The sequence below is a fragment of the Micromys minutus genome (genome assembly GCF_963924665.1).
Source record: "Micromys minutus genome assembly, chromosome: 7".
In the NCBI taxonomy this organism is placed as follows: domain Eukaryota; kingdom Metazoa; phylum Chordata; class Mammalia; order Rodentia; family Muridae; genus Micromys; species Micromys minutus.
In genome coordinates, this window is record NC_137976.1 from 3,109,064 (window position 1) to 3,253,242 (window position 144,179).

General features: G+C 43.0%; 2 protein-coding genes and 1 pseudogene across 6 annotated transcripts; 2 read left to right on the top strand and 1 right to left on the bottom strand.

Moving 5' to 3' along the window:
* Positions 1-8,938: 8,938 nt before the first annotated feature.
* On the bottom strand, positions 8,939-120,432 carry DYRK1A (dual specificity tyrosine phosphorylation regulated kinase 1A). 4 transcript variants are annotated; one of them, XM_080918852.1, is made up of 12 exons: positions 120,298-120,345; positions 82,289-82,374; positions 38,417-38,613; positions 34,027-34,119; positions 32,021-32,209; positions 28,827-28,974; positions 24,918-25,204; positions 23,016-23,162; positions 20,690-20,830; positions 14,384-14,690; positions 13,278-13,402; positions 8,939-9,980 (listed from the first exon to the last, which is right to left on the bottom strand). In XM_080918852.1, exons 2-12 carry the CDS (start codon positions 82,296-82,298, stop codon positions 9,360-9,362), a joined length of 2,265 nt encoding a protein of 754 aa, XP_080774978.1. In that variant the 5' UTR covers positions 82,299-82,374; positions 120,298-120,345; the 3' UTR covers positions 8,939-9,359. The 4 variants fall into 4 exon arrangements, with proteins under 4 accessions (XP_080774978.1, XP_080774980.1, XP_080774977.1 ...); XM_080918854.1 differs by having other exon boundaries at positions 14,384-14,504; positions 34,027-34,146; XM_080918851.1 differs by having other exon boundaries at positions 34,027-34,146.
* LOC308422391 (small ribosomal subunit protein uS15) lies at positions 86,564-87,065 on the top strand. The gene has a single exon (XM_080918947.1). It carries the CDS (start codon positions 86,573-86,575, stop codon positions 86,987-86,989), a length of 417 nt encoding a protein of 138 aa, XP_080775073.1. The 5' UTR covers positions 86,564-86,572; the 3' UTR covers positions 86,990-87,065.
* A 17,797-nt stretch (positions 120,433-138,229) lies between the features above and the next one.
* LOC308422390 (ATP synthase membrane subunit K, mitochondrial-like) lies at positions 138,230-138,402 on the top strand (annotated as a pseudogene). Its single transcript has one exon. The product of its transcript is annotated as an ATP synthase membrane subunit K, mitochondrial-like (transcript).
* The last annotated feature ends 5,777 nt before the right edge of the window (positions 138,403-144,179 follow it).

Sequence of the window (144,179 nt, forward strand, 5' to 3'; positions counted from 1 at the left end):
GATGACGGTCACTGGGGACTTCAGGTAAGACTGAGCAGGGAAACCCCGTCACTGTGAAGTGAGGTTGAGAGACTGAGTCCAAGCTGTAACCTCCAGTAGAGACCGTTGGAAACTGCCGGGCCATGGCAGTTCTGGAAACCAGGAAACTAATTGCTGTGAGCTCTTCCACAGATGGATAACTCAGTTGAGTGTGTTGTTCACTGAGAGGTCACATGGCTAAGTCCTGCCCTCAGCTGCTCTGCTTTGGAGAACACCTATTGACCATGGGGAACATGGTAACTGTTGCCCAAAGGGTCTCCCGGAACACTGGGTATTGCTTTTGACTGTATCTCCCAAACCAATAAAAACTACCCACTCTTGAGCTGGAGAGCTGGGTCAGCCGCTAAGCACCCTGGCCACTAAGCTTAATGACCCGAGTTCGATTCCAAGGACTCACAGGGCTTAAAGACTTAGGCAAGTTCCCAATCTTGCAAACTCCTTCTGAGGAAGGGGGTCCCAGCTTGACCAACAAACCAATCAGAAACTTATTTGGCTGTTCCTTTTTCTCACTTAAAATTTGTTTTAGACTTATTCATTTTACTCTGTGTGTTTTGCCTGCATGTATGTCTGCACCACATGCATATCTGGTGGTGCCTTTGGAGGTCAGAGGGTATCGGATCCCCTGGAGCTGGACTTACAGATGGTTGTGAACCGCCATTCGGGTGCTGGGAACCAAACCTTCAAGAGCAGCAAGTGCTCTTAGCCACTGAGCCATCTCTCCAGACCAGACTCTCAGCATTGAAATAAAAAGCTGTATTTTATGATATTTAACTTTAAATTTCCTATTTTTTCTTCTGCAAATGACTTTGTGGATTGAAAATACACTTTCCTATACAGATTTACTTTATTTGTATGTTTCCCCTCATGTATGTGTATGTATTAAGTACACACAGAATGGTAACGTGGCCAGGAAAGGGCATTAGATCCCCTGGAGCTGGAGTTACAGGTGGCTGTGGGGCCAAGTGAACGCTGGGAACTGAACGTGTGCATCACTGACAAAGACTGTGTCCCTTGAGATGGCAGCTGACATGCCTCTGACTCTACTGGCTGGGAGTTCAACCCATCTGGCAGCAGTGTGAACATTCTGGGTCTGATGAGCACCACACTGGGTACCACAGCAATGGCCGTCTTTAAGGGAGCATCAAGGCTGGGTGGGGTGGGGCTGAGAGGTTCTAAAGCAAAGTAAGTGTGGCAAGCTAACCAAAGGGGCAACCCACCTACCCAGGCTGCCATGGAGTGGTTGTTTTAAGATGACCAACACTCTTATAAGTAACCCCCAACCCAACACACACACACACACATGCACATACAGTGCTCTAAGTGAGCCCAATTTACTTGCCGGTTCAGTAAGCTGGACTTGGGTGGAATTTTGGTGTCATGGTGCCCTACCTGAGGTGAGTAGACACGTCCTCATGTCTCTCCGGGAAAAATTCATGTAGCTGGCATTAAATAAGAATCCTTTGTCACAGCATCACACACGAGCATCACTTCAGGTCCAGTGAAGGCACACAATCTCTGTAGTAACCAATCAGCCACCACCACGGTCACAAAATGACCACAAGACCATGTGCAAGTGAGGGTGGGTAAATTCCAGCAACATTTTGTTCAGACAGTAAGGTTAAAGTTGGTATTTGTTTCCGTGTTATGTGAGACATTCAGAAACGTAAAACCCGTTCCTGTTTTGGGCCGCACAGAGCAGAATGTTATGTTGTAATTGCTGACGCGTAAAGCTTCTGCCAGAGGCAGGAAGCTGAAGCCAGTTCACCCCCGTCCTTCAGAGCTGTCCTCTTCTCAAAGGACACAAGGATATGTCAAGGAGACAAAACAGGAGGGACCCTTGATGGTTTGCTAGAGAGCAATCGATCTCCCTCAGCTCCACCTTTGTCTAGAATCCAGTGCACCCTAATTCTTTACTCCTGGGGTAACACCCTCAGCACTCTCAATACCAGCCTATGTGAGAACTCACGTGCATGAGGAACACTGGAAGGCTGGTGTACACGTGGGCAGGAGGGGATGTGGACACGGGTGGAGATGTTACATAACACGAAGAGGCTGGACCAATGGTCTCAGGCTGCTGCCAGACTCATATCCAACACATGTCGTGGACCCGGACCCACTGTGTTTTGGGCTGTGGAAGGGAGAGAATGATCTGGAGAGAAGGGGAGGGGACAAGATTTAGAGAAATCTCAGTGTGGATCCTTCGGAGGATCTTTTATGTTAAAGGGAGATGAAGACAGCGCGAGACCGACCTGTCCAACATTCCTCCTTCCACAGACTTGTCCAGACCCTGTGCGTCATTCTTAGTCCATACGGGAGAGCCTGTGTCCATGATGTTCTCAGCCACAACTCTGATGGTGGTCTCCACGGCTCCCGATGGCTTGGGTGTGTGGACTTCATGGTGAGTCTTGGTGGAGACTTGGGATGAGGCCTAGACCAGTCTCTTGAACTAATGTGTGTGCGATGAGACAGCTTGGTGGGTGAAGGCCCTTCCATGGAACCTAACATGCCAAGTTCAATCCCTGGAACTCACTGGAGTCTCTTGACCCCACAAGCCACGAGACATGTGCCTCGCTCACATGCACAAATTTTAAACTTCAAAGCAAAAAGAAACCTTTAGCAATGACTTCAACCTGCACCAAGAGGAGGCCAGGGAGGACACTCCTAACCCTCCACTTTCTACACAGCTCACCCACACCTTCCGGCCTCTGCTTTGTCCTCTGTATGTCGTGAGACTTTGCCACAGGCATGGTGGAGAGGGACGGGGTTTCCTCTCTAGTCAAACAAGTTTCATTTCCTTCTCTTGTTTTTCCATCTCTTCAGGAATACAGGGCAACTGAGGCAGTGGACACAATACTCACTGTGGGGAACTGAAGGCTAGCCTGGGGTAGTGAAGGCTGGACTGCTTGGAGCACACATTATCAGGACTCCTTCCTGTTTTATCCCTCCACGTCCCAATTCTCCACCATTTGTTAAGGAAAACCAAAATCTTACTGCCTCCGGCCCAACCCGTGTCCCATTCTCTGTACTGAAATTTCCCAAGTCCTTAACATTAAAGATGTCTGTCCCTCGTGCTGTTCTGGCAGGACGGAGAGGTTCCTTCTCCTTCCCACTACAGCACTTCCCAGCTCAGGACCGTGTGGCACCAGCCAGGCCCTGCAGTCACCGGGCACGAGCTCACCGTTCGCCTCCTCAGGACCCTATGAACACAAGGATGCTTGTATGACGTAGTCACAGCTGTCTTTACATCAGGTTCCTTCCTCCCAGTCCCGGAGCCTTCTTCATGACGTTGGCCATTAACCGTTTCTCTGGTCCTGTCCTGTGCACAGCCTGGAGTTCCTGCCTGTAAGATGGTGGTTTTCTCCCTGGGACCCTTATGCCTTCTCACTTTGGTGTCTTCTGCAGTTAAGTGGGGTAGATGTTTCAAGTTCTCCCCCTTTTAATCCAGCCAGAAAAGCAGAGCTTCGGTCTTGCTGCTTGGATTCCAGTTCAAGAGGCAGGTGGAAACCTAACACAGCTAAGATTTAGTGGGGACAGAGTGTAGTTTGTAGCTGGTGGTCCATGTAAAAGCTGGACACCCCCCACCTACCACAACCCACTGCTGGCCCTGGCCACAGCTAGCATGACCCTCCATTCTGAGTTCCTCCACAAATGCTAAGGCCGTTGTGAGTCCATGGGTGGCAGGGAAGACCTTCCAGTCCCCTCCCCACGAGAAAACGGACACTGAGGAACATGTACCGTGCCCGGGTGAGAACTTAACTCTGTGAATCTCCACACAGCCACCTCCAGCTTGCGCTCTGCTACCCACCTGCTGATGGCACTCATGAAAGGCATCTCCAGGGTGCAGAGGTGCAAGCCTACCTGGGAGGTTACAGCTGTCCTCGGGCACAGGTCCGAGTGCCTTCCAGGTAGAAAGCTGGCCCTGTGGCAAGCTGAACGGGTACACACCTGAAAGGCCTCCTTGCCTTTTGCTTGTAATACTGGGATGCAGGCATAACAAGTGTACGTGTGTAAGCAGTAAAGCCCCTTTAGGACGCTCCTGATTGGCCGAATCCTCTCCCTGCTCTCTAGTCATGCCTCGCTGCAGGTTCAGAACCTTAGCCAAGATTTTCTAAAATGATGACCTGACCCAGTTCCAACTTCATGAATCAAACACTGGATGGGGCTTGTGTGATTTAGCAAAGATTCCCTGACCTGTTTTTAAGCCAGTAGGCACACATGTAACAGTTGGGCAAGATCACAAGTTGATCAAAACCACCCTTTCCCCACCAAGTAAGAATGAGACCCCAGGATGCCTGACTGATTCTGCCAGCACTGCCTCCGCTGCAATCCTAGGCATATACTTTGGCTTTAGACACAGAGCCATTTCACATGAATAATTCATTTCCGAAGGAGTTGACCAACCCATCGTACCCCACTCCACAATGGCCTGTGAGAGATGAGCTGCCAAGTCATCCAACACTGCCCTAAAGAGCCAACACTTCAGGAGTTGGCTCAGTGGTTGAACAGTGGTTGTTCTTCTAGAGGTCCTGAGTTCAGTTCCTTGCACCTATAGTGGCTCACAACCATCCTTAATGGGATCCGATGTGTGTCTGTGTTAAGTGTTTTGTAAAAAGCCAACACTTCCAACCTTGGGCAGCCTCCACTGGGTTAGACCTCTCCCGTGCCCACCCACAGACCACACCAGCTGGACTCACCCAGTCACCAGACTCTGCCTATGGTTCTCAGTCTCTCCATTCTAGTGGCTTCAAGGTAAAGAATTAGGGGACAGCTGAAGGGATTTGATTACAAGGATAAGATAAAAACCCCAAATCTTACAAAATTTAATTGGAATGGTCAGGTCAACTACCGTTTTCCAGATGGGGAGTTGGTAGCAAGGTTTGCTTGCTGCTTTTGGAGTGCCCCAATCTAAAAGACCCCAGAGCATTTTCCCAGCACACTTGGCAAACCAGTCGCCACCCACACTTCCAGGCCCTCACGGGATTCCTGCATCTTCATGGTGAGTTTGTGCTATCTTTGCCCCACACTCAAGTGGGAAGGTGTTTTAAGAGCTAGCACGACTCGTTTTTGAGCACTGTTCCTTGAACCCAACCCGGCCTAGCAAGGGTAGGTCTGAAAGTGGGGTCAGAGACCTGTGTGTAGCCCTCCCATCAGGGTGGGGGTGGAGTTCAGGTGAGAACTCAGCATCTCCAACAGAAGAATGCAGGCAAGCTGTTCTCAACTTTCCTAAAGCTTCGACCCTTAAACACAATCTCATGCTGGGGTGACTCCCAACCATAAAATTACTTTTGTTGCTACTTAGCTGTAATTTTGCTGTTATGAATTGGAAAGATCTGTGTTTTTCAATGGTCTTAGGTGACCCAGGAAAGGTAGATCAACCCACAAAGTGTCCCAGGTTGATAGCTGCTCCTCTAGGCAGTTACTTTGTGTGCAGTTGGAGAAAGCTGTGTGTGGAGAGTGTGTTTGGAAGTGACCTAATGCTTGTGTGATGCTGCTACAAACCCAGTCCTGATCTAGCCCAGAGCAGCCTGGCTCCTGACCTTTCCTGCTGACAGCTGCTGACACCTAGGACCTGGCAAAGTGGAGTATGAAGAGCAGACAAGCAGGGGCAGGGGCCTGGGTCTGCACAGCATGTCACACACTGCCAAGGCACTAGATGGCTTGTGTGCACTCGGGAGACAGGCTGCACAGAGTGCTCCGCTCTGCTTGGCGTGGACACAGCTGCCGTGCAGACATACACAGCTTCCACATGCGTCTCCACCTCCCGGCTTTCCTCAGAGCACTAAGGCCTGGTGTGTCTGGAACGAACCGTTTGATATACCAGCTGCCCACGATGGTCTCCGGGGCAAAAACTGATGAAAAGGCCTGGAGCCTGAATTCTCAAGGCAAGGAAAATAAAGCAGGTCACTCAAACAACACAGTGCTTCCTGCCTGCCTTTACCTGTGTCCCACTGTAAGAACATGACCTTTAACAACAAATAAGTGGGGACCAAGGACAGTGACAAAGTTCTGAGGCTGTAGATTAGGCAGTTTCATTTTAAAAAGAACGAAGAAAGTTGTACTGTTATTAAGTCTTTGGTATGTTGTCCAGCATATGCTTGTTACCTAACCAGAACAGGATCCTGTAACCTACGACCAAAGGCAGCTCTGTCCCGGCGCCCAAGCTTTAAGCCGTGTCCAGAATCACATTAGTTTCCACCTAAGTTTCTTACCTTCTGAAGGCCACTCGACAGAGCCTGGGCAGGCTAACACAGGGGAGGGTGGGTTAGAAACTGCCTGAGCGAGGCAGGGCTTCCAGGCTCCGTACAGGAGTGACTACTGTGTTCCATGGGGAGAGATCTAGGAAGACAGCACTCAGTTCTGTCCTGCACACCTCTGGAGAAGCACTGGGTCCCCACGTGCTCAACATGGAAACAGTACCACACAGGAGCAGTCACTGAACATTACCACTCAGGCAAAGAATCCATTTTAAAACCCAAATCTGTTAAACCTCCAATTTTTACTTCCAAAGATCCTTGAAGCCGATGCCTCTGCCTCCCAAGTCTTTTCAACCTTCCAGACCCGACCCCCTCACTGCACAGGAAGAGAAGGCTTTTTTACTGTTTACAGTTTTTCCTTAAGTTAATTTTTAAAAAAGCATAGTAAAGACTCTGAGGACAAATTATTCAACTGTTTATCATACATAAGACCGCATGACTATAATACAAAGGGGGTCTTTTTCATTTAACGTTACAATATACACAGCAAGTCCGGACTAGATCTTACAATCTGAACACAGGTATGTAACCTCTCCATGCTGTTTATGTTTACAATGCACAGAAGTCCTGTAACCAACTGTGTAGTAAAGCACACAAGACTGGACTGTAACGTAACACAGTGTGCAGAGCACTGGATTGTGTGGTTTTCTTTATGTAAATATCGGTTTAAAAACTGCTTTCTTTTTTGGTGCTTGCTAAAATGTGGCAACCAGCACAGAAAGAAAAAAAGACTGACCTGAGCCACGTGGTGTGGCGCCTGGGCTCCACAGCCGCAGATGCTGACCCTCCCTCCCCACAGTGCTGTGCTCAAGGTGAGGCCTCTGTACGTAAACACTCATCAACTACCAAGTTCAAAACAATCCACAGGCTTGACACTGAATCACAAAATAAATATGGATTTCCTGATTAACACCCAAAGTGTCTGTGTTTATAGAAACGGGGTTCTCCGAGTCTCCACTTGCACTCACAGAGCTTAGGCCTTTCTTTTGTCAAAGTTTACATATTAAAAAAAAAAAAAAAGAACAAAACAAAACAAACAACAACAACAAAAAAAAAAAACCTGCTTTTGCTCAGAAAAAAAATGTGACCTAGTCAGCCACACGGAGCTAACCAATGGAAAGTAACACGGTGTTCTGCTGAGCTGCTTCCGACAGGGTTATCGGCAGAGGTAGCTCACTGCTTCTTTCTAGGCTTCTTTTGATCCTGCACAGGGAAATTACTATATCTTCTTTTTCCCAATTCAACCGCTCTAGAGTATAACACCCTAAAATTGTTCAGTTGAAATGGGAACACAAATTTAGTCACTGCCAGACTGTGTTACATGAAGGCAGTGAAAGCTGTAATCTCCAGACAAGGCACTAGTCAGTGCCAGCCTGCTCACTTCAGGTCACACTTGGAGCTCTGCCTTCCTCCTGTTCCTACCGTGGACCTGTCGGTTCAAGTTTACAAGGAAGTTAATCAGGAACACAAGACCAACTGCTGGCTCTACAGGTTCTGGATCCAGTGTCCCTTTCCCTTCAGAAGCCTGAGCACATTTAGAATGTGACAGGAGTTGTAACCTTGAGTTAGATGTCCCCTCTCTGTCCAGTACACAGACTGCTGTGATGTATTGGCTATGGTCTCAACAACAGTTCCAGTTTTGTTTAAGCAATAGTACAGCCATAATTTTCAACTGACATTTAAAAATGGTCTGGTTACACCTTGTGTCAAAGTGCAGAACCGCTACATTATTGGTTACAGACATCTATGTGCTATAAAAACAGCTTTGGTACAATAAATTATCAAAAAAGAAAATAAATTTTTGTAAAATTCACAGCATAATTGTGAGGCAAAAAAGCAGTCACATAAAATTCTGCATTTTAAAATGTTCAGGATGAACAGAAGACGTCTTTGTGCAGAAGAAATGGTGGAGACACCACGTGCCGAGAAAAAGCCAAAGAAAAGGTAAAAGCAGGAGGGACACAGCTGTAGCTTTTTCCATCAAAGCAAACACTACCTCTGTGGCCTTCAACCAATAAGGAGTCAGCTTTATGACACACGCAAAGTGACCTTGCAATACCTTACAATTAGTGGGTCACAAAAGTCTATTTTAAAAGAAAGGCCTCTTGAATTACCCATTCTCTGTGTTTTCAGCATTAAGGACTGTCTGCAAACGCATGTCCACAAGTGATTGCATCTGAAATGGTGGGCTCTTCTAAAACTCCGAGTCCAAATCCATAAGGCCAAAGGTTATCCCAAGGACCACCACTCAGACCTCCCCAGGACTGGCCACAACCGACCTGCTGATTGCTTCTCTGTGCGCCTTGGTAAGGAGACCAGTCATGTTCCATCCCATCTTCCTGTGGCCTCTCCATCAGGAGACCCACAGGATCCCATGCAATGGCTGCTTTGCTCCTCAGTAGGTTCAGATAGGAGAGTCCTGATCCCCGCCACTTAGCATGCTCAATGTGCCCTACAAAGGTCAGCACAACCGTCCCTTCACACACTGAAGATGCTTGGGTGTGCTGGAGGGCCCTCTTCCTTATAGTACTGCATCTCCATGCCCAAGTGTGTACAGGACATAAAAACCCAAATTTCCCACCCCACCCCCAACCCAAAATGAAACAAAACAAAATGGAAAAAAGGAAAAAAATAAAAATGGAAAAAAAAAAAACAAAAACAAAAAACAAAAACCAAAGCACCCTCATGGGCCCTGATGCAAGTGATGTGCAGTGCCTTTTTATTTTAAAATTAGTTGGCAAATGACCAAGACCAACAGCTGAACATTAACTTTTGTTGGATAGAAAGACAAACCCCACTGTGACCGGGAGATGGAAGTTAAATGGGGGAGGCAGAAAGAGGACACTCTGAGCTCTCCGTGAAGATGGGTGGACATGGCTCTTAAAAACTTCATTGTCCCTTTGCAATCTTTTCAAGTTAAAAAAAAAAGTCAGCTTTGCCCTCTTGCAGTGAGCGGTTCAGTGTGTTAATCTCCTTCTGATTCAAGCAGCTTTGCACTTTTGTTTTTGGGAAAAAAACACCACTTCTATAAAAACACACAAGAAACAAACTCAAGTGTCAATGTAGTCACGAGCTAGCTACAGGACTCTGTTGCACACAAACTCCTGTCATGGGAGACTCTTCTCTATCAGCCCCCTGCCTCATCGTCAGATGTCCTTCAGTCATGTAATGTGCAGGACCTGTATTAGCGGAAAACTGGTATGTTGGATGTCCAGCTATGCCAGTCTCTTGGCGGGGATTGGAGTAGACGGTCAAATTAACGTCCATAGCTCCATTCTGTCCAAAGTCCAAGGTGTTAGCAGCCACTGGGCGGTTCTGATAGGCCTGATTGCCTTGGTTACCAGTAGAGGAGGAAGATGTCGAGGAAGAAGTTGTTGAGGAAGACAGGGATGTCATGGAGTGGTGACTGTGGCCAACCTCCATAGAATCCTGGGTAGAGGAGCTATTTGTTGGAGAATTGTAGACCCTTGGCCTGGTCCGGTTACCCAAGGCTTGCTGTCCATGGTGGTGGTGGTGGTGATGGTGATGGTGGTGGTGATGGGAACTGTTTCCATGGTGATGATGCAATGCATTCTGCTGAGGGGCTACATGAAAGGTTGTTTCTTGAACAGGATGAGTTTCAACAGTGACTTGTGTAGGAGCTTCAGTGCCTGACCAGCCCAGAGGAGCTGGAAACTGCTGACGCACCTGTGGGAGCATTGCGAAAGGTTATCAGCTATCAGCACTGTTTCCAACCTTAACCCATGCCGGAGCAAGAACACTAATGTTCACTCACTCATGGTACCCCTGTGTCCATCCCTGCCCCTTTCCAACCCACTGAGAAGAGCAGAATATCCTTCTAAATCAACATGCTTCCTGTCCAAAATCCTTCAGTGCATCCTAGTGCACATACGGTGATCCTAACCCTGACACCATCATTCAACCGTCCATGGCTATCTCTCCAACATGTCCTTACTCATGTGAGCTCCAATCAGCCCAGGTCTTCTTCCTATGCTCTGAGGCTTCAGCACTCACTGTTTTCCTCCTGGTGAGAACGCTTTCCTTTCTCATCTCTGCTCGGACATCTTTTTAACAATCACTTCATTCAGTTGCTGCTGCTGTGCTAAGTGACTGTGGCAGAGGCTGGTGCTGTGCCACCCTCACCGCCTTTCTGTATCCCTGTTTCACAGTCACTGCATCTAAATGCACCACATGCTCCAGCCTCCTCTGTACTCCCGGGAGCACCAGCAGGACCATGGCTGGATGAGCCTGTCTAGGTCTCACTACGTTTGCCTGCGAGTTACCCTGCCATGGGGAGTCACAGGCTGGTAAGAGACGGGGCACAAATGATATACCAATAACCTCAACGCTTACTTGACTGTTGCTCTCACAGAGCAAGAAAACTCCCCACATTCTCACAGGTGCCTCATTTGGATAGTGTGTGCTTCGTTTACTTCACTCAATGTCTCAGTCACAGGTCTGGGCTGCTGGGCTGACTATGCTTGGGTCCAGCACAGAACTTTACCAACCCTATACAAGCAATGCCTGCCTCAGAGGGACACCCCAGCCTTTGGTCTGCGTTTCAGTGCTTATACTGTGTCACCGTGAGCTCTGGAAAGGTAAAGCCTGTCCCTAGCATAAACTATTGAAGTACACATTCCATAAAAATTGTACGGAAATGAAACTACTGAAAATCCAGTAGGAAAAACAAAACGGCAAGCTTATGAAAAAAAAACAAAACAAAAAAAAAAAAAAAAAAAAAAAAAAAAACAAAAGCAAGCATAGTATATATTCTTAATATACTATAAAATGCTTTAAAATCAGAGCATGTTACATTTTAAGACTAGAGATACTTGACTGGAAAAAGGTGAACAACTACACCAAAATCTAAAAGAACTGAAATGGAACACATATGGTTCCAACATACGTGTCTCAGGTAAGAAATAATTGATACTGTAACCACACTACAACGATGGAAGGGCTCTGATGCCACTGGTAGGGCCAACTCCTGCAGCTTACCTATAACCCTAGGCAGAGAGAAGAGGTCCACGTGGTAGAATACTGAGACCTAACTGCACCGAGTGCTCTCTGACAGACATGAGCAGACAGCATGCTACCTGATTAATATACGTTATCTGATAATATGTAATTAGATTTAATTTCCCATAAAGAACATCTTTTCAAAGACATAGAAGTTACAAATACTAGTTTGTATTTCACTAGCTGACATGAAGAAGGGGGCTTCTCATAACCTCTGTGGTGTGCTTTTTTCTTCTTACTACATGACTGTATCAATTACTGAAAAGCTGGCCAGCCAGATGGCTCAGCAGGTAAAGGCATTTGCCAACAACCCTGACAGTCTGAGACTTTAATTGTCCATCTTCCCTTCACCCCAGTAGACATGGAGAGATGAACCCCAGAAGTTGTCCTCTGACATCCATCCATAGGCATTCTAGGGTCACATGCACCCACATACATACATATTCAGCATAACTCAAAAAGAAAAAAAATATGCTGGGCATAGTGAAGCATGCCCATGACTCCAACTACTGTGAGGCAGGAGAATGATGATCCTGAGCCAGGAATGCCAGCTGGGCTGTTCAACAGCCACCTGAAGTCAACAGGCACTGTAAGGTAGGTGGGAATATAGGTGTGTTATTCTGGGAACGTCTATGTATGTTTGCAGTACGTATGTATGTATGCAGTATACATACATGAAGAAGAGGAACAAAAGATGGCTCACAACAATTCACTGAGAGTGAAGTGTGGCACTGAGCCAACGCAGGAAGACTGAGGAGAGCTGGGAGCCAGCGAGGCACACCCTCAGTGAGAGGTCTCAGTCTGAGCATGAGTGCAGAGGATGAAGAACGGCCTGAGCAGGAGCCGAGCACAGAGACACTTGTCACAGGAGGCTCTACACGTTAGTGACAGGTGTGAGGGAGACAAAGGCTCTGGAAAGCAAGGAACAGAACAGACTGGAGTAGCAAAGTTCACTGGTCTACAGAGAGCCTTCGGGCTGCCCATATAGGCATAAAAATCAGAGCCCGCACTAACTCTCTGGCCTTGAACCTATGACAGCAAATAAGTGAGTTTAGGGCCATTGTCACCACACACCAGTGACAGTAAAGAGCCACCTACTGCTCAGACTTGCAGAATGTATTTACAGTGAGCTCTTCACACCCCAGGGGCAGGAGTTAGGCAGGAAGGAATGCTTTAAAAATGGTGACTGTGGTGACTGGCAATAAGGGGTGAGATCAAGCAGGAAGTATGCAAGGTCATCTCAAAGCATGGAGGACATGAACATCCCCAAGAAGAGACAGCTAAGGGAGAAGGAGCAAAGAAGTAGAGAACCAAAGACATGTGCCACCAAAGGAACCAGAGGTAATTCAGTGTATGTGGATTAAGTCAACACTTCGAAATACTGCCAGGCAACGACAAAGGTAAGTGTGAGAGTCCTCTGGACCGTCCGTGAGGATCGTGATCAATACAGGGACTGTACTGGGGCCACGAGCTTATGTGCTCTGAGCTGTAGGGCTGCTGAAAACAAGTGTGAAACTCTAGGAACTGCAGTGTGTAAAGGAGAAAAGAACCAGAGGGAAACTCGCTGTATACTAGAAAGATCAAAAACTCAGAGCCCATGAAGGAAAGAGGAGACACGGCAGAGGCAGGCCAGCTGTGAGAAAGCATGTGCATGGGCCCTGCGGCTACTGCAGAGCGCCTGTCTGAAGACCTGCACACAGCAGGAGAATCAGGAAGACGCCCAAGGATTCTACCCGAGAGTGGAAAACAAACTGCTGACATTCAGAAGCTGCTGTGGTAAATGAGAAAATAAAACTGGAGGAGATGTCTGGGAAAACAGTGGTGTGTGCGCCCAATGCATGCTCTCACTTCTAACAAGGAGAGGAGTTTTATTTCCTAAACAGAGAGGACATGACATGCCGCTAGAACAAAGGACACAGACATGGTCACCTTGACAGCCCATGGCAAGAGCCTGGGAACTCTCACCTGAGGACTGTGTGTCTCACAGTCCATGGCCTGGACAGCAGCAGTGAAGTGTCCGCCACTGTGCCGGTGCTGGTGCGTTGGATCCGACCGGGCTCTCCCACTGTTGCTCGTTCCCGAGGATCCACCTTTAACATCAGGACATGGAATAACTCGTAAGTTTCAAGCTAACTGCTCAAGTCAGTATTTGAAGACTGCATCGTTACCACTCAAAGCATGGGGGGAAGGGTGCTCAGTAAGAGCACTGGCTCTGCAAGCGCTAGGACCTGTATGTGGATGTCCAGCATCGACATAAAAACCTGGCTCATTTAACCCCAGGACTTGGGGGAGGGGGTGTCAATCCAAGAGCTCACTGCAGGCAGCCTGGATACAGCAGCAGGCCTCTGGTGCAGTGGAACTCCTATTTCCAGGTAGTAAGGAAGACAGTGAGAAGACACAGTGTCAAGCCCCCACACTTTACATGTGCACATATGCACACTTAAGTGCATGCACTGCACACACATATACAGACACACACAACTTTCAAGCTATGGTATTAACTTGAACTATTCCACAAAGTTATTGGAGTCTTAGATGTCTTCCCACATCAACTGCTAATGCAGCCAGGTTCTCCTCAATCAAGTAAAAACTCAAGGCCGTGGGAAACAACTACATTTAATCTGCTTACATTTCTGGCTGTAAGCCCTTGTCTCTGTCAGGCAGTTATCACATGCACAATCAACAGTTAATCTGCTACTAACTACACAGATGGTGGTACAGGGGACTGAATTCAGAAACACACACACTAAGAACTGGTTGAAGTAAAATAATCCCTTGCTACCCATTTACAAAATTCAAAAAATTAGTTTATAACAAATACTCTGAAAGAATCCCACACTGGAGCTGGGCAGTGGGAGTCCACGCCTTAAATTCCAGCACTCTGAAGGCAGAGGCAAGAGGATCTCTGTGAGTTCGAGGCCACACTGGTCTACAAAGGGAGGTCCAAGATAGTCAGTGCTATATAGAGAAATACTGGCTCAAAAAAACCAAAGAAGAGAAAGAAGACAGCTCCCCCGCCCCCACCCCGCCCCGGCAGCACACAGAAAGCATGCACAAGCGCCACGGCAGACCTGAGCTGGAGGATGTACTGGAGGTGGTGCCTGAAGACTGAGACTGCTCCATCGCAGGGCTGGTCGACACGCTGTTACTCGTGTTTGTACCTTCATCCGCTGTTTTCTTGAAGAAACTGTGCTGCAGGGCATAATAAGGTTGAATCCGAGTTTTGGGGTCATAATCAAGCATCCTTAAAATGAGGTCTTTGAACTTCAAGTAGTCAGCTACAGTATGACCCGATTCCCCAGCACGCCGCCCGCCAGGTCCTCCTGTTTCTACTCCAAGAATATTATGAAGTTTACGGGTTCCTGGTGGTTTGTATTCCTGTTAGAAGAGAGAACAAAAATTGTCTCTAGGAGATGAAACATTTACATCATTTACTCCAAATGTACAAGGCTTTGTGAGGATGGTTGCTGAGACAGCTAGACCCCACCCACTCTGCAGAAAACACTTATGCACACGTTTAAGAAGTCCAATAGCTGTGAGACAAAAAAAGGCTCTGAAGGTCAGTGAAGCTCAGCAGCAGACGCTGGCCCAGCCCACTGCACAGCTTCACCCAGGTTCAAGACTGTGAAACAAGCAAATACACAGCAATAGAGCATGACATAAAATCTGCAAATCTAAAACCATTACTACGATTCTGACCGATGCTGCTCTCTATGTAATCTGTTTTGAGACAGGGTCTTCCTGCAGGGTTGTGGCTGACTTGCAACTTAAGACACATAGACCAGGCTGGCTTCAAACTCAGAGGCCTGCCTGCCTCTGCCTCCCAAGCGCTGCAACTGGGATTAAAAGGTGCCCACAATGCCAGGTTTGCCCTGCAACAGAGAACATGCTGCACTGCCTTCCTAAAGGTGGCTTATTAAAGCTGTGCGTGCCACTCAAAATAAAGGGATTGGTCCACCCAAACCTACTCAGAGTGAAAAGCTGACTACTTTTCTTTTACAAAATGGTTCATCAGTGCTTAACCACAGGTGGGAACAATGTCGTCTTCCACCTCTCTATGTACACCAAGTCAGGACAGCACTACTAGAGTTTTGGTGGCTGTTGTTTGAAGTCAGGAAGCGGGACAAATCACAGCTGTACATGTTCAGCAAGTATTCTTCCATTGACCACATCCCCAGCCCCAAACAGCTACTGTCAGGTTAGAAGAGCTTTGTAAAGGGAAAATGGGCCACCATGCCAGACCCTGAAGGAAAGGAAGACCACATCACAAATAAACAGTGCCAAGAACAAGCACTGACTCTCCTCACAGTGCATCTTTCTGGGGCATGCTAATCTAGAACTCTAGATTCTAGAAGACAGTTTAAACACAGACTGCGACTAGCAGCGTCCTCAGGCAGCAGGTGCTCCAGTCATAAGCACAAGCCACACACTGGAAAAGGGGACAGAGCTGGGCACAGGGGGACATAGATGCAGGGTTGTGGTGAGGGCCCTGCATGCAGTGTGCCTATAGTGCTTCCCTTTCCTTGAGGGTAAACAGTCGATGTGTTCTGAGGATTCTAACACATGTGGAAGTGATGTTTACATGCAAGCACTCAAGAGCTAGAAGGGAGTTACAACATACAGGTGACATAACAGTATCCAAGGGCAACTTGACATAAAGATGCACATTGTGAAACAGCTGAGAAGTCAGCTGCCAAAACCAGTCTCCAAAGCACTCAGCAGCTCTACACTCGGCAAGAGAGAGAAGCAGACACTAAACAATAAGCCAACAGAAGACAAACCTCAAACCACTGCTTGGGATGAACTAGATATACACTGTAAAGGGAGGGCAGATTTTAACCTGCTGTGGCACTAACACACATATAGGACATTTCATGACAATACAAGCGTCAGCTCATCAGAAATCACAACAAATTTACTAACAAAGCTTTAAAAATCTTGACAACTAAAGATAAACCCAACATAACTACAGCTTGTAATGGTTTCAAAGTGATGGGACCACACATTGAATACTTGGCCCTGGCTGTTGGTTCAGTACGGAGAGGCTGAAAACCTTTAGGAGACTAAGATAGAAGCAACTCTACACTTCCTGGTTAGGACCCATGAGCAAGCAGCCTCCCCTCTGGCAGGCAGTGAACTAGGCAATGCTCCTGGACTGCGAGCTGACTGTGAGTGAAGCCACACCCACTGAGTTGCTTCCAGCCAGGCATTAGTGATAAGAAAAGTAACTAGCACACCCCTGAAGGTCAAAATTCCCCTCAAATGTTGACAGAAACAAGGGGCCACAGACAAACAGACGCATCTCTAGAACACTACAACAAAGCACCATTGTTACCAGATACACAGGAAAAAAAATCAACAAGACAAGATTCCATTCTAGAATTTAAAACCAGACTCTACATTTTAAATGAATAAAATCACATTTGGAAAACATAGTGCTATTTAGCTAGAGATAAACTAAGATATATAGAAAATTCTCAAATATTTTGAAATAATGAAATAAGATTCAAGATAATTGTTAAAGGAAGAAAATAAAATCATAAGGTACATCTGAAACACTTTAGGACGCTACTCTTACCAGACCAGCCTTTAGCTCAGTACTGCATGAAATGCCAGGACCAAGTGTGCCTTACCACAGGTTAGGATAAATATTCCAAGTCTACTAAAAAAACAAATCACTATAGAACAAGAAGTGTGGGTGGAGGATCACAAAGTCTTGTGGCAAGTTATGTATCACTGCCAACTTCTAGCAGGATTGACACTCTAGTAGAGGTTGTTCTGGAATTTTACATAGAAAGAAGACTAGAATGTGTGACCTAACACGGCTGCTAGGTTACAGACAGCAGTAGGAGTCCATACTTGCAAACACAGAAGGTGAATTCATTTAACAGAAAAGTATGAAATCAGATCGACAAGACAGGCAACTGTCAACGATGTCCAACACCGCCCCCTTCACATTACTGCAAGCTCAAAAATTAATTCAAGGTGAGCCACAACAAAGTTAAGGGGGAAAATATCCAAGGAACTATTACTTAGGAGAAAATGTGAAAGCAAATCCTTACAAACTTGGGAATTAAAAGAGGAAGGGGGGAAGTCCCAAAGGTTTGACTGTCTACTATTAATGATATCTTACTAATTTTCCTGGCACACAGAGACCATGTTTTTCTGGAGAGGAAAAAGTACTAACAAGTAGCAGCAGCCAGAGTTAAGTAAGGCACCTCTCAAAACATCAGAAAAACTGAAAAAACATCCATTAACTGTTTTCCAACAATGACAAACACACATGGGCCCTGGCAATTCTCAGATAAGGCCACTAGAAAAGAGACGTGTGGTATTCTTTCTAGCCTTAATCAATTAGTCCCCAATTAGATATGAACAAAAACGTTCATTGACAGATAATAAATTACCGTATAGTCAATGAAACACCATGAAGCAGTAAAGTAAATCAAGTCCTGGGATACATAACAAGACGAATTCTCCCAAATGCTGTTGTATTAATAAGCGTGATATGTAACAGCAACCACATGGACCCTGCACTAGTTGGCTGGTGGGGAGGAACAAGTGTGGGCAGCACCTCACACAAGGCTGGGGTCCCAGAAGGAGGAAAAAAAAAAAAAAAAGGAGCTGGGCAGCAGCAGCTACTCTGTTTCCTGACTGCTAGGACAGGGAACAGCCACCTCCTGAACGTCCTGCAGCCTTCCTGACCAAAGCACACTGCCCCTACAAACTGCAAACCATGAATCCCTTCTCTTCCGTAGGCAGCTTTTGTCAGCTGTTTTGTTGCAGCGAAGAGATTACTACTTGAACGTGGTTAACGCCAGAGATTATAGTTTGTAAGAAGTACAGCTGGTGACCATACCCACTTGCAAGAGAAACCAGAAAAACAGAACAGAGTTAGAAAGGAAGGCCTACCTTGGTAGAAATATCTATCTTGTGTTAGGTAGTGGGTGCAAAGTGAACACGCTTGAGTCCTTGGTCAGGTGGTAGAAATGTTTGGGTAGATTTGGCAGGACTGGCCTTGCTGGACCAAGTGTATTATTGGAGCCATTGGAGCCTCACACCGTTCCCAGTTGCACATGCTTGTGCTCGCTGTCTCTCTCCGCTCCAGTCACCACTGTCTGCCACCTGCTGCCATACTGTCCCAGCCATTACTGACATTATCCTCAGGAACCTTAAACCCAAACCAACCTTCCTTTTATAAGCTGCTTTCTTTGATCATGGTGTTTTTACCACAACAATAAGAAGAAACTAATACATATTTCATTAAAACTTTGAATATGAAGGCTGGAGAGATGGCTCAGTGGTTAAGAACACTGACTGCTCTTTTAGAGGTCATGAGTTCAATTCCCAGCAACCACATGGTGGCTCACAACCATCTGTAATGGGATCTGATGCCCTCTTCTGGTGTGTCTGACAGCTACAGTGTACCCACATAAATAAATTATTTTAAAATGGGCTTCTGAAATATGAAAAGTTAAGACTTCTAAAAATATAAACCACAAGGTCAATGACAGTATCTGCTATTTTTTTTATTTCTGTCCATACAGTTTGATCAGCTGATTGCAGTTTTTTCCTGCAAATTTTAGTTTTCCTAAAAGAGAAATAGGTCAGTCACTAAAGTCAACTACAGGAAATCTTACTGAACTTAAAGTTTATTAATGGATAGTAAGTATAGTTAAGATCTGATTTAAATAAAAAGAAAAAGACCTACTAATTTCTGAAATGCCCCTAATAATCAATAAAATTATAGCTCTATCTGGTCTCATTCTGAGAAGACAGACATGTGGAAACTAACAAGATGAGTGTCCATTTCAAAGGGGGACAGCTTCCACTTGAAGACAACGTGGAAGCCAACTCTTCTACAGGAGACGTGGAGCAGCTTCGCCCTCAGTGCTCACTCAGACTGCCAGGACCGCTGGTGAGGAAACCTCAGGATTTGCCACTGAGCTTTCACTCAACAGGAAAATGGGCCGTGACTGATAAACTACGTGCATGCGTGAAAGAGACAGTTGGGGTGTCAGTAGCATACCTTCCATCCCAACAGACTACTATCTGCCCAAACTTGGAGAAAGCTGGAGAAGCCAGCAAGCCTCATTCCAGTACTGAGCTTGTACAGGGGACTGTGGTCACAGGTGTGATTAGGAACTGGAAGCTGTGTGGCCTACAATTCCAGGGAGCTCAAGGTAGAAGACAAGATGTTACAAACAAGTGTAAGGAGGTAATGACTATGGGTAAGTCTGTGAGCTGGGTTGTAATTCACTTGGAAGCCCTTGCCTAGCACCTCGGCTACATGGCAAGTTTGAAACCAGCCTGGACTACACAGGACTATTACAAAAACAAACAAACAAACAGATCAAAGCAAAGCAAGTAGGGTTACAGAGATGGCTTGGTGGTTAAAAGCCCTGGCTGCTCTTCAAGAGACCCAGTTTGGTTTCCAGCACGACAGTTAACATGTGCATATCTGATGCTCCTCCGTGGTCTCTTCAGGCATGCTCATATACACACATACATAAAGGACTATACAACTAAGTAAATGTGAATTAAAGCAAAGGAACAACACCCCAGTTCCCTGAAATGACACCCGGTGGTACATCACTAAAATGAAGGATAAAATAACTAAAGGAAAAATAAACTCCTAGATACTGAAAATGCAACCCTACAGTAACATATATGTGCCGACTCCGATTATGCTATCTGTAGACACTTCTTATAAAGCCCGAACTAGACCAGATGATGCCTGGCAAATTATAGAGACATAAAATCAAGATGCAAATTTTGTATCATTTACTCTAATAAATTAATACAATTGGGCCTCTAGAAATAGTCCTTGAATCTATCCCTGCATTAGAAGACGCAAGCCCACTGTGACCTTGGTCACGGAGCAAGGAATCTGAAATCTGTCATAAGTCTCCATCATTGACTGATATCCTTTAAAAAGTACCATGAACTGCTTAAACTTAAAAATTATCTCTTCTACTTAAAAAAACGTAATAATTAACTACAACTGTAATTTCTGTCCACAGCCATGGCTTCACTCCCATGTACAAGCCGTGAGACTTAGTGATTCCGTGTTGAAATTAAGTAGACTGCTTCATCAGCTGTCTCCAAACACAGGGAGATGGTAAGTAGTCCGCTTATTTTTAGTGAAACCCAAACAACCCTGACCATTAAACAACTGGCCCATGTGCATAGTCAGCTCAACTATAGTCAACTTTTGAACAAAATACTTTCTTATAATTGTTAACTATAATACAGCTACCAAGAAAACTCAAAGAAGCTATGAACGAACAGCTCTGATGAGAAAAGGAGGCAGGAGGAGAGGAAGAAAAGTGAAAGGAAGTCCCCTCCAAGAAAGAACAAGTATACCCCCATTTTACCCGTTTTCCATCTTTGGTCTTCTTTAAGCTCCAAGTGCCATCAGGCAGCTTCTCAAAGAACTTTCTTGCTTTCGGTGCTTGGTCAAGAATATGAGCAGGTGGGATGCCCAAGACCTCCACTATCTTATTCATCTGATCCACCTGTATTAAAAACAAAACCAAACCTATCATTCCAACTGCACACTCATCCACTTCTGCTTGTCAATTCTTTCCTACAGTGCACATATCCTCTGTGTAAGGTTCTGTTGTGGACGCTGAAACTGGACACACTGTGGACATTGAAGATACACTAAAACCAACAGATATAAAGTATTTTTGCCCTCATATTATGCACACTCAACAGAAGGGAAGGCAGATAATCAACAAATAAGAGCACAAACTTACAGTGTACCCTGGGACCTCAAATACAATGGAAAACACTGAGACAGAACAGAAGAAAAATTTAAACGTCAGTTTTGAAGTTAACCAATAAAACTGTCTTACTAACTTATACAGTTTAAGTGAAAATTAAGCCCTCACGTACAGCACAACTACCATACGGCTAGAAACTATGCTTACTGACAGAACACAGCAGAGTACATAGAGGAAGAGGCTAAGTACATAGTCAACCTCCTCAAGGAACTGGTTCTGAGCAGGATCAGCCCAGCCCAGCCCAGCCCAGGCCCCCACCCTATGGATGCTCAAATCTTTTATATAAAATTAATATATGCATATAATTTATGCACATTCTCTCACACTTTAGATCTTTTCTAGGTTTCTTATAATTACAAATACTACAAAAAGTTATTATAGTGTACTGTCTAGAAAATCCTTTCATAGGGAAAGGACCAGAATATGTTCAGGAAAGGTGAAATTGCCACAATGCTGGACACCAGTAACAGTTACACTGTGATTCAATTAGCCTAAATAAAAACACTGTATTTCAACATTAAGACGCAACTAATCTCAAGTATAATAAAACTCAATTTCAGATACTTGTACTCTTGATGTCTCACAGATAAATTCTGAGAATGAAAAGATTTTGCCTGGAGTAGTTTTTGACCATTTCTCTACCTACACATATGCAATTCCTTAATATTCTTAGTTGAATTGAAAAGATGAAGACCTGAAGGGGGCAGAGAGACCACAAAAACGGAGTCTACATGCATGGAGGAGAAGGGCTGGGGAAGGCTGCATAGGTGGCACAAAGGCTCCGGGGAGAACTGACAGCACAGTCCGCGGTGCCCTCTGGGAGCCAGCGCACCAAGATAGGAAGAACAGTGTAAGGGCCAGGCAGGGCTGGCGGGTGGTGTGAGTCAGGGGAAGGAATGAGGCAGGGCAGAGACCCTCCCTGAACAGAGGGAAGAAAATGCCAAACACAAAAGAGGATTCTGGGGTCAGACAATGAGAAAACTGGGATGCCACTGGATTCTCAGATGAACCTAATACTGTTTAATCCCAAGGAAGTTATCAATTATAAGATACAATTACTTAAATTGAAATAAAATCAAATATGGAAGCTGCTTCCAAGTGGTTCATGAACTGAAGTTAAAATTAAATATAGAGAAAAGGATGGCAGCCGAAGATGGTGTCTGATAGTTATTTGAAAGACTGAGTCTGAGAACCACCTGAGTCCCAGAATTGAGGACCAGCTTGGGTAACATGACAAGATCTCAACCTAGCAAAAATAAGAACATCCACAGTGAAGTCATTTGGCCTTTCTTTTTCTCATTTATAACTCAAAATTTAGATTAAGATCCTCAATGATCAACTTTTCCATGAAAAGCAGAGTTCTACTAAACAGGAGTTAAACGTAAGCTGCCAGCAAGGGTGATTAGTTCCCTTTACTCTTCCAGCCCTGTGCTCACCTCCAGAATCTCTCAGGAACACAAACAAGTCTGCAGTTGTGCAGTCTTTGTACCTACAACACCAGAGTCTTGGCGCATCTCCTAACAACTCAGGCAGCATCTGCCGTGTGCTGTTCACCGCGCCGGCAGCATCTCTAGGTCTTAACCAGGGTCACACCTTGGTCAGGGCCTCGTCTCTTCCCCACATAGTTGCACTTTCTGTTACTGTACCTAAACCTGCAGAATGTTCATAAAATGCCACTTTCTGGCTAATTTACTGTTTTCCTTCATTAACATATTAATTATCTTAATTACTAGTTCAAAACTCTAATCCTACCATTACTTAACTGATAAAGAAGAAAAATTAAAAGAATATAAAGTAAGATCAGCTGATCTCAGATGCAAACGATCAAGCTCTTAAGAAGATGCCTTCCTATGAGGACAACTTTGAGACGACACTGTCACTACAGAACACAAGTTTGAGTCAACCCTTCACGTACCTCATTGGCACCACTGAACAGAGGCTCTCCAGTGTGCATTTCAACCAAGATACATCCAAGGGACCACATGTCGATAGCAAGGTCATAAGGCATTCCCAGTAGCACCTCTGGAGACCGATAAAAGCGACTCTGAATATACTGGTATATCTGAAACATATTTCAAAGCAGTATTAATTTGATATGTCTTATTTATAGTTTTATTCAATATTGGATTAAGAAAACTACTCACAGCAACAGAAAAGTTCGATACCACACCATCAACACGTTCAAATAACTAAACATTTCAAAGACATCAGACCCTGTCATGTAGTCCAGTTAGGAGAAATAGTGAACCAAGTCACTACCCTGCGTGCTCTGGGCATGTCTCATATGTAGAGAACAGCATGGGTGAGGATTAGGGTTACTTCCTAGCAAAGACTGAGACCACGAATACTCCAGTCTAAAACTCAGGGTGCTCACTACACCATGTTCCAGAGTTTCTAGGTGAAGGGAGTCGCCTAGCTGACTACTTTTTTGGCCAAACTGGTTTTAAACCAAATAAATCCGAGGACCCTCTCCCATGTGTACACTTCTCTTCCCGCCGCCTTCTGACTCTGAACCAGTACAACACGTCTATGGATCTCGGAAACAGTTCACAAACTTAATGGCTGAAAAGGATTATCTCAGTTTGTCTAGACAGAGGTAATAGTGTTTGATATTAGGACTGAACTTATGATTTGGTTTAAATTGATGGAAAAAATTGCTAGCCGAAAAATCTACTGCAAGCAGTGTCACAGTGGGCATGTGTCTCCACATGCAACGTGCCCAGTCATGTAACTGGAATCAACTCTAGGCTTTTCAGCAGCATCTGAAACTGCACATTTTGCCTTCTAATCCAATTTAAAAATTATCTCCACAATTATATAACTATTATATACTTATATATAATATATATATATATCTATATATATATATATAGATAGATATGTGGCTATTAGAAGATAATTTGCAGAATTGACAAAAGCTAAGTCTTCTAACTGAACTGACTACACACCTTCACTGTAAATCAGCTTGCTCTACTAAAAACCTAGATACAAGTTGGACAAGGAAGAAATTTCACAAGCTTGGAAAGCAAAAAATGTGAATGCCAATATAAAAATAGTAACATTAGAATGTTAATTAAAATCATCAATACCTTTCTGTAAATAGAAAAGGTATTAAAAATGAATAAAGTATTAACTGAAGTATCCTTGATCCCACTCAAGAAGAAAACTATGGCTTCTGTCTACGTGTACAGCATGTCAATGGTACAGATGTCATAATGCCACTAACTACTGCAGGAAGATTCTGCTTCCCTGAACCAGATAAATTAAATCTCAGTAGATAACAGTGTGAAGAAACCAGTTCTCATGTATCGAATCTGTGTCAACACTAACGTCAGTAAGGTTAAGACTTAAAAACTTATTTATCAAAACAAATAGGTAGACCACCTGTGCTCTTTTACATAGTTCCATGACAACCAAAAACACATTTGTGGGTACTCCTCAGTGTTTAAGGAACATTTACAGTCAAGATCCTAGTTTAAGTTAGAATTACTCAAATTTTATATTAAAAACTCTAGTTGGGAGCTAAAAAAAAAAAAATCACTTAATATTTAATTCTTTTATCTCTTATTCTTTAAAAATTTTTAGCATTAAACATAATTTTAAATACTCACTTAAAGAATCATCCTCTAATTCAAGTATTGATATCTGGATTTTTAACAGACATCAGCAGGATGTGAGGCATATGCTACATGTTCAAGATAAATAACCATCCTCTAATTGCCTCCAAACTATAAACACATTATTCACAACATTTTAAATCGCTATACTGTTCCTCCTAATTCTACTGTTAAGTCACAAGTCCTAAAGTAATACTTACCCTCTGCCCCAACTGACAAGAGCTGCCAAAGTCAACAATCTTGATTGCACTTCGCTTGGGGTTACACAGGAGGATGTTCTCAGGCTTTAAGTCACAGTGAATGATACTAAGTTCTGGAGTCGCAAGGAAAAGCAATGCTGTGCACATCTGTTGTGCAAACTTCCGTGTTAGGTTCAAAGACACCCCTCGGAAGTTGGTGTTCCTTAACAAGTCATAGAGATTGTAGGACAGCATCTCAAACACTAAACAGAGATGGTTTCGAAACATAAAGTGGCGTTTCAAATGCACTGAAAGAGAAAAGAAGATTTCACCTACATTATACACACTGGAAAGGCAAGAGTTAGCATATACTTGGTTCTCCATCCCCAGCACTTCACCATCCAATGCAGAGTGGAAAGTAAGTAGTCTGGAGACCAGCCCCTGACAGTTGATTAAGATCTAAACCACTCTTCCTAAGTAAAAGTGAAGTGTCTGTCAAAGAATGCATAAGGGAAACCCGAGTGGCACCCACCTTTAGTCCTAGCACTTCAGAGACTATCTGAAAATGGATCTCTGAGTTTGAGGCCAGCCTGGTCTACAGAGAGAGTTCTAGGACAGCTAGGGCTACACAGAGTAACCCTTGTGTCAGAAAACAAAAAACCAACAAATAAACAAAAACACATAAGGTAACAAAGTACCGCCCCATAAACCTCATCCTCTAAGACTGATTTATGACATCACTGTATCTCCACTGGCTTTGGTGTATAAATATGTGTTTAACTGCTACTTACATATAGCAGCATATTTTTGTGTTTTAGAAAAATGTAACAAGTATCTGGAAATTATGCAGACTTGAAGATTGTTCTTGGAAACCCATAAACCTATTTATTATGTCCAGTGAATTGAGAAAAGACTAAAAGTTTTGGAAAACCCATGAAGGACAGTAAGCCACAGGAAAGAAGTAACAAGTGGGCCTCAATCAGAGGACAGAGGGAAGTGTTATCTAATCAAAGACTGTGCTCAAGTACATCAGTGAGCACCAGATAAAGTCATGCAGAAGACGCAAGCTTTCTCACACACACCAGACAGCGCCTCTAAGGATGCTTGATGTTAGGCCAACAATGTTAAGATGACTCTTTACTATGGTTTCATCATATCTCAAAAATAGCATTCTCTAGAGAACTTTCCAGAAAAATGTAACAATATTCAAAAGCAGCCATGGAGTGACACACGCACTGAATCTTGCTTGGCAGAGCCCTGCACAGCCCGCCTTGGGCAGCCATGGCTGGAGCTTTTTTGACATCATTCATGATGTAAGTGATCTAGAGTTGGGGTAAGTCACACAAGGAAGACTCTATGTGGCTCAAATAAGTAATAAAAATCATCATTAAAAGTTCCCTAATGGAATGTATTGTCTGTTCTTAATCACTTCACAGTCCCTATGTTTAAAACTAAACACAGCTCCCTCAACCCCAAAGACACAGGCCCTGTAGGGGATTTCATCTCTGGTTAAGCAGTGACCACATAAGAAATTAAAAAAAAAAAAATAATAATAATAAACCACACTGAAATCTAAACAGCAATGTGATTCTGAAAGTCACTCAAGAAGCTTAGCAGCTGAGGACAGTCTTCCAGTGCTAGATCTGCTCCCTTCACAACAGACACATCGCTGAGAGCCTGAGGCGTGCTAGCTGAAACACAGTCTCGAAGAAAACTCAGACAGTCATATCTGTTCATCTTTCTGACTGGATATTGGGGGAAAAATGGAGAGTTGGTGGGATTTTTCCCAATAAATGAAATGAAGCTACTTTTAACAAGCCCACTGTCACTAAATATTCCAGAACAGAAATTGTTCTCTGAAGAAATGAGTGTAAAGAAAGGTCAGGGAAGACTTTTGACTCACAGATTTCAATTCAGATGTGAAGAAACTGAGCTCCAACACTCCGTGGCACAGTGACCATAAACACAGTCACAAGCGATGAACCCTTACCCTGGCCTGAGCCTTAAGGAAGGCACACATATTAAAATACAAATAAACGACAGTCAAAACATGTGCAGTCTGTACAACTTTTTGTGCCACTTAAAGTAAGTTACACCATATGGAAGGTGTTTTTTAAAAGTCAACTCTCGAGATCATCAGAATAAATTTTACCTACCAACTGCCTTAAATAAATTGTACCATCAAAAATTAACCTTAAATTTAGGGTACAGGTCAAGTGACACAGCTGTGTCTAAAGTTCTTCTTCCTGTTGCTGTTGTCATCCAAAACAGAACGCTCAGTTTTGTTCTGAGTCACTATGAATTTCCCATATCCTTAAACAAGAACACAAAATAGAAGGCACAAGTGTAGAAGACGAGAAGGAATCAGAGACCACTGTAAACTCAGGTATCCTTTGATGCCCCTTCAACAGAACTGGGTTTGCTCTGCACTAAACCAGACCTCTCAGGTAATGAGGAAAACTTTACAGACACACCCAGTATCATCAGGACGGCCCCACAGTTGCCACAGAAGACACTAAGAGCACAGTGTGAAGTGCCCGAAGCTCAGTCAGATGGAGCTGGGAGCACCAGACACTGCACTTTCCACCGGGGCATTACTGATCAGCTCCCATGCTGTTGCTTCTTTCTGTGCGCATGCTCTGCACTCACCAGTAACAATGCTCGGTAATTTATTACAGCAGCTAAGCAGTAAGACAGTCACAAAATGTGCGGTAAATTGGGCCCTTCATTTGCTATAGAAACAATGTATTTGTGTGTAGTGCAGGTTTTTTTCATTCATACTATTTGGAAGTGTTTACAGCAGTACAATGAAACTAAACTTTAGGGACAACGGAAGTCATTAGTTATCACTATTATAAAAGGGAGGCACTGATGAACAGTCCGTAACGTCAGGCTGACAGGCAGTCCACATACTTTCTAACAATGCCATAATCTATAAATAGGAAAGAATCTTTGTCATCAAGAACTGCTTTGGTGCGTCTGTATTCTGGGAACAAAACTGTCTCCACCTTCCGCCCTGACTGGTGCAATCTCTCCACCCTCTCCTTTCACATGACCCCAAATGCTCACAATCCTTCTCCTTGAGCTCTGAAAGCATGGTGCTACCTGTTTTATCAGCTCTGTGTCAACCAGTTCTCTGTCAACAGAAGAAACTGTTATTTTTAAATTTTTACGTGTGTGTGTGTGTGTGTGTGTGTGTGTGTGTGTGTGTGTGTGTGTGTGAGAGAGAGAGAGAGAGAGAGAGAGAGAGATTGCAGGTGACTGTGGAAGCTAGAAGGCATCAAATAACTCAGAGCTGTGAGCTGCTTTTGCATCATGTAGGTACTGTAAACTTGGTGGCAGTTTTTCTTGCTAGTTAATAAAACAATGGTGTCTTAACAGCACTGACATCATAGATCTGATTTTAAAAATCTGACAGCTGTGGGATGGGGAGATGGCTCAGTAGGTGACAGTGAGTGCTGTTCTCTCACAACACCTGATGGTTTGATTCCAAGAACCTGTATCAGGCAGCTTACACAACTCTCTGTAACTCCAGCTCAAGGGACTGGATGCCTCTGGCCTCTGCAGATACCTGTACATGTGTGTATATATACATATGTGTGTGTGAGTACATGAAAGATATTTAGAAGGTGGCTGTCTCTAAACCAATCAGCTCTAAAGCTCCCACAGTCTTAGTTCTTTGTCTGACTGTTTGTTCCTGAGGATGATGGCATGACAACAGAATTCAGACCGAGATAGGGTTGTGCAGGAGCAGGTGCAGCTCCCAGCTACAGTGTGAGTTGTGACGTAGGAAACAACAACCAACACAGAAGACACTGCTGTCCGTGGCTTCACCCTGTAAAGCACCCACAGCCTGAAACAGCTCGTGTCTCCCAGGAGGCCCACTCTCTGCCCCGTAAAGTCCGAACATCTTGATGCTCCCGTCTTTACCTATGTAGTACTTCATTTCAGTGTCATGTTTGTTCATGAGCTCAAGCAGCCGCACTTCTATCTGCGCTTGGTTCAGAAACGCTTTCTTGTTCTTGATGATTTTAATGGCCACCCATTCTTGCTCCACTCTGTCATATGCTTTCACAACCTACAAAACAAGACAAGTCATTGTCAGCATCACAGAACGACTTATACGATTACATTCCTCCATCCTGCTCTCCAACCATCATCTACTTTACCACAAGGCAGCTAAGCCCATTTTTGACTTGAATACCCTCTTGTATCCTTCTCACAGTATTGCTACCTATACACAGAGTAGACATTTTTAACCAAATGGCAACTTGTTTTCTTCCCTCAGAAACAAAATGCCTGCAGAAGAAGGTTGAGTTTAACCTTTATTCTTTCTTACTAAAATGAACGGGTATACATACATAACTGTGTATGCATGCATATGTGTGCATCTATGTAAATGGGTGTATGCATGTGGGCTTTTACACACACACACACACACACACACGTTCTTTTTAAATAAAACAACTTACTCAACTGTTGGGTTTTTTTAATTGTTATTATTGAGAAAGAGTCTCACTGTATGACCTGGACAGCCTAGAATTCAGTATGTACGCCAGGCTGGAGTCAAAGTCACATATCTTCCTTCCTGCCTCTGTCTCTCCATTTCTGGGTTTAAAGGCATGTACCACCACTTCTAGCTCAGCTATTCTTTTGAGCCACCATGTAGGTGCTGGGAATTGAACTCAGGACCTCTGGAAGAGCAGTCAGCGCTCTTAACCACTGAGCCATCTCTCCAGCCCCCTCAACTATTCTTTTAATGTAAATTTTTTTTATTTAGTTCTAAGAATAGAAGAAAGGTTCTGATGTTTCTCAGAAAGCAGATAATTTTCTAATTTTAAAATTAGATTCTCAGACTTGAAAACAATGGTACAAGAGAATTAGAAGGTATCAAACTCTCCCCAAACACAGAGGTGAGACTTTGCTGATCCTTTGCACATCTGCAGTACTGTAGTCTCAATAGGCAATGGTCTTATACACATCTGACCACATTTCAAAGTCTGGAGCTGAAAGAACCTAAAAAGGCCCCAAGTGAAGATCGACAACCAGTGTATCAGCAAAGAGAAGTGCATTGCACAATCCCCACCGCTGAGGGTCAAACATGCTGGAAATGATTACAGGAGTGTGGAGTGAAAACTGCCTTTGCTTTTGTGTCAGCTACGCCTATAAGCACAGGACAAGCACTTGTGATGTCACTTTGCTCACAGAGCACGGCAGGTGAGTGGCCAGTGCCCAGAGGTCTACGGGACAAATGTAGTTCTGAAAATTTTCAATGTGTAGTCAGAATAATCAATAACGGCCATAAGGAATAAGAAGGTCCCTTTGTTTGACAGATCCATTTGGTGAATGTCAAGTCCTAGCAGCACACATCTCAGCTTAAGCAGGTAAACAGAGTCTGACTCAAATGCGCCTTCATTTTTCAGACTATGCTCCTCTGCCCCGAGCAAGAGAGAGATAGGAAGGCTATGGTGGAGAGGAAAGAACAGGACCTGGGCCTGATGGGTCAGGGTGAGCATCACAGCCATAGCTCCCATGGCAGACAGAGCAGAGGGTCCTGCTTAGAGCATATGTGCAGATGCTGGAGCGCTTCTCAGAGTGGGGACAGCACTCCTTTCGTTTGCAGGGGTTCCCGACCCTTGTTAAGAGCTAAGCCTCAGCAGTGCTTTGCTAAGAGCTTTCTGGAAAAGCGAAGAGTTCTGACAGTCAAGAAACACTGAGAAAGAGATTCCTAAAATACTATGGAAACCTTGACTCAGGAGGAAAAGGTGACAGATGTCTTTGTGGCACAGAAAGAAGCATCTACACACATGCCCTAAGCACCTGGAGGCCTCAATGGTGAGGGCAGAGCTGCTTCTGTGTTTTCAGCCCTCTTCTATGACTGCTAGAGCCCACAATGCACTTCTGTCCATCGCACGATTAGACGAGTATCACCACACTCGCTGGAGTGACATTCTGCTTTCTCTCAAGGCTCCTAGGTAATCACACTCACTCACAGGTGTGCATCTGTCTTCTGAAACATGGTCTGGACTGCCACAGTGGCCTCAAACTCATTGTGTAGCTGAGCGTGGATGTAAGACTCTGATTTCAAATTTGAGTCACACGCTACCACACCAGGTGTACAAGGGAGCTTCACTTTGATCTCCACTCAGGAAGACGTACATTTAGATTTTGTGTAATCGCCTAAACAATGGCAGTAAGAATAAGCCAGGCCTCTAACTTCACAGCTCAGTGACTTGGGGAGGTGGGAGCCAGGTGGGACTGGCTGCACAGAAAGCTTCAAACAAGTGCAGGAGGTGGCACTGGCTGCCATAGCACTTAGGACGCTGAAGAGAAAACAAAGCCTGTGCTGACCAAGTCCCAGCAGACACAAGAGAGGGAATGAGCGCTTCTGGGTGAGCAGAGACTAGGAGTTCAGATGAGAACAGGAGAACCTGTGGTTCAGAGAATGAGGAGAAAAGCCAGGGCCACTGCAGTCACCCATGCAGAGGATGGTCATGTGTGCTCTGGGGATGGGAAGGAGAGCCTGGAAGGAGGCCTGCCTGGAGGTACAAGCCTGATGAAAGCCAGCCCAGCCCTAGCCCCAGGAAGAGGAAGAGGGTGAGTGCTTGCTGTGTGGCCGGAGAGGTCTGAGCAGGCAGAAGGCATCCTTTTCTAAAACAATGAACAACTGCTCACTGAACACAGCCCAGAGGAAAGAGGTAATACTAGCTGTTAGCGATTCAAAGTAATCAGTTTCTCACTAGCTAAAAGGAAGTAGTCAGCAGCAAAAGAAGCATTTATTAAATAGATTAAGATTTACTTATTATATATAAGTACACTGTCTTCAGACACATCAGAAGAGGGCATCATATCTCATTACAGATGGTTATGAGCCACCATGTGGTTGCTGGGAATTGAACTCAGGAGCTCTGGAAGTGTTCTGAGCAGCCAGTGCTCTTAACCACTGAACCATCTCTCCAGCCTGCTGGAATTCTTATAGCTGGAGAATTGTGATCATTTAGATATTCAAATATACATTGTTTATACAAACGTTAACATTAATATCAAGTATGCTACCAAGGATTTACTCTCATGATCCAATAGAAATCTTTATTACTGGAATGTAGCATTCTCCATTAAATTACCTGTCCAAATGAACCTTTGCCTATTAAGGAGTCGATCTCATAGCGATCCATCCACTTCTCTCCATTCTTCACAATGTAATCGTAGTTATCATCGTCGTAACCATCATTGTAAACCTTCCGCTCCTTCTTATGACTGGAATCGTCCCCCTGGCCCTGCTGGTGTCTTCGCTTCTTTTTTGCATAGTAAACCTGAAATGAGTACACACGAGGTTACCTGCTGACTTCAGTCACTACTGAGGACGGACGGATATTACAAGTATACTCCTAACAATCCAGTGTAAAATGGAGGAACCATTCATTCTTTTTAAATAAAACAAAAATGCAAAACAAAACAAAGATCTTTGACAGCTGATATCCGAATGCAAAAATACAACCAATAGAGACATATCTATGATGAGATGCAGCGTACTGCAGATACATTTATAAATAAGAGATATTAAGTGACTGGTCTAATGTATCTCATTAACAGGGAATCAAAGTAACTCATATTCCGTTAGTGTGAGGCATAATTTGCATACAGTGGGATTACACAGGGCGTATAAGTAACATTTCATTCCCTCAAACTTGAACTCAAAGTTCAAGGTCTACCATACCTTCTTCTCCAGGTAATGCTAATTTGGTATTTAATTTTATAGCAATAGATTTTTAAAGTACAAGTTTTAAATGTCAATAAATGGATGTTTTACTAAATAATAAACTAACATTGATACACTATGGAAAACAATGTCTCAGACACTTCCAGATAACCACAGGTATAATAGACAAATGTGTACAAATCTACCTCAAGACCAGCCATTGAGGCTTTGTAATTTTATCTTGACACACTGCTGAAGCGGCACGCTAACTGGCACTGAGCTGCTGCTGTGCTTCAACTCACTAACAAGCTCTCTAGGAAAGTGGTTCCAGAGCTGGGAGAAAACACACTTACAGAAGCACAGGAGACAGGCTACAGTGGGGAAGCCACGCATCTTCTATGCTTTTCTGGAAAACTCACTTAACCGTTAGTTATAAAACGTTAAGGCCAGAAGCAAATGGCAATGGAGCAGAAAAGGTCCAGACACCAGAAAATAATTTAGAAGCAACAAGCCAAGTTACATGAGAAATAATTCAATGTGCTCTCTTTCTTGATATTTTTCAATATAATATTTTAAATATCTTACCATGAAAAGACATGGATAAAAGAACACACAGCCAAGCATGGTGGCTTATACCTATAATCCCAGAATTCAGCAGGCTGAGGCAGGAGGACTGCTGTGACTTCAAGATCAGCCTAGGCTACAAAGTGAGATCCTGTCTTGAAAATAAATAATTTTTTTTTTTTTAGAAAAGTGTAAAAGACATGATAGAATTTTTGATTAGATGAAATAAAGCAGATCCTCTTAACTTAATACTCAATAATGTCAAGACTTTAAATTTAAGCAAAAATATGTTTTTTATAATTATTAGTCCCCCTTTCTTGTCCTGAAAACAGGCATTAGAAACAACTCAGTGCCATAAATATGCCTTTGAAGAAGAGGAAGTTAGTTATAACTTTCATCTGCAGCTATTGGTAATATATTTTCTATTGTTGTAATTTTCTATAAGTCATTAAATTAGAATTCATAATAGTCATAAAAATTCAAATATTCATTCAAAGCTCCTTCTAAAAGATAGACTTACAATCGATTATACATTCTCAAAGTTATTTCTTTTATCTGGATTCCATGGGAAACAACTTCTGGGGCAAATAAATAAAATTAGAAGATATCATGCCTGGATAACTATGCTTGGATCATTCCTTCAAGCAGCTGAATTATAGGTACATCCATAATCCTGGAGACATGTCACACTGACCCACATACCTCCTCTACTACAATTAGTCCTATGAAATAATTATTTGAATAATTATGATTATCAATGATAATCATTAGAAATAAAACACATTTAGTTGTCTAAATAGGTGTCAAAAATTTGTCCCTTGATGTACTGAAAATAAAGATGATATCGTAGCATATCAATACTCTTACCTCATTAATATGCTTGTATGTTTTGATCAAGTCCACAGAGAGTTTTCTCAGAGGAGCAGTTGCTGGATCACGGAAGGTTTGGGGCATCCGCCTCTGTAACATGACAATGTCAGGCATCACCTTAAATAGACAGAAAGACTAGCAGTTTAACTACACTGCAGTGTGTAATACCTCTACACAGCCTAGTCGAGCTCCCACTACCATAACCCAATAGTCAAATGCATTCTCCCATAACCTAGTCAAACTCCTTCTACCAAAATCAACTGAAGTCTCTTCTAAAAAAAAAAAAAGAAACCAACCAACAACAACAAAAAAACAAAACCAAAAATCACACTTGTTTTAGACTATACATTCTCAAAGTTATTATTTTTTTAATCTAAATTCTTAGGGAAACACAACTTCTGAAGCAAATAAATAAAATTAGAAGATAATATGCCCGAATATCTAACAGTTGCATTATAGGTACATTATCCCTACATTGCCTGGATATGTGACACAAACCCACATACCTCCTCTACTACAGGTAGTCTGTGACAGTTTCTTTTTCTGAATTATTTCCAAAGCCTGACTGGTTTACAGCAGGTATATAAAAAGACACCTAGCCACTGAACCAGCCTGCAACTTCTTAACCCAGCTGACTCTAAAAATCCAGATGTGGATGCTGAAGAAGTATGGATCTAATTTGCCAGAGCCGCTCTCTCCAAGTACCTGCTCCTTCTATAGAAAGAAGCAAGACTGAGAACTGCACAAGCTCAGCACCATTGTGCCATGCCTCAGTCAAATAGTTCATACAAGGGCTATTTGTAGTAAGGAGACTCTAATCCATGACAATGGACAAACATTCTTGGGCCACTGCTCAGTTCTTGCAGCCTCATTTTAAGGGACCAAAAGACACTAGACAAAGCCTATCTTGAGGGTCTGCAGTTGGGAGGTAAAGCAATAAAGACAACTTCAAGGAAATGTCTAGACTCCCGGCTATCTAATAACTAAGAAAAAGAGGATTTTAGCTGTAGAGATGACTGAAAATAGGCATGACCCCATTACAGTTTGCAGTTGCACCTTCCTGGAACCTGACTCTGAACCTGCTCCCCCTGCATGCATAATCAAATGCTGCTGAAGTGCATGTAGCAGCATGGGTACACATGTGTCAGTCAAGGGATAGCCTCAGGTGTATGCTTTACCTTTCAACCAGTCCTGTCCTGGAGCTCATGAACTGGGGTATGAATTGGTGGCTGACCAAGAAACCCCTGGGAGCTCTATGTGTCTCCGTCTACCCAGCACTGTGACAAGCTCACACCACCATTTCTATATGAATGCCAGGACTAAACTTGTGCTTCAAGGCAAGTGCTTCACTGACAGCCGTTCTCCAGTCCCTGCATGCTCAAGTTCCTAAACTTTGCCATCTAAATGATAACTTCAGCGATCATCTTTCTTAATAAGGAAACCTAGCAGGAGTTAACCACACTGACCGTAACTAGTCAACTGAACTATCTTCATAATTAACTTTCTAAATGTTTTATTTCTTAAAATATAAACACAAAAATAATTAAAAAAAAAAGACATTCCTTGGGGACTTAATTTGTTGAGTAGACAATACTAATAATAAACGTCAATTCTTTCACGTGAGCTAATGCTATAAGCATTTAAAGTAATGAAAAAAGCTTTAATTAGGTTTAATTAACAGCACCCCCTTTCCTTTTAAGTTCCTGGAATTGTTTCACAAAAGTAACTTATGTTTAAGAGGCTCTATCTTGAACTAATGCAATGCAGCCTCAATTTGAGTTTGCATACACACACACACACACACACACACACACACACTTGTGCGTACAGGGACATAAACAGTCACACACATCGCTGAAATGGCCCATTAATATTATATAAAAGGGTTGGAATTACAGCAAAGCCAATTCAATAACAATAGTAAAACAATACTAACAGCAGATATCTACTGAAAACTATTTTAAGCATGCACACTTTGTATGTGAGAATACAGGATGCTACCCCAATCGATGCTCTAGAGCAAGTGCACCTGAGCAAGAACGCCAATGCTCACAACACAGAGAATGGAGAAACTTTCACAAAACACTTTAAGCAGCTAAGGAGAGCGCAGAGTAGAAGGACTGGTCATCCAATGCTGAATGCTCAGCCCTGAAGACACGTACACGGAACATCGCACAGACTGGGCAGGTGTGCTTAGAGATCTACGCTTCATTCAAGCATTAGTGTCTATTTCATTCACTTCCCGTTGGTCCTACTTCTTTCTATCCATAAAGAACGGAGACCGTGTTCTGCCTTTCTGCTATTCCTGGAACAAGCAATGAGGTGGATGAAACAGCACTTATGCCCACATCCACAGCACTGGTGTAGCTCAAGATGCCAAAGGATATCATGGGGCTGGCCTAGCCTACAGCTCAATCCAGTGTGAGGGACACTTATCTATGCTCAGTTTTACTCCAGTTTTCATTTTCAAATATAACCTTTTACATACCCAACATACTCATGAGAAAAATTAGTGACAGTACTTGTACAATAAGATCCATTTTGTGGAAAAACGGTAAGAAGCGTATCAATCCCATTTTAAAGTTTACAGAGGATGATAGCTAGAAGATATCTAAGAAGGTCTAGAATTAGGTTTCAATTTCACATTCAAGAACCTATCAGACATGAGGTGTCTATGTAAATGTAACCCTAGTTCTACAAGCAGATCTTGAGCCCACTGTATACTCCTGGGTAAACTACACCACATCAGTCCAAAGAACATACTTTCTTCAAAACACTCAGAAACTTCTGGACTATAAGAGGAATACTGCATTATTTTTTAATAACTCTGTGTGTATTTCTGTAGTCCCGGCTGTCTTAGAAGTCAACATTTATACAAAGCTGGGCTCAGATGCAAGAGGTCTGCTTGCCTCTGCACCCCGAATGCTAGGACTAAGGGTGTGTGCAATGCCATCTGCCTCTACTTAATACTCTTTTTACACCACATGAATCTTTAAAAATATTTTATGGCTTAGATCAGAAATAACAAACAACATGTCTTTTAAGTGATTTAAAGATGTAAGCTGAATAAAAACACTCTGCTAACTAAATTATAAACTAACATGATACACTGATAAAAATAAAGCTAAATGAGTTTTTTTTTTTTTTTTTTTTTCTGGTTCTCTGTAAATGGCAACCGATATAAATCCAAGAGTGCTGCATTGAAGCAGGAAGTACATAGGTCTGGACTCTCACGACTACCACCATGTACACACATCGAGAAGTCAAAAATGGAAACTTTGTCTCTTCAACTGGAAGTGTATTAAGAGCAACGTCCTGTGCGCATACTGATTTCAAACAAGTGGGAGATTAGCCCTAAGCACACTCTGGTTCCTCAGCACACACTCTAAGCTGGCCGTGTACTCTGTACTTCACCTCACTCTTCTGGAACGTGAGTAAGAGCTTTCTAAACCTGAACATTCTGAGAAACCACTTCAATTCTCAAAAACGAACTTAACTTCTAAAGCAACCGACAGATTCTAAGCGCCATCACAATGCTACTGTTCTTGCTGGATGCTTTGCAAGTGTGGTGCCTCGGCCAAGGGTGCCCATCACCAGACACTGGCTCAGTGTAGCCCACAGCTCATCACCACGTCCGCCTCACAGACAGCACTCCTCACTTAACCCCTCGTTTGCTCACTTGCTGTCTACTCCAGAATCTGATAAAGCCACAGCCAAATAAATCCTAAATCTCTTCAGGACACTTGTGGTCCTTACTCGGTGCAACGAGAACACACACTACACCTCACAACATGACCAGTAAGAAGATTGCCCCAAAACAGTAACTACAGTAGGGCTCAGTAAATTCAAGCCTTTAAGACATACCCACGGCTATGCATGTAATGTGTGCATAGAGATTCCAGCCCCCTTTCTATACGCTCAATTTATAAAAAATTGGTCAATTTATAGTCTGAATATTAGAATAAATAGCATGCTTAATGTTCATATGCTGAGTCTTAAGAACTTTTCTCTGAATTTTTACAAATGCAGATGTTATTTTTAACATAAAATCAGTTCCTGTAACTTAGTAGTAATTGATTCTTACTTCCCTATGCCTTTCCACAAATATTTTTTTAAGTTTTTTATTTTAAATATTCTTCTTTAAAAATAATTTCTCCTTTATTCTAGAAGAAGTTGTGCTGTTTCTGAGTATCTTTCAATGAAATAAAATCCACATGAACAAGAGGTGGGGAGAATAAGTAAACTTAAATACAAACTTCTGAACACTATGTTTTGTCTACAGAGACTTCTACTTAGCATGTAAACCCGAAGCTGCCTTGGTATTTTATTGGTGTAGTATTTTCAAAGGGATAAGTTGTAATTTAAACAGTTCTGATAATGAAATTACCTGGTTAGTTAGAGGTTGCTGAATCTGGTCAGAATACGGTAAGGCAGAAACCTGCTGGTCACTTATGTTTGGCTGGCGACGGTCACTGTACTGGTGTGAATGGGGCATCTGTGCAGCCATCTGAAGGCCAGCAGCATGGAATGAGAACGACGGTGCGAGCCGGACAGACGAAGGTTTGCATGCTGAAGTCTCTCCTCCTGGGGACACACAGCAGAGGGGAGACAGGGTCACATCCTGACCTATGTGTCATTAGTACCTCAGCCATTTAAATTACAACTTTGCGAGATTCAATAATATTGAAAGCCTTAGTAACAACCAACAGGTACAGTCATCCAACATGACAGCTATGCAATATATGTAAAATATAAGACACAGTAAAATGAGTATACATTTCTTCTGAGAAAATCCTCTAAAAAGCGTTTTATAACAAGCAGTAGCAACTTAAACATTCCATTTATTTACTGTTTTTCACTGTGTGGTTCTTGTGTGCGTGTGCCCACAGCGTACACAGGGAATAGTAGGCAGCCTGCAAAGGTCAGTTTCTCTCCCTGTACTATGTGAGTCATCTTACCCATCCAAAATAACAACTTTTAATACTCACTTTAACACAGGAAATTCTCAATACGGGGTTTGTCAATAAACCAGGTCCTCACCGACAAACCTGAAAGCAGTGCTAGCAATCAGCATCACTGGCTACTGAAGAGTTGAACAAAGAGATACTCAATACCTAACTAAACTTAATTCATGGATGCTAGATTCCCCTGCACTTTTCCAATACTGCCCTAACGAACCTTAGACCTGGCAGTCTGGGAAGTGAGGGAGGGAAGGACAGAGGGAGAGAAGAGGGAACAGAACAGTCAGTATTCACTGCTCAGGTAAGCTAGAAGCCATGACTGTTATAACAGTGGAAAGTAAAGATGAACACTGTAGTCCACTGAACCACTGATGGCTGACTGACAAAAGGTTACACTTCCTGTAAAAAACAGTTTTATCTCCATGCAGACTTGTAATTAGAAAAGGAAGACTTAACACCCAGGGCAATGAATTCTAGCCTCCAGATACTCGTGTCTCCTCTAAAATGAATGTCCAACATTCACCAGACCATATTTCCCGGTTTCAAAGGCACAAAGAGTACAGGCTACAAGTGCGAGATCTCGGCCCTATGACATAGCTGTCAGAGCCCTGCCCAGGTCTATGATAACCAGGGTGCTGTGGAGGGTTAGTTCTGTCTTAGAGCAACTTTAGGAACTGATGAATGGCCAGATACTGTCAGCCATTGTCACACTGTCCACACCAACTCTGCTGAGACAGAGCAAGAACCCCATGGACAATGTGTACCTAACTGAATGCTAAAGAAAGCAAGCAGACACAAGAGAATACAGCTTGGGACCCAGAACCCATGTCTGCTTCTCCTTTTCTGCCACAGCAAAGGTGATGTCACTGCGAACAAATTCTGGAGTCACAGAGGACGGTCCCCTCACCACCTCTGTCACCCCAGCTCCATGGATGCCATTTCCATGAGAACACACAAACGCAAGCTTTTCTCCTTTCTACCATCACATATCTCGATAACGGTCAACAGAGTGGATTCCTATCTGCTGCTGTTCTTCATCTGCTCTGTGTGCACCTCTGCATTTTCAAAAGATGGCTGGCTGGAGTGACCTTCCTGAAGTGCAGGGCTCAGACCAGGACCCCTCAGCACTGTGGTTTGGCACTGTTCTCAGAACTGTCTGCACTCATTTTGGTACAGCTTCACCTGACCTATCCTAAGAAATGAAACAAGTCAAGTGCCATCAAACTCACGTTCAGAGGTAATATACATTTTTCTAAACTTTTCATTTTCCAGTCAATGTAATCAAATGGGAAAGCTACTCAGTCAAGGAAAAATAAATAACTCTCAAGAAATTATCCTAAGTAAATTACTGATATGAACAAAGATGGCACTTAAGTCTGTAACAGCAAAAATTAACAATTCTAATTGTCAATGTGAAGGAGGGCTTTAACTCTGTATGCTAAAAAGAACATGTAGCATCAGCCTATAAATAAAATTAGAGGTACTTAATATATATAAAGAGAACTTGATACCTGTAATATGATTAAAGTTGTGAATGACAGATTACTTAACTCATGGTCTTAGTTTTCCCAAATACTAACTATGGAATCTAGCAAGAGGTCACCTGCATCTGGATGTGCAGGCCTAGGATAGAGCTTGATTCTTAGCATCTCAAAAAATACTGGCTGATGTCTATACTACTTTCAACAAATGGACAAGACAATTAACTGCTTTTGTTGTTGTTGTTGTTTGTTTTTTTTAGCATTTTAGAGTTGTGCTAGCCCAGCATTCAAGAGTTCAGTGCCGTCCTGGTCTACACAGTACATCTGCAAGTAAACCAAAGTTTAAAATCTTAAATAAAAAAAACAAGTAAATAGAAAGCTGTTCTCCAACCAACAGCAGTGTCTGATGGTGCAGCACACTAGAGGTTCTCAGTGCACACTCACCTCCCTGTTAGTGCCGCTTTAGTTCTTAAAGATATGGGGGTGAGTCTGTGTTCACGTGGTGTTTCCTGCCTAGAGAGGCTGCACAGTAGGTGGATGAGGATCGACAAGGAACAACCTTCTCTTCCGGGATCTTAAAGTTCTTTATTGTGCTGTATACACAGGAATACTTGATGTGTTCTTTACCTACTTCACACTCAATTCTATGTGTCAATGTCAGGAACCAGTGTGTTCACTTCCTCTCATGATGCCAAGTATTTAAGGCATCCATTCATTGTTCCTTTCCTGACAAGTGTCCAAGACAAGCGGGTACAGACACTTCTCCTGATCTGAAGTGGAGCCACTCACCATGTGTGCTGTTCCTAAGAAGAGCATCCACCATCCACTTACACTCAGATGTCAGAAGTGGACACTGTTCATCTTTTAGCAGACATAATATAATAATGAAGAATTAGGTTGAACCATACAAAATTATTATTGGTATTTTGCCTCCTTTGGGCTCTAAAGTAACAATTTTGTATGATTCAACCCACTGCCTATCATATTACAAATTATCCTTAATCCATTAAGCTAACAAGCAATTATACTATACACAATACATATCAGCATATCAAATGATTGTTACCTGATAAAGTTGTAATATTTACTTTTTTACATTTTTTACATTTTACATTTATCGTTTGAACATATATAAAATCCTATTTGTACCTTTCAACCCCTTCTGAAATGTCAACTGTTTTTAACCACAAAAGCATGTTTTAACTTTCAAAAACCCATTAAGCTTTTGTTGCCAAATTCACAGCTTGAAAACAAAGTGTCAGTCAATGTGCTCAAGGCAGAGCTACAGTGGCTACAGGACAGGTCCTTATGACAAGCAACACTGGCTGTGTGGAACAGTCCAGAGCAGATATCGGGGCAAGTATGTGGTCTGACTCACCAAGGCAGACCATGAAAAGACCAAACCACATAGCCTGCAGAAGACCTGAGTGTAAAAAGGAACAGACACCTGCCTCTGACATGCCTGACAACACTTAGTGACCCTGAATGTCTCTACTACTAACATGCAGATATAAGACTAGTGACTGCATTGTTCTACATTACATTTTAAAGACCATGTATAACTAACCTGAGAACAGTACTAAAGAACAAGTAAATGAACATAATTCAAATTAACCCAAATTAGAGCACTCCAAAGCTAAGGTGTAACGCAGAATGCTTAATGAATACCAGGAGCAACAGGTTTACATGGAATATCCTACCAAATTAATGCTAACAAGCCATTAAGGAGGAAAAAACGTTAAGGAGGAGAGCAGCCAGCTGTGTTTTCAATGGCTAGAAACAAAGGTCTGGAGTAAGTGGGTGATGACTACAAGCCTGTGGACGAGTCTGGTGATTATTTCTCCATCACAGCATCAAGCAAGCTGCATGGCACATACACGCCTTGCATTTAGAAAGTTTTTCAATGACTAAGTTCACCACAAATCGAATCTACAAATTTAAAAAAAAAAAAAAAAAAAAAAAAGCTGAGAAGGAGAGGGAGAGAATAAAGGTTAAGGGTGAAGGGCTTACTGTACAAATGCAGCTCAACAGTCAAGCAAGGAGCAGGCTTCTAGGAAAGAGGCTGTCAACAGTCGGCTCCTGTTCCCTACAGCCAGCACAGCTCTGTGGCTGCTGGTGTTAGGAAAATCTACGCCAAGATTAAACTACACAGTGACTGTGGCTTTGCCGAATCTAATAATAAGGATTATTTAATAAAAGTAAACTTATATTAAAGACATATGAACTGACTTATAGTGGCCAATATATGTTGTACATGATTCCCATTCACACACATGTGCACATGCAGCTGTGCTTATGTGACCGTGTTCTCAGGAACGGTGGGATGTGATGAAAGCCTACACCTCAGACTCCTACTTCTGACCACTTTCAAGTCCCTGATACCAGAGAAACTCATCCATTATGAATGACAACAAAACTGGCCAACATACAACCTAACTGGTTTTCATACGTGTTAAAGAAGTCTCTAATCACTGAAAAAAGAAACTGATCTTGAGTCTCACAGTCACTCTGTCCTTCTGTCTACAGGAAATGCAGAGCAGTGTCAAGACTCAAACAAGAGATGGCAGCTCTACTGAGCTGCAGATACAGTCAAGAACTCAAAAGGATGACTGAGGGTCATCATCCTAGACTCTCATCTTTCTTAGCCAAGCTACACAACAGTGGAGAATGCCAGACAGCTAGGCAGCAAACGTCTGTAAGCGCTGTGAGCTAAGCAACATCAGACGCGCACAGATCAGTGACACTGTGTCACAACCAGAATAAGTTAACCAAAACAAACCACAGACATCCAACAGAGGCCAGACCACCGTGTTTTAGATTTAGGCTTCATCTGGTTTTATGATAAAATAAAGGCTTGACCTTCTTAACATAGAGAGAAAAACACATCTCAAAGGATGAAGACACAAATCCTCTTCAAATGACAGCAAAACTAGATACTCCAACAGCCAAGTACATGCACTATCACATTAATAAATCCACCAGGCCCAAAACACAGGAAACTGTAAGAGGTGTAAGCATCTATTAACAAGAAATAATAATAGTAATAATAATAACCCACAAAAACTGTTGCTGTAAGTAAACAGTATATCTTACTAGAGATGTGGAACCTATAAATGGAACCACATGGAAATTCTAGAAATAAAGAATTCAGTCACTTAATGTCAACGTAGATCAGACACTAGAGAAGATCAATAAATATGATGATGGTTAGTTAACAGAAACTCATCAAATAAAGAAGTAAAAAAAAATTAATGGGAAAAGCAAATACAAAGCACATTTAACCAAATTGTTGAAATAAACTATGAAGACAAACCACTGAAGTAGCCAGAGATTTTTCCATAAACCACTGACTTATGAAAAACCATTTCCCTTTAAGAGAAATGATCAAGACAACCAACAAAAGAGACCTGATGCCAACACGTCTGTATCCAGTGAAAATATCCTCATAACAATGCCAGCAAAATTTTTTTCAGTAAACAAAAAAATTTGTCAGTATCAAATAAACACTAAAAAAAAAATAATGTTCAGAGAGGTTCACAGAAGGAAAATGACTGCAGACAGAAACTAAGTTTCACCTAGGAAAATTAAGTACAGCAGAAAAATACTTCTAAGGGACAACTGTGTGAGTAAAAATAACATAGTACGGAGCTTATTCCATCTATAAAAATAAAGTGCATGTCAGTCATAACACAGGGATGAGGCAGGAACATGGCTGCCCAGAGTGCAGCTGGGCAGTGTGTGTGGTGCCCCAGAGCAGCTGAGACTGGCAGCTGCAAAGACAGAAGGAGTCTAAGACTCTGAGGCCAGCATGCAAACGTCTGCATTTAACTTACTGCATATTTCACACATACTTAGTTCACACATACTGGGGCACTGTAGTATACAAAAAGCCAAACAACAGAAAATGTTATTTAGCCTCCTAGCTAAAGAAATTTTACCTCCCAGATGAAAAGGGGAAACTAGGTCCTTACTGCTGAAATAGGAAGCTAAGAACTTAATTTTTAATAGAGCAAAGAATAATATGAAAAATATTGAAACAGTCCCTGGATAGAGCTACTGGGTGTCATAAATTACTGTGCTGTCCCAGAACTCACATGTGCAAACAAACCTGTGTTTTCTCTAACTTGCTAAAACTATTTTTAAACAGCAAAAATATAAGGCAAGTAATACCAACTGACATTTTATAGATGCTGACAACATTGAATATTCCAAGTGGAGAAATGAAAATTTTTCTGATATCTATACTTGTAAAAATATGAGTAATAAAGTCATGTAAAGTTGTGCACCTACTAGGAATGAGAGGGCAGAAAGACATGGGAATCAAAGACAGGCAGACAATGAAACGCCAGGTCTCTGGGTAAAGTCGGAGAGGACTGTAAGCTTTGAAGGAGGGGTTGCATCACGATAGATAGATAGATAGATAGATAGATAGATAGATAGATAGATAGATAGATAGATAGATAGATATAGGCAGGCAGGTAGGCAGGCAGGCAGGCAGGCAGGCAGGCAGGCAGGCAGACAGACAGACAGACAGACAGACAGACAGACACACACACACACACACACACACACAAAACAGCTTGCCAGGTGGTGGTATACTTGTTCATCCTAGCAAAGGCACGCGGATTTCTGAGTGTGAGAGTGATTTCCAAGATAGACAAAGTAACACAGAAACTGTCTAGAAAAACAAAACAACAGAATTCCTAAGCCTGCTTGAACTGGAGAGGCCTGACACACAGGTGCAGCTCAGCTGTACTGTGCGTCCCAGCAGTACCTCTGCAGTCTGTCTGCAAGGTAGCTTAGAACCAGGATAGCCACAGAGCTCCCAAGTGTCCGGTGCCTAAGACTTCACATAAAGACCAATGTGCTAAAATCTGCCCTTAAGAGATTAGCAATACCAGCATAAAATGGGAGCTCCTCTACATGATAACAAGACTGCCTGACAGTTCTTTAAAAAAAAGTATTAGCAAGACTTTTTGGAAAACAGCACTAAAAACAGTTGCCATTAAAAAACAAAACTGGGCGATTATAATAGCGGCCTCTTATACAATCATGTTTTAAGTTTGAGGTAAATGTAATAAATGAAAAATAGCTACACTATGTAGCAGTGGTTTTATGATGCTTACTGTCTTCCAAAAAATTTATGAATACTTTTTTTTCAAGTCTCCATATTTCACAGCTAAGTGCTCACCCATCTTTTGGGGGCAAACAGCATGCTTGCTGTTTCTGAAAAGAAGGAGAAGGGAAAGGAAAGGAAGGAGGGAGGGGCAGGTGGGAAGTTGAGAGGAGAGGAAGGAAGAAAATGACTGCCTCTCCTATCCCAAGGATAAACAGGGAGTCATGTACATATGCTCTTAACTTTTTTAGTTCTAGCTAAATAGCTGTTAAAGAAGATATTTTTAAGCCAGTACTTGTGTCTCTGTAGTGAATTACAGCTTAACACTTAAAATTATCCAATGAAGCAATCATTTATTTGGCTTAATGATTCCAATTAAAACCTGTGCATTTGCAGCATCTCCATCACAACCCTTCAAAACACAAGGTTATCTCTCTGAACAAAGATATCTTAAAAGTTAATCATGAGTGGGCTTGATGGCACGCTCCTCTAACCCAGCACTTGGGAGGTAGAGGAAAGTGGATCGCTTTTAGTTTGAGGTCAGCCTGGTCTACACAGTCTGGGGCCAGCCAGGGACACAGACAGTGAGACAAGTCTCAACAAATAAATAATAAATAAAGCAAACATGAAAAAACAAATTAATTGCACAATAATGCTTTTAATATTTTCAGGATAAAAACCATTCACTAAAAGTCTATCTATGTAGTAAATGTCATCCTCTTCATGTTCATTATATAAAAACAGTCAACACTGCGTTTCAATTAATCTAGACACTACTGTTGTCCAAAGGCTACATACCATCCTAAATACAGATACAATTAAGGTCACTAACATGGTCCTCCCTCTCTTCACCAGACACCACTGAAAACCACAGGAGGGGAAGTAAGTGGATCTCCTTGATCTGATCTGAGTTTAGTATGTTAATAACCAAGTGTCCTTTCCCTTTCAAGAGGTACATTTCTACACACTGAGAGTACTCTTGATTACGACAAAATGAAAACCATGGGTTTCTAAGACAGTTTACCACAGCTCTGTGTAGAGCTATCAAGAATTAAAGAAAAGAATAAAAAGTAAAAGCATTTACTAAACTCTTTTAACTTTTGCCAAAATGTGTCACTGAGCCACAGAGCCTGTGTAAGGCTTGGCTGCAGCTCCATCTCTAGGTAAGAACTAAGTAGCAAGTCCCTTGGCAGCACCTCCTAGGAAGGCTGAGCAAGACTATTGACAGAGGAGCCTTGAGTCTCTACTGTGCCTTAGAAAGGCTGCTGGGAAAGTGCTGGAGAAATCCTACAGACTCCTCAAGAGAAGACGGCTGGATCTGCAAAGGACGGGAGGAGAGACTATGAGTCATGGTAAAGTAGAGACAGAGACAGACAGACAACAGTCAACAGACAGACAGAGACAGAAAGAGTACTCTAGGAACAACTTATGTGAATAACTGTGGCCATAGGAGAAAAGAGATTTAAAAAAGCATTTACACAAGGCAGCATTCACGTGTTTCAGAAAACACATTTAAAAAACAAAAAGATAAAAGACCTTAGTTATTTAATAGTCTCCAGCATCTCCCACAAGCTCACAAAATGTCCTGTGAACAACACAGAACTTTGGAAGTTCTTCTCAACCTGCCTCAGGCTGCACCTGCAGCCGCCTTTCTTTTAAGCAGCATCTTAAACACAGAACAGTTCAGGGCTGGATGACAGTTGGCTTGGGTTCAGTGGTAGAGCTGAACTTAACATACACATGAGATTCTGAGTTCAGTCTACAATACAGAGCATTGTAGACTAGGGGTGGGGTTGGAGGGAAGAGTAAGAAGCAAGAGCACAACAGTCAGTGTGCCAACTTATTAATTAGCCAAACTGGGTAACTCTGGGTAAGTCAACTAGATCCTTACCACCCTTTCCCATCTGAACAGGCCAGTAGGTAATATCATTTAACCATCCCTGTTTCTGACTAAAATAACAGACTTGATGAGCAAAAGTGATTAGTGGGTAAGAAAAAAGAATTTGTGGTTTAATTTGACAAGCTAATCATGAGACTGAGTGCAGGAGAGGAGAGAGATGCATGAAAGTAGATTAAGTCATCCCACTGAAAACCTAAGTACCACAGGACACTCTGAAGTCAGAGAACAGAACTGAACTCCGTGGTGGTGTCTCCCAGTTTATCCTGCCTGATTAATAGACATTTACATCAAGTATATGAGGGACCACACAAGGCATAATCACTAAAGTACACAAAGACTAAGGGGTAATTTTGGAAAGATAGTCTCATTTTATTCAGATACATGTTATATAATCTCAAATATAAATTCTAAAACTCAGATTCAGTAAATTAATCTTTAATGCATAAAATACTTCTTTCCAGCTGAATGATAACTAAAATAATACTGGCACACACCAAAAGTGCCTTTACTACTTTCCATGTTAACAAGGTAGTTTTTCTCATAAGTCATTTAGGAAAACAGGATCATGTGGAGAGCTTTTGGTGAGGCTTATAGATATTTTGGAAAGTACTTGTCACTGGGCTCAGAGAAAGAAGTAGGACCAGATAAGAAGGAAGGTGTGACTTCCCTTTTATCTTGATAATCCTGTTAAGCCCCCAGACCCAGCACTCCAGGGACCTCACTGCTTTGTTTGATTGCTGCCTGGTGTGATCTCTTTGATCTTTACCTCGCTCACTTTGTCTTCTTTCTGAGCACTGACTGTATTCTTCGATGCACCTAGATTCATATAACAGAGGACTGGGAAAAAATAAAGCCACTGGCTGGAGTCATGTTGTAGTGTTGTCTAATTGTCTTTTTTCTTTTCAATCCTCACTCCCTCCCTCAGAGACCCTGTTGACTGACTGAGCCTTTCATGGAGTTCTTGGATTTGTACCCTGGGTTTTGCACATGCTCTAACCATTCTGCCCCTTACTCAATTTAAAAACCTTTAATAGCCCTCAACTATTCAAACACTGTACATATCTAAGTGTTCTCAAGGAACAGTTGTAATTTGTAGAGGCAGGTGGATCTGAGTTGGAGGCCAGCCTAGCCTACAGAGTGAGTTCCAGGACAGCCAAGGTGGTTACAGAGAAAACCTGTCTTGAAAAACCAACAGCAAAACCCAATGACAACAAAAGTGACTGGACTGTGGACTCAGTTACAATGTAACTGAAGAATGTCCTCATCAAAAGGAACATAGCTACTGCAACCCCTGTCCCTGGACACCTCCTCAGCACTTCCTCCAGCAACCAGCGCCCGCTCCTGTGAGTTCCCAGGAACATCTGCTGTACCCAAGTACAGCAGAACAGTCAGCTGCTTCACAGTGAAAGCAAACATCCCCAAATCACATGGAATCTTCATAGTAAATTCTTATGAACAGTTCATTGACTCAGCACTGCCCAATACATTAGCTCAGTCTGTGTGGCTATTCAGAACAACATAAATGTAAAACTTCACTAACTTCTTTAACTTTATTACTTCATTAACATCTTAAATTTGATTAGACATTTAAGTAATATATTTTAAATATACTGGGTAAACTGTAATACTGTTATTAGAATTAATTTTATTTTTTTTAATTTTGAAAATGTGATGGCTTGCTACATGGACACTGTTGTTCTAGGCAAGGGTCTATCATTGGTGATAAAACTGTGAAGGTGGTTGTTAGAAAAAAAATGAAGAGAGTGGGGGGGGATCCTTTCCATGGAGGTGCGATGAGGCATGGAGGCAAGGGGGATGCCTCTGTTGGGAATCCCTTCCCCCTGAGGGACCAGCCACACAATGGAGTTTATTCAGGGAGGGGAGTTAAGAGGGTGATAGGGCCAGAGAAAAAAAAGAGAAGTAGAGAAGTGGAGGCCGGCCATGAGCACGTGGGGGGTGGGGGGGGGAGAGCAAGGGCTAGAGGCCAAGGAAGAGAGGAGGGGGCAAGTAGCCCCCTTTATAGAAACAAGTAACTGGGTCAGAGCTTACCTGGCTGTTGCCAGGTACTGTGGGTGGAGTTTACAGAATCCCAACAGTGGTGAGCAAAATCTCTGCCTCCAGAAAAGTCTGCATGTCCCTCTGTGTGAGTAGGAGGTATCCAAATGAAACAGATTTCAAGGGCTGGCTGTTCTCAAAAAAACCTGAACAGGTATAGGGGCGAGGTCACTCGAGTTGCTAGCATTTCTCTTCCCTCATCTTTTTCTTCTAAAGACAAACACATCTCCCTCCAGCACAATTCAATGCATTGGCAGGGGCTGTCTGGGGTACTTGCTGTTACAGCGAAACTTCCAAAGCAAACTCCAGCCTGAGCTGCACAGCACAGCATACTATATTTAACTGAGTCTTCAGGGGCTCAAAAGCAAGCAGGAAAGCCAAGTTTGACCCAGTTCTATAAATGGCATCTCCATCCATCCATCAACCACCGAAGTGAAGTTTTTTTCAGTCTTTTCCTTCCATCCAACACAGAGGCACACACACCCCTCTCATTCCTCATCCCAACCACCCCCAAGGTACATTCCAAGACTCTGGCCTGTAACTCATAAATCCGGCTTCGGCTTACTTCTACACACTCTGTCAGAACCTTATCTGGGACAGTGGGGCCCAAACACAGGCTCCATGCCTCCAGTTCCTTCTCAGGATGGCTACTAAAACTGATGTTCTCAGAAGTCTCAAACTCTCACCACTCAGAGCCCCCAGAGCCTGCAGGCTAAGTGCTCACACCTCTCCCATCCCATTTCCCACCATTCCTCTCTGTTCTGTCTCCCAATAACTTTTATCCAAACTGCACTGACCTCCTCCCTACTGTTCTGTTAGTTCTAGGAGGACACACCTAGAATGCAGAGCCTGCTCGCTTTTGTGCCCCCAAAATTTTGAACTCAAATGTTGAGACCTGGTTCAAGTGTCATCCTAGAATCATACTAAATAACTTGTTGTGACCCTTCCCTTAGGATGTTGTTCTTGGCTCCCAGAGCAAGCATGCTACATACTAAAGTCATCATAATGCTCTTGACATAGACCCAGAGCCCTTGAAGAAAGGATGATCATAGTTATTTCTTTCTGCGTTCTCGTAGCTACAACAGAGCAAACCCTTAGCGGTGACAAGGAGCTAATGAGTGAGAGAGTAGCTATGGCTCCCTGGCCAGGGTGTGTCCACTCAGGCTCAAAAGGGCACCCTTGGGGGAACCCTACCCCTCCCTAGGCCAAATAATATCAATACTGCACACCAAATACACTGTACAACTTCTCTGTGCATACAGATTCCTATGCAAGGATTGTCATTACCCACTCTTAGGTAACATAAATGACACCCAGGAACAGCCCATGAATGAGTAAATGTGCTGACATCACTGTGATGGCAAAGTTGTGATGTAGGGAAGCTTGCAAATGCATAAAAAAATACAGACTAGAGCAATTCTCATCTTACAGCTTAGCATACTTATCCTCTAGAAAACATTCTCAGATACTATTATATGGGGCTCCTTAGAATCTGGATGCCCTTCTTGTAGAACCAAAAGGTGGGAAAAAGAGAGCCATGCCTACAATAAAGGATGAGGATTTATCTGCTAAGCATGCCACATAGGGCACTTCTTCACTGAGTGACATGTGGCCCTCAATTTTCCCATACAAACTGTGTATACACGCTGGAAGAATATCTATCCAAACCTCTAAATTCTTAGCAGAAAAACCAGACTGTTTACTACTACTTGCTCATTACTAGAGCCATGTTACAAGGAGTAGAGAGAAAGAGCCAGAAGTGGCATCCTAAGCTGACTGCTCTCTTGGCTTGACCCAGTCTTCCCTGTTGCCTGTTCCTTTAAAAAAAAAAAAAAAAAAACAATTTACAAAAGACAAGGGCTTCTCTGTTGGTTGACAGTCTTAAAGGTTGGCCAGTCCCACTGATTTGGAGCTGTGGTAGTGTATCATGGCAGGAGCACATGGCAGAACGAGCCCACACACAGCACTCCAACATGGCTTCGCTTCAGCTCTTGCCCTGACTGCTCTTAAGTGATGAACTACAAGTTTTAAGATGGTGGCGCTATAGCAAATGATGAGGTTGTCCACTGAAGTCCAGGTCTCAGTCCATCATTTCCTCTGGCTCCTTATAAACTTAATTTTCTAGCACCAAACTGGATCATGACGTTTAGTAAAACTGGTTGTCAAAAGCCTCAGATTTAAAAAAAAAAAAAAAAAATCAACAATTTTTTAAATTTAATTGTTTTTTTTTGACAATTTTTTTACATAATTTCAAGCCTTCCTCCTTCTAATTTCTCCTACTCCCTCCTTTAATTGCTGTTGTTACATACACATATATACATATTTTAATTAGTACATACACATATGCTGAGTCTCTGAGTTTTGCTCCTATGGTAGCTCCCTTTAGGACTAAACACCTGGGCTTGGTCACCTGTCTGGTCCTGTGATAAAATCTCCACCTAAAATCAGCCATTGCAGGCTGGAGAGATGGCTCAGCAGTTAAGAGCACCAGCTGCTCTTCCAGGGGTCCTGAGTTCAATTCCCAGCAACCACATGGTGGCTCACAACCATCTGTAATGGGATCTGATGCCCTCTTATGGTGTGTCTGAAGACAGTGACAGTGTACTCACATAAAATAAATCTTAAAAAGAAAAAAAAAAGATATCAGCCATTCCTGCTATTGTCACCCAAAAGCTGCTGTAAAACCCAATAAACACAGCTGTATAAAACTTTTTATAAAAAAAATCAGCAGAAGCTAGATCTGGGATCTTGAAATTTTGAAGCAAAGTCAATTTCACACCCTTAATTTCATTTTTTGTTAATAAGCTCGTGAGTGACAGAGGGCAATGTGATGAGGCTGGAGCCAGTGAAGGCCAAAGGACAGCCTCAGGTCTTCCTCAGGGGTGAACCACCTTGGTGGACTTTATTGCTGCTATTCTTTGCTTGGTATTTGTTTTTAGGAAGAACCTCACTGACCTGAGGCTTTCTAATAGCTAAACTGGCTGGGCAGAGAGCCCACAGGTCCACTGATCTCCCCTCACACCACACCAGCTCAGCTTTAAAAAAAAAAAAAAAAAAACCAGAAACATAAATCTGAGAACAGAATTTAGGTCCCTCAGGTTTGCAAGGCATAAACATGACCAACTGAGCTATTTCCTCCCTGTGTATTTTTATGCGACATGAGACTCCATAGATTTCTACTTGTGTTTATCTGCTATTAACTCCTCCTCTCCAACTATCAACCAACCAAGCAACCAACACTGAGGATGAAACTGTTGCTTCAGGTAGTGATCCATCTGTACTGCATGGAAAAATACCAGGCACATTAACAAAGTGCACAGAGTATGTTCGTGGAGTACTCAGCTACCGCTGGAATACAGACAACCACGGCTGCCCAAGGCACAGGAACAGCAGAAAGACAAGAACCAGAGGCTGAGAAGGACCAAAGCAAACCATGTCTTATCAACACAACAGGACAGTTTGTAAAGACTCACATCAGCTGTGGCTGCCTGCACAAGAGCAAACTGATCAACATTCTAACTGCAGGAGGAAGGATTCCCGGGTTCCTATCTTAACCAAGGGGCTACTGAGAGTTGATTACCTAATGGAGAGGGTCTTCTTTAAGGGTATATATAACCTCTGGTAGGTCAACCATGCTCCAGTGGATATCCTCACACCTACGAGTATACACTCAGCACAAACTAAACTTGGTGGGTTATTACAGGAAGAGAAGGAGGAAGGAAGGCAGGGAGGGAGGGAGGGAGGCAGGGGGGGAGAGAAGGAGGAAGGGAGAGGAGGAAGGGAGGGAAGGAAGGGAGGGAGGGAAAGAAATGTCAGATGCAACATCCATAAAGTCTTACCAACAGGACCACCTAAACATAAGCTGAACAAAGGCAACAGGAGACATGCTAACATGGATGTAAAAATTACCAGTCCTATTCTGAGAGAAACTGTAAAGTTGTCCAGGAAACAAGAAGAGGTTCCCAGGATCTTATGCACTACTACAGACACCAGAGTACAAACAACTCAACTCACCACTAAAATAAAACCAGAAATCAACAAGAAAAACTACAGAAACCACAAAACAGGCTTGTACTCAGCTAGTCTTGACATGGTACTATTTAAAAGCCTCCAGCCTCCATAGCACTTCCAGAGTGCAGTCTAGGGTTTCACTGAAAACCTTCCTGACTTACTGTGTGAGCATGTCGCTCTTTTATAGTTAGGTCCATGGTGGCAGAGTATCTTAGTTAGGGCTTTACTGCTGTAAACAGACACCATGACCAAGGTGTCTCTCATAAGGACAACATTTAATTGGAGCTGGCTTACAGGTTCAGATGTTTGGTCCAGTATCATTAATTCGGGAATATGGCAACATCCAGGCAGGCATGGTACAGGAAGAGCTGAGAGTTCTATATCTTTAGCTGAAGGCTGCTAGCAGAATATTTTCTCCCAGACAGCTAGGAGAAGAGTATTAAAGCCCACAACCACAAAGCCACACCTACTCCAACAGGGCCACACCTACTCCAACAAGGCCACACCTACTCCAACAGGGCCACACCTACTCCAACAGGGCCACACCTACTCCAACAGGGCCACACCCTGGGCCAAGCATAGACAAACCATCACACTCCATTCCTTGGCTCCAACAGATTCATATTTTTGAACAAGCCTATGGGGGCCATACCTAAACATAGCATAATGTAACATACATTAAGTACAACTTCCAGAGTCCCCATAGTCTATAGCAGTCTCAACAATGTTAAAAGCCCAAAGTTCAAGGTCTCCCCAAAGTAAGACAGGAAACCAGCTGAGCAAACAGCAAACTCCAAACTCTGCATCTCCTCAAAGCAGTCTTCAGTTCTCCGCCTCCTTTTACATCTTGTTGACTGCAACAAACTTCTTTCTTCTGGGCTGGCTCCACTCACTGTTAGCTGCTTTCCTCAGCAGATATCCCATGGCTCTGGCATCTCAAACATCTTGGGAGTCCTCAAGACAACTTTGATGTTACAGCTTCTTATTTCAATGTCTGGGATCCACACATGATCTTCTGGGCTCCCTCAAAGGGCTGGCTTTACTTCTTCAGCTCTGTCCTCTAAGCTCAGGTTGATCTACTCCACTGCTGCTAGTGTTCTTGGCAAGCATCGGATGGTACTAGAATAGAATCTACAATACAGTGGAGTCTGCAACTAGGAAATAGCCTTTCATAGGCTTTCTTCATGGTGCCAAGCCTCTGGGCCATCATCTGCAACTGAGGCTGCACCTACACCAGTGGCCTTCAATGGCCTCTCACAGTGCCAAGCCTCAGCTGCTCTCCATGACCCCTTCATTCCTTTAAAATCAGTACCACCTGGGTGACTCTTACACATTACCAAGCACAGCTGCAGCATGAGGTACAACCCTGGCTCTCTCTGGAACACAGCTTTTTTGTGCTCTCAGAAAACACTTCCCAGAAGACTTCACCTCAGTAATTCTGTTCTCTTCTAGATCACCACTAACTACTTAGCTCCAGCTAACCAGCATCAACTGTCCCAGGAATCTCTTGACTATAAAGCCAGAGACTAATGGCCAAAGCTGCCTAGTTCTGCTGCTTGTTGGAACTGGAACATGGCTCCCTTGTCCTATTACATTATCACCAGCTTTCTGTTTTCTAACCCCTTCACTGCCTAAGCTTGGCTCTCCTGGAACATGCTCCACAGACTTTTTTTTTTTCATCTACAGGCCTGTCTCCTAAGCACTGGGGTTAAAGGTGTGGTCCACCAAGCCTGGATTTAAGTTGTTCTTCACCTAGAACTTGCTTTGTTCTAGGCTGGCCTTGAACTCAGAGATCTGCTTGTCCGTGCCTCCAAGGATTAAAGGCTTGTACTATCAGACCTGGACCTAAACTTAGCTGGGTGGGATCTTGCCCCAAGATCACTACTTTCTTAATTCAATCTAATACCCTTTAACACTGGGTTCAGCTCCATTGGTGCCTTTAATTATTGAACCATATACTTTTTTTATTTTTCCTTTCTCAGCTTGCTTAAAATGCTCTTCATCAAAGTTAACCAGAGAACAATGTTTTTGTTGGGCTTTTTTGAGACTTCTTTTGTTGATGCAATTAATATAAATCTCTTTATCTTAGCCGTAGGCAGTCTCTTCAGACAATAGCAAAAGCACCCACATTCTTCACCAAAACATCACAAAAACAGTCTCTCAGCCACATGTTAAAGTTCTTCTCCACTGAAGCCTCTTGGGCCAGCAAGCCTACACAGTTCAAATCACCCTTAGCTCCAGTGTCTCCCATATTCCTACTGGACTGGCCCATTAAGTCCCACTTAAAGCATTCCATGACTTTCCAAACCCAAAGTCCTCAAATACACATTCTGCTAAACAAAAGCATGTGGTCAGGCCTATCACAGCAATACCCCAGTCCCTGGTACCAACTTCTGTCTTAGTTAAGGTTTTACTGTTGAGAACAGACACCATGACCAAGGCAACTCTTATAAAGACAACATTTAACTGGGGCTGGCTTACAGGTTCGGAGGTTCAGTCCAGTATCAGTAAGTTGGGAACATGGCAGCTTCCAGGCAGGCTTGGTGCAGGAGATGCTGAGAGTTCTGCATCTTCATCTGAAGGCTTCTGGCAGAATACTTGCTTCCAGACAACTAGGACAAGAGTATTAAAGGCCACACCCACAAGGCCACACCTACTCCAACAACGCCACACCTTCCAATAGTGCCACTCCTTAGGCCAAACATACAAACCATCAAATAGTATATCGAAAACCTCACTGATTTAAGGTCTGTATTTAGTGATGGGCTCTCCACGCAGTGAGCTCAACTCACCTACCTATAAATACCCTCCAAATTAAATTCTCTGGCTTCATGTCTGAACTCCTAGGCTTTCCTGATACTACTCTTTGCTAAAATATCTCATTCACACAGCCTGTCTTCTCAGGTATATTCATGTACATAGCAATTCACTGGGGTGACCTGTGTAACCACACAATGCCCAAAAAGAGTCCTCCCTAATTCCCATTACTATGGTAATCAAGTGTTGGAACGAGGTAGGTTATTTGTGAGACGATATTACTGAAAACTTCTTAAACACTTGATTGGCAAGGCAAAGGGATTTTAAACAAGATAAAGAGAGGAGGAGAGGAGCATTCCAAGTCAAGAAAAGAGCATCAGTGAGAAGAACCCGAGACCATCTTAGTTGGGGAAGGGCTGCCAGGTCAACTAAGCCGTCTCTAAACTCGCCATGCAACATGTAAGCCCCTAGTACCTCAGAACAGGAACTTATTTGGAACTAGTCTAGCAAGAGATGAAGTCACTGGGTAACAAATACAATCTGACTGGTGGCTATGCCACAGGGATCTGGACTATGGGACCGCATACAGCAATCACAGTGATCTAGCAGAAGCAAAGAGATCCACAGGTGGCTAGCAAACTGCCCAGAGGCAGAAGAGATGACTACAGGTCACTCGTGGATGCATCCAGTCACAAAAAACATTCCGTAGAGGATTATTCTCTTCCCAAGGACAAGAAATAATTATCACTAGACTAAACATTGTAGTGATTCTTCTGAGACTTGAAAGACAAAACCATCCCCAAGTGGTGTAATGACACCACAGCAGGTGAAGAGTCCGGGTGGACCGTGGGACAGACAGGTAGCAAGTGGTAGGAAGGAAATGCCAGCCTCCGGAGGCAGAGGCAAGTGGAGTTTGGTGAGGTTAAGTCTAGCCTAGTCTACACAGTAAGTTTCAGGCCATGAGACCCTACATCCAAAGGATGAGGACAGGAAAAGAAAGGAGGAGCACAAACTTTTCCAAAAACCCGATAAAAACTATGATACAGACCATACAGAGTCACACTCAGGACACAATACAATAAACTGCACAAAATTAATGATGAGCAAAACATCTTAAAAGTACCAACAATAGAGACACCCTAGACAGCAATGAGGAGACAGTGAGGATAATAAGAGCATCCTCAGGTTGTTCCAGCCTATAACTGATGCACAATAAACAGCTTACAAAGCTGCAGACGCAGGAACAGCGAACAGTCACTAGGAGAGTCAGAATAGAACATTTCAAGTATTAAGAGATAAAGGAATGTGGCACCAGAGACAAATACAGAGAATTACTATAATTTGATTGTTAAGCAACAAAATTTGATTGGAGAGTACTGTAATTTGATTATTAAAGAAGAGTAATGTATTTGAGGTTGGTAATCAATGTATATGAAAACACAGTAAACAAGCTGGTAAAAGAGAAATGCAAGTATCCTGTGGTGAAGCCAATGTCCAGTTAATGAGTAGACTCTGACAAAGAACAGCAAATTTTAAGTTAAAAATGAATAATAACCTAACAAATGAATTAAGCCATAAAAAGGTTGATAATCTAAGGCAGATGGGGAAGGAGAAGGGGAGAGACAGGTAGAAAGGGCAAGAGGACGGATGAGAAGATCAGCTACAAGCTGCAGGATGGCTCAAACCCAAACGCCAGTAACTTCATTAAAGGCAGAGGGTCCAACAAGCAAACAGACAGAACAAAGTCCAGCACCTAAGGCTGTATCTCTGCTGCCTGTGAGAAAGAAATGTCAAATATAAAAGCACTAAAAATTAAAGGGCAAAGGTTTGGGAGAAAGGGTATATTCTGTTAACAGTAATAAAAAGCAACATAGAATCAACCATTATAAAAGTATCAATTATCAAAAGGCATAATAGTTATGACCTATTAATATAGAATTAAGACTTGAAGTTAGAAATGGCAGGACCAAGGACAGACACAACTACATCAACATTTCATTCTCTCAGTACTAGAATACAGAGTACTGGGGCTGAAGAGATGGTGGCTCAGTGGTTAAGAGCACCAGCTGCTCTTCCAGAGGTCCTGAGTTCAATTCCCAGCAACCACACCGACAGAGCACATTTACCAAAAAACACCACTTTCACAAGGAAATGAACCTGACAAAGGGGCCGAGCTATGCAAGCATGCACTAGGATAATAAAGGTAAGCCAAAAAGCGGTAGCAGAACATGTATGTAAGCTCCACAAATAACAGTTCTGAGCAACCACATCAAGAGAACTCAAGCTACGACATGTTCCCAATGGAAGAAGAGCGACTGCAGGTTTCATGTGACCAACACTTGGGTTGGGCTGGGTTAGCGCCACTAACCAGAAAGCACGAGAATTCTCAGTGATCTGTTTCTCTAACTAGTAAGGGGAACAAAATCTACAACAGCTACCAGTGAGACCCTTAGCACTCTCCAGGTCAGAGGGAAAATTATCAAACAAAATCCCAGTAAACTGAACAACAACCAGTTCAAAAAGACAAAGACCAGAACCTAACAGCCTTTATTTCAAAACTAATGTCACTTTAGCAATTAGATTCACGTTACTCAAAAAGAAATTTTTTAATTAAACCACAAAGAGAACATTTTCTCCTCAGGTGATGAAGAATACTTGTAAAAGAAAAACAAAAAACAAACAAACAAACAACACCAACATCCAAACTTCAAAGTAAAATGTTTAAAACATTTCTCCTTTTAAACCAAATGCTGTTTTGCTGCATTTCTACTCAATGCTATATTCTGCCTTCTGTAAATATGTTCTGTAAACATAGTCCATGGAGACCCAGTCCATGTAGTAAGATAAGAAAAACAAATACAAGCAACCAAACTGGAAAACTGTCAACAGTGGGCAATTATCTCGGAAAGAAAAGTATTACCTATCGGGAAACCTACTGAGTCAGGCACGGGGGCACACATCTTTAGTCCCGGCGCTTGAAAGACAGAGGCAGGTAGATTAATGTAAATCCAAAGCCACTGACCTACAGAGACAGTTTCAGAACAGCCAGAGTGATATAAAAAGACCCTGACTCAAAACACTGGAACAAATGAACTAACAAACCTATGAGTTAATAACACCAGAGTAATATAGAAAAAGTGTGGTGTGTGTGTGTATGTATCAGAATCTGAAGTATACAAGAATTTATAACGTGAAAATTGTAAGATATTTTTGTCATAAATGATAATAATATATGGAAGATTTATAAAATCAAACAATCTTAAGCTGGAAATATTAAGTAAAAGTATGTAATATGTGCATTGAATCTAAAGAATCAATACTGTTGACAACCAGGGCTACACAGAGAAACCCTGTCTCAAAAAACAAAAAAGATAAATCATCAATAATTCAAGAGCTAAGAAGATAGCCTTGTGGCAATACTTGGTATTTAAAAATCATTATGTTTAATCTTTACACATCAAGAAAACTTTAACTATTTCCATGTTACATTTTGTTTTACATGTACTTTATGCTCATTGTAACTAGGGGGATTTCAATGCATACTATCAAACCTTTAAAAAGATCAAGTACTGACAAAAATATATTCATATAGTTTTATGCAAAAATGCTTTTTGAAAATCTGTACATGTATCTCTGTTTTTTAAAAATAAAGTTAAAAAATATTTTATATACTAAGTCGCTAAATATTCCTGTTTTGGGATTAATCCATAGCTTTTCATTTAAATATATATTTTTATGAGTTGGGTACACTTGATTTAGATGCTTGTATGGTTATAATTTTAGTAGGTTCATGATTAATTTTACCTTTGATAAATATAAAGTAATCTTTTTAACACTAAAAAAAAAAAAAAGAAACAAGAAATCAATACAGTTAACAATTTCTCCAAAATTACTATAGACTCAACACAATCTAATTCCATGTTCTAGAAGGGTTTTTTTTCTCTTAAGAAATTAACAACAAAAATAACAACAAACCATTATAAATTCAAACAGAAATGTAAAGAAGATGGTAACAACTTTAAAGAAGAAAACTATAGGATTGACATTATCTCACTACAGTGCTAAGAGGAAAAGAACACCAGCATTAAGACACATTAACAGAACAGAAAATTTTAAGTTCACAGAAAAACATGCAGATATTGATAGCTGATTATGAAAACTGTAATAGTAACTTTCAAAGAGAAGTCATTTCAACAAAGGGCCTACAGGGGTTTTGGCTTTTGGGTTTTGTTTTCAATGTGACAGACTCAGCAGCTAGCAACATTCACTGCTCTCATGAGGACCCGTGTTGGGTACACAGGTGGTGCACACTCATGAAGGTAAATTCTCACACACACACACACACACACACACACACACATATACTCAACAAATGATGGTGACAACTGACCTATGCTTTGAGACACTAGCAAACACTAAAAAATGAAGCACTGACTTAAAGGAGAAATATGAAACTATTAATCTAAAAAAGAAAAAAACCAAAGCATCCCGGAAGAACCTTTTCAATCTCAGAACAATTAGGGCAATTTTAAAAGAATCAAGTTTATTAGTAAGACCTCATAAAAATGTAAACATCTAATCTAAGAGATGCTTAATGAAAAATAAGCCATGGAATAAGAGAAAATTCCTTAAAAAAAAAAAAAAAAAACTAAAATCAGAGACTCTTGAAGCTCAATAAGAAAACAACCAGTTGTGCTTTTAAAACTTATTTTTTTTTAAAAGTAAATGCTATATCAGTTACTACACCAGAAGGACAAAGAAGCTTTCACAAAAGTGTTCACCTTTGATAATTATCAGGAAGTAATCACTACTGTTCACTATCAAATTCTAACACCACTAGTTCTGCGCATTAGAAAGTCACACTGCAGTATGGAAGGCCGATTGCACGCTGTGCCGGTAAGACTGTAAACGGATTCAGACAGTTCACAGCTCCTAAAAGTTATGTGTAAGCCTGAAGAAATTAAAACACAGCCATGTAAGACGTTTTTCCATGTTACGCATAGAGACTTTCATTTGTAAAGTCAAAACTGTGAAAAGATTTAAAACTTACAATAGACAAATGTATAAGCTGTGGTAACAACAAAGACGGATCTTTAAAAAACTGTTGATATGTAACATAACAGATATTATATCTTAACTGTAAAAACAACTCCGCAAAGAAACCAAAATGCCCACACTTTCACCAGAGGATATCTGAATGGAGGTCAATCATTCTCGCTTCTGTTTGTTAAGGGATAAAGCATCTCTCATTAGGTATGGCCTGGAATTATATAGTCCATGCTGGTCTCAAACCTAATTCCTAAGTGCTGGGAGAAAACCGTGAGCCAGCGTATCCAGGCAACCACCAATCTCCAGAGCCCTCAACACCAACCTCCACCCCTGTGAAGATCCTACCTCTGCTTCCAAACCACATGGACGCTACTTCCACCCACAATGTTTGTCTAAGTTAGACAGAGGCAGGTGGATCTGAGTTCAAGGCCAGCCTGATCTACAAAGCAAGTTCCGGTACAACCAGTACTGTTACACAAGAGAAACTCTTGCCTCAAAAAGCTAATCCCAACTGCAAGAAAAACAATGGTTGTCTAGTCCCAGTCACTCTCCTCTCACAGCTGGGCACACCCCATTTGTGATGTAGCCAGGGAAAATCAAATCTCATCTCTTCCATTAAATTATAACTTAAGTGCAAGCCACCTTGACTCTGAGACTAAATAAGACAGCCCTATAAGGCTATTTCCTAAAATATCTCCATACATAATACGTGGCTAAAGAAAATATAAAAATCAAATAGTTTAATTTTATTTTCATTCTTCAAAAGACTGCAGAACTATCCAATTAATCTGTCTCCTTGACTTAACTAGATCTTTCATAAATGGACAATGCACTTAAATGTATTTTAGAAAACTGAAGACAAATATCTAAGTTCAGATTATTTTGGGTGTTTCAAGGTCTTAGGGCCAAACAAAACAAAGATTTAAAAGTGCTCTATGTTAATAGACCCAGAAAATGCAAAGCACTGCTAACCACAAAAACAAAACAAAACAAAACAAAACAAAAACAAAAACAACAAGAAAGAAAAACCACCCAGGAACATTAGCTGAACAGTAAGAAGATTGCTCTGATTTTATGTTACTGGATGATACCAGCCAGTTTGGAATCTCAGACAATAAAATGAGTAAAGCACTGGAGACCTTGATCAGTATGGCTACCTGTGCTTGATAACCAAACTGCTGTTTTTATTCATCAGCTCCACATCCTAAATAAAATTCTTTTCTTAAACATTTATTTATTTATTTTATGTATACGAGTACAGTGTCATCATCTTGAGACAGGCCAGGAAAAGCATCAGATCCCATTATAGATGGCTGTGAGCCACTGTGTGGGTGCTGGGAATTGAACTCAGGACCTCTGAAAGAGCAGCTGGCGCTCTTAACCACTGAGCCATCTCTCCAGCCCCCCTAAATAAAAGTATTCACCCCTATAACTTGGCCACCTATTTTATCTGTAAGTCATACTTTACCAAACCACAGGATTAAGGGGCTGTGTTGCTAACATTTTCTCAGACTATACATTCTTTTATTCCCTTGACTGAAAGTCCTAAGGCTGAAGAGTATGTTATGGTGGCTTGTCTCTTCTCTATGTTTGCTCTGTTTACAATATGCAGCCATCAGAGGAGTTTGATCAGCAGGATGTCCTGGAGGTGTAAGGAGCACAGGAGAAGTGTGGAGCAAGCAGGTCCTCTGATGTAGCTCTGGAAAGCCCTTAGTCCTTCCAGAGCTTCTGAAGCAACACTAAAAATGGTCCAGGGTTTGACATACCATTTGCTATAGGTTTCCCAACAACACAGCCTCTAATGAAATTCAGCTGTCTTAAATCCCTGGCAATAGGACTATCTTTGTACCAAGAAGTTGGGAAATCACCAGAATTTGCCTATGGCGTGGGTGTGTCCAGGCCGAGTGAGGGTCCTTCTGAGGGGCTCTGAAGTGTGTCTGTGGCAGACCAGGCTTCCTCACGTCCTTACTGAGGCCCAGAAACTGACGAAAGCACAAGTGAAATCAGGAAGCAAAATAAATACGAACTTAAGAGTTAAACTCCATTTTTTAAAAAAAATCCTAGAGACGCCCCCGTGAGATCATTCCCATTAACCCTGTGGCACTCTGTGGTAGCACTACCGTAGTGACACTCTGTCTTGGTGGCGTTCTGTCTTGGCTCTTCTATCTTATCCGCAAAGATCTGACCTTTCTTTTTTTCCAAAGAACGATCTACCCAGCAATACCCTTGTAGACTTGTTGTCAGCCAATGACAAGGAGCAGCAAAGCAGCACCTTCAACGGTCTAAATGGCTTAAATTAGAAAAGGGTCGCAGTAAGTGAATACAATATGATTTTCAAACTGAACAGAGGAACATGGTGGAGGAATCAAAATTCATTCTCTTATCTGCTAGATGACAGGGAGTAACAGATAAATTTTATCCAAGAGCTTACAGCAACATACTGCACAGGTATCACTGAAGGAAATCAGGGTTGTGAATGAAAAGAACCATATATGCCACTGACTGCAAAGTGGTACTATTTCTAGTCTCCAAAGAGAAGGATCAATTTACCAAACACTTTTAGAAAAATCTTTACATAGTGCTGGTACCTCAGAGTAATTTTAAAAGACAAAGCAAAAGTGTCTTTTATGTTATATTTAATTAATCAAGATTTACAACTTCACTTCTATAATTTAATACTTATTTAGTACAGACATTTAACAAAGCAATTATATCCTTATTCCCACTTCTGTTAAAGCCTGCCTGCCCGCAGTGAGTGGGAACTGCTGCAGATCATTAATCTCGAGTTTATCAATGTCTCTCTCCAGGCAACACAATGCAGAAATGCACACAGAAACCATCCTGAACCCCAGCAACAGCAGCTAATTAGCATAGCCTACCACTAAACTGGAACCATATGATTGGAACTGTTAGTCAGAATGCTAGCCAATCATACTAGGTTATGCAAATAGACTTTTTTAGTTGCCAGGGTAGAGCTACTTCCAACTGTCCAATAGAAAAACAAGCAATAAACAAGAAATGAAATTGAGCTCTGTCACATTTTCAAGTTGTTGTTAACACTTTCAGGTTTAGAACAAAATTAATGGCAACTATAAAGGATTAGATTTCAATCTACTTTGTACTACAAAAACAAACAGATGCTAACACATGGAGAATACTGTTAAAAGCAGTTATCTGTTAAATCTTTTAACTTTTTACTTCATAGATATTCATTTTTCTAACACCTGCAGTCTTCAGCATTACAAGTTTTCTCCCACCTTCTCAAAAAGGCCATTTAAATGCCTTCCTATACATTTAAAGAGATTCTGAAACATTACAGTTTAGAAAAGTCCTACATACCATTTCAATCTTTATAAAACTACAGTTGAGGTGAACATTAAAAAAAAAAAATCAAGTAAGTATCTTTGTGTTAGAAAAAAATAGAATTTTATTATGGTAAACAATAATAACGTATACTTTTAATATATAATCCTGTTAAATGTTTTGTACATAATTTCATAAAGAATAAAATGCAATAAGTATTAATTATATAAGGTTTAATACATGCAGGAACAAGTAAATCATTCTCATCATAGCTGAGAATAATATTCAACTAAAATTGTAGCCACTATGTGTATTATGTATGTATATGTGTGTGTATACACACACACACACACACACACACACACACATATGGAATTTTCAGTAACAAATAAAATAGTTTTGACATGTCTAGTTCTGTTAGTACATTTTAATACCTACAACAGTTGTTTTGGGGTTTTGTCTTTTTTTTTTAACAGTGTTCCAACAATCTTGTGGCTGAGGGAATTTCTTTAATTTCACATAAAAACTTTAAAACGTGTCAAAGAGACAGTTATCACTCATACCTTACAAAAGACACATTTTAAAATACATGAACTCAAGTCACCCTTCCTAGCAATTACCCTCATCTAAATGGGATACAGGTTTGTCCCACACCACTGAGAAGTTACTAGTTTTAATTATTTTTCTACAGAGCCAGTATATGTCTCCAGAAAGACTCACAGCATTTGTAAAACGATCTCATCGGAAGACACAGAGCACTTTTAAGCTCCAAGTCTTAGTGAATGGAGCCTATGCCTAACCCTGCAATTGTCTAAGGGAGGAAGAGAGAGGGGTCTGGACGGAGCATAAGCGGCAAACATGAAACTGCCATAGTGAAGCAATCATTTTGCAAAACTAGAAAAAAATCGAAAGCAACTATAAACAGAAATAGAAAATTAAAGTGACTCTTCCGCCATCTTCAACCTGTCCCCAACACTCACCGCTCACACCTGTCCCCTAATTTCTTCCCATGTTCTCTCTCAATTCAAGAATTCTTGACTTAAAAACAAAAAAATAAGGCATTCAAAGTCCACTGGTACCAAGACAGAAACAGCAGGTTTCTTACAAGGTGCAGAGGTTTCAATAACAGAACTTTCAACCTAGAAGAAAACCTAAAGGCTACTGAATACTAACTTTTCACCCTACTAGCGACACCTTTTGAAAGTTAGTTCATAACAAAGATTCGATGAAATCTAAACCTTCCCCAAACATCTCCTAAACAGTATTGATGAATCATCAATAATTTCTCCTGTCTATACCAAAACCAAAACCAAACTCCCTTTTGTGTCAGAGTAATTTAGTATCACAGTAGTTGACAAGGTGAGCCCAGAGCCATCTGCACACTGACACTTGCTCCTGCGAGACAGTTAGAATTCACTCACTAACCCTCAGGTAGCTCACACTCACACGTCCAACTTCAATACTATCTGGCCTGTTTTTAACTACTTGCAAGCTTTATAAGCCTCCTTTAATTCTTGATTATAAAGCAAAAAGAGAAAGATCTAATCACATTCATACCTTCACCCATAAATCACTGTGTTAAAGTCTCCTGTGCTCAGATCTCTAACTCAGCCTATTTTCCAATCTGCAGCAGCAAGAAGAGCAGTGTCCACATAACGGGGCTGTCTCCAGTATACCTCACATATCACAGAACTTCCCCTCCACTGAAAGAGGTAAATGTCTCCTCAAGGTCTGAAGACACAAGGAAGCATGTGTGCCTGGTTGCGGAGGCTCTGTTTGGTAAAGCACCTCATTTAAATGTCTGTAGTGTAACATCATTTCTCTTCAAAGCAATTAAAAAGTAGAATTTAGGAAAATGTAAGTACTGGTTTTAGAAACAAATTAAACACTGAAAATGTTCAAAAGCAGTTCACTGACTAAATTAGAATCTTTACCACATGAACAGACACTAGAATTTCTAGTAAAGGAAATAGGTTTTCTAGGTATACAATTAATCATTAACTTTTTAAAATCTAGCATCTTCAGTTAGGTCCCTGCACTGTAGGAAGAACTAGATTAAAACTAGCAGACACAGTGACTTCTCATCTACTGCAAACATGCTCAACACACAGAGAGCAAAGCTCTCCTCTCATGCACAAGACGCTTGACTTGGAAGCATGGCACTGCTGCCCACAACCCTCGGAGCTCCAGAAATACATCACAATGCACTCCAAGAAACAGTCAACTTTACAGTTTTTAAAACCTCTACAGAAAAAAAAATAGTCAAAAATTGTAAGTGGCTATGCTGACCAGTTTTTAATATCTCCCTCTATTCAGCAGCCTCTGGCTACAACAACAGTGTTTGCTGGGTATCTTTTACAGAAGACTAGCTCAGTATTTAACTTGTATTCTCCAACCTTAGAGCCACCTGAGAATACTGCTACTTCTTAAGAGGCTAACAGACCCACCTGTTAACTGCAGACAGCAGGCTGTAAATACTGGACTGTCTTGCTCTGAGGGATCTGATTCATGGTTAGCAGTGTTCTCTTCCAAACTCACCATTACACAGTAAATGCACTTTTTCTCAGTCAGGTATTAAGGAGACTAAACAGCAGACCAGAAGTTTTTGTTTAGCTTAAAGTTAAAATAATATGCTTTAAAACAAAAGACTTGAAAACTAATTTTAAAGTTTAAAGAATACTGAGCTATCTTAGAGACAATACAACCACAGCCTCATTTTTAAGCACTCTAATGTCTCTAATGTACATGACACATTAAGTGCTTGCCTGTTAGTCACTGTTCATCCGAGAAGAAGCAAAAGACTTGAAACCTTTTGTAAAGTTGCTGATGGGGGTTTGTTTGCTTGTACTGGAAATAGTTTCATTTGTGTTCTCGACCAACCTGAAATTCCCTCGATACACCACAGTGGCCTCACACTCACAAAAATTCACCCACCCAGCCCCAGATTTAACAAATTAAAGGAATAAGTTTATCTTCTTTTTTCTCCAAACAGTATGAAGTTTACTTATGAGAGCCTTGGGGTGAAAACCACCTAAAAGAACACATGCTCTGTCGTTCTCTCATCAGTTGAAGCCTCAGAAACGAGAGAGCCCTTGAGTCTATGTATGGGAGGAAAGAAGACAAAAGACAACACGTAAAGAGATCCCAATTCAAAAGTCAGACACAGGGCTGAAGACTGGTGGCTTCCCCCAGCTGCTCACAGCAGGCAATGATGCTCCTGAGGCCTGGCAAGCCAGCTATTTCACAGCACAGCCACTGGAGCCAAAGAACTAGAGGGCCAAAGGACATTTGAAAACTGGAAGTTTGAGGAAAAGGACAACCCTAAGAAAAAAATCTAAAAAATAAAAAATCTAAACATACTTGTTTATATCTTTAATTAAAAACAGCAAAAACCCAGCAGAATAGTAATAATCACAAGCTGGGATTTAACCAAAACTGCATAGTGGCATGTCAGTGAGCAAAGGATTTTTAAGAACTTTCTACAAGACTAAGAGCAATGAGATCATTCCTAGTACTTCGGAAATAGCAAAAATGATCTCCATGTAAACACTAGAGCCAAAAGCCAAAAGCAGCACAGGTGACAGCGCAGCTAAGAAGCAGCGCACAGAGGGACCTTGGGGAAGAGTCTGGGATGATAACACCCCACCCCACCCCACCCCTTTGTGTGTGTGCCCGAGTCTCTGTATGTCCAACAGCCCCATACTACAGCCAGCACTGTGTCTGGGTACGAGGAGAACTGAAAAGGCAGAGGCTCCTCCATCAACACTGAAGAAAGCATGTATGGGGGCTGGAGAGATGGCTCAGAAGTTGAGAGCACTGACTGCTCTTCCAGAGGTCCCGAGTTCAATTCCCAGCAACCACATGGTGGCTCACAGCCATCTGTAATGGGATCTGATGCCCTCTGTGTCTGAAGACGGCTACGGTGTGCTCACATACATGAGATAAATAAATAAATCTTTTTTTATTTTTCTTTTAAAGAAAGCATCTATGGCACCAAGCAGCACCCAAAGTATCAGCTCCTCAGCATAAAGAGGCCTCACTCCAGGCCAAGCCTGAGGAAGAGCCATGACTACGGACACTGCACAGCATGTCTGAGGACTGGGCAGGACAGCCTCACTGCTCCAAAGGGCCTCTCAAGCTGGAAACTTAGTAAAGCCTTCTCCCCAGTGCTTTGATTCGTCCTCACTACACTCACCGCTGACACCAAATGGACACCCGCTTCCTTCCTCTCGTTTGGAAGAAATGAACAAGAGGCAGAGAGTAAGCTGTGGCTCCAGATTGGGCCAGAAGGAGTCACAGTCCTTATCACTAAACCACCATAAAAAAAGGCAAAGGCACACACGACCTTAAGATAAGCACAAAGAACACTCACTCGGCATCTAAGATTAAAGACCAACAAACGTGCATGTGACGATGATACACATGTCACTATGTGCCACACAAAGAAATCTGTTAAGAGACATTATTACCTGACACAATACCATTCTTTTCTTTTAAAGATTTGTTTATTATATATAAGTACACTACTGCTGTCTTCAGACACACCAGAAAACGGCATCGGATCCCATTACAGATGGTTGTGAGCCACCATGTGGTTGCTGGGATTTGAACCCAGGACCTCTGGAAGAGCAGCCAGTGCTCTTAACTGCTGAGACAAACCATTTCAACCCCAGGGCTAAGACTTTCTCTGTAGCCACACAAATACAGTGAGTGATGAGGCAAGCATTCCCTTTCAGTGAGCCTCATAACTTACCTATCTACTATTCTGGCTTCAGTCTTCAGGTTTTTTAAGGCAAAACGGTGAAGTGTGAGCCTATGCCACAGCACGCACAGCTGGTGGGCTAGGCCTTAAACAAATTGTATAAAAATGTCAATTAACCAAAAACTTTGCAATGAGAACCAGGAGAGCACAGCAAGAAGAAACAGTGCAGATAGATGGTTACTAGGTCTTCCTGGCAGACTGTCAATTTTTTGAATATGAAAACACAGCAATAAGCCATCACTGTACCTAAAAATGATAAAAGTAATCAAGAAAAGAACTTTAAAATTGAAGAAAGGAGTTACTCCTAAAATTGTAAACAAGGAAAAGAAAATTTCCCTTTTGTATTTATTTTTAGTAGGCATTAAATCTTAAAAGCAGGCATGAAAACTAAGTCCCTAAAGCACATGAAAAAGGGAAAGGAAAGCCTGAATCTAGCACATGGCCTGAGTCTGGCCTGAATGACAGTGTTTGTAGGGTGAGGGCTATAATATAATCTATAACCAGTAGATTATAGACACAACACCTATTTAACTGCTTGTGGCTTTTCCATCCAGTGCCAGCACTGACTAGATTAGCAAAGGTCCTCCTTCCATCCAACTTCCAACCAAATCAGAAAGTGGGCAGGAAGGCCTATTGCAAATTCGGAAATACATGTGGGCAAGTGTGGAGTGAGAGCCTGGAGGGGTGTCAGCAGCAAAGGCCTCGTCTCCAGGGAGGAGTGAGGAGCAAGTGCACCTGCAGACAGCCATGCGTCTCAGCCTCCAGTCCTGAGCTAGGCCCCACCAGTAAATGCTGCACATTCTTTTAGGCAGCTTGTCACTAACTGGAGTGTCTTGCCTCTACAACATGAACTGTGGGGTCTCAGCAGTGACCCTGGGTCAGCCTTCTTGGTGACACTCTCAGAGCACAGCTAGGAAAAAGCCCTGGACACAGCTGCTGTTTGACTGTCACAGCATGGCAACACTCCACCATTTACAAGTTTATACCAATAACTATGTTTATTTCGCATATAAAAACCTGCACTCTGGGTAGGGTATGTGCCTTAGTTAGGTTTCCACTGCTGTGAAAAGACACCATTTATAAGGGACAACACTTAATTGGGTTCAGAGGGGCTGTCCATTATGATCATCATAGCAGGAAGCATGGCAGCATGCAGGCAGGCATGGCTCTGTAAAAGGACCTGAGAGTTCTACATCATGTTCAGTAGCAAGAAGTCTGTCCCACCAGCAGCTAGGACAAGGGTCTCCAAGCCCGCTCCCACAGTGACACACTTCCTCCAACAAGACCGCACCCCCTAACAGTGCCATTCCCTAGGCCACACATATTCAAACTACCAGTGTATGGCTGGGGTAATCACTCAGCGTTGGTGCCTGGAAGAGAATGAGAGCCACGTGGAACCTGCTGCTCATGTGAACTAGCAGCTTATGCTGGCTAGGAACCAGAGCTGGGGACCTGGCCAGTCATCTACAGGAGGTTTTCTCGGGAGCTCAATTGGCTTCTTCAATGTTAAGCCAAGATGTCAAGGTTGAACATTAAGAGAGACAAGAGAGCCAGGCAGAATTGGCAGTGACAAGCTTATCCATTAGGGTTGACCACACTACAGGGAAGGAACTGCTCCATCTTTAATTATCAGCCATGTCTTAATATTACTGTATGTGTCATATCTGTTTTAAAGTAAAATGTAAATTCCTTGCAGATGATTTGTAATTTGTAGAATTGTGTCTTAGGTTTCTAGTCCTGTGATACATGAACAAAAGCAATCTGAAGAAAACGTTTATTCGGCTTGCAGATTACACCATCCAGGAAAGTTAGTTTAGTACAAGAACCTGGAGGCAGGAACTAAAGCAGAGACCATGAAGAAACTGGCTTGCTTAAAATGCTATCGTATACACAATGGCATGCCCACCGTGTGCTGGAGCTCCCAGATCAGTCATCAGTCAAGAAAATGCCCTACAGACTTTGCCCACAGGTCAATCTGATGATGGCATTTTCTCAATGGAGGTCCCTCTTCCCAGATAACTACCTTGTGCCCAGCTGACAAAAACCAAACCAAGCCAAACAATAATACACTTACTAGTCTCTCTCTAATACAGATAATGAACTACTAGTCTCCCTCTATTACAGAACCACTAATAACCTCTACCCATTCCTTGAAGACTAGGTAAAAAACAGGACAAGTCTTTGACAAAAGTATTATCTTTTAAGGGATTATCGACATGAGACCATTGTATAAGGTTTCTTGGTTTGGGTTTTCTGTTATACTTCCTGAAACATTTTAAACAATGGTCAAAACTATAATATTTTCTAAAAGCATAAAGCACTAACTTCATAAATTACTTTCAGAAACGAACATGATATTTCAATTCAGTCAAGCATTTAAATCACTGCTAATAGTGCAAACTCTGATTTTGCTAGTTAAAAAAACATGTTCCTATTTCAAACATTCATTATCTCTATGGACAAAAGCTACACTGGCAAGCTACTGTACCTTATCATATCAAAAAAAAAAAAAAAAAGTTAGTTATAGGGCTGGAGAGATGGCTCAGCGGTTAAGAGCACTGGCTGCTCTTCCAGAGGTCCTGAGTTCAAATTCCAGCGACTAGATGGTGACTCACAACCATCTGTAATGGGATCTGCTACACTCTTCTGGCTGTGCAGACTCAACATTGTATATATAATAAATAATTTTAAAATTAGTTATAAATCCCTTTAAGATTCCCCCTGCCCCTTCCCCCACCCAGAAAGTTGTTACTGTGTAGCCCTGGCTGTCTTGGAACTCACAGAGATCCACCTGCCTCTGCCTCCCAAGTGTTGGGATTAAAGGTTTGTTCCACCACTGCCTGGTTGCTCAGAGATCTCTTTACATGGGAAAATATATTGGGGGGGGGGTCATCACCACCAACAGATTACTAACGGCTTTATTCTAGTTTGTTCAACAGATCTATAAACTTGTTATGTTCAGATGTTATTATAGGATCTTAACCATTCCAGGAAAGAGAGAAAAAAAAAAAAAAAAAAAAAAGACAGCATAAAGCTCCTATGCAGCGTGGTGCCAAGCAAACAAAGACGAATACAAAATAACACAGCATGTGATCAAGAGCAGGATATTAGTCCAACTTGTGCACCAGACCTATTCTTATAGGTATGAGAGCTTGTGTGCGTCCTTTGTCCTGTCAATCATGGCCCTAGAGCTCACTAGGGAAAATAGGTTACAAAATAATAACAAATACCGGTTCTTGATATACAGTAATGATTCAGTGCATACTGAGCAGGAGATAACACAGCCACCAAATATTAAGACCATACACTCTGCATGTGAGGGGCACGGATGAACTCTTAAAGATCCAAGTCCAGCCTGAAATAAAACGGTTCTTAATGGAAAACATATCCAATAATGTGACATAATCACAGATGCACCAGAAAGAAAGAATGTATGCAATCAGTGAGTGCATGAATCACAAATGTCTTATGTAACTTTTAGGCTCACACAACTTATTTCAGGTGATAAGTGGAAAACAAAAAACAAAAACAAGAAAAAAAAAGCTTACCCTCAAGAAAATAAAGAATTTAGCAATCACGAATACAATTTACTTTCAGGCCAGACAGAACATCAAGTATTTATTTCAAGTATATTACAACTAAAAATTCTCATAACTCAAAATATTTTTGTTATATTCATTCCAAAATGAATGCCACAAAAGCAGTTCAAGTGCATTGGTGTGCAAAATGATGTGTTAACTTTTTAGCTCTGTTCCAAATACTCTTCACTCGGTAAAATTTTTTTTTTTTTTTTTTTTTTTTGCCCTATAAACCTCAATTAATAAATCAGGCATCTCAATCGTAAGCCACAGTTAAGGGCACAAGCACAGAGCTCGCACTAAGGGAGCAGAGCTCCAGTACCTGATGAACACAGCAGTCTACTCACAGACTCCAATTCTAATGTTACTGGTAACGTGAGAAATACACATTTACAGTCTAACAAAAACTCCCAATTATATACATCGCATGATTCTGAACTGGTAACACCAAAAATAAATAAAATGTAGAGCATTAATATGTGATTAAACAAGATCTATCAGTTTCTCAAACGAATAAATGTAAGAAACTACTAGCCCCAAATTCGAATAGTTAGCACAGAATATACAGGGAGGGGACCACAGGAGGTGCTCTCAGGGACTGTGCACTGCTGAGATTATTCTGTCAGTGTCCCAAGAAGAACTTTACACTCTAGTTTCCAAGGCTATCACTGGACGTTTTTACAATCACACCCCACACTCTGTCTATTTCCTTTTGTCTCCTATGTATCTGAGGGACAAGTATGGCATAAGAATTCCCCACCAGAAGCAACAATAAAAATCTGCCCCACCTGCATCTAAACTGGAGTAACACTCTTTAGTCAATAACTACATAGCAGTCAAGTCTTCATGTCCTCTCTGACCAAATCCCAATCCTGTTCCTTTCCTTTCTACTGCACAGAATGGAGGCATTATATGGTAAACTTTCTCACACCCATTGAGCATGAGCTTCAGAACTTCGTATATGGTACAAAGAAATCTCTTGACTGTGTAAGTCTGTTCTCTGGCAAAGTCCTTACAAGACCATAAAAGCAATACTGTTCACACTCATGTTTCATCACTTTGTGCGCCTTCTTCTTAAAGTCACCTGAGCTGGGTATAAAATTCTTAGATTTCCCTTGAGTACATTAACTGTTACTCTACTGTTTCTGCACATAATGATGCTATCGAAAACTAGGTCTCCTTAATATTCCCCACCTCAGTAAGTAGCCAGAGCCCTTGCACATCTATATCTTTAGAGTCTAACTATTAGGAGGAAGGCTTGTTTTGTTCTTGTTTGTTTGTTAACACTAGAATTCTATGTAGACAAGACTGGCCTCAACTTGCAGGGATCTTCCTGCCTCTTTGTCAGGGTGCAAGGAATAGAAGTGTGTGCCAAAATGCCTGGCCTTGTGTTATCTGCATTACCCTATCCAAGCACACATTACATCCTCTCCCCTTACCCCTCCCCCATTCTTCCCTTCTCTCACAATACACAGGCAAAACTGTTCCATTTCTGGAAATGTTCTTTTCGTATTCTTGGTGTGTACTGAAACTTCTCTGCCTTGCTCCAATAACTATTACTTTCTCTGAAATGTTTTGGGTGTATACTTTGGAGTTTGGTCTTTGTTTAGTTTTGTAACATTTTTCTGCAATTCACTGCCTACTTATCTAAAGAAATTTTCGTTCTCAAATTCAAACTTCTTTTTTAAACCATTTATTTATTTGACTCTTTCACTTATTTCACTTATTTACTGGGTCTCATGTATCCCAGGTAGGCTGAGGATGACAAGCTTCTAATCTTTCTGGTATTCTTGCCTGCCTCCTCCCCAGTGCTACGAGCACAGGTGTGTGTGCTCCACCACAGCTCATCTGGTGCTGGGGCACAACACAGAGCCTCACGCATGTTGAGTGCTCACTCTACCAACTAACCAAAACCTCTAGCACCTAGGTGAGGTTTTACCTCTTTTCTTTCTCTTTCCAAAATGATAAACAATTTTCTGAGTTTCCCTTATGCAATTTAATGTTCTTCCTCCATATCTCTATCAATCCTATAGTCCTTGGGCTTTCTCTAAGACATCAGGTGAGCAGTCATTTCTTTCTTTCTGCTGTGCTTTTTTTACTATCTACATAATGCTGTTCCTTCAATTTCCCCTTTTTTAAACATTTTGAAAGTTTATTTTTATTTTATATGTATGTGTTTTGCCTACATATATGTATGTATACCACATTTGTGCCTGATGCTCATGGAGGTTCTGGAATTATAGTTACAAGTGATTGTGAGCTGTCACGTGGGTGTGCTCTTAACCACTGAACATCTCTCCAGCTAGCGTGACAGTTGGCACCTATAAATCCAGCACATCAGATACCGAGGTGAAAGATCTGGGGTTCCAAGCCATCCTGGGCTTGGATACAATCAAAAACCTATGTCAAAATAATAACAACAAAGATGATGCCAACCTCTACACATTAGTGGGGAATCTGACTGATTATTTGTCTGATAATTTTTATGAAAATGATAAATCTATATAGGGATCTATAAAATGTAACACTACTGAGGGAACAGCAAGAAATGGCTGGCTCCAATGGTAGAAACCATCTGAGTTTGATCCCTGCATCCCACAAGGTGGCAGTAAAAAACCTACTCCTGACAGTTGTCCTGACTGCCACACACATTACTGGGAGGCAGGGATACTGTCTTCAGGAAGCGTTCTCCCTCCTACTCTCAGGAAGGATGTCAAAGTATAGATTAATAAATGAGATCTTCTGTGTTTTTAATCTTCCCCAATTTTGTCCATGCTGATTCCATAACTGCACGATTTGGAGTCTATTTCCAATGGTATCTGCTTAGGCCACAAAGGAAGCTTTAACTAGATTGGGGAATTTATAGAGACCATCTCTAACCTGTCCAGAATGTACACACTCCTGGAAACTCATACACACTTTGTTGGTTTCACTGACAGTCTCGGACCCACCTGATGATAAGTTTCTGTGGAAATCTTTGCTAGTGAGCTTGGAACTCTTGGGATTATTAACCCCACTGTGCTTCCTTCCTTCTGCACAAACCCTGATACCACACCACTGTGATAGTTATCAGATTGCTCCTACCCATGTCTCTGTCTTCGGGAATATTTATCACAAAGTATTGTAGACGTGTCTATGGCATTGGAGGTTTGACCCATCTAGGTGTTCTGTCCACTTTTAGGGAAAAAGGAAGGTGGGTATCTACGTTGAGCTGTCACTTTGTAGAACCCCAACAGTACTTTTTATGTGTATGTGCATATTCCTGTGTGTCTGGTGCCTACAAAGGACAGAGGAGGGTGCAAGATCCACCAGGACTGGAGCTACCACTACCCAGTAAGTACTGGGAATCAAACTGATGCCCACTGAAAAATCAGCCAGTGCTCTTAACAGCTGACTCATTTCTCTAGGCCCTCAAACATTCTTTTGGATGTACACTGGGCTGGTGAGTATTTGTCAACTCCATACAAGCTAGACATATCTGAAAAGAGGGGATGATAAAATAAAAATGCCTCTGTAAAACCAGTCTATAGACAATCTGTAGAGCACAGTCTTGATCACTCCATCTGTGGAGTGCTATCTTGATCACTTAACTGAAGTGGGAGGCCTAGTCCATTGTGGCTGGGGTCATCAACTAGGGAGGTCATCCTGGATGGTCTAAGAATGCAAGCTGAACAGGTAAAGCAGCAAGCACATCTCACCATTGCTTCTGCTTTGGCTGGTGCCTGACTTCCTTCAGCAACATGAGACTGAGCAGAAATAAGCTTGTTCCTCCCCAAGCTGTTTCTGGTCATGCTTTACCACAAGAGGAAGAAACCTGACTAAGACAGGCATTTACAAAATGCCTTAAAGTAAAAGCAAAGTATTGTGAGGAGTGGTAAATGGGTCCCCAGCACACACAGCAGGACTGACACAGATTCACAGGCACTGTGGTAGAAGAGCCTGCCCACACACAGGTAATGTGACTTTAAATCATGAATAATCAATGGAAACACCTGCTTTTTTCTAAGCATTTTTAAGTCTTATTAAGAAATTCAACTTTATAGTGAAACGGAACTATTACATCTATGTGCCTATGTATCAGATTTTATTTTTATACTATATATATTTTTAAACATGACAATCTGCATTGCTTCTGCTTAGAGAATAAAAACTAAAATCACAAAACAAGTGAAGACTTAAAAAGAAACAGCAAATAATGAGGAAAAGCACCTGAATTTACTGAAACAGACTGTGGGAGTAGCTTGTGCTTGAGCATTAATAAGGTGGGTGACAGTCTCTGTTCACTCCCATGGACCCTGCAGACACACATGGAGCGAAGAAAACAAGCACAGACCCCAGCCTGTAACTCAGGAAAGGGAGCCGTGTGGCTTCTCACCTTCTGTGTATCTCAAACAACTGAGCAGACACTGAGCCTCCATGTTCCAGACAGTACTCTGGTAACTGGACCAGCACTGCCACCAGAAATCCCAGTCAGACCTACTGCTTGAAAGTGAACTTACATGGACCAGCACTCTGAGAGCTTTTAGTAAAAGCTGTAGAGTACTCCAAATCACATGACCTGAGCTACACACTCTTGAATACCTGTTAGTAATTTTAAAATGAGAAGAATATTAATTTAAAAAACCCAGCTGGAAACTACAGAGTTAGCTCTGTGGTTAAGAACATTTGTTGCTCTTGCACAGGACCCAGATTTGATTCCCAGCACCCAAATGACCATTTACAACCACCTGAAACTCCTACTCCAGGGGATTCAATGCCCTCTTCTGTCCTCTGAACTAACCAGGTATACACATGGAGTAGAGGCACACATGCTGGCAAACCACTCATACACACAGAATGAAACTAAAGAATAGCTAAGCATGGTGACACACATGTAATTCCAGAACTCTAAAGGCAGGGGAGGGGGTTTCTGTGAGTACTAGGCCAATACTGGTCTACAAATGATGATGGTTAGGGTTATATAACAAAACAACCCTGGCCCAAGAAAGGTGAAGCAGGGAAGGCTATGAATAAGCAATATCTTAACTTAAACTAGGAAACGCTCCCATGATAAAAAGGCCCAAAAACAGCACATGACAAAACTAATCCATTCCCAAGACCAGTTAGGTCTATTTAGGAGTGATCTAGACCTACCCAAGTGACAAGGTTGTTGAGATCTGGTCTGCTGTATTGTATGTTTTGTAATGCTAAATTTTACACACAAAGGTCTAGGCCTATGAGGGAGTTCTTATGTTTACAATTTTTTGTTTTGATTTAAAACTATTGGTTAAATAAAATTAGAGATAGGTGAGTTTGGTGTGACCTGGTTGGGGGAGAATGAAGGAGGAGGAGGAGGCAGCCATGAGAGGAGAGGGACCATGAGCACATGGTCAGGAGAAACAGCAAGTATCTTAGGTATACTGCTGGGGAGGTATCCAGGCCAGCAGTTAGAATAGATTAAGGGTTACTTCCCAGTAATTGTCGAAGACAAATAAAATAGCCATAGTCTCATTCATTTGGAAGCCAGTCAGGGATAGGCTGAAATTGGTTGTACTACACAAAGTAGGTCACTCAATGATGGAACAGTAGTCAATAGTAATATCAACTGCATTCCACCCAAGCTCTCCATTATCAATGATTATTCAATGTGATCTCAACTGAAACTGGTAGAGGCTGGGGATGGGGGACAGATAAATGGGCGGGCAGGGGGGAGGACATGTGCCATAGTTCAAGAGACAGGAGACTCGGTACATTTCTACTGCCATGACAAAGAACATCACAAGCAAAGCTACTTGAGAGGAAAGTGCTCCATCACTGAGAGGAGAGCGGAAGCAGAACCATGGAGTGCTGCTTCACTCTGTGCTGCAGTGTCAAGGAAGCTCAGCACGTACGAGAGACACTGTTTTGCAGGGAGGGTGTGTGAGATGGGGCATGTACTCTGGAACTATTTCAAATGTCCTCTGGGGTTGGAGTGAGGGGGGGTGTAACAGTGGCCAATAGTCAACATCAGGTGTCTTCTACTGGTCTCCATTAAAAAAAAAAAAAACACACACACACACACAACTGACTCAGCTGGGCTGGGTGGAAAATGAGTTCCAGAAATCTTCCTGTCTCCATTTCTCCAGAGCTGAGAAAGCAAGCACTTTGCCAAATGAGGCTTCCCCACCACCACTACAACTTTTTAAGTGACCAGCATGTCACTATTAATGTGCTTTATTAAAAAAGAAAAAAAAAACTTTGATAAAGAAAACCATTAAAACAGAGTAGTGCCAACTGTCATAAGAAACAAGTTTTCCCAAATAATGGTCTACAGGATGTAAATGAGTATAAATCAAAATATGAAAGGGTCCTTTGATCACACACACTGAGGTCTGCTGGCCCCACAGGCTCCTCCGGTAGAAGGCTTTGTTAATGTGCGCCACAACTCTGAGAAGTTTGCTTCCTTCCAGCCCCCAAATCTAAAGGATGATCCTGTATCGAAATCAAGTCACTGTGGTTACCTGCGGCCTCTGATGACAAGTCCCCCTGGGCTGGAAAATCCTATCATTCTATGTTGCAGTGGAAGAAGGGTATGCAGGAGAGAGCCAGCAGGCAGTCACCTGCGTCTAGAGCTGTGTCAGGATGAGGACACAGAAGCCAGACAGCCATCTGGAGGCGATGGACTGGATGATTCAGTGGGTAAAGAAACCTGCTGTCCAGAATTCAGTCCCCAGGACCCACATGGAAGAAAGAGAACCTACTCCCACAGTAGGCACACCGAGGCACACACAAATAAGTAAAAAGGTACAGTTTAAAACGTTTAGAACATGTAATTAATTAGTTTACATTCATGCCCACTGTCAAGACTTACCCATTGAGACACTTCATTGACCCTAGACTCATCTTTCTAACATGGGCACTGAGCTGTCAGATAAAGCCATCACTGTGAACACAATCTGCCTGAGAACATCCTATTTTTGTTATAAGTTTAAATTCAATAGGTAAATGCTAAAATGTTATGATATACAACCATTCCATGACTTAATGTCCTTACACATCCATCCCTTGCTCTAAAGGAAATATGACCCTAGATAATTAAATACCCAGAAACCTTAGAGGCACAACACCTATTATAGTACTTGTTACAAAAGTACTTGTTACGTGTTGGCCAAATAAATGTTTTACATATATTCTTCCAAAATTCAAAGGAAACTGACTACGCAATTCTGAGTTCTGATTTCATTTTACACAACAAAAGGAGCCTGAATTTAACAGGTGAGGCACAGGCAGACAGTGCACACCTGTGCTGGAGACACACTGGTTTTACTGGCTCAGTGTTTAGTAACTGTCTTTCCTTGTTTCTCTTCCTTCCTTTCTCCCCAGCCTCACTGGAGTGTTAACAAGTACACAAACCTATGGTATAATGTATACTCTATAGATGTATACATCAGCAAAGTAGTTATAAAAAAAGACAACAATCAAGGACATTAACACACAGTTGCCATGAAAACCATGGAATGGACAAATCACTTACCACTCCTTCAACCAACACTGCAAGGCCAGTGCCTGAGCCAGGAGCAAGCAGGACTGACTCAAATACATGCAAACACTGCAGAGATCTTTCTCACTTAGAAACTCATCATTAGCTTATGTGTATTGTATCATCTAAAGTATAAGCACATCTCTGTTGTATTAAGAAGATAGTAACATATTAATTGATCAGGGAGCTGTTGATTTTATGATCAAAAACAATTAGCTTTCAAACTGTAAATGAGAAATAAAGCAAAAATGTACGAATATGTTAGAAAAAGCTTTCTTGGGTTATTTCTTTTGTAAGGCAATAAATCTTGGTAAGTTCAAAAGTCAACAGACTGGTTTATATCACAAATATAAGTCCATAGAATTTTCTTGTACTGCAACGCAGCCAGTTAATTATGTATCTTTTTAGAACAGTATTTACTCTCCAGCTATTTGACTCCACTGAGACCAGAAAGCTTTTAAGAGAAACAGCTACTTGGAAACGCACTGTATATATGATTATTTACAAACTGAAAACCTCAAGAAAGAACAGCTCTGCCATCAGTAAGTCACAGAAAACTAGGGAACAACTGAGAGCCACTCCATTCTCCTGACCTCCACAGCAGTGCAGACCTCGTGCTCAGCCAAGCCCAGAAACTACAGCTGCGGCCAAGGAACCATCTAGGAACCAACAGTGCTGACAGACCCTTCGTGCAACAAAAGGCCGAGTTTGTAAAGCTAAGGGCAACGCTTCTGTAAACATTCCTGTTGACTCTTCCCTGATGACAGCCGAGGTGCTTGCTCAGCATTAGTGCCGCGATGAGTTAGCAGCCAGCCACTGGGGATAATGTGCCCCCAGAACACTGGCAATAGTGTGTCTGGGCAAACATGTGGGAAGTCTACATGCTCATGTGACAAGTATCACAGAGGGATGAATAGCCACTCACTTAAACAGCTACCACCAGAATCTGAGAAACAGTGGGTCCCTCATAAATACATGGTAACTTGCTTTCTCACACCACTTAATTTACAAATGTTATATTCAACTACATTTTGTCATATAAAAGAACATATTTAAAACTTCATTCTAAAGCAAAAGAGAAAATTATTGGGTCACAAAAGATAAAAATCAGCGACAGCTACACCAATTAACACCAGATACCAAATCAAGACTTCCTTTCTGGTTAAAAATCATTCTCAAATGTTAATTTAGACACAATTAAATAAAAATTCCAGTGTACCAGTAAAGATAATTTCACATAACAAAACGTCTCCCATCTACCTGATTTATCATGGTTAGTCACATTTTACCCACTGGTTACTGTCTTTAGAGTCTGAACACAGCCACCCTTGGAATGAAGGGGGTCTCTGCCTTTTCAGTAAGATGCCTCAGTTAACTATGAAGTAAGAAAATATAAACCTTGAGACATTACACTTTTTTCATCAATAAACTCAAGCTACACAGGGATGAGAGAGAAGGAACTCCTGAAACGGTACAGGAAGAAAAAGGAACAAGAGCTACAACCTCTGGAGCACAGCTGCCTAAGGAAGCCATGTGCTCGCTAACCACTCTCTCCCTTACTCAGCAGGCGTATTGACATCATCTTAACACGCACTGCCACGGAAAATGTGTTATGTGCTCATACAGGGAGACACATATTTAACCATTAAAGTCAATGTCATTAATTTTTAAAACAAATATTTCAACTTTCCACGGACTTTACCCGAAGCCCACCCTCAAAATGCACTATCAGTTGGTCCCCGAAGTGTCTTACAGCCAGAGCTCTGAGTATTTCAAAACTTGAGTCACCTGTATGCATCGTCTTCTTTCAAGTCTCATATCATCCTGATGGGGTGGGGGAAGGGAGGGAAGTGTCCAGCGGCAAAACTATAACACTGTGTGAAGAAAAACAAATTATGATAAGATATGGTGATGTAAGACAATTACCCCTAATTGAGGAGTATCTAGTATAACTACAACCCCCGAAACACAGATAAATTATTTCAAATATGTCAATTTAAGTTACTAACATTTACACTTATTTGAATACTGTCTATTCATTAAAGCAAATGAAAATTATGTAATCATTTATCATAAAAAAAATGTTTAATGTGCTGATGGCCAATAAACATTTCAGGCATCTCTAGGCATCAAGTAAGCATGGGCACTGTAAAGTTCTACATAATTTGTCTATGGACATAAACTGCTTTTTATGATCTTGTACAGTTTGCACAAACCACAAGAATTGTAGTTCACTTTTCACAGTGATTATCAAGGCCGAGTAATAAAAACTACCTCTAGGAAAGACAGTGTATACGTTTACCATATTATTTGTAGATTAAGTTCAGAGACATTTTTCACATCCTACTATAAGCCCTCCCTAATTCTCCAACTAGTCACCTCACTTTTCTCACAGCCCCTCCTGTTTATTGCTTCCACTTCAGGACTGCTGCGCCTATCATGAGAGCTGATGGACAAATGAGACAAGCTCACAGCTAGCAACCAAGAATGCAACAAGAACGGTAACACCAGAGAAGCAAAGACAAAACAGGATACAATGTAACTTTCCAAGAACTTACTGATAAGCTATACTATGAAATTCAGTGAGCGTTACAAAGAAAGCAGTTGCTTATGTTGGCCTAGTTCCCAAGCATGAATGAATGAGTGAATGAATACGTAGACAGACAGACAGACAATAGGTAGGCAGGCAGATAGACGGCAAAAATCTATTGATTTCTACGATAGTTGGGTTTGCATGCAAACCTTTAAAAAAGTTTTTTTCAGTGTAAATTCTTTTTTATTAACGATGTATTTGTTTTTATTCTATATGCATTGTTTGGCCTGTCTGTGAGAGTACTGGGTCCCTTGGAGCCTGGGTCACAGACAGTGGGGAGCTGCCACATAATTGAACCTCAGCCCTCTAGAAGAGCAGTCTAAAATTTTTAGGCAAGTGAAATATATCTGAAACCTCCACTATTTATTATTGCCAAATATTTTGTTCTTTGTTTCTGCTACTTTTGAACTTTTGAGTTAAAAGTCCAACTCTGCCCTCCTAACAGAAGTAAAGCTCACTACTGGATGAGCAATCTGCTTCAGATAGGAACTGAATTTGTGAATTATTTTTAAGTTGCAAACTGCCTGTTCTGAAGTCACTGCCTCTGTTCCTGACCTGCTAGAGGACAACATTTCCAGATGAGACACCAAGTGCATGGCAAGGAGGGTCAATGAACAATAAAAGTAACCATCACAATAATTTTGCTTTTAAAAACAACTGACCAGTGAGTGACATTAAGTATGTTTACTTCGTGGCATTTTTGCTTCACTAATGTCCATCTCCCAGCATGGATGACTAAGAACTACGCAAGTATCAATTTAGTCTCTACCTCTGAACCATACAAGCAGCTGTATTCCTCTCTTCTTCATACCATTTGCCTGCAACGTTTATGCTACTACTTACAAACTGAGTGGTCTCAACATAAACAGTGATACCAAAGGCCTCACAAGCCTGGGTCAAACAAGCTCTCGGAGTTCTTTTGATTTCTCTCTTTTTTTAATGTTTTGTGTGTTGTGTGTTTTTCTTGCATGGATATCTGTGCATCGTATACGTGCTTGGTCCCTTGAGGCCAGAAGAAGGTACATACAACAAGTTGTGAGCTATGATCTGGATGCTGAGAACTGAACCCAGGTCCTCTGCAAGAACAGCCAGCAAGTGCTCTTAACTGCTGTGTCATCTTTCCAGCCTCCAGTATTCTTTCTATTAAAATATTCAGTACTGATTTAAATAATGAAAGGTAAAGTAAAAATTTTGACACCTTTTTGAAGCACCATGCATTAATCACGACTCATGAAAAGCAGCCCTCAGCAAAGGCTGAAACACATCTACAGTCACACAACTTGCTCCTGGGTTTTGTACTACCTAAGCAACACATACTGAGGTTAGCAGCACAGTCAGCACTAGAAATCTATACCCCGTGTTACTTTAAGCAAATGTCTAATAAACCCAACTGACATTGCGCAAGTTAACTCCTCAAAAATGAAAATGTTGAGAATCTGCAGCCTAAGACTTTCGCTACAAATAGAGAATTCCAAACACCAATGAGCTGCTTTTGCAGTCTTGCTTTGGATATGATTTTCTTTTTGAAGAGCCTTAAAACATTAAACAATCCTATTTTTTAATTTCTGAAAAACATATACAGTCAATTTGTTTCTTTTCCCTCATAAATGGAATCATTCACAAACTGTTGAGGGTAACAGTAGATACTAATGAAAACCATGTACAACCTACAGAAGGGACCTCTCCTGGGTCTCAAAATCTTTCAGTGTATTTTAGCTCATATTCTGCCAAAGGCTATTAATAGTCTATGCACAATTCAAGAACTAAACTTAAGTGTTTTTCCAAGGGTAAACTTGCAAACTGCTTTTTAGTTGTCTGAGAAATAAGTGGATAAAATTAACCTATTACTTATCCTCAGAATGTCAACAGGCTGTGGAGCACAAATTGTGTATAGGAAGGTACTGACCTTGATGCCAGACTAGTAGTAAATAGCGACACCCACCTGCTAGTGTTTAAAAAGGCAGCCCTGGCCAGCATGTCAAGACTGTGGCTGCAAGGAGCATGAATGCTCTGCTGGGGTCTGATCAAAACAGGGCCAATGAACTCAGAGTCAGGTATGAAGCTTTGACTAATGCACAACAGCTTGCAATGGCCAAGCTACAGAGTGTTTCTAACTCCAAAGAAGCAGTGGGAACCTGCTACAAAAGGCAGATGAGTCAGCTTAATGTTGCACACCCTAAACCGAGCAAGCAGAAGGAAAAAGCGGGTGGATCTCTATGAATTCCAGGCCACCTGGTGCTCTACAATAAAGCCTGGTCACAACAACAAAAGCAGATAGTTATACCAGGAGTTTCAAAGATTAATTAGATACCATTCTATTTATTAAACTGAGTGCAAATATGCAGTTTTCTATTGCTCTATAATTGTACCAATGCTTTATGTATACTTCATAAATAATTTTAGTCTACATGAAAAAGTATGATGCACCATGGACAATTTAAATGGCTCACAAGGTACCAATGAAAATAAGCAAAATCAGTTAAGTATTGGGGGGCCAGAAAGATGTCTCAGCAGCTAAGCACACTTGTTCTTGCAGAACATCTGGGTTCAGTTCCCAGCACCCAAGCTGAGACAGCCATCTGTAACTCCAGTTCCAGGTTATCTGACCACCCCTGCTACCTTCCAACAGCTCCAAGCAGAACGTGGTACATACATATACATGCAGAACACTCATACACATAAAAGCTAATAAACATCAGAAAATATAAAAATATTTATTTCATGAGCTTAAATTATAATTATCTAAAGATACAGTGATTAATGAACTCTGTGCTCAGTTACATGGCAGATTAAACATGTGGCAGGAGAAAACCATCTTCCCATGTCATTTTATAAGTAAACTTCCCAAAGGCACAGTAGGTAAGTGATTAAGAAGGAAAAAGAAAGAAATGCCATTGTTCTGATACTAAACACAGAAGAGAAAATAATCCATTTCTCTAATTCCCAATAAGATGATCAAGAGGTATTATAGAAAAGGCAATTTCACCAACAGGAGACTTCAAGTGAAATCCTGAAAAACAAGAACATTTATCAAAACCTCCAGAAAACAATTACAACCTTTTTTAAAAAACAAAACCCAAAAGACTGTAGCATGTGATGCCATGCCAACACTATTAATAAAACTACAAGGAAAGCACACTGGCCGACACACACTACACACCCTCCACTCAGCTCACACAGTGAATGCTGACGTATGTAATCCTGTAGCAGCCCTACAAGGAACCAGCCTCACTTCCGATTTATAGGCGTGGGAAGTAAGGGTCAGGAGTCTAACAGGTCAAAGGCCCCACCACTTATGAACTCCAGTCGTGTACCAAAGTTCTCCACACCTCAAGATGCCTCCCTTAAGTCATAAAATGACTGAGAAATTACAAAGCTGCCAGAATGTATCTCAAACGTGGAAGAACAAAAGTCCTAAGTAATAAATTAGTATGTAAAAAAAAATAACTTAGGCTCTTTGCTGCCAGACCTCCACCATCATGGGTCGCATGCACGCTCCCGGGAAGGGTCTCTCCCAGTCGGCGCTGCCCTACCGCCGTAGCATCCCCACGTGGCTGAAGCTGACGTCTGACGACGTGAAGGAACAAATTTACAAGTTGGCCAAGAAAGGCCTGACTCCCTCTCAGATAGGTGTGATCCTGAGGGACTCACATGGTGTGGCACAGGTCCGTTTTGTGACTGGAAATAAGATCTTGAGAATCCTTAAGTCCAAAGGCCCTGCCCCTGATCTCCCTGAGGATCTCTACCGTTTGATTAAGAAAGCAGTTGCTGTCCGAAAGCACCTCGAAAGGAACAGAAAGGATAAGGATGCTAAATTCCACCTGATTCTGATAGAGAGCAGAATTCACCGGTTGGCTGGCTACTATAAGACTAAGTGGGTGCTTCCACCCAACTGAAAATACGAGTCATCTACAGCCTCTGCTCTAGTGGCATAAATGCTGTTGTGTACACAAGCAATAAAATCACTTTGAGTAAAAAAAAAAAAAAAAAAAAAATTAACTTAGGCAAATGGAATGCTAACTGTCCCAAACTAGTAAGAAAATTCTGATTCCAACATATAACAGATTGCTACATATTCCCTCTATCAAAAAAGAAAAAAAATCCACCAAATGAAAAAAATGGAAAGAGGTTAATAAGCCAATGACAACACTAGACAACCCACAAGTATTGTAAGCGTGGGTCTTGGAATGTTCTATTCCACTAACACCCTAGAATGGGGAGCAGCCATTGGAAAGCAGCTAAAGTGTATGTCAGAGAGAAGTGTGGGGTTACCTCAGAAACCACATGAGAACAACAGACTCCTAACCTAAGTATCTAAAACAGATGCCAGGAAAATACTCTACCAGGAGCACCCACAGAAGTCCTGGGTGGCTGGCTCTCTTCTAGCTCAGATCTCTCTAGAGACCACGGCTCACATTTCCAATGACCCAGTGAACTAAAATTTCCCTGTTATAATTCACTGCACCAAGTATCTTTTTGACTCACTTAACCTCTACTAATTAATTACATAAATCACATTAACATGCCCATTGTTACACATGAGAAAACTAAGGCCCAATAAAAGTAAGTCACCCTAAGTCAGAAGTAAGTATGGTAAAGATATTAAGTCTCATACTCAAAACTGAGTTTACAATTTCCCATCACTTGCCTTTCTCAAAAACAAGGACAGGGAAGAAAACCATCTTCTCCTTGATTCTCCACCTTGGTTAATGGACGCCATCACCAGCCCAGTATCTCAAACCAAAACTTTTATCTCCCAGGACTCTGCTCTTTCCGTTCCAGCACATTCCATAAACTCCTGGGTAGCCTTCAGCTTGAGAGCAAGGCCTTTCACACTGCCCTCCCTGCACACTTCTACCCTGGCCTCGCTCTCATTCCTCAGACTCACTGTTTGTATCTTCTGACCTATGATAGCCCATTCTCATCCCAAATAGAGGGTCCTCAAAAGCCAGCAATGTAATCAAGTCTAATCCCACCCAAGCATAATTATGCTGTCCAAAAGGTAAAACTGCTTAAAAATGAGCCTATTCTCTATTTGAAATTTAAAATATCAGAACGTTCTACCATTTTATATAAAAATTGTAATTTTTAAATGATGTGGTTTTAAGAAGATATTAAATACAAAAGGAAACTAAAAGTCACATAAAGTTTGACCATCTACAGTGGTCATGAAGCTTTTGCTCCTTTTGAAAAACTTGTATCACTTTAAGCCGAACTTTCCTTGCAGAGCTAGAGAAATGCCTCAGCAGTAAAGATTACAAGATGGCTACTTCTGCACAGGTCCTAAGTTCGGTCCCCAGCATCCACTTAAGGCATCTAACATCTTCTGGCTCCTACAGACACCAGGCACACATAGACACAAATACAAACAGGAGCAGATACAAACAATCGAAAGGTAAGAGTGAATTAGAGAAGTTTACAGAATATATAGGTTCACCCCGTTCCACTGTACAGGCCTGCGTGCATTTTAGCACACACCCACTGGGCACTATGCAGGTGGTTTCCACTTTTTCACTACTATCAAACTTGGTGCCTCCCTTTACTGATCTGCTAGCAGGAATTAATAGTGATATGAACAGAATTCACAGGGCTAAGAATTGTAAACTTCTACCACTGGCTTGCTTACCTACAGATAAATTGTCTATATCTATAAATTGTGTACTCACATCTTCTCTCAGATTCTAGATCTTAAAAACTGGTAAGATGTGGCATACGATCTGTAGTTCTCTGGATTCAAACGAGGTTCAGACTGAGAAGTTCACACAATATATATTGTTCTATTTCTCTCCCTAACCTGTACACTTAGGGTAACCATCTTAAAACACTGCCTACCAGGCATTTAGGAAGAACATGTTCACTCAGGAACCTGCAAACCTTTCTGAAATCCAATTTCTACGACAGGCATAAAGACCAGCCCCCTCTACCACTTCTTGAGGTTTTCCTGCAGGATTGCACTGGTTTTCCTAAATAAAATGATCTAAAAGTACATCACTTCACATATACAATTTTATATATAAAATGTACATATAATTAATTTATATCAATGAATGCATGTATATACATGCTCAGTTAGCTATATACTTTTACACACATGTAATTAATTATGTGTAACTTTAATTTAGAAGAAAGAGAAAAACTACAAGGTCCAGAAATAACAAAAACATAGTTGTTAGCCACTTACATCTCTAATAAACCATTACTGAAAGTGTAATTTACTTCCCACACAAAACTTTTACAGAGAAATGCTACTGTAACAGGCACTTTGGAAGTGCTGAGTCCCCACCTGGCTCGACAAGGTGACTAACAGCCGAAGACGATCTCGGATTTGTATCTCTCTCGGATTTGTTTTATAGCTGTCTCCTTTACTGAGTCACCTGATCAGCTCTGCATGTAGACACGTTAATAATAACTCGGAGTGTGAGTCGAAGAGCTGGGGAAGCCTAAGCTATCTCATTCCTTCAAGAGGGGAAGGAAGAGGCAACAGTGACTGAGGGATCTCCAGGAACACTCCTGTTGTGTTCTGCTCCAGACTTCCTAAGCGGCCTAATGTCTCCATGTATCCTAAACCCCAGTCATGTCTCCAGTCTCTATCCTAAAGCCCAGTCATGTCTCCAGTCTGTATCCTAAACCCCAGTCATGTCTCCAGTCTCTTTCCTAAAGCCCCAGTGATCTTGGATCCCAAGAAAAGCACAGCATCCCAACCCTCCATCCCCGGGAGAGAGAAATTACCCATGAAGCTGTACCAGAAAGTAAAAGAACCAGCTATCCTATCCCCAAATGTGGTGGGACTTCCAGTCACCATCTATAAGCAGATGAGGCAAAAATCAAGTGAGCCACCCTTCCACCAAGACGACTTAAATATGCACACCTCCTACCTGCTGCCCCAGCTCCTCCTCTGTGCAAATCTAAAGCTCTTTGTAGTGAACCAAAGACAAACTTGGAATTACTGGCCACCTATTTCTCGTTCCAGTGCCTGGAGCTCCGCTCTGCTCTCTGCTCCTGGTGGGCACTCATTAACAACAGGTGGTCCAGCTTAGTCCTGGGATCCCTGGAACAGAAGCTACAGCTCCAACAGCCCCACTTAGCTCCTCCCTTAAACATGATTAAAGAATGTTCCGAATGTGTGCTTTTGTATTACCTACTGTGTTCCTGAGCACCCCCCACACACACACACACTTTTAGTCCAAACAAAGGTGGGGACTTCCCTAAACTTTGTTTCCCTGCCAAAAGGAGAACTTGAATGTTGTTTCCTGCTTAACTTTTTACCTGCTACTGGGCGGCTCCTTGTCACTCCCCCACCTCACTACAGGTGAGGTCTGCACCTCCATTCCCAGCACTGCTGCACCTGCACCACCTGGCCAGCCACTGACCACTTCTTTACTTTCTCAGTGTGTGTGGTTTTGGTTTGGCAGATGAGGTGTTGCCCAGACTAACCTCAAATACACTGTGTAATACAGGCTAGCCCAAACTTGTGGCAGTTCTCCTGTCTCAGCCTCCCAAGTGTTGAGATTCTAAGTATATGCCACTAAGCCTAACCCCAACCCTTACTGTTTTCCCCGGTTCATCATGCATATGGTACTACATAGATTTTCAGCAACAAATGCTCTCCAGTACAGATTTAACTTTCTGTGGTTGACAACCATCACATCTCATGGATAAGAATGTATTAGCTCCTGTGCTGCTGTTCAAATCCCTCCCCACCCAGCTACAAGCACACTACCTTCTGGCCTGATTGAGCATTATCTATCAGCACGTTCCAGTGACTGCTGTATACTTAGTAAAGTACTGCTTGGTCTCCCACAGATGTTCAGTGAAACTGGAACAGTGGACTGACAATGAAAATGCTGTTCAGCTGGGATGGGGGGATGGGTAGTGTGACTTTAATTTAGCTATATAAGAACCAGCATAATATACACAAATATAGTTGCATCCAAAGAGAAAATGGCAAAAAAAAAGTCTTTATCCTCTCAGTTTTCAAAAACCTTTTTTGAATTTTTGTTTTCTGACAAAACAAAATCTTATACCTTAAACGCTTTCACCTATTAACTGCCCTGTCAATGGGAATTTTGTGAGAATGAGGTGGCACTGTCACAACACACACACACACACACATACACACACACACACGTATTGGTCATCACCAAGTCCATGCTTCAAATCCCTCCAGCTTCAACTCATGTAAATTCAAACTGGTTTAGTCTTGCAATACAGACACACTGCTCACAAGCGTGATGTCCTTTACTTCTAGAGTGGAGTTTGCTTCCTTGTTCTGAGATGCCCTTCAGCACACACAGGACGGCTGCTCTCCAGCCTCACAGGAGACCCGCTGACAAACTACAGATGAGGCAGGAGTGAGTTAGGTGGGGGAGGGGCTTTACATGATGTCATAACCATCACTCCCTTTCCTTAGCAGACAAATATCCTGCAGGCATTGGGAATTTATCCATTTCAAGAATAATTTATGACAAACTATCCTACTAACTCCCAACCCTGAGTCATAAATCACCTCCTGAATTCCTCTGTGCCAATTTAAATTCATGCTGCTTGTATTTCTTGTTTGGGTTTTTTTAAGCTGTGCACAGTCAACCAACCCCTCTTTAGAGGCAGACTATTCTTCAGCTTCAGCTCCAACTGCACATTAATACCTCCATCGTTCTTACTAAATCTCAATTAATTCTTAGCTCAAATCTCATGCTTTGTTCTAATTTATGATCCCTAATGTGCACAGAGTTTTACACAAATACGTGCAAACTAACTTCACTGGCCTCCTCGGGTGCAACACAGACCCAATCACATTTTGTTCTCAGTATGCATGGTGCATGTGTGCACCAAATCTACAACTAGGTCAAAGGACCACACCTCCCCATCCCACAAGCCCCTCTTGTTCACTATTTTATAAATGCCCCTTGTCCTCTCCTTCCTGCCCCAGCCACTCAAGCACAACACTGGCACTTTCCAAGTGTCACCATGCTGCTGAAGAAGACTGCACAGACAGAGTCACAGAATCAGTCACTGACAACAGGTAAGGCTGTTCACCTCACCTAGATGTCCAGCTTCAGCAACCACAGCTGACTAAATAGAAGAACATGAAAACCATGAATCTCCAAAACCATCTACATGGGTTTGCTTTGCAGAAACGAGCTGACAGTAGGAGTAAGCCGCTGAGTCTCAGTCCTGTAACTCAAGCCAATACAAACAGCACAAAGCCTGGTGCTTCTTTCTGCTACAGAGATTAATTGTTCTATAATTATCTGCTCTATATAAACACCTAGCACTCAGATAAAGCATGGGAATAATTTCTTTTAAGTAGCAACTATCTTTTCTAAGATGTATTTTAGGGGCTGACAAGATGGTTCATTAGATAAAGTACTTGCTGCCAAGGCTGACAACCTGGGTTGGATCCCAGAAATTCACATGATGAAAGGAAAGAATGGACTCCTATAAGTTGTCCTCAACCTTCCAGAAAACAGCTCAGTTACATGCATGTGTGCACGCACGCATGGGGGGGGTGTGAGAGATGGAAACATATGAAGAATATGTAAGTTGTGAGACTGCAACAATGCTCAATTGCATGAAGAGCTCGTGAACATCACAAATGAAGCAGGTACTTGTTCCTCTTCTGGCAAAAACTGCTTAGCAAACTATTTTCCATGAGTTATTATTTTTAAGTCACTAACAAAATTTGCCTAAAGCTTTGATTTCTGTAACTTTTGAAAAAGTATCCACTGTGTTTAAAAAAATAATAATAATGTCAAAGTTGAGGTAGTTAAGAGTAACCTTTCCCTTTCAGATAGGTCAGGCAGCTCAGGGTCACTCCAGAACATTCTAGAACTCAGTTTACCAACAGACGAAATGTCACTAGTGCTGCTAGTGGCAACCCTGTCACGACTCTTGCTGCAGACACCACAGGTCCTAACAATTCTCCTAAACCCTTCTGTTGTTTGTTTTCAGACAGCCTCACATAATACACAGCCCAGGGTAGCCTTGAGCCTACAAGAGGAGGATGACCTGTTAGGAAAGCTCTCCAGCCCCCCAGCCCCCACCCTGAGTTTACAGATTAATTGTATAATTACAGAGATTATACCACACCTGCACTACTCAGCCCTAGGATCCAACCCAGAGTTTTGGGAATGTTAGGCCAGCACACTCCCAAGTAAGCTACATCTCCAGCCCCCAAACTCTCTTTTTGTTATACAAAGTCACACTGATCCTAACTACATACTTTCTCAATACAGAATAGCACAAAATTCCTATTTAATACAGATTAATTATGCAATAATGCTAACTTGTCAGATTTAGAGTTAAGGGGTTTTAATTCTGACATGCAAACCAATCCTTTGCTGGACATGGTGGCACAAGCTATTAACCCCAGCACTCAGGAGGCAGTGGCAATTGGCTCTTCTTTAGTTCAATGCCAGCCTGGTCTATGAAGAAGGACCTTGTAGGGGGCGGGGGGGGGGGGGGACGATGGCGTACATGAGAGGGAGGACTGGTTAATCATCCACTAGAAACAGACAAAGTAAGGCTGCATTCCTTAATTATGAGTATATAGACATTGAAGAGGCTATGGAACCAATGGTAAAAGCAAACCATTCCACCATCACTGTGACTGAACAGTAACACTATACTGCTTCACCCGAGTATGTATGACAAGAATATGAGCCTTTACCAGAAAGGTCACAGCCAAAACCTTAAAAAACAGGATTCTCTCATCCAGATACAACCAGGCTTACACTACTTGGCTATTTTGCTTCAGAGATCAGCTGAATAAGACACATTCAAACTGGAACGGACAAAGATGACAGCAACACTTCTAATCCGATCAATGGGATGGGGATGGCCCGGCAGAAGGAGACTGATAGGACCCAGCTACACACACCTACTGACCCCACTGAGGAACACATCACATAAGAGAACACACAAACAGCATCCTTAAAAATCCATCATGCCATGACACGGTAAAATGTCAAAGTTATCACTCAGTTCCTCAGCAAGTGAGGCAAGCACCAGAGACGCAGAGTGACGCTGTCACTACAAACCCCACAGACTTTAGAGGACCAAGTGGAAAAAACACTTAGGGGCAGAGGAGAAACTGCTTTAATAAGTAACGGTAAACCATGTTGAACGTAAGATTTAAAAAAAACACAGAACAGCAGTCTCCACCCTTCCTAATGCTTGGCCCCTTTAACACAGTTCCTCACGGTGCAATGACACCCAACCACAGGATGTTTTGTTGTTGTTGCTACTTTATGGCTACGATTTTGCTGATATTATAAATCATAATGTAAATATCTGATATGTGACCCCTGTGAAAGGGTCACCAGTGAAAAGTGACCCCAACACCCATACACCCATAGACTGACAAAATGTACAGGGAGAAGCATTTTTAGATCTGACAGAGAAGGTCTGCCTGATGTAAGCTTCCCAAAACTTAACAGGTAAGACCCAAGCTTGCAGTCTACAAAACTTCCTAAGACATAATTTCCACTTTTAGATCTAAACAGAAGAATTTAAGAAAATTCAAAACCTGAACAGTGAGTGGTGGGCATCCTGAAATGCTGAACTAGTTAGTGAGTCAACACAATAGCAACTCTGTGTCTCCAAGTAATTACACACAGCATACAAAGGTGCAGGGCACATGTTCCCCAGGGGTCAAACTCAGCTGCAGCCGGTGTGCTATGCTACAGGAGAACATGAGGGGCTGTTTCATGATGGCAGTCCTCCTCTACAGAGCTCAGCCCAGTGCATTTCTCTGGCCAGATTCTAGCACTAGGGGAGCGCTGTCAGGCTGTTTGCTGGACTGACCTGAGTCAACCTGCCTGAGGCCTCCATCACCAAAGCTGTATAGGGCCAGTAATCCTGCTCCAAGATGCTTACAACCAGAAGTAATTCAGACTTCCAGATTTTGGAGGGATCAAAATCTAAAAATAACATTTACACTTTTAATGTACTTTATAAATATAACCTAAAGTGACTTTTTTATAATTTAGTGCTTGAAACTAAAGTTTGTATATATTAAAGCACTACACTTATGGTATCTTGTCAGCTCTCAAAGTCAGAAATTTCCAGATTTTGAAGCTTTTTAGTATCAATTTTTAGATTAATGACGCTAACATGTGTAATACTTGACACAGTCAGAAGAGTTAAATTTTAAAAGAAAGTAGTCTCTTGTACTAAGCTTACTTCCTTCCCTCAAATGTTATACTCACTCTGCAAATAAAAATCACAGTAAGAGCAACGTTGAGACTAGGCATCTGTTTATAATGAACTCTTCTGAATCAACATGGAACAGGACAAACTTTACCATTACATATCTGATAAACAGTATCTGGAATAGACAATGGGAAAAAAAAACCTGAACATTAAAAAAAATAAAAATAACCCAATTAAATATAGAGTGTAGAGTTGAGATAAAACACGAATGGTTAAAAAATACCTAAAGAAATGTTCAACATCCTTAGCCACAGGGAAATGCAAATTAAAACTACTTTGAGATTTCATGTTACCCTAGTCAGAATAACCAAGATTCATTTTTAAAATGACATAGATGTTGGCAAGAATGTGACGAAAGGGGACCACTTATCCATTGCTGGTAGACTGAAAACTGCCACAGCCACTATGGAATCAGTGTGGTGGGTCCTCGAAGAGAAGAGAGATCTGCCACAGAGCCCAGCTCACCCACCCTTGGGCGTGTACTAAGAAGACCACTTGCTCACCCACATTCATCGATACTCTATTCAGAACAGCAGAAACTGAAAACAACATGGATGTCCATCAACCATTAATGAGTCAACGATACATTTTCACACTGAAGTATTGCTTAGCTATTAGGAAAACTGATAGATGGGACCATGAGTGAGGTAACCCAGACCCACAAAGACAAACATTACATGTTTTTTTCTTATATGCAGATGTTAGCTTTAAGCTTTACAGGTGTGTGTGTGTGTGTGTGTGTGTGTGTGTGTGTGTGTGTGTGTGTGTGTGTGTGTGTGTTGTTTAGAACATCCAGAGAGGGCAGGTAACTGGTGAGGGACCAGGGAGAAGGAGGTTATCTTCCAAGGAAGGGGAAATTACAGCCTAATGTCATAAAAGAGGCAAACTAGACTAGGAAGATTAAATGGCGATGAGGGTGGCAAAGCAGGGTTAAGGAGGGACTGTGGAGACGGACAGCTAACACCAAAGGCCTTTTTAAAAAGCGATATAAAAACTACCCTAGAAGCTTCCTAAAAATAAAATAAAATATATGAAAAGAATTTAAATGGAGTTACCATTTAACAGGGAAAGGCAACTAACTACACATCATACACTTCCTCAGTACCTAGTATGTATGGGTTGTTAAATCATTGGTCAAAGAGGTCTCAGGCATCACTCCAAACACTACAAGCTACTGCCATGCTACTGATTGCCATCCACAACATGAGCGTAAAGCCTTATTGGGAAAGACACCATTTATTACGTCATTCGACATGGAGAAAACAACCTGGTACCCAACTAGAAGCTTCTTCAGCCCTTCTAACTATCATCAATCGTACTGCAAGGTGCTATGCACACTGCTGGAAGAAAAAAGTAGCCATGAATCTCACCCAGCTATAAGTCCTGCAACCAAGCTGCCTACAAAATATGCAGGTGCAATGTTACAGGAGCAACCAACCACTTTCTGATTGGATTTAAGGCTCATTCCAGGAGATGAAGTCTAAACCTGACACCATTAATGAGGCCAAGAACATGAGACTAGACAGACCACGAGTCCTAGGAGAAAATATAGCACTAGTCTACTAAATGAACCTAGCTATAAAACAATCCCTACTGACATATTACTATACCCATTATTACTGCATTGTTTAGCCCTCATCAGAGAAACACCTTCTTACAGTAAATCTTAAGTAACACAGACAGTCAGAGACCTTGGAGCATTCAGCCCTAACCTTGAAGCTGTTTTTGAGAAGGCAGAAATATTGTAAGAGCCAGAGGTGATGGATAAGGCCAAGGAAACAACCTTACCAGACAGCAGGACGAATGTGCCCATATGAATTCAGAGACTGTGATAGCATGCATACAAAAGACCTCAGCAAGAGAGCAAGTGTGCACAGTTCCACCTCTAACCAAGAAGCTACTTACAAGTGAGAGAAGAACTCAAGTTTTCTCCAGTGGGTGATGTTGGCTGTATCAACCATACTTCAGAGTAGGCCTCGTGCTTAGCAGCCACTGGCTAATACAACAGACTCATGGTTCTCTGTGTTCTTCTTTGTTGTTGTTGCTATGACTGAGTGCTTTCTGGTTTGTAGGGTTTGTTTTGCTTTTTATTGGGGGGAGCTCTTTAGAATTTTGTGTGGTTCTGAGAGTATGAAGTTGAGTAGATAGGAAGGTAGAGAGGATCTGAGAGAACATGGGAGAGGAAAAAGAATATGATCAAAATATATTGCTTGAAAAAATGTAAATGTAATATAAAAAATGGAGTCAAAAAGATGTCAATGGGATTGGGGTTAACTGGCCAAGAGATCGGTGTCAGCTGAACCAAGTTATTTTACATACTCAAAGAAACAAACTAAGAAACTTAGAGGAAAACATGATTTTTGTTGTTGGTGGTGGTGTTCTGAGTTTTTGTTTTTATTGTTGTCTTGAGACAGGATCTCACTATATAAACCACACTGGTAGATAAAGAGGCCTTAGAGACCTGAGAGGCATCAAATGTTTACAAACACACGTAAATTAAAACTGAAAATAAAGGGACAGACAAATCTCAAATTATAGCCATACCCATACCCATACCCATCACTAACATACAGTTCAAACCAGAGATACAGTGTATCCCTTGGAAGGCCCGAGATTGAGCAGCACTGCCAAGTGCTCAGAACCCAGAGGGGCAGCGGCCACTGCCCCAGTGCACCAGATGTGCTAAGGAAACGGCAACCTCAACTCTTCCCATCCACCAAGGGAGGAAAAGACACTGGTAGATACTCCCATTTCAGAGACTGACACCCTGTTGTGACCTCTGTGGGAATGAGAAACATACATAGTACACAAACATATACTCAGGCAAAATACTCACACACATAGATAAAATAAATATAAAAGGGGGAAAAAGGGTTCTTCAGTCTAAAGAAAAAAAAGCAAATTATATGGAAATTCAAATCTACACTAAAAAACAGGAAAGGGTATTTTCATAAATGATTATTGTCCCGTTAATTTCATTAAGAAACAACTGACAGTTTAATAACACAGGCCTAAGACAGAATCCAGGAAGAACAGCAGCTGAAGCTTTGGTGTATAATACAAACAGGAGGAAGAAGCAGAAACCCCAGCAAACACAAGGAAGGGCAAAGACCAGACACCACCACTCAACGGTCATTACACATGTCAAGTGCAAGGATTGTGTGAAACACGACTTTGAACAATACTGACTCTAAATATTTAAAGGCAGGTGTGAACACCCTCAAAACACAGAGGGACCTTCAGAAACTCGGCAATCACATACAAGAGGACACAAATTCTCCATCACAAAGTCAAGGTAGCAGACAATCCAACATACTGCATGCTTAGGGGATGGACATGTACCTCAGCCTTAGGTCACTAGCTTAAGAAACTAGAATTCACTGATGTGAAAACTTCAAAACATGTATTAGGTAGGATGCTCAGATAAAATAATGCACACATAACAGCAAAAGCCCTGCTCCACTGGAGCCTTGCATTCCATGTGTGTCCATCTTTCTTCTTGTTAAATGTTTTGAGAAAGGGTCTTATTTTTACCCTGGATACCTGGAACTAAAGGAAGCCTTTACCTTGTAAAGTCAATCCTCCTGCCTCCAGAGTGTTGAATTCTGGGAGTATATTCCACCTCCACCACACTCAGCTTTCGAGTGTGTAGATCGCCAACACTAAGAAACATACAAATTTATACCTTCTTAAAACAAGCTAACAGCCCACACCAAAATTAACTATATAAATACAGCACAGTAAGAACACAATGGTAACCTATTTTCACCTTCAATGCAAACACAAATCTTCAGGAAAACCATGATCATACACTTCTCACTACTCTCTACAATCCTTTTTCAGTCATTCTAAGACTCTTAAACAGGTTCCAGCATTTGTACTATCTCCCTAAATTTAGACTCATTTTTACAGGTGTTAACCCCTGAATAGACTCATTTTAATAATTACCTGGTATAAAAGTATCAGTCATCCTAAGCCAGCTCTGAAAGAACTAACTTCCATCACTTACAGAAAGAAGTTCAATTCAATGCTATAGAAGACATCTTACAGATTGAAAACTGCCTCCCAGTTTAGATTCCAAATTTGGATCATCAAGCTAACACTGAAAAGTTATAAGATATATTACCCAAAAAGTTAGTTTCAAATGTAATCTTCTTACTCTTTCAAATCATCTACAAGAGTCTCTAAGAACGTTTCTATCCTAAACTCTGGAACCTAGAAACTGTAGCTGATTTGGGAAACAGCTCTTGTAGATGTAGCTAAGTGACAAGTGACAGATCTTAAGAAGCACACTGTCCACAAGTCCACAACTGTCAGTGTCCTAAACACCATAACATGTGTCCCCTAAGACAGAAGCAGCAGACATGACATCGACAGAAAGGGAGGTAATGTGACCTCAGAAGGAGATGTCAGAGTGATGCAGCCACAAGCCAAGGGAGGCCAGCTAGTAGCCACCAGCTAGACTAAAAGGTCAGAATTCTTCCCACAGCTTCCCAAGAGAACACAGCCCTGGCCCTGTAGCCTCCTTGATGACAGTTTAGTGGTTGTCCTTTTGGATGGCTGAACTCCAGAGCTATCATGACACATTTATGTTGCTTAAGGTCATGAAGTTCTTACAGTGGCCACAAGAAACTAAAACAAGGAGCTAAGAAAAACATTTCAAATCCTCAGACAATATATTTATTCTAGAAGTGCATCCCTAGGAGACACTCCAAGTGCATGCTTTTGCAGATCTAGGGGCTCTTCAGTCTTAGGTGACACCAGCACTTTAGGTCTGGCTCATTTAGAATAACTTCCAATCAGAGGACTGTCTAGTAAGCCCTGCCATCTTTATGAAGACATGCATATAAGCTCTACCACCACTGTGCTTACTGAAGTTCAACACCAGTGTGACCCATCTCAACAGGATCGGTCACAAAGTTCCCACATGTTCCATTACAAGCAGCCAATGTGAGAATGGCACATCAGTCAGCAGCAGGGAGGGCAACCTGTCTCCTGTAAACACTCCTCACTACCAATGGCTGCAGGGCTTTCCACACTGCTCTTCCCTTGCCTGAGCCTCGGCTCGATAATGAACCCAGGGATCTCTATCCTTCATGTCACAATGGGTTAGCAGCAATCCTGTCTCTGTCAAAACCAGAACAAACACTGTACTGACAAGGCAGAGTCCAATGAGGCTTTGGAAGCTGTCTCACCAAGAAAAGCCATCTACTTTAAATACCTACAAACAATCCAGATTTGGCTCCACAATTTAAAAATGCTTCTTTCCAGTTCTCACAATCCCATATTGTATCCACTAATCCGTCCTGACTCTTCCTGCCCCAGGACTGCTGAGACAAGGTCGGCAAACACCAAGACCCACTTGCATAATCTGCACCCAATCTCATACTCTCGACAAGACCACCTCACATGATCTCTTTCTGATTACAGGAGAAAGGAAATCTTAAGACTTACAATACCTTGATTTCTAAGTCCCCTGTAGTACACTGCGACTTCCTTACAGACAGGCAACATCTTGCTCAACTTGGCCTTGCCAAAGTCCAAAGCTCAGACTCTACCATGCATACTACATTCACGGTATATTGAACTCAAGGAATTGAGCTGTCACCTACTATCCTACAAACTATGCAAAATCCAAAGTATTCATGATTTATTTTCAAGAGCAGTTAAACTGAAAGGTTAACACTTTGAGTCCTACTCAAATATGCAAACATCTAGATGTCTATGCCTCCCAGTTTATTTCCTGGGCAAACCATCTTAATACCAGGCAGACAATTGTACAATGCTATCTATAGCGTCTACACTACTTTTTAGTTTACAAACAACTCCAAATACAAACCATTTTCATCCTCTCTCATCCTATGAGGTAAAGAAGCGCTTTCCTATGAGGCAAATGACACACCAACTTTCTAAGGAAGTGGTTCCCACACTGACAGCTCCATTGGAATCACCCTGAGGGGCTTGTTAAAAATTCAGATTCTGAGACAGAACCATCACAGTCTCCTGAGGGCATAGCCTGAGCCTACTTGCTGAACAAGATCCCTAGGCAATCTTGACACAAGGCCAAAGTGGGAATTTATGACAAGAACCCAGAGTCCAAGAGCCTGGGTGATATTCAGGAAGGTTTTCTGGGCTGGCTCCTAGATGGAGGACCTCCACCGCAGAGATACTAAATGGGTATCTAAGTACAAACAAGGTTGCAACAACTCTTCCTGAGACAAAGAAACAGGTTTGGTTAGGCTGTATACTTCTAATTAACTTCAAACATCTTTCATTACATTATCCTTAGTAATTTTATTCACTACTTGCCAAAATAATTTACTCTGTGTAAAATACATGACTGATTAAAGTGGGGCTGGTGAGACGGCTCAGCTTGTTGAGAGCACTTGCTTCTCTTACAGAGGAGCCAGGTTCAAGTCCCAGAACCCACATGGCAGCTCACAATCATCCATAATTCCAATTCCAGGGGATCTAATGCCTTCTGACTTCTACAAGCATCCAACACATACATACATACAAACAAGCAAAACACTAATACACATGAAATAAACTTTTTTTTAAAAAAAGCCCCATCCTCCCAAAATTTTCTGAAAAATATAGAGATACTGGTTGACTTGTTTGACTTCTGTGGCCAAACACTTTACTGATAAATTTCCCATCCTCTATGCAGGTGATATGAACATATATCTTAACTCCCATAACAGAAAATGAAAAGTGCCCATCTAAAGCCTCAGGACAGAGTGGACCCATCCCCGCCCCGTCCCTACATTTTCCTATACAGAGCACCTTCCCCATCAGGATGAGAGCAAAGCAGAACAGAAAATGAGTAAGCCACCCAGCAGCACCTTGAGACTACCGCTGCCTTCAAGCACCTGTTACAGTGTGTGGCCGTTAGCCCTATACACTACTGTTAAGATGCCAACTGCAACTAACTCCCTTCACAAAGGCACCTCTAACGCAGTACAAATTTTGAGAATAAAATTCTGGGCACCAGAAAATGGTCAGAAGATTGTAAGCCAGATGTTTATACACAAGAATATGGAAGGACCTGGGAGACTTAAAGCACAGCAGGAAGCAGGAGCCACTAGACCCTACTCTTAACTGTCTGCTCCTTTCCTCTGCCCTCAGCGTGTTATGCTATAACTAACTAGATCCTGAAATTATAGGTATTTTGGCAGTTTTCTTATAGAAGATAACAGGTTAAAAAAATCAGTCTTCTACTGAGCAGTGCTGGTGCACGCCTTCAATCCCAGCACTTGGGAGGCAGAGGCAGGTGGGTGGTTTGTGGCCAGTCTGATGTACAGACTGAGTTCCAGGACAGTCAGTACTACACAGAAAAACCCTGTCTGGGGAGGAAAAAATACTCTTGTACTTCTGTCTTTGCACCAGTGCCTACCAACTCCTGGGGAAGCATTTCTATTTGTATCCAGCTCAAAGCACAGAAATAAGCCAACATGCCAGATGTCAATAGCCATCCTAACCCTTCTTCCTACAGGATTGGGGCACTGGGCTGTCTTCCACCCTTTCCTCCATCAACCTGTACCATGAAAGAGCAGACACAGAACTGGTTTACTCCTTGGAAGAGACAGCCATGGCTGGAGGACAACCTGGAGATGAATGTGTCTCTGAGGAGAATCTCTCGGGTCTTCCATGAAGCAGCAGTGTCTTGGTTCACTGTTTAGAATTGGACATGTGCACAATTTGAGTTTCAATTATAGAGTCAGTCTTAAGACTGTCTAGCCCTTCTTTTCCTGTACAAAGCACAGCCACAGGTTACTGTGGGAATATCTGAGGTGCTTCCTGGATTGTAACATGATCCAAGAGGTGGTTTATTTGACAAACTACACAGCCTGGCTTTTCTCTCATAATATGGTACTCTGGCATGTAAGATGGAACTGAGGAGCCCAGTGAAACACCCATCATCACTTCTGGCCCTGTCCTATGTGCTTATGAACCCTATCAACGTTAAATATATAACTTAATTGGTTTTGAAAATTACATTGATTATATAGTGCTTTCAATATACTTACAGCTAAAAGCTGATATATACAATTATATCATTATATAATGAAATCCTGAACAGGCCAACACAAACTGTCACCTTCTGTAATGGCAGAGGATGTCCACTGGCTCAAGTCAACAACTACTGCAGAGTCCAACTTGCAGGGTCTCGTCCCTGAGGCTGATCTGACCCAAGACTAGAGAAGATGGAAGTGGCATGCTTCCAGGAAAGCTCCAGCATGGCTGGCAGCTCTGTCTAACCTCTGGAAAGCAGTCATTCCCTAAGAAGCCCAACTATCCCAACGTATGAGAAAGTCTAAGACAGTGAGGGCAAAGGTAATGTGGAAGGTGATGACCCACCAGACAAGTAAAGGCTGAGTCAACTTAGACTGCACAGTGAAAGCAGATACCATTTGGAACAGAACCCATCCTGTCTAGACTTGAACACTCAGTGGACAAGCAGTGCTATTGCTATATGCCACCTCAACTGTGTACAGGAACTCAGAGTTTCCTATACTAATAAACGGCGGGGGGAGGGTTACAATAAATCTGACTGTAAATGTTTTAACAGTGACACTCTTCCTTTTCTGAAATGTCATTTTGAATTGAAAACAAAGAGGTGAACCTCGCCTTCTCACACTTTCTTCAGTATGTCAACAGATACTCACTTGTATCAAACAGTTAATACTGAGAAAGGGAGTCAAGACCCCAGATTAAAGACAGAGGTAGAGAGAGATCCAGCATCTCGTCCTTCTGTCAGAGGCCATTTTGGAAGCAGAGCCTACATCATCACTGAACAATGAACCTGCTGTGACTAATCTCTGCTCCTTCATCCAGCCCACACCACCTTCATTACAGCAGCATGCACTAAGGTGTCTTCTCCAAAATTTATGTCAGAACTTAACAGTATTAGTAGCTGGGACTGTGCTGGAGCAAAGTGTCAGTGATTGTGAGTATTTGTTGCTCCTCCAGAAGACCTGAGTGTGATTCCTGGCACCTACATCGAGTGATCCAGATCTAGCACCCCCTTCTAGAATCTGAAGGTTTTGCACTCACATCTGCACATGCATGCAGGAACACACATAACTTGTTTTTTTTTTTTTTTTTAAACATTAAAGGAAACAGATGTGGCTTGTTGGAAAGTGGCAAGATGTTTGGATTTAAATAACCTGCCTGCCCTGCCATTTGAGACAAGAGGCAGGCAGACATGCTAGGAAAGAGGACAAGCTTTCAGCATGCACTGACTGCTGGTGACTGGCTCCTCATCTCTGACTCAATGGCCATGCAACACACCATGTTAATACCTCACCTAGTCTGGTAAGTACTGTCAAAGCAGCACACTCCGACTAAGAAAGGCCCAAACACCATCAGCAACTTTAAAAGTATGCGTAATAAAATGAGAACAGATAGAAACTAAGGAAACAGCAGGAAGGATGGCCTTCCTCCTGCCCAGTCAGAGACTAAAGATGGCACCTGAGTAACTAAGGCAGCTCTCCCTCACACCCACTCCATCAAGGTTGAAATAGAAGCATTTTAATGCTGGCTCCAAAGGAACATGATTTTCTGCTTTATTCCCAACCTGAGCCTACTAAAATTAAGCCTAACAGAGGCACACAGACACACTTAAGTCTAACCGTCATATCAACGGCTATGCAACCTTGGGCCAATTTGCTCAACAGAATTTATGAAAGATGAATAATGGCTGGCAGAGCTGTGCTGCAGTTAAATGAGATAGTACATTGGAGATGATAATGAGCAACACAAAGTTTGAGTAGCACTGTATCAGACAATGTAGCACTGTTTGTTTAATGCTATAAGCATCTCCTACATGCCAGTGCTATGCTCCATAGACAATCCAAAAGCACAGACAGCATGCTCAAGGGAAAGCTAAGACTAAAGAACAGGACAGGCTAGCACATGAGAAAATTAAACTAGTCAGAATAGCTATGGAATAAAGGCAGTAAGGCAGGGACAGAAAATAACCTAGAAAGACAAGTTAGAATCAGTTATGAACAGAATCTGAATATTTTAAAAATAAAAGTGTTAGGGGCTGGAGAGATGGCTCAGCGGTTAAGAGCACTGACTGTTCTTCCAGAGGTCTCAAGTTTAATTCCCAGCAACCACATGGTAGCTCACAACCATCTGTAATGGGATCAGATGCCCTCTTCTGGTGTGTCTGAAGACAGCTACAGTGTACTCACATACATTAAATAAATAAATCTAAATAAATAAAAGTGTTTTTCATTCCATGTAGTAAGAACCATGAAGCCCTATAGACTGCAGAGAACGAGAACGTACTCCACACATTAGGGAACACAAAGGGACATCAACACAAAACAAAACAAACGCACTGAGCTCGTCCTGGCCACCAACCTGCAACACAGCGATCACAAGTAAAATCTGCTTAAGGGACTTTTTAGAATACTACAAGAAACAAGGCAGTGACCACTGACAAGAGTATGAAAAAGGCCTGCCAGACAGTGTCTGTAAGTTTCTAGCATCTTACTTTAGAGGTACTGACTTCTCTAGAATCCAGAGCATCACACAGTAGCAGTAAGTATTCTCTCCAAGAAATAATGTATTAACATAGCCTTACAATTCATCAGCCAACATTTAAGAAGTCAGAATTCTATACACCAGTACTTAGACCTTGAAAGCACACACCACAAGCTTGATCTAACAAAAGATGGAACCATAAAATTGTGACATTTTTAAGAATTGGAAAAAAAAAAAAAAAAAAGATGGGACTCACAAATAAACACATCTACAAACGTCAGGGACTGAGCATGAAGTAACAACAGGGAAACACTGGATGCAGAGAGGGAAGATGTCAGGGAGCCAGAAAAGACTCAGCATCACACCAAGGCCTGAAGAGGCCTCTCACTCATCTGCATCCACCTTACAAGGGCACAGAGCAGGACGGCAATACCTCAGACTGTAAGTCCAAGCACGGAGTGTGCATGTAGCTGGAGAAGACAGGGCTGGGACTCAAAGCCAAGACTGAAGGCCAGAGCACAGATGTCCTTTTTGCCTCCTCCCCACACCCCTGTGAGACTGCACTGGTTCCCATGACCCTCTCTCAGTGCTCACCCCACCTGCTGGTTCTCCTTGAACGTGAACAAGACCAGGGGCTTGAGTTTATCTAAGAAAATACAGATGTCACTTCCAAGGTTTTAAGATATGACTGTCAACTGTAAAGTGAGGATCCTACTCTGGCCTTGATAGAGTAAATAGCTAAGTTGGAAAGAACTATATGGTAGGATTTGAAGACAGATATTATCAAATGGCAGAAGGAAACTAAAGCTGCCAGTCTTCAGACTGCCAGCAACATCGTGCTTTGTAAGAGGTCTTCCCCAATCAAATCTAGCACACCTTACGACTCCACAATAGAGGACTCAGCTAAAACACACCCGGGAACCTGACCTAGAAGCTGAAGTAATGACTCCCCATTTTACCCTAACCCTGCTAACTCTGTAAGGGTACTGTTACATGGCAAAAGAAATCTATTGTCTGTTGCATATTAAGGTTGGTTCCTTCTGCCATCCCTGCTGCTACTGGGAAGTTTATTTTCAACTATTCTGCAAATCAAGGAAAACAACTAACTTCAGGTTGTAGTCACAATAATTATTTTTAAAACAGGCTCTCACACTGTAGCCCTGACTATTCTTGAACCTCTACCTCCCATAGGGTTGTCCTACTTAGCTAGCCCAGTATAGGGTCAGCTAGGAACTAACTCTGGCCTTCACTAGCCCAAAAGTAAGTTACTAATAGAAAACCTGTACAGGTGCATAGTCAAGTACAGGTACAGTTAGGCTGACCAAATTCAAACCACAGATCCTGTTTAATGAAGAAAACACAAGACTCAACAACGGCCCCTTGTCCTGACACCAGTGAAAACAGAGTGAACACAACAACTGGAATCTCTCACTGCTGCCTCCAGGATAGATCCACTACCAACTAAACACGACTCTACAGTGTGCCTGAGCCCTGAAGCAGCCAGCACAGGCCAGATGGGGATCGTAGTGACCAAGTGCACAGATGAGAGAAAACAGGGCTCTGCTTCCCAGCAGTACCATTCAGGGAAGAGTTCCTGCACTCTCCTGGGTGGTGAGAGAATCTGATGAACTGACCACAGGGCTCTAGGCCTGACCAGTAAGCTTCTCTGTTCCTTAGGTTAATGGGCTACAGGCTGGCCGCCCTCCCTCAAAATGCTGAGCTGGTCTTTTTACCTGGTAGCAGTATGTGGGCCTAGCATGAGAATGTGGAACAAGTTTAATTCCCTGCATCCTATTCGCTTAACTTATAAAACACAAATAATATTAGCAGGGTACAATACCTAATAATAATAATAAATACCTGACCAATGGCTTGCCTAATGCAGAGTACTGACTCATAGTGGTTACTGCCACTACTAAATAGTGAAAACTCAGTTCACATGGGCCATTCTTGAAAAAGAAAAAATCATCTGACAGATGAAAGTAGCAACAGCAGCCTGTGGCCCCTGCATCTGAGAGACTGAGAAGGACCCTCAGGTCAAGGCCAGCCCAATCTATCATGAATTCTAAGGCAGCTCAAACTGCCAATACATTGAAAGCTTTACTAACAGGTGTGTTTCTTACCTTGGTACTGTACCCACGCCATCCCCGTCCTGATCCACACCTTGCCAGAGAGTAAAAAATATAAAGTGTTACCACCAAAGCTAAGCCTAAGAACTAATACACAGACCATTTGTAAAAGGTGTAACCCATATTTTTCTACATTTTTCTCTAGTAGACTCTAACAACATAGTAAAGTTCCATGAGGGGGAAGGACCAGTTACATCAATCTGATCCATGACTTTGTCCCAAGAAGCCAGCAAGGGGCCAGGCACAGGAAGGAAGGACATCTTCAACAAGTTACCCAAATGCTTTTCCAAATACTGACTATGGAAGCTCTTCACTAAGAAAAGTCATAAAATTGCACCAAGAATAAAAAACTGACACGCTGTTCTTTTGGGGGCTGGAGAGATGACTCAGTGGTTAAGAGCACTGACTGCTCTTCCAGAGGTCCCGAGTTCAATTCACAGCAACCACATGATGGCTCACAACCATCTGTAATAGTGTGTCTGACAGCTACAGTGTGCTCACATACATAAAGCCCTCCTCCTAAGCTTACAGAGAACTGCTGCGGCCCAGGCGGCAGTGGCTGGGCACAGCTTTAACCCCAGCCAGAACTTAGGAGGCAGAAGCAGGCGGATCTCCCTGAGTTTGAGGTAATATGGTCTACAGAGCAAGTTCCAGGACAGCCAGAGCCACACATACACACACACACACACACACACACACACACACACACACACACAAATCTTGTCTCGAAAAAAAACTAAAAACAAAACAAAAAAAATTTTTTTTGTTGCACCTGGCAAGACTCCCAGCTTCACTAGTTTCTAACCATGGTTACAAGATTCACTTTTTAGAAACCTGTTCATACAATAACTTGGCCTCACTCTTGTTCTGTCATCCAAACAACTGAAAGTGGAAATCCCACCGAAAGGCACCCATACCCTGTCACTTTCCAAAGCTAGACTTATTTTAAATGTGCACATGAGACCTACTACAAAGCTGGATCTAAGTTCTAGCTGAATGAATGTTGCTGTTGGCTAGGAGTGAGGAATGAAGGCCTTGCCATCCAAGCTGATTCCTGTCAGATTTTAAACTGCCCTGGTAAAACAGGCAGGGCGTGCAGCTCTGGAGTGCACATCTCTGGAGGTTGAGGCAGGAACACAGCCTGACACCAGCCTGGGTAGTTTGGTAAGAACCTGTCTCAGTAGGCATTTATAAGCATTAATTACAAATAAGTCATTTTCTTCCTCCTATGCAAAGCACTTGGGCTCCAACCATTTTTGTGGCTTTTGGGTTTGTTTCTTTTGGTTTGGTTTTTGGTTTTTTGAGACAGTTTCTCTGTGTAGCCCTGGCTGTCCTGGAACTCACTATGTGGACTAGACTGGCCTCGCACTCAGATATGTGCCTACCTGTGCCTCTCTCTGCCTCTCTATCTCTGAGCCTCTGTGCCCCCTCTGTCCCTCCTGGGATTAAAAGCATGCGCCACCACTTCCCAGTGCTTTTAGCTTGAGTTAGTTCTCACCCTGTAGCCCAGAACTCACTATGAAGCGTCAACTCACTAGTCCTGCCTCAGAACTGGTCTGTGCGCTGACACAACCAATCCCAGCTGCATCTGCTTCTACCAAGTTGAGCCTCAGCCCTTTTCTAGGCTTCAAATCTCCTGCCCTACTCTTTCTTCCACATGCAAATGTCCTTGGGACTAATTAAAGAAAAAAGTTAAGATGATTGGTTCATTCAACAAACATTTATTCCGTGCTTACACTGTACTAGGTACCTGGAATGCCTGATTGCAAACTACTGAAGGCAAAAAAAAAAAAAAAAAAAAAAAAAAAACCACACACACCTCAGTTGATTTCTATAGAGGATTAATCAAATGGAACTAAAAAGTTGGCTAATTTTTTTTAAAGTATTATGAACAAAGAACAAACATGCAATTTTACAAACTAAGAGTAACTTGGGGGGCGGGAAAGCTTCCCCAACAAAGGGATTTCTCAGCTAAAACTGAATGAGAAACAAGGTATAACAACAGGTATAAAAGTGCAAAGATGTCACTTTTGTGATGCAGAGACCTGAGGGGTCAGTCAGTCACCTGGGACAGGACACTCAGGCAAGGACACAGGTTCTATAAAGTCACAACGCCATTAAGGAAGGATTTGATTTGGGGTTTGTTTTTGGGGGAAGGTGTTTTTGCTTTGGGAGGAGTTTAGGTTTCCTTTTTGGTTTACTTATGTAAACTTTTTCTTTTAGGTTTACTCTTTTAGGTTTACTTTTGTGTTGTTTTTCTGAGACAAAAGTCTCACTGAGTGAGTAGCTCACGCACCCTCCAGTCCTGCTTTATGCCCAGGCGCACCTACCTGAATGCTAAGAGTTTGACCTTCGCACCCAGGCAAGAAAAGAGAAAGTAGGTGTGGTGGCACACACCCATAAAGCCCGGGCTGTAGAGGCAGAGGCAGGCAGATTTATCTCTAGGGACTCATGGGCCAGCCACACTAATTCTAACTAATCAGTGAACTCTGCATGGGGAAAGAGACTGTCTCAATAGAGAAAGTGGGTGGATCCTAAGAAAAGTTTCCAAAGGCTTCCACAAGCTGAGTACCACAACCTCTGGCCAGAAGTTTTTTGGGTTTTTTTTTTTTTTTTTAAACGGCAGAAAGTGTTGCTTCTCAAGACATCCCTCTCCATCGCTGCCCTCTCAAGCTGAACCTCTAGTCCCTCACGTCTAATAGGCCTTCATCCTTGACAGGCAACAGGCCTTTCTTTTCCAAACTACCTGCCATGAATCCTAAACCCTCCCTTTCTTTCTCCCGTCTGTACCTAACTGTGTTGTTGCTGAGCAACTACCAGCCGGTTCCCAGGAACTCACCTAGACTCAGCAGCATTAACTATGCTATAGGATCACTGTAAGAGAATGTACAAAACCAGAGTACACTCAGTGAGACCCTACTGATTTTCTTATCCGCACTGTTTTGACGAACTTTCAGAATATTTTCTATCACTAGAGGAATTACCATCGATGAGGAATGTGTGTGATATAAAGATAAAGCCCAAAAAAAAAACAAAAACAAAAAACAAAAAAAAAAAAAAAAAAAAAAACCACTGTAATGACAGTTTTGAAGAAAAAAATATCAAACCACAGAGACTGGAGCCCTGTTTATATCTAAATATAGTTTAGCTCAAAATTAACTGTCAAGAGGACTCTAAGATATTTTTTGACCTTCAAAAATATTTTTACAATCATGAAGCCACAGATCCTATGTCCTCTTAAATAAGAACTTAGTTTATGGCTATTATAGACTACTATACACTTAATCCTACCCAGGAAACTGTAAAATATTTTTCCCACCAGAACATTCCATAATGGCAAAGGCAACAGTGCCTCTTGCTTTAGAGTTGATTTCCAGGCTCCAGTTACATGTTTGGCACTCTTTGGTGCTCAATAAAGAGTTCTAATCAGCATGGTGGTGCACACTTTTAATCACAGTGCTCAAGAGGCAGAGGTAGGCAACTCTGAGTGAGTTCAAGGTCAGTCTGGTCTACATAGTGAGTTCCAAGCCAGCCATGTGTGTATATATATGTACATATGTGTATGTCTGTATTCATATATATCCATACACACACACACACACACACACACACACACACACACACACACACACACACACCGCTACCACCACAGTTTCAAAAATCTCTTTCCCACCACCCCACTTTCTCATCCTTGGTGATACTGCAAACTGCTCCCCCACTACCACCATAAAGAAAGATACAGAGTACTAATTGAATCTTTGGTGTCCTCTAGTACGAAGGAAGGAGTCTCAGCTGTCACACTAAAACCACTGTACTGAGAGCTACGCATCCCTCCCCACAGCACCCCTCCCAGTAGCCTGGGTTAATCCCATTCTTCACCTCCAGAACCCCTGCCACATTGCTCTGTGAGTCCAGACATGCATTTTTCTATCTACTAAAAATGTCTGAGCCCTTCTCCTGCCTGGTGTCTTCTACCTTGTCCTCCACAGCCTCTCACATGCCCCACCAGCCTACCAAGTCCTCCTCACTGCACCAGTCACAACTCTCATTCCTTTAGCCAGCTCTTCCTCCCCATCATCGGTGTGTCCGGGTTCCCTAGCCTGTCCTCTCTAAAGCCACACCATATCTGACCAAGGGAACCCGGTCTACCTCTCACTCAAGCCTCCCACTGTTTCACCTCTCTGTGCTCAACTCCCACCAGTTCTCCACATGGCCACACTTCTCAGGTCACAGGCTTGCCTGTGCTCTTCCTTAAACACATCTCTAGAAAGCAGTCAGATCCCCTCCCCCTTTACAATCAACAGGGACCACCACTCACATCTCATACAGAGGACATGTCGATGTTTTCTCAACTGAGAAAAAAGGAAGACCCTGTATATTCTTAAAATTTATCAAAGCATCACATTTTCCACAGAATAAAGGTAAACCAGAAAATAATCAACTCTGTCTTTAACCAAAGAATAAATACTTTGTTATTTAAACCAGGATGGAGTCCTCGCCTGAAATCCTAACATTCAGGAGGCTGACGCAAGGGTATCTCAGGTGGGCTGGGATCCTAATGATATTGGGAGAGGGAGTAGATAGAGTACAATTCAAGATGTTCAAATTCAGCCTTCAGTTGTAATTGAACAAAAGCAAATGCAAACAAAATGTTAAGTATGTAAAACTTAAAAATAAACACAAAAGCCAGGAGTGGTGACATAGGCCTTTAATCCTAGCACTGGGAGGCAGAGGTGGGCAGATCTGAGTTTGAAGCCAGCCTGGTCTCAAAATGAGTACCAGGATAGCCAAGGCAAAGGGCTGTTACATAGAGAAACCCCACCTCAAAAAAAAAACAAAAAATAAAAAGGGAAATGCACTCTTCAGACACTGATTGTAAACACATAAACTGGTTTTACATTTTAAAAGTCAATTTGGCAGTATACATTCAAATGTGCTTATAGCTGGGATATAGTCTTCCTTATAAATAGGTATCCTACAGCCAGTGCTCAGAGCTTACAGTCTCATGTACATAAGAGCATCACTGTTTAAAATGGTTAAGTATAAAAACAATTTTAATATCCCTTCCTGAGAACCAAATAAACCAAAGAATATGTAGAAAACAAAACAGTTCCCAAGAAAAAGGAAAGCAAAAACAAGCAAACAACAGAACGAAGCCTGACAAGAGCTGGGAACAGAACTGAGTTGGTAGTGAACTTGCCTCTACCCCATGAATCCTCAGAGTAACTCTAACATGCCATAAAGTGAGTATGGTGACACATGCCTAGAACAATACTCAGGGCTGAGGCAGGAGGATAAGGAGTTCAGGATAGCCTGGGCTACATGACATCCATCCCTTCAAGGTACTGCTCCTCCAGAGGAACCCAGTTCAGTCCCCTGCATCCATCTGGGTGTTCGTAACTGCCCATAAGCTCTCTAGGGGATCCAACACACTCTTCTGGCACCCAAGACACACAAATGTGACATAAGATCATGTGGACACATAAATACTCTAATATTTTAAAGAAGCTAGAATACATGTTAATCCTAACACCCCGAGGCAGAGGTAGGCAGATCTTGGTGAGTGAGTTCAAGGCCAAACTGGTCTACACAGTGAGTTCCAGGACAGCCAGACAAACACAGAGACCTCTTCATCGAAACGAAACAACAAACAAAAACTTACAACAGAAAAACCACACACAGGTATGGTAGCTCAGTCCTGTAACACCAGCACCTGAGAGAATGCAGGACTGTTTCGAGTTTGAAGCCAAGATGAGCTGTGTAATGAATTACAGACCAGCGAAGACTACAAAGAGAGCCAGTCACCAAAATAAATAAATAAAGCCAGCCCAAGTGACACAGGCCTATAACCCCAGCTACTTCTGAGGCTGAAGCAAGAAGATCTGCACTCAAGGCCTGCATGGAACAGAGTGAAGCCAAGGCTAGCAACCACACACTAGTTAGTCCTGGCTCAGAGTAAGAGAAAGGACTGGACAGTGTAGCTCCGTGGTGCAGCAGTGGCCTACAGCAGGTGATACCCTTGGTGCAGGGTTCAGTCACACTCAAGCACATGCACAATACATACACATATATGCACACAAGAGGAGAGACAGACTGACCTGACAGTTGATAAGCGTAAAGTTTAAGTCAAAAAGCTATTATGTTTAGTATATCTCTGCCTCTTAAATGTATAGACACTGTATACACACACAAATATATACAGCTATAAACCTTAGAAACAAAACTAGGAATGTTGCCAAGTGTGCACCATACCTTGGATCTGATTCCTCAGTGGGAGGGTCATGTAGATCTAAATGTGCATGAACACACAGACATGTCTGGGCCCATGGGAATGGGGATGTGACACCATTCCCCAGCAGCTCGCTTTTATAGCTCTCTTGCTGATCTTTAAAGCCCAGAGTTGCCTGTGTGATCAGAAGTAGATTAAATGTGTGCTATGTTGCTACAGTAGAAACCCTCCACACTGGGAAGACATGAAGGAGACAGGGTTCTCCCTGTCTGGGACATGGAATGACCCCCCAAGAGTGTTACCACACTCCAGCAACTAGAAGACACCAACCTTAACCCCAGAGCAGGCTCTCCTAATCTTACCCATGACAATCCTTCCCATCATGTCTCCTCAGGAAAAAACATGTGTCACTCTCCCTCCATCTCAACCATCACCTGTTAGCACAGGTGCTGACCTCTGACTCCTACATGACAGCCAGAGGGATGAGAAAAACAGCGTCAACCTGATAACAGGAAAGGATATTCCTCTAAGCCTATTTTCATTTTAAATTAGAGACGCTAATGGAGTGAGTTCCAACAAGCAAAGGCTGTAAGCAGCCAGATAAGAAGCAAAGTAATAATTCGGGGACACAAGCTTTGTGTCCATCTAATCATGCCAAGGTCTCACCAACCCTTCCACCCAGGCACCACCCACCAGTCTTGTGACTAAACATACCTTATAAAAACCTCAATTCTTACCTTTAAATATTCCTGACTTATGTGGACTATTTTTCTGTGGGGCTAAAAGGAAAATAATCATACCAAGCATTCCCTAGGAATGAGCTCCTTGCATGAAAAGCACTGTGTCTGACAGCAACCCCTTAAATGTGGATGCACCATAAAGCCTTGTCCTCTATTCCGTCTACAAAGAACAAACCAGCCTGTTCAAGTACAATTCAGGCACCCTGTTTCTCTGTACTCCTCCTCTGTAAGGCGGAATGAATCAAGTCCCTCAGAGCTTTTCTCAGATGTCTGTGCTGCATCAGGATGACTTGGAGAGATCATCCCAAAACTATACAAAAATGTCTGAGCTTGGGAATCCCAAAAACCTGACAAGTTCTCCAGAATAGAGCAGGTCAGTTGTCTTCCCCAGTCCTACAAGCTCTGCTAACTGCTAAAGAGAAGGCTGGGCCTTCCCTTCCATCACAGCCATGACTCCAGGGAGGAGGCATCAGGTAATGACTGCCTCCTCAGTCACTGCTATCTTCCCCACAGCACTAGACTGAAAGCCCCAAGACCCAAGGGTTGCTCTGGTGGTCAATGTTAGTCTAGTATTACCTGTTGTGGTCACAAGCAGGTCCAGACTACTAAGGGTAAATCCAAAAGTTTACATTTTACAATTTATATGATATAATCACAACTATAAAAAATGTTTCTACCAGAAAACAGTGTCAATAAAATATTAGCCCCCAAATATCTTCACTACAAAAAAAGTACTAATTCATTCCTCTCACCAGAATACAGACATATATATATATATATATAGATAAATAGATATATCTCAGACCCAACAATATATCTGAGTAATCTGAGTTTGCAAACTATAGCACTAAAGCTTAATGACCAATAACTGAACATCGACTGTTCAATAAACTTCAGAGATTTTCAGAGATTTCCTTCAAAATATTTAGAAGTGAACAAGCAATATTTAATTTTCCTTTATTCTGCCTGTCTATAGAAGCAAATTCTCAGCCAAATAAACAGCCATCCTCCCAAAAAACAAAGATCCCAGCCTCCAGTGCAGCTAAGTATGGTCACATGATTACGTCTAATGAACAGCACGTGGGGGAGGGGAAGACCCTGCTGTCCAATGGACAATCTATAGAAAGGAGACAGACATTAAAGGAGTAAGTGAATATAAATCAGCATGACTCATTCTACAGCAATCAGCAATAAAGGTTGTGAAAGAAAGGAGAAGTCCTGCATGGTTCTAGTGGGGGAGGCTGTAGGAGAACACTTACTTCCTGTGTGTAAAGTCCTAGATTTAACTTTCAGCACAGCTAACAGGAAGTGGGGGACAGGGAGTGGGGACAGGAAAGGCATCCCTGAGGCAGTGATGCAGAGAAAGGAAAGTGTGTGTCTGAAAAGGGTCTGAACAGGAGAAGCGTGCATTAGGCCATCTGCACAGGAACATGACAGCTGCCACCCTCCTGTCACAGGGGAAGATACCCATGCTAAGATCTGGGTACTGAAATCACTCCCTATGAGGACTTGACTCCTTGGAACTGGATATCAGGAAGCTCTGGGAGAGATGCCAGTGTCAACAGCCTACCCAGACACACTCAAGACACAACCTGAGACATAAATCCCATTAAATATTTCTAAATAAAAATCAGCTGATCATTCAAATTTTGTTTTGTTATTTAAACTTAAAAAAAAGAGGAGGAACAAAAAAAAGTTAGAAGTTGTTTGACTCTGAAGATATTTAAAGAAGAGTTGATGCCTTCTAAAAGCTGGTTTCATACCAGGTCAAACCACCACAGCAGGCTCCTAAGAAGCAAACTGTCTCAATTGTGAGATTTCAATTTTGTATGATAAAATGACCCCTCATTGAGACATGACTTTTACATGACTACTATATATTACACACACACACACACACACACACACACACACCCCTTAGTCAAAAAGTATTCTTTATCAAAATGTAGCTTATTAACAATAACATACATTTAAAAACATCATCCTTGAGAAAAGTGGTATCTGTTGAGAACTAACTGGCAGGAGTCCACCATGGCCCCTTGTCAACACAGGCTGCCTTGGTAGAAGAACCACAGCAGTTTAGATGTCCAAGAGTAAGGTTTCATTCTCAACCAAGAACTGTAACTTATTACAGAATTCTCAAAAGAGAACTCCAAACCAAAATAAAACCTTAAAAAGCGTAACTGTTTAATACAATGTACTACCAAATCATTTTTCTATATTAAATGAAACTAAACTGTAAAAGCTACTTGCCTGCATTATCTTTATCTTATATAAAGGTTTATCTAACATAAACCTTTATTTTACTTATGTGAAGCCTGCATCCAATTCTCACATATCCAACAAGACTTTACTCTTCAGCTCTACATTATGAACTTGACATGAAGGATAATTTCAAAAGATTCCTTCATTTAGGAACAACTTTAAGTAACAAAGTAATTTAATAATTTTTCCAAGTAATTAAACACCAATTTCAACCCCCATATTTTATAATCCCAACCTGTGGAAGCATTGGGTTATGAAGTACCACAGACTGTCTTGCCATCTCACATGGCAATGGATAGGACAGCGCAGGGTCCCAGCCCCTAGAAGACACACCACTCCATACACTAAACTCTGCCTCTACCACTGTGACAGGTGAACTGTGAAGTTACAGGTGAGCCTGTTATGTCCAAGCAAGAGAGCTGTTCCTAAAATGAAAGTAGACAAGTACGAATGGAGAAAACCCACCAAAACACTCAACACAAAGTAGAGTGTTAGGGCCAAGTTACTGTTTAGAAATACCACAGAATTATTAAGACTAATAGCTCCAAGTGCAGAGCCAAGTTCCTGACAGACTTTCTGGAAACCCATGGTATTTGCTGGGCTTGAGGACTAAGCTCCTTCTTGAGAGGTGGAAGAGAAGTAGAGGAAAGGATATGGCTGGCAGATGTGAACAAGAGGAAAATGACAAATTAACATGCATCTGATCACAAGCAGTAAGAGATTCACAAATTAAGCCCTCTCTCTATAAGTCTTATTATGTATAATGTCCTGCAGTACAAAATAGTTCTTGGTCATCCAAAATTCTATACAAAATTTCTTTCAGGAACAGACATTTGCCAATCATACACTCTGTAACATCTCTGTGCTATTTGAATTTCTGTGCTATTAAAAACTGTTTAAAGTAATACCCAAAGTAAACAAACACACACAGTACTTTTTTGACAGTTACATAACACCCATGATGGGTTCATGCCTTGTCTGTAAGGGAGTCTGAGCTTTACCCTCAGTCACTGCACTGCACAAACTTGAGCCCCTGCGCTCACCACTGCCACTCCCATCTGAGTCACAAGCACAGGAATCCAGCCATGAAGACAACTCGGTGAGAGAGCAGAACTCTAGAGAATTCTCTAGCCGAGGGTCTTTTTTACTATCCATGCTCTCTTGAATGTTTTTTTTCCCAACCCCTTGCACCTAGCAACCGCTGAGGTTAAATTTTGAACAGATCACACACCAGAGTGTCTTCAAGGAGCTCCGCTGGATCATTCAATTCCCTTCCACCCTATTCCTTCAAAGGCAACAATGTCTTCAACATCCTCCAGGCATACACACTGTGTCCTTGCCTTACTGTCACAGGGGCAACCCTTCTAGAATTCCTGAGCTTATGCCTCTCCGAGGTTAAAGAGAAACTTTGTGGCCATTTTTACAGAGAACTTGGTGTAGGTGCTGACAGGAGGTCTGAAGTCTGGACAGTACCACAGACACCACGCCATGCTGGGGCAGAGGCTCAGAAGGGCAGAGCTCTTAGGTAACACATGTACCCTAGAAAACCATATAACCAAATAAACCTTCTTAACCATTATTCCTCTGAAACCTTGACAAGTGAAATTTGAGCTCCTGTCTTCCACTTAGTCTATCTAAAAATGTAATTCTTTAAGACAATTTTAAAAAAGTAACAAAGAGTAAGGTAATTCCACTACATCATTAATATCAGTACCTAATAGTTATTCTTAATGTGCAAAGTACAAAGTGTCAAAATAGAAATGTAAGTATTTTAAGAAAAAAAATAACTTCACACCAAACTTTATGACTTATCAATACGCAAAAACAACTCTACACTTTAACAGTTCAATGCAAAGAACAAAATGCACCAGTGGTTTCAATCCTTCCCCTCAAAAGCAGACTAGTTTGCTTGGGGGCGGGGGGTGACAAGTTTCATTACAAGGGCTCATCTAAGCTGTACTTCTGCAAACCCTAAATTAACTCCACCAAAAACCTGTACCCAAACAGTCTCTAGGTTACAGCCCTGAGTCATCACACAGTACTTAATAATAAGTTAAGAGCTGATGATCAGAAACCCAGGCTAACAACAGACATAGGCCTCCTGAAGTCCTGGCTGTATGACCTTGGACTAGTCACTGCCCACCTCTAGGCTCAGTCTGCTCATCTGTAAAATGGGTAACATTTCCTTGTGGAAGGTTATACGAGGGAATAGATAAAACTGTAGTTTAAAAGGCCTGGCATAATCTGTGAGTGTGAAAACAGTTACAAGGTATATTTTCTGGGGATTTGGCAAAATTCAAAAAGCAAATGATGCTGCACCTCAACCACAGGAGTCACATAATCTAGGGCTAGGCAAAGACAAGACAAGTCATTGGAGTCACTGACTCACGAATTTTGCCATTTTTAACTATTTCAGGGTAGGGAGGAGCCTCTAGCTAAGTGCTGATATTCAGCAGCTCTGGGGCCTCTGGAGCCTGAGTGGGTCTGCGCCTATAAATAGATGTTGAAGTTTTGTGGCGATACACACGTCTCCATTCCAATTCCTGTCTCTGTCTCCTCCCGCTGCTAAGCAGGTCACCCCGGCCTCTCCGAGGGTGCCCCGGGTCGCCCGCGCTGGCCGCCTGACTTCCAAGCACACCGGGTCCCCAGGCCCGAGCGCGGGCCCACTGGGCCTCGCAGGCGGCAGGCTGCCGACCTTCGCCGGCCCGGCCCGGCGGGGCCCTGCGTCCTAGCCTCCCGGCCGCCAGCCCCATTTTCTGAACCCGTGCATTGTCCTTGCCCAGAACCCCGGCGCTCCGCACGCCGGTGGGGACCGAGAGGAGGGACGAGGGAGGAGCTGGGGGCAGAGGATGAGGAGGAAGAGGAGGAGGAGGAGAAGGAGGAGGACAGCCTCCTCCCCTGCGCCCGGGCGGCCAGTGGAGGTCTGGCGCCGGCCGGGCCCGAGGCAGCGGGTCCCACCCGCCGCAACTTTCCTCGGGGACGCGGCCTTCTTCCCCGGGCCCCGGGCCGCCCGCCCGCTCCTAAGATGGCAGGTCCCTCCCTCCCTCCGCTGGAGGCCTGGCGAGCCCGGCTCGCAGGCCCCGGGAAGCCGCGCGCAGGGCCGCGCCGCGCCGGGCGGGGCGGACACTCACCGGGACGATGGCGGGGCGCTCGCGCCGCTCCCTCCGGTGAGTCTCAGCCTCGAGCTCCCGCGCCGCGCTCCCGCCGCGGCCTCCGCAGCCAGCGCCGCCCCGGCCGCCTCTCTCCGCCCCCGGCGTCCCGGCTCCGCGCCGCAGCCGCGCTGGCTCAGGGTCCGTCGGGCTGGCGGGGCCGGCGGGCGCCCGCGGCCGGGGAGGCGACAGCCCCTCCCCGGCAAATACCGCAGTCCCCGGGCCCCCGAGTGCCGGCGGCGGGGCCCGGCCGGGCCCGGTGCGGAGGGCGGCGGCGAGGCCGGGCGCCGAGCGGCGGCCGCTGCCGGCCGCTTCTTCCCGACGAGGATTTTGTAAATCTCACAAAATGGCGCGCGCTCCGAAGCTGCGCAGCGAGCAGCGCCGGGGCCCGAGCGGCGGCGGCGGCGGCGGCTCCGCCAGGAGAGCCCGGACCGCCCGCCCCCGATCCCGCACAGACACTCGCGCACACTCACCGCGCGCACACTCGCCCTCGCACACGCTCCCTCACACTCACACCGGTCCCGCCCGCTCGCCGGCGGCGGCGGCGGCGGCGGCAGCGGCACCAACAGCAGCAGCAGGAACAGCAGCACAAGCGGCGGCGGCGGTGGCGCCCGCACCCCCGCTCGGGGAGTCCGCTCTCTCAGCCCAACCTGGGCCGCGATCGGCAGCAGCGACGGCAGCAGTCTCCCCGGATCCCCCCGCCGCGGTTGCCGCCGCCACCCCCGCCTCACTCCAATGGGGCTTTTTATTATTATTCGGGCGGGAAGCGAAAGGGTTTAAAAAAAAACCAACCAACAAAATGGCGACGGACCGACCCGGTCGCTATAGCAACTGTCAATCAAAACGCAAAACCCCGGCTGACGTGCTGACGTCCTCCGCCCGCCCCTCGGCCCCAAGCCGGCGGGCGGGGCCTGTTGCTCGGGTAACGGCAGATTCCGTTCCCTCCTTCCCCTCTCTCCTCCGTCCCCCAGCCAACCACCCAACCCCCCTCAGGTCACGTGAAGGATAAATTCGGAGCTCGGGCCCTGCTACGAGTGTCAGAGGAGGGCGCGTGATTCGCTCGGGGGAGGGGAGAGGAGGGAAGGGAAGGGACGGGGGCGAGGCGGTGGCCTGCCGGTGCGCGAGCGAGCGCCTGCTGCCCCGCGGCCGCCTCGCCCCGCCCCCGCGCTCGCTCCCACGCCGACTGCGGCCGGGCCAGCGCGCGCCCCCGAGCGCGCTCCCGTGCGGCGAGCCCGCAGCCCCGCCCGCGCGGCCGGGGAGGGCGGGGGAGCGGAGGGCAGGCCGCCCACCCCGCGGCCCCCTGTGGCCGCCGCCGCCAGCCCCTCTCCGGACCCGGCCCGCGCGGGCGGCGACGATCGCCGGCGTCCGGCTCACCTCCGGAATTCCGGCGCGGCCGCCACCTTGCTCGGACCGTGCCCGCGCGCGGGCCGCGCAAAAACTTTCCAGGCTGGGCACGCTCCCGGGCGCCGGTTCCCCGGCTTCTCCATCGGAATGCCCTGCCCGGACCAACCCTAGGGCTTTTGGGGGGGAAGGGGGTTTGGGCTTTTTTGTTTGATTTTTGTTTTTGATTCTTGCCTGTCGTAAATCACCTCGGTTTCCCGATTCTTAATTTGCCCACTTGGCCTTAACAGTCGAATCTGTACTGGAATTCTGCCTTTCGTTTTTATTTATTCTATTCCCTTCTGCCTGGCTAAATACCGCTGGGTGTGCTCTCAGGCCTTTGACACTGAGGGAAGTCAGCTGTGCTGGCTACTTTGTAATTAGTAGACAGCCACTGGCTAAAATTGTATTTTGTACCTATTCTAAAATAATGGCCTTAGCTAGTAGCTTAAAAAGATATTTTCGTGTCTACGTGTATACACTGTTGCATACCAAATGTAGCAGGGTTAATTTCTACACTTGATTTTTGCCATATTGGTGTTGACGTTTTGCTTAAGCTCTTTGCAACAGACGCGGTCTTATAAACAAATAAGATAAAAAAAATAAATACTGGTCTCCGTGTAGTGTGACTCTAGGAAACACTTGCCTTCAGTGATTTCCAACAAACCTCCTATGGTAGTACCCTATTGATACACTGAAGCAGCTATTCCACTTAACACGGAAAAGAAAAAGGCCAAACCTAAAGTAAATTAGGACAGGGAAAGGAAATAACTTGCTTTATACTGCCCTGGATATCAAAACTTTGCGGCATCTGACAAACATATTTTCAGCTGCCCTGTTGATATAATTAAAGTCCACAAACAACGTAATTAATCTGAAGAAACCCAAATGGCCAAGAGTGTCCAGTTCACAGACGTTAGTACCTGGTCATTCCCAAACACAAGCTTCCTCCAGTCCCTCCTCCTGCCTCACCTCCAGGCTTCTCACCCAATTATCCAGAATTTCCCAGTACAACGTTAAAAACTGAAATTCCCATCAACTGTTTAAAGCTGGTAAATGAAGAAACCTGCTTAATCGATGGCTAACACTGGCTGACTATGACAGTGTCTCAAGAAATAGGTCAAGCCTCAGTGTGAGGCAAAAATCTCAAGGCTGTACATCCTCAGGGATTAGGAAGTGTTGGTCCCCATATCTAGATGTACCCTCTCCCAAACCCACACTATGGCAACCTTACCTGACAGACCAGTCCATGAGTTGTCACGTCTGTGCTGAGAATGCTATCAAGTATTTGATGTGGATGTCACCTATATAAAGTGGCCTGCACATCATGGCTGGTGACAGCCAAGAGTCACAGCTGCCTCTGTACAAAGCACCAGATTCAGAAATGAGTACTTGGGTTTTGTGTAAGAATCTGTCTGAGAATGAGGGAAAGCCAAGACAATCCTCCAGTGTCAGTTGCTGCCGTCCAGCCCATTCTACAGAGAGAAGACAGGTGGCTAGTGACATAACCAGTGAGCGCAGAGGACAGGGTTCAAACACAAGCATGTTTGCAACCAGCGTTCCCACCACACCAGAGCTTCATTTCAAGGGTAAATCTTTACAGAGGTCATCAAGTCAAAAACTGAGGTCTTTGGGCTGGACCCAGATTCGAAATGACCAATGTCCTTCTAAGAAACTGGACATAGAGACACAATAAACTACTGGCAAGGGATAGAAAGGCAAGGAGCAAGGAAAATGGAGGCTACTGAACCCTGGCCAAGGCTAGATGCCCCCCTGCTGTTCAGTCTGAACCTTGATTGTGATAGAGATCCTGTTGGGGTACCAACCAGGTTCCTCCTGGCTGCCCCACACCCCCTTAGTGATCATCTCTGCGGTGCACTACTGTGAACCCCTTAGGTTGAGTAGATGGAATCCTGCTGGGAGGAAACCAAATATTCCAAGGACAAATGAGGTTCTCTTCCCACCTCTGCCCCTCAGGCCAGGCAAGAAGGAAAACAATTCGGAGTTCAGCCCTGGACTGTGCCAGACCTGCAATCCAACCCCACTCCCTCTCCATCTCCACAGGCTGGGACCCATGGAGTAACTTCTAGTACTTGACTGCATATTGTTCAGATTTTAAAAGCCATCCATGTATATAAAAACTAAAACAGAGAAAGATGAAGGCCATATAGAAACTGACATAGATGATAATGTGTGAACTAAGAAGCTAATAGTTTTCTGCATCTGAGGTCCAAACCCTAAAAAACGTATGGTCATTTAAACAATGTAACAATGTGGAAGAGAAACCTGTGGACAGGACTCAGAGGTTGTTGCCAGAGCTGCTGGATCAAAACCTGGGCTCTTAAAACCTAACACATTAAGGAGACAAACAGCAGTGAGATTGTAGAGATTTATTTAACTTAGCTACACCAGGAAGAGGAACAGGAGGCCCAGTGGATAGAGGTCAAGAAGTAAGCTCATTCAAGCAGTCCCTGCTGAGTACTGTCCCTCCCATCACAAACAAACTCTGAGCCTCTCTTGTGCAAGGTGGTCTGACAAGCTGTCAGACTTGAAATCTCTTCCTCTCAGCCAAGTTCCTCTTCTGATGGCACTGAGACCTGTTCCTTCTCCCAGCCTGGGTCTCCTGGGGAAATTCCAGTTCCTTGGCTTGCATTGTCTGATAGCCAGTGGGAAAACCGCATTCCCTCCTGCCAGGAAGCTTCCAAGAGTGTCCGGAAAAGTCCTCATACCGTCTTCATGGTAGCACATATTCTTCCAGGGTTTCCGAGGGAAATACGGGTGGGTGCTCACTCTATACGTGCACTGAGCATCCTTTATGATCCATAAAAATTATCCTCTTTTTTAAAACCTCCCTAAGGACCTATGGGCAGGTGATGATTGCTGGGGGAGAGAGAGACGCTCTCTTTGGTGGCATAGCCACTGGTAAATTACCCATGCTCTTCTGGTAAATAATTTCTCACCCATGCTCCTGCAGACAACTCCAGTCACACTCATTGGGTGCCCCCAAATTTAATTACTGGATCTCTGTGCTCCCTGCATTTCTGGTGTACACTCCAGAAGGCAGGAAGACAGGCATCTTTATGTTGACTTCTTTGCTGCTAAAAAGAAGAATGAAAGAAAGAAATGATGCACGTGTTGTTAGGCCACATCATGGATACCAGCACTTTGTGCTCAGCAAGCCAGCCAGTTTCTCTGTGGCTGCCCACCTCCACTCCCAGCATATCCCAAAGCAAGTCCTCCCTGCCTTCCTCCGCACTTCCTTTAGCCGTGGTCCTGAACAAAGTGGTGGGCCAGTACCTTAAACTGCTTTATGCCAAGATATGGTTCAAACAGTTCCCTTATCTTGAAAAATACTCATTTCCTTCTCATCCTGTGGGTATGTTTGCAGGATAATCTCATAAATTATCATTAACAGATTTTTTTCCTGGAACTTTAAGAAAAATAAATTTTATAATAAATAAATAGAAAATCTGAAATTGCAACAAGAGAACATAGACCAACAAGGAGGAAGGTAAGAGCAGGTACCTGAAAGTTGTCCTTAGACCTCTGCAAGGCATTGCACACACCTGTGTGTACAGACAGAGACATACATACACACAGAAGGAAGTCAGGACAGAAACTCAAACAGAGTCTACTGGCTTGCTCCTCATGGCTTGCTCAGCCTGCTTTCTTAGAGAACCCAGGACCAGGAGCCCAAGGGATGGCCCCACCCACAGTGGGCTGTGTCCTTCCCCCATTAACACTAATTAAGAAATTTCCCTATAGGATTGCCTACAACCTGATCACAGAGAGAAATTTTCTTAATTGAGGTTGCTCCCTCTCTGGTGACTCCAGCTTGTATCAGACTGACACAAAACTCTCCAACACAACTGACCCCTTGTTGACTTGACACAAAGACACCTCTCATTGTGGAGCCACAAGTTTTCCTTCTCACCCATTCCCAAGATCTCACGTTGAAAGTAAACATACCTCTAAAAGTCCCATAGCCTTGCAAATTCAAGCACATTAAAGTCCAATCTCTCTAATAGACCCAAAAATCTCTTAAAAATTCAAAGTCTTTCAGCCATGGGCTTCTATAAAAATTAAAATTAAGTTAAATACTTTCTCCCTTCAAGAAGGAAGAACAAGGGCACATTCACATCTGAACAAAGCAAAAACTCCAATTAGTGTAACTAACTAAATGTCCAATTATCTGGGATTCACTCATGATCTTCTCAGCTCCTACAAAGGACTTAGATCCCTTTCCCAGCTCCACCCTCCGCAGCACTCAGCTTGTATTCTTGGCTCTGGCTGGCTCCACTCCACCGCTGCCGCTGTTCTTGGTGGTCATCCCATGGTATTAGCGTCTCCAAAATTGCTGGGGTCCCTTGCTGCAACTGAGCTACATTTTCACCAATAACCTTTCCTGGGCTCTCCTCAGGGACTGCAGCCCGGCCACACAGTGCCACTCAGTGCCACTCAGTGCCGAGCTCCAGCTGCTCTCCATGCCCCTTCCATACCTTCAAAACCAGCACCACCTGGGTGACTCTCGTAACTGCTGCATTCAGCCGCCAGCACTAGGTACAACTTCAGCCACCTCTGGGACACAGTTCCTGTGTACCAACTGAGAAAACACTTACCAGAAGACTTCACCTCGATGATACTGGTCTGTTCTTAATCGCAGCTGATTCTTCAACACCAGCTGACCAACATCCATTGTCCCAGTAACTCTGTTCTCTTGTTAATCACGGTTGACTCTTCAGCCCCAGCTGATAAGACATTACAGATTCTCCTCACAAATGGCCCAATCGAGTCTTTGCTTCCTTCTGAAACTTCCAAACCCAGGCCTCGGTCTCTCCATCTTCTGCACTGCTTTCAAGCTTCTTATCCTCCAAGAACATTCCACTGAGCTCTCAATACTCAATAGCTTCTCTAGCCAAATTTCCAAAGTCTGTCCACAATCCTCCCCAAAATACAGTCAGATAAGTCACAGCAACACCCCCACTATGCTAGGTCCAAATTGCCTTAGGGCTTCTTTTATTATTTTAAGATTTATTTATTTATTTCATGTGTGAGCACACTGTTGCTGTCTTCAGACACACCAGAAGAGGGCATCAGATCCCATTACAGATGGTTGTGAGCCACCATGTGGTTGCTGGGAATTGAACTCAAGACCGTGGGAAGAGCAGTCAGTGTTCTTAACTGCTGAGCAGTCACTCCAGCCTGCTTTAGGGTTTCTAACACTGCAATGAAACACCACGGCTAAAAGAAAGTTGGGGAGGAAAGGGTTCATTTGGCTTACATTTCATATCACTGTTAATCTTAAAAGGAAGTCAGGACAGAAACTCAAGCAGGGCAGGAACCTGGAGGCAGGAGCCGATGCAGAGGCCATGGAAGGTGCTGCTTACTGGTTGGCTCCTCATGGTTTGCTCAGTCTGCTTTCTTATAGATCCTAGGACCAGCAGCCCAGGATGCCACCAACCACAGTAGGCCAGGTCCCATCAATCACTAATTAAGAAAATGCTCTACTGGTTTGCCTACAGCCTAATCTTACGGAGGCATTTTCTTAATTGATGTCCATCCTCTCAGATGACTTTAGCTTGTATCAAGTTGACATAAAACCAGCCAGCACAATACCTAAGCAATAATTTTTCCAAATTAGCAGGTCAAAGGGGAATGCCCCCAATGAGGCTGATGAACAATTTGTTACATGGAATTCATAGTTAGGTAGGAGGTTTGGAGGCAAAGCCTTGTTAACCTCCAAAGGTTCAGTAATACAATAGTTCTCTCCAGTGCCCTTTGTCCTGGCCATGCCATCAAAGTGTGGAGGAGACACTGTTGTCAGCTGCACACCGCCAGCATTTTCAACATTTTCTTTATTTTGCTTCAAGTCAATACTGTAGCAATGGCATTGCCTTATTATGTTACGTTTATAGCTCTCTCTCTCTCTCTCTCTCTCTCTCTCTCTCTCTCTCTCTCTCACAGTACCCGAGGACTGCGTGCTAGGCAAATGCTCTACCACTGAAGTACATCTCCAGCCCATGGGTTCTAGGTTTTCACCTTCTTCTCACACAGGCGTATTTGGCCTGTTGTAAGTACTGTCTTGTGTTTGTGTGTGGCTGTGTCTATGTGCTTGGGTTGTTTGTGTGCACTAGAGACTGAACTCCACGTCTCCTGCTCTACCATGAAGCTATGCCACGAGCTCTATTTCCATTTGTCCTTTCCAATATTAATTTATTCATTCATTTCATTAGAGGCAGCGAATCATGACTGTGGCCTTGGCTTGCCTGAAACTTGCTCTGGTGACCAAGCTAGTGCCAAAGCCTCTGCTTCCCAGGCACTGGCTAAAGGCTTAGAACCACCAAGGAAGTAAGAGACTGCTGTTTTCCTGTGACCTCCACTCTATCCACAGAGGTCGGAAGCCACCCACTGACTTGAAGGACAGCAGGAAATGGGTGTTTTCTGCGCTTGACTTGGATGGGATGTCATACTGCCAGAGAAAAGAGGGATTAGTCAGCAAACCCTAAAGAAGCAGGCTCCCCCTCAGAGACATGGCGGCATGGGTGGTCGCTATTTATCCCCATACTCAAACCAAAGTGTCTTTTGTCCACTTGGCACTTCGACCCAACTGATAGCACCCACATAAAAAGACAGGCAAGGTGGTGCACAGCGGGGTTCCCAGCACTAGGCAGGCAGAGCCTGGCAGATCCCTGGAGCTGACAGACCACCAGCCTAGCCTCATCAGTGAGCTCCAGACTGAAGAGAGACCGACTCCCAAAAACCAAGGTGGCTGGGGCTGGAGAGATGGCTCAGCAATTAAGAGCACTGACTGCTCTTCCAGAGGTCTCAGGACCACATGGTGGCTCACAACCCTCTGTCAAAGGATCCGATGGAAGAGAGTGACAGGGTGCTCACAAAAATAAAATAAATAAGTAGATCTTTAACACACAGCAGAAACTACAAACTCCTCTGTTCTTTGGACAGAGGGGACTAGACAGGTGAGTGTTGACTTCCATATCCAAATATGCAGCGGTATACACCTTCATCAACTAAAAGGCAAAGTCAAATGTCAGAAGCTGGCTTATGAGGGACAACACACACACCCGTCATTCCCACATCTGTACTTCCTTCCAGACTTGATTCTTTGTGAAATTCACATCAGGCGTCTCAACCTGACTCGTCTTCCCATGGCTGTTGTCCTTTCCCTGAGAGACCTCATTCCCCATGAAAGCAAATATCTGCTGGGTCTTTCCTGTGGGGTTCCTCTCTGTCTGCTGGAGAAAAGGAAGAACTTCTAGTGCCTTCTTAGTTCCATGTTTTTAGCTCGTGCTCAGCCCAGCACCTGCTCTGTACAGAGCACAAGATGAACGCTTCTCAAAGAACAAAGTCATCACTAAACAGCAAAACCAGTGAGGACTCGATGCAGCAGGTCAGCCCAGAGACAAGGAAATGGTTAACAACCAAGAGAAACAGGCTTTCAGTGTGGTTTGAAAGAGGTGGCCATCTGCTTCCGGCCTTCCTCTCCTCCCACCAGATAAAACTTCCTGATGATACAGCGGGAACTTCAGCGGGAAGCCTGTCAGAGGACGGCCACCCTGGAACCAGCCAGTAATCAGAGCCGGGGGACTATGGGGCCTGCATAACATTCCTTTGCTTTTGCCGAAAAGGTGTACAGGAAAAATCACCCCAAGAGTGGCGAGGAGCAAGTCACCATCCAATGGCCAAAGAGAACTCTGACATTTCCTTCCAGTTCATCTGATCCAAAATAGATCCCTGTGGAGGAAGAATCCCTGGTAGATCACAGAAACAGGCATAACTTCATGGGCTTTGCAGCTGGACTCATGAAGCAGAGGGTGGAAACCCAGAATCCTGAGAAGGCAGAGCCAGGGAGGCAGGACCTGGAGGGAAGTGTAGTTTTCGGAGTGCCTGTCCGGCCTTGAGCAGGAGGCTGAGCAACAGCACAGATTCATAGAGAGATGTAGGGGTTGGAAGGGGCACCACCCTTACCGGTCAAAAACTATGACCTCTGGAAGGAAAACCTTTGATTGCTGGAAGGAATTGGTGACTTTGGCAATCACTGTAATTGGAGGATGGGGACAGGAGACATGGAGATCTAGTCTAGTCTCACCTGTTCTCTTCTCCAGGAACTTGGGTCTCTGAACAATTCCTTTTTAAAATTGCACTCATTAGGGGTGTGTGAGTGTGTGCACATGCACACGTACAGGTACTCACACAATACATGTATGGGGTCCGAAGGCAACCTGAAAGCTATGACTCTCCTTTCCCACTATACGGGTGCAAGTCCAGGTTGTCAGAGTGGTCTTGAGTGCCTTCTGACCCTGCTGAGCCACCTCACCATCCCTATTTCCTTGTTTGTGTTTACTTCTTCAAAGTCAGGTTATTTATTACCAGTTGTAAAGATTTGTTCGAGTGGATGCAGACTTGGAGGCAGAGGCTGTCACGGAGGACATGGAGAACAGCCTCTGTCTGTTGGCAATCTGTCTGGCATTTTTCTTTACTTAAAGGTTTGGCATGTTCTGCAGCCTCTTCCTCAATTTCCTCAGTGTGCTGTTTCTCCAGAGCAACGAATCCTCATCCCTGATTTAGGATGAGTTGGACAAGAACCTGAATCTTGGGTGCTTTGGTCTGGGGCTTCTCAGCTTTGCTTACAGACTTCCTGACAATATACTGGGCACATCGTCTTCTTTGGAGAGATGGAAACTCTTTCAAGTTTCTGCCGCTTCTTCCCCACCCCAATTGTCAAGGCACAGTAGCACCTGTCAGTCCAGATCACCCTTCTCGCCTCCTTTCACACTAACCAACTGAGAGCACTCCGCGTGGCACACACGGAGCATCCCAAACTGACCCTGTGTGTCCCTTCCCCAGGTCTCCTGGGTCTAAACAGGAAATCTTCCCGAACAGCAGGCACTCTCTGACAAGGTCAAGATCCCTTCTGTGATGGTTTGCGTATGCTCAGCCCAGGGAGTGGCACTATCAGAAGGTATGGCCCTGTTGGAGTGGATGTGTCACTGTGGGAGTGGCCTTTAAGACCCTCATCCTAGCTGCCTGGAAGCCAGTATTCTGCTAGGAGCCTTCAGATGAAGATGTAGAACTCTCAGCTCCTCCTGCACCATGTCTGCCTGCACCGTGTCTGCCATGTTCCCACCTTGATGATAATGGACTGAACCTCTGAACCTGTAAGCCAGCCCCAGTTAAATGTTGTCCTTATAAGAGCTGTGTTGGTCATGGTGTCTGTTCTCAGCAGTAAAACCCTGACTACGACACCTTTCTTCATGGGATAAGCTTGTCTGTTGTTCCCACACTGACTCGAACCACACAGTTCTTCTTTGTCACCCAGAGCATCCTCGCTACTTCTGCGGCCCTGCACATTTTGTAGACAGTACTCTTAGACACTCGCCATCTGTCTGGTCTTCATAACATCCTGTGTTGACAAACATCCTTCCAGATGAAAGGTTTATCTCAAGGAAATTGCAACTTAGCCAACATAACACACGTGTACACACAGAGAGACAGATACTTTCAAGACATACATATTTATTTTATGTGTGTCAGTACACTGTTGATCTTTTCAGACACACCAGAACAGGGCATCAGATCCCATTACAGATGGTTGTGAGCCACCATGTGGTTGCTGGGAATTGAACTCAGAACCTCTAGAAGCAGTCAGTGCTCTTAACAGCTGAGCCATTTTCCCAGCCTGGTATAACTTTAAAAAAAAATTCAGTCTAATTTTTCTAGTCTTTTCAGATGGGAGTTGAATACTTGATTCTTAACTTTCTCTTGGTGTACACACACACACATACACACACACACACACACACACACACACACACACACAGAGGGGGGTTTTGTTGTGTAGCCCTGGCTGTTCTGAGATTCATTATATAATCCAAGCTGGCCTTGAACTCACAGAGATCCACCTGCCTCTACTTCCCAAGTTCTGGGATTAAAGATACTAAGTGGTATGCACCTTGCTTGATAAAAGGATTCCAAGTGTACACTCCTGTCTGAGGAACAGGGGATGGTCAGCTGCATTCGTTGTGAAATGTGCAAGATCTATATAAATAAAACATTTCAACATTATTAGAAAGTTTGTGTTTTATTTGAAAGTAAGCAGGCTTAACAACTTAAAAGCAAACATCTTCAACCAAGTTGTGTATATATAGTACATGCTGAACATGGTAGAATACCCCAAAGCTATTTTTAACTTAAACTCAGTATGACATCTAGATGCAATCTAATATTACAACTACTCAAATCAAGAAAAGCCATGGGAATCAAAATTGTGATATTAGGGCTGGAGAGATGGAAGAGCTTTGGGAATTGGAGTCTGGATCCCAGCACCCAGGTAACTAAAGGAGCACCTCCTCAAGTGCCTGAAACCCAAGCTCTGAGTAGGGTAGAGACAGGAGGGTCAGTGGGATTTCCCTGGCTTCCAGCCTAGCAAGATATGAGGCCAAGGTTCAAGGACACCCTGCCTCAGTGAAATAGGGGGTGATGGGAGAGGGTGCTTGATGATCTCTTCTGACCCACACAAGCACACAAGTATACAAGGTTACACATACAGACGCACACTCACATGCACACACTTAGACACACACACATACACACTCACATAGACAAACATTCAAATACACACTGGAATAGACACACACACTCAGACACACACTCACATAAACACATACACTCAGACACACACTCAGACTTACACACACATGTTCAATTACACACACACATTCACACAGAACACATAAGTGAATGAATGAGTGAATTTTAAAGAGTGTAATATTAGTGCACAGCAAGACAGATGTAATGGAATAGATGTAAGAGTTGTTCACACCTAAAAATGAGACATTTGAAATCAGTGGGAAGTGAGGGGTTACTACAACAGGTTATCTATACAGCCTAAGGAAGGCTGGATTTTCAGAAAGGTTAATTAATTAATAGTAAACAATGGTGAAGTGAAAAATTCACCTTATAAGTATTGGAAGAAGATATGTAAAAATCTAAAAATACAGTTTGAGTAGAGAAGACCTTTCAGAATCCAACATAAAACCCTGCACTGTACAAGGAAAGTCAACAAAAAGTAATATATAAAACCTGGAAATGTCAGCGCTGGGGCAATGGCTGAAGAGCTAAGAGCCTGTATTGTTCTTGCAGAGGACCCGAGTTCTATTCCCAGCACCCGTGTTTGGAGCCACCTGACACTTCAGCTCCCAGGGATCCAACCACACACTCTCACTTCCATGGGGATACGTAAAATGCACACAAACAGACACAAAAGTGAAGGAAGATAACAAATCTGAAAAGATGTGCTGTTCATAGCAAAACACTGAAAAATATAAAAGGCTCCCATTAAACTAATTTTGACTTCCCCATAAACAGTGCCCTGTACTGACTTCAATAACCCCACAGTTCTCAACCTTCCTAAGTCTGTGCCCCGCTAATAGAACTGTGCATGCTGTGGGATCCCCAACCCCAAATTCCATTGCTGCATCATATGTAATTTTGCTATGGTTACGAATCATAGTATAAATATTCTTTATATCTTGTACAGGCTGAGAACCACTGCCACACACTGCTAGAATGTTCTAAACCATTCTACCCAAAGAGCAGGCACGGAAAAGCCTGGAGAGTGTGTAAGTGTTTTTATTTTCACGATGACCCTGGAAGGCTGCCCCAAAACCCAGGTAAAGGAGCCGCTTCTGGGAAGCTGCGCTGGTTGGTTAAGGTTCTGGGGTAAGAGGAAGGTTTAACTTGCTTTTCACCTGTACATTTTATTGATATTTATTTATTTATTTATTTATTTATTTATTTATTTATTTATGCATTAGTGTTTTGCCTCCATGTATGGCTGTGTGAGTTGGAACCCCTGGAACTGGAATTACAGATGGTTGTGAGCTGCCATGTGGGTGTTGGGAGTTAAACCTGGATCCTCCGTCAGAGCAGCCAGTACTCCCAACAGCTGAGCCGGCTCCTCAGCCCTTGTACAACGTTTTAAAAGAGGATGCCCTGACAACCATAGAACGGGAGAGTGACAGATGCTGACCACTTGAGTGCTGGCGAGGGGGTGGGGACAGTTAGAAGGTCTGGCAGCTTGGATGAGGAGTCTCCTAGGCACAGTTTTTTGCACACAAGGTCCCTCCCTAGTTGGTGCAGCCGTGTGGGAAGGCTTGGGGCTGTGGCCTCGTTAGAGACAGTCACTGAAGGCCTGCTTTGAGATGTGATTCAGGTGGAAGCCCTCAGCTTCCTGCTCCTGACGCAGCCACACCCCGTGCTGTGCCTGCTATGTGTGACTCTAGCCCTCTGGAACCATAAGCCAGAATAAAATCTTCCTTCTGTAAGTTGCCTCTTTATCACAGAAACTCAAAAGTAGGACCAATTCAAAACGACTGTAAAAGTGGAGAGACGCAGCCAGTGCCTTGCAGAGAGGGGTGAGAGTAAGGAGAGAGCTGGGGAGAAACTGTCCAGGGTGACCCCCAGTCGGCAGGGATCAGGGAAAGGGGGATAATGCCAGTACAGTTCTGGATCTTCTGAGCTTGGTCTAAATGAAGATATTGAACTGTCACGCAGGCTAGAGATAAGTTTCTAATGAGTCTTAGAGCCATGCAAATAAAGTGTAAGGAGAAAGAGACAGAACACGTACGTCTACACTGCCAGCCCTTGGGAGGAGTCAGGAGGACTCAGGAGGACCTGGAGTTTGGGGTCAGACATAACCGTGTAGCAAGTTCAAGGCCTGCTTAGACGAAGACAGACTCCTGTGTCTCTTTTCTCGAGAGCATTAACCCCCACCACATGCCTGCCCCCCTGAACCCATCACCTCCTAAGGGTTCTGTCTTCTTACACCATCCTGCAGGAGGTTAGGCTTCCAACACAAGACTTTCAGGGTTAACACACATACTCAGAACATGGCACAGATTAACCCAATTTTTAAAATTATTTAAATTAACGTATGCTATGTGTGGTTATAAGCACATGAGGCCAGGCATCCACAAAGGCTAGAAGAGGGTGTCAGACCCTTTGGGGATCTGAAGTTACCGACAGCTGTGAGCCAGCACCACACTGCAGTGTATTTAAAGACAGAGAGTCAGTGAGAAACCTCGGTTGAACAGGTTGACAGATTGGTACATCCATTCCCAGTTCAAACACATACTGAACATCTTCAGGACTCAGGAGAGCTCCATCCGGGTTACTCCAGCTCAGTATTAAGGTGTGGGAACCACAGTGATCCGTTTTTCTGCCTGAGTCGGGGTCCCGATTTTCGAGCCTGTGTTAGGACGTCAGCCCTCCCCATTCTGTCTCCTCCGTGCATTTCAGGAGGTGGCTGTTCCCTCTCCACTACAGCACATGGCTGATGATACGGGCATCGGTTTCATACACTTGTTGGTACTGTGTTTGTCAAATTTACCTAAAAGCTATAGATCTGGATGGGTTTCATCTACACGTTGGAAATGTTTCATTCCTACAGCAACTGTGAAGTACAAAAGCTAGTAACCTCCAAAATAATATTCTCAATGGCCTTTGTCTGAACGACCTGAAGGAAGGGTAAAGAATGTTATTAACATGGGCCTAGAGAGACAGCTCAGGTGCCAGGAGAGTTTACGGGTTTTGCACAGGACATGAGCTCTGTTCTCAGCACCCAGAAAGGCCTGCAACTCCGGCTCCAGACACCCCCTGCTGGCCTCTAGTGCACCTGCACTCACATGCACACACAAACTTAAGATGAATTTTAAAAAATAAAAAAAAATATATCAATACAATCTTCTGTGTTTGCTTTCGGAAGTACTGGTGAGTTGAAGGTGGAGGTCACGTCTAGTTCTTTTTCTGTTTGGTAACTGACTGGCAAGCTAAAGCGTCTAAGTAGCCTTCTCTCCCACATGGCTAACTTTCAGCCGTGGGAATGAGTACGGTACTTGAAGTAAGAGAAAAATCACAGAGAATCTAGTATTTATCAGTTGTCACCAAGTTCTGCTGTAGTCAGTGGCTACACCTGAGTATTAACCTTCCCTCTTCTCCACGGAGCACATCTGTTGTAGGCTGTGTGTTTCTGCACTGTGTTCTTCATTCTAACAGCTCACCAGAAGCTGAAGCCTCCACGTGAGACACGCCAACCAACAAGTGAAAGGAAGGGCACACTGACATTTCTGCTCTTAGGTGATCCACATCCCTCGGGATGAAGCATGTCACGTCGCCAAACCTACACTAGAAAGGAAGGGCTTCCCCCTACAGGACCTGACCAGCTGTGAGACAGACGCATGAGTATCCTGAATAGCAGGTAGTTCTCTCTGCCTCAGCCAACATCACCATGATGGTGGCCCAGTATACAAGGACTGCAGGAGCCTGCGACTCAGGAGAGTACCTCATCTCCAGCCTGAAGTTATGGGGCTGATCCATTCCTGCTGACACCTCCCAGAACTCCAAGGTATGCAGTTCAACCACACTACCTTATCTCCACCTGCAGGGGTTGCTCCTGAGCCCAGAGCTTGCCAGTTCTTGGTTAGGACAGATGATCACCCTTGGTTTTGCCTCTCTATCCACTCAACTGTACATCAGTCCCCACAACAAGTTATTTTTAAAAGATTTATTTATGTTGTGTATGTGAGTATACTGTTTCTATTTTCAGATACACTAGAAGAGGGCATTGGATCCCATCCAATGTGAGTTGCTGGGAATTGAACTTAAGACCTCTGGAAAAGCAGTTAGTGCTCTTAACCACTGAGCCATCCCTCAGCCCCAACAAAGTTTTTTGTTTTTGTTTTGGAGTGAGGATTAGAGCTAAGATTTGGCTTGCAGGTTGCTTAGCAACCCTTGGTGTTGAAGCAGGTATGGGGAACCAACAATCCGATGCTTGTCAGATGGTATTTGTCTGGGCATTATAACACTTAGACAGGGAAGGACTGCACAAGGGTTGACTCTTCAGGTAAGGAAGGTGGCTCTGCGGCGCTGCTGAGGCCACATTAAATGAATGCATATGCTCTACAGAGAGACACTTTCCAGCACTCTTATCCTCTAACACCAGGGAGGTAGCCTGATCTAACCCATAGGTACAAGCACACTGGTGCCTGTGCACTGCCCCACTTCTCGGGAGGAGGCCACTGCGACCTATGAGTGACGGCTTCCATTGAAGAGATCTGGCCCTCTACGATTACCTAGTAAGGAAATAGATCACATCTGAGATTTAGCATTCATTTCTCTTCAAACTATCTATGAACTGGGCAACAGTGAGAAGATCTGTAATGTTTAACCCTTTACATTATCTAAGATTTATACCAATAAAAACACAGGAGGCAGGAGCTGAGATAAAAACCTGCGAGCTTACAGAAGTAACTTTTTTTTCTTAACTATATACAAAGTATCTACTTACAAGCCTGATCCTACAACAACCTGTGGGTCTTTAGAAATCTCCATCTGTGTTACTCTACCGAGTCTACCTTTCTCTCGAGCGCCTCCAAACCCGAGAGGGCTCCTTAGCTCTCTCCTGGAATATTATTGTGTCCTGCCCCCTGCTTCTCTGCTGTTCCTGCTGGCCGGGAGAGAAAGTTCCTCTTACCCAGAGCTCCTTCCATAAAGGCTCTTCCAAGCCAAAGGAGAGAGAGCTCTCAAAGGTCCAATTGCTTCTAGAACTCTCTATGTCTCCCCTATACCTTTTGCAGACTGAACCATGTCACCATCATGGTAGGGACTCCAAGCCAAGTCAGCAGTGGCTGAGCCATTTCACCTTCACAGTGGGGTAGCTCCAGGCCATCCGCTGCCTGGGGTCGCAGAGCAAAGACCATAAGACCTCCTGGAAGCAATTTGGTTTAAAATAGGCAGGAACTTTCTATTCTTTATCATTCTTCTTTCTGGAGGCTTTTAGGGACACACCCAAGCTGCATCTCTACTGGACGTACCTAACTGCATCTCACATCTGTTTAAGCTTTTATATTTTGCTAACAATTAGGTTTTCTATGTGCAATAACCAAATACCCGGTAACAGAGATCCCTCCTCACCTCACAGAGGAAGGAGAAAGTCCTTACCGTGGAAGAAAACTGCCATCCAGAGGCCCTGTAGTTCTTTGAGTAATGCCTGGCAGACGGTGGAAATCAACTTTCTTTCTTTTCTTTTTTGAGACACGGTCCCATGTAGGTCTCAACCATACTATTGTCACTGACTGACGTTGACCTTGGCTTAAAGAGATATATCCCCAACTCCCAAAATAAAATTTCAAATATATAACCAGCCACAAATAAAACACCTGGGGATGGGCTGGGTGTGGGGGTTCACACCTTTAATCCCAGCAATCAGAACCAAGTCAGACAGGTATCTGAGTTCCAGGCCAGCCTGGTCTACTTTGTGAGTTCCAGGATAGCCAGGGCTACATAGGGAAACCATGTTTTTAAAACACACAGACAGCAAACAACAAGCCACTGCCGGAATGAAAAACTATAACCCAATGCCCAGAAAGCTGAGGCACAAGGATTTTTGAGTTCAAGGTTATCCTAAACTATAAAGTTAGACCCTGCGGAATTTGTGATTCAGACAAAGACTGACATCATGGCTGGTCCAGAAAGTGATGCCAATTCCAGTTCACTGGAATTAAAAATACTTCAACTCATATACCCTCACAGGTAGAACGAATTGTGTCCTGGTCACATACGGAGGCGTCACATTGTTGGTCTTATACTTCAAGTTAAGGCCTAAAAAACCCAGCGGTGAAAGCAACATAAATGGGTTTTGAAATGTCTGGCCTCATCTGTTAAGTCCCAGGCCTGAAGAAACTTATGTGAACTCACCATGTAATACTCAATTTGTACAATAAATTATGAACCTGGAAAAAAAACAAAGTTAGATCCTGTCTCAAAAGCAGACAAACAAAAAAAAACAAAGTAGTAGGCTGAAAATGTCTGTGTTGAGACTTGATGTCACGTGGATGTGATTAAGTAATATGTGCACGTCTGTGTGCCATATGGGATTTATTCTTGTTATAATATACATTTACTATGTCAATGAATAATGCATTATTACAGGTATATAAATATAGAACTTCTGAACAAGAAGCCAACAAGAAGGCTCAGAAAGTAAAGGCCTGAGGAGCCAAGTTCGAGCCCCAGGTCCCTTGTGGTGGAAGAAAACTGACTCTCACAGGTTGTCCAACCTGCACACGCATGCCATGGTACATGCACACCCATGCATGTACACACACATGCATACAAAGTGACAAATAAGAATGATTCAAATTTCAAATAAAAAAATTTTAAATAGCTAAAGTATAATTTTTTCTTATACGAAGAATAAAATATAAAATATGATATAGTGGCAGAAAGGTATATTAAAATGATAAATATACATACTGTGATAAATGTTAGACATTTTTGTATATGTGTGTATTATTTTGCCCTGAAAGCCTCTGTACTTTATTATGTATAATTGAACTTCAACAAAAATAAAACCTATATCAAGAGAAAAGTAAGAAATATATTCATAAAAAAGTGTATATATTCATGGACAAGACTGGGGCAGCTCAGTGATAGGGCATCCAGTGTCCACTCCCTCAGACACAAGGGACATAGTGTATCTGGGGAGGGGACTCCATGCTGAAGAGCCCTGGGCTGCTCTGCTAGAGGACCCAGATCCAATTTCCGGCAGCCACGTGGCACTCACAACCACCCACTTACTTGCATAAAGTTAAATTGGTCTTAAAACAAACAAAATCCCAGCAGACTTGGGGGGGAAAAGAATTCTAGGAAATTAACTCAATACCCGTAAAAACAAAGAAATAACCAAGAAATTCGAAAACAGTGAAAGACCTGCTTAAGATTATCTCTGAGCAGAACAAAGAGTGTCGTCCTCTGAGAGAAGGTCTGCTCTGGAGCTCAGCATCTGGTTTAAAGAGTCTCGGGAGATATCTCTGAGAGGGTGGGTGATGGGCGCAGGATGTCACAGATGATCCAAGTATGTCCTACACAGGGTAGGACAGATTCAACTCCAACTTGTCTTTCCCACTGCCACGTGCTTCAGTTGAGCCCAGGCAGAACTACTTAATAACATTCAGTTCCCAAATGAATAAATAATCGAGTGAGTGAATGAATGAATGAATGAAACCAGGTCTTAAAAAAATAGTTCAGTCCATCAAAAAAGCATGAAATGCAAACACCACCGAGTGGAGAGCAGTGAGGTATCCTGCTGTGTAACCTCAGAACACAGGACCCAGAGGAGGTGATGATCTGGGCAGGGCTAAGGACCCAGTTTGTATGACAAAGGCTGTGTGGGGTCCAGTGAGGCACAAGAGCCATGGCTCCCACAGGAGAGGGGTGCAGAGAATGGGGAGAGGGAACAGCTGGGAGTCCTGCTACACAGGCAGACATCCCCTGTGGGAGAATGGCGTCGAGTGCGGTTTTCCAGTCAGAGCCTTACTTCTAGAGGAGGAACCGCTTCAAAATAACTGACAAAAGGCAGAGTGGCCGGGGCGCAGCAGTTATGGAGAAAATCACAGGGTTTCTCATGAAGTAATGTGAATCTTTGCTTGTTCTTGTTAATTGATGCATGGTCCCTTCACATTTAGTTATGTTGAAAAGAAGGATTTCAACACAATTTTGTTATTTTTAAAATTAATTTGTAATTATTTCCAGCGGTACACTTTTGATAATTCAATGTAGGCACACTGTGTGTGATGTTAAAGTCACTGTCCTGGCAGCTCTCCCTGGAAAAGCACGTGTTCACCCTACTGTGTGTACTCCCTAATGTGTGTATGCTCTCCCTTCCTCCCGTCCTCAGCGCTCAGTTTCTCTTTCTTTACCCCACAGCACCTTTCTTCATTAAAAACAACATAGCTCTCAACATTTCTTCTGCCTTAGGTTTCCGTGAGCGTATAAAATTGCGTGTATCTGCAGCGCACAGGGTGACTATCTCTATCCACGTTCACAGCAGGAGCCACAGTGGCCCCAGCTCAGCTCCTCTCCTTACTTAGGGTTGAGAGCCTTCAGTCCCTGCCTTCTAGTTAGCGGTTCTCAACACTAAGTTTGACACACTACGACTGGGGAGGGTGGAAAGAAAATGGGGCATAGAAAGAACTAAAATCATTCACAATCATAAAATTGTTAATAAATATAAATCAGCACCCAGTGGGTGCTAGAGATGGCTCAATGGTTAGGAACACTTGTTGCTCTTCCAGAGGACCAGGGTTTAGTTCCCAGCACCGATAGCAGGAGGTTGACAATCATCCCGGACTCTAGCTTTAGGGGCTCTAATGTTGTCTGGCCTCCTGGGCACCCACACATAGTGGTGCAGAGGAACTCACAAAGGCATAGACACACATGTGTGAGAGAGAGAGTTAACAATTGACGCACACAATCAGTGTGAGTGCGGATGCCTCCCCTAGGATGTAAGTCCAATATGAGGGGAGATGCTGGCCCCCGGAAGCAACAGTGGGGAGACGAACGCTGTTTCATAAGGAGCCTTTTTGCCACGTACTGATTCTCCTATCACTTGACCACCTCGCAAGCACCATGGTGCACGCACACCCAGCAACATCACACCCATGCTCCTCACGTGATAATTAACTTTAAAGACTTACATTTTTACCTTTAAATTCATGTGTTTGGGTGTGCAGGTTATTTATGAGTACATTGTAGCTGTCGTCAGATACAAGCAAAACTGTTTACAGCATTAAAAGTCCTCATGATTGAGAGACATTTTCTCTTTTTTTTTTCTTTTTTAGTGATTTATTATACAAATATATATGTGTTTTTTCTTTTGGTTTCGATTTAGGAGCTGTATGGAAGTAGGGTGGGGGTGGGGCTACTCACGTGTCACCATGGGGTCACCATGCTTCTAGGCTGAGTGTGAAGCCTTCAGAAGTGTTCTGTTCCATTTAATCTTTAACCACACTTGCTTTATCAGCCTTGTTTCTCTTTATCTCTTTCCTCTGAAAGCTTCTAAGGAACACATTGATGAAGCCGCATCTTTTGATTTAAGTTCTGAGCCATCAATGTTAGTAAGTATATTACAGGGAGATTTAAACACAACATCCTACCTCAATGATCACAAAGATGATTTTCCTTTTCCTGCCTCCCTCCTCCCTTCCCCCCAGCACACCTCTAGATTACATTTCCTCTCTCGTCCTGCAAACCCCCAGATTACAGAGTCCTACTCTCTGGAAACAGGCTGGAAGGCTTGACTCAGCAGTTCAGAGCATTTACTGCTCCTTCAGAGGACCCACATTTGGTTCCAGAACTCACAGAGTGGCTCACAACTGCCTCTAGTTCCAATTCCAGGGTGTCACACATCTTCCTCTGGCCTTCAGGGACATCAAGTACTCATGAAGTGTGCACACACACACATGCAGACAAACACTCACACACAGAAAGTAAGAATATGTAATGGTATTCTTTAAATTTCAAACCGACTTCTGACCTCCATTTCACAATGCCTTATCAATACAGGGATAACACGGAGTTACCGTATAAGGACAACCATGAGGCTGGGAGATTGTGATGGATGATGTCATAGGGAGACCATCTGAATGGTCTCTAAGCAGGACAAGGCTGAGGAGAGGTCAGCCTCTGGGAAGGACTTCCCTAGACTCTGACAGGGGTTGCTATATGACTCTGCAAATATTAAATATAGCTACATGAATCACAATATGAAATTCCAGTCCTGACATCCGGTGTCAGGTGTAACCATTTGTTCCCTCTCCTTAGCTCATGAATAACAAAAAATCAATTGAGCAAATTCTGGTCTGTATGAAGAATGAACAGATGTTTCTCACTTCCTCATGGAGTATAGGCTGTACATTCGGTTTACCATATGCTTTCGGAGAGCTGTGATGTGCTGTGTGGATTTATCTTGGAACTGAATTATCTGTCCTTGTAACTGGAAGGACTCTTGCCCCAGAACCTCTGACTCATGCTAAGGTTCACAACAGCTGATAACTTCTAATGACCTCACAGGGGTCAGATGGACTGCATGACTTTGAACACCCATGTGGCTCTCGGGACGCTGCCCTTTCCCCGTGAATGAAGGTGAACACGGGTTTGTGTCTCCTGCTCATCAAAGCTTTCTCTGCAGCATTTGATGCCTCCTGCTGTGAGTCTGTGTGTTTCCTTTCTTTTTCCTTTCTCTGTCTGTCTGTCTGTCTGTCTGTTTTGTTTTGAGGCAGGGGTCACTCTACTGAGTCCCGGTTGTCCTAGAACTTGCTTTGTAGACTGGGCTGGTCTCAGACTCACAGAGATCCACCTGCTTCTGCCTCCTGAGGGCTGGCATTAAAGGCATTGACCACCACATCTGGCTTGAATGTGTGTTTGTTTATAACGAGACTGTAACCTGTGCTTCTGGTAACGGTAGAGAGCTCTTGTGCACTTCAGAAGCACAGGGCGTTCTGCTAAAAGCCTCAAGTCCCATCACACTGAGTCTTCAGAACCCAGCAGGGTCCCTATCACTGCCTCCATTTTGCAACTTTAAAAAAAAGGACCCGAAAGGCCTCAGAATGTGTACCCCCACTTATCCTTCCTAGAGAAAAACAAAACCAAACTCAAAACCTCTTTCCAGAAAAAACAAGGAACCTAATAATGAATGAAATTCAAATCGAAATTAAAAAGGAAACAAAATAATGGTTATAGGAGCTGATTAATCTCATAGATCTTCACAGTGATGGAGAGGAAGAAGTCAGAAAGCAGAGTCTTCTGTAATGAGGAAAACATTAACACCACACATGGACAAAACCGGACTGTGTAACTTTCCAAATTCCCAAAGGTAGGTTAAAAAGAGACAATACTATCTATGTAATAGAAATGGAAAAATAGGTTTACATAGCAATAACTTTAAATAGAGAAATCAAAGAAATAACACAAGTTTAAAAGGTAAAAATATTACAAGGAAACTGTTTCCCAGACGGCAGGCAGCTGCACATGAGCCATCAGTAGATCTGGAAGAACACGCAAGGCCCGAGCAACCTCGAGGTAGACCAAGTCGGTGCCCGGAGGCAGGGGGTTTGCACCGCGCCCGCCCTAGCTGCAGAGCCCTTAGTATCTGGTAGCTATTGGGCGAGGAAGAGCTCGTTTTCCTTAAGGGAGTGGCCCCTGGTAAGTTTACTAAGCTCCAGTGGGCAGCTGAGCACCCAAAACCACGTGGGCGGCTGCACACCCAAGAGTTTGTGGGCGGCACACATTGGACTTAATGGGTTAAAAGTAAATGGCGACAAAATTGGGCCCATGGAGAAGTGATGCGGACCTGGGTGGAGTTGGGGGAGGGGTGCGACTCTGATCCAAATACTATGTGGAAATCCCCAGGAACTAGTTAGAATGAAGAAGGGCGGCACACATAACAGACAAGAGAAAAATGAAAGTGAGACCCAGAGACCCGGCTGGGGGCACAGCACAGTGGGGATGGAGCTTAGTGGGGATGGAGCTTAGTGGGGGCGCAGCTGAGTAACCAAGCCGCTCCCACTGATTGTTCAGCACCTAGAATCCACATTTGTGAGATCTCAGCTTTGAGGAGGCCGACATAG

Excerpts from the sequence above, each read along its gene's own strand:
- DYRK1A (XM_080918851.1), bottom strand. Across the intron at positions 28,975-32,020 it reads GCAAAGGTTCATTTGGACAG|GTTGTGAAAGCATATGACAG; the intron begins GTAATTTAATGG and ends CTTGTTTTGTAG. Across the intron at positions 25,205-28,826 it reads TGAAATGAAGTACTACATAG|TGCATTTGAAACGCCACTTT; the intron begins GTAAAGACGGGA and ends TTTCTCTTTCAG.
- LOC308422391 (XM_080918947.1), top strand. The coding sequence starts at position 86,573 with ATGGGTCGCATGCACGCTCCCGGGAAGGGTCTCTCCCAGTCGGCGCTG.